The following is a 141,921-nucleotide window of genomic DNA, read 5'->3' on the forward strand; positions in this document are numbered from 1 at the left end:
CATGTTAGGACACATCCTTGTCCTGCTCTGCTTTTGCGTTTTTTTTACACGACATGCAGAGGCACGGAAGTGCCCACGTCACTTCCACGTGTCGAGAATGTAGACAGTGTTTCAGTACCAAAGTCTAAGAAAAAGCAAACTAAAATTGTGACTTTTTTATAGGTGATATATTTGGGTTCTTCTCAACTTTGAAACTATTTAGCACTGTTCCATCGTGTTATATAAGAAGATAACTTTATCCAACAAGACTGGCTGAGTGTTGAAAAGCTTTATGTACCAGCTGACTTAATCAGCCATATTCAGCCAAGAGGGCTCTTCTTTGGCTGCAGGTACTTTCAAGCCAGTGATTCACTTCTCATGGCTTGTGAAGCCGCTAGATGTTGAGGTGTGTTCATGCAGACACTTTGAGGACACCCTGAACTATATTTGTAGGGGTTTTGGAGGAAGACTCCCACAGGAGGTTTCCTCTGAGTGGCCGTCCATCCCCACGCACTACATAATTCAGCAGAAACAGGAGGAGCTGGGCTTGTGGCTGATTGGAAGGGACACTGTTCTCTCTGCTGATCAGCTAACCGCTTAGCTGCCAAGCCCTTAGGCAGCTCAGTTTAAAGATACACTGTTAACCCTTCCTTTCTCTGGGAGGCCCAGAGGGAACCTCTTGGATGAGCCTGTTGGAATTAATCTAAATGATGTGATAGATTGATTCAGGTGGAGCTCAATTAGCAAGAGGGGCGGGTGCTGTGTTACTCATTAGCTGTCAACTGGAAACAGTGTTCTCGCCTCTCATTGGCATGTGAGGTCTAAGGTGAGAATTCAGGGTGGAAAGTGCAATTTAAAGCTTCACAGGAAAGCATTTGGGTATGTAAGCAGTTATTTCTGACCAGAGCCCTAATTTTGCAACATGACCAAAACCAAGGAATATAAATAACAATCAGGCTCTGGGAGAATAAAAGACAGGCTTTAGACAATCTGTCCACTTCTGCATCATAATTGGAATGAATGTATATATCTACTTAAAAATTAATAGAAGTGACTTTATTTTCTGGGCTGTCCCAGAATTGTCTTAAAATTATTATTTTTTTAAAATCTGAAACCCCATTTCAAATCTTGCCAACCTCGGTTCAAAACCCCCTAAGAAATCACTCTGGGAAATGATGGCGACTTGTTAAAATAGCAAATCCTTTCATTTCTATTAAGAAGAAAATATCCAAAAAGAGGGAGGGAGCCCTGTTGCCTTGAGAGAAACAGCCTTGGCATTTTCCGGCATTAATGTAGGAATAATGTTCTTATGATGACATATTTTCAAAGAAACACTTTCTTATTTACTGCGTGGTGTAAAATGTTGCTAAATGTGTTCTTACATTATTATGTCACTGCTGAAAGTTATTTGCACTATAATAAAGGAATTTTCTACAAAATGGTTCCAGTTTATAAAATGCTAAATTTGGCACCAGGTATGATATAGCCTAAACCATGTGGTATAGCAGTGTTCTCTCCCTTTCATACATACTCCCAAGAACCAGCCGTTCATGTTTCCCTCCTTGATAAACTGATCAAGAGAAGGAGAGTGTCTCAGAGACCTAATGAGTTTATGTTGTCTGTGCAATGGGGTTTTTTAAATATAGTTTATATACAGTAAATTAACTTTATTTGGTGTACAGTTCCATGGGTTTTAACACATGCATTGATTCCTGTAATTACCGCCTCAAGCAGGATACAGAATTGTTCCCTCACCCCCAAAAAATGCCCTTGTGCTCTCCTTTTGTAGTTAAACTTACCCCCTTCCTCACCCTAATCAGGAAACCACTGTTCCCTGCCACCTCCCTATAGTTTTGCCTTTTCCTGAGTGTCCCATAAAGAATATCATACAGTATCTAGTCTTTTGAGGTTAGTGTTTTTCCATTTGCATAGTGCATTTGAGATTCATGTGGTGTATGTATCAATAGTTTTTTTATTGCTGAGTAGTGTTCTATTGTATAGATGTACAAATTTCTTTATCCATCTACCTGCTAAGGATGCAGTGGTTTCTTAATAAATCATTAAATATAGTCTTAGCACGTTGTATATACAAAAGCAAGATTGCATTTCCCCCATCTTCTCTTTCCTGTGGTTTGAATGATTAGGAAGGAAACTTGATTCCTTGGCTCTTCTGCCTGCAAATAAAACCATGGCTTACAGAAGTTTGCCCCATCTTCACTTATGGGAGATGAGTAGAGAGGTATTTACTCACAGGCTGGGTCTGGTGTCCTACTTATGTCTTGTTTTTATTCCCCCTTTTTTTCCCATTTTTATTTTTTAAGGATGCAAAACTATGAGGCTGGTCTCTGTCACGGCTTTTGCGGTTAAGTACAGGCAGAATGGCATCTACATGGGCACCCGTTAAAATAGGGACAATTTGCTGAGCTGTTGGACAGAGATGGGAGAGCCTCCCCTGTCCCTCAGCCTCTCTAGGAGGATCCCTTGTGGAATATGACATTACACTCGCTGTGCGACAGCAGTGTGGATTAGGCGGTGTGGAAGATCACCATAATTGGAGCCTCCAAGTGCCTCAAACGCTTGAGGGCCTCATTCATTCAACAGGTGTTTATGGAGCTGTGTTAATTGCTGTTCTAGGCACCAGGATACATCAATGAATAAAACTGACAGAGGTCTCTGGCGGCTTTAAACTTCAGTGTGCTTAAGAATCACCCAGAAATGGCTTAGGTTAAGTGTCCAACTCTTGATTTTGGCTCAGGTCATGATCTCAGGGTTGTGAGATCAAGCGGTGCTGGGCTCTGCACTGGGCATGGAACCTACTTAGGACTGACTCTCCCTCTCCCTCTTCTCCCAAACCCCCACCTGGCTCGTGCACTCTCTCTCTCCTGGAAGATTGTTTTGATAGGTCTGGAGTTGGTCCCAGGACTTTGTATTTTTAAGAAATATCCTGATATTACTCAGCCGTCAAAAAGAATGAAATCTTATCATTTACATCGACGTGGAAGGAACTGGAGGTATTATCCCGAGCAAAACAAGTCAATCAGAGAAAGACAATTGTCATCTGGTTTCACTCATATGGGGAACATAAGAAATAGTGTGGAGGATCATAGGGAAAGGGAGGGAAAACTGAAAGGGAAGAAATCAGAGAGGAAGACAAGCCATGAGAGACTCTTAGCTGTAGGAAATAAACTGGGGGCTGCTGGAGGAGAGGTGGGTGGGGGGAAAGGGTAGCTGGATGCTGGGCATTAAGGGGGGCACGTGATGTAACTAGCACTGGGTGTTATATACAGCTGATGAATAACTGAGCTCCACATCTGAAACTAATGAGGTACTGTATGTTGGCTAAGTGAATTTAAATAAAAAATTAAAAAAAAAAAAAAAAGAAAGAAAAAACCTCCTGGATGTCATCAGTGGTCCTGGATCCTAAATTAAGCAGCTCTTCCTTGGTGAATTCCATTCACCAAATCAAACTCTTGGATTGAATGGGGTTGTGATATTCCAATCTGTGGACCTCTTCCTGTGAAAACTGCATTTCAACACGAGGGGGTCCTGCCGCCCAAAATCATGCAACTGTCATTATAGCCCTACAGCTGTGTGTCATTATCCCCGATTTAACCTCCTCCTCTCTTCATTCTGCCCCCACCTCCAATGTAAGACCCTGTAGTAAAAGAAAGTGACTTTCAACCAAGTTTTATGAAAATCTCCCTCATTTGGGTTGTCTTAGGACCTCAGGAACATCCTGACACCTATTTTAAACAGTGCATGCTCTGAGAAAGATCCAGGTTCTGGAGGAAGCCTGCCTTCCTTACTGGTAAGCATTCCAATTAGTTATTCATTGGAGAAACGCCAGGGTGGGGCCCAATTGTTCTCTGAGGCAAATACACAAAGTGGCTTATAACTTGGAAAGAGGGCAGAGGGCAAGTGGTAATGGCCCCAATGAGCTGTTCATGGCATTTTGAAAATGAATTTAGAGTCTTCCTTTCACAAGAAAATGCTGGTGAGTTGGTACATGACCCTGCATGCTTGCTTGCTTACTAATCACCATGTTCATTTCACAATGATTTTCCCCTTTAAAAAAAAAAAAAAAAAAAAGTCTGCACAAGGCAAAGAACTGCCTTGCAAGACATATACTTAATAATTAACTAATATGGGTGTATACAAGATGCCAAAACAACACTCAACCAAGAGGGAAGGGGAGAAAAGAGGCACTGACTCTTTCTCTTGCTTTGATACACCCTTCCATCTCCCAGGGAAGATTGACTAGGTGAGCAAACACAGAAGGTTAGGAGACATCATTGTTTCATAAGGCAACATAGACAGTCCCTAAATAATAGGCCCTGGGAAGCAACAGGCCGGCCACAGGACTTGGGGATGATGTCAGGTTTTGGGGGCCTTCCAAGGTTTCATGAGTAAGAATGATAACAAACATTTTCTAATGACCCCAGCACCTCCCTTTCTGGCAGTATTCTGTCATTAATTCTAAAATGATAGATGCAAATAATCAAACTTGCTTAAACAGCTAGTCTGGGAACAGGAGGAAGAGAAGTGGTAAGGTCATGGTGAGACGTGGGAATAGGGCACCCTGGCCTCCTCAGGGATTCCTTCTGTAAGCCCAGGTGGGCATTCTTGTTAAAGGATAAAAATGTTTTGGTTGTTGAAATACATTGGTAAATTGAATAATCAACATTGCAATACTAAGTGGCTATACATGGTCATCACCAAATTAAGAACTCTCCAGGGGTGCCTCATGCCTAACTCCTGGTTTGGCTTAGGTCAGATCTTAGAGTTGTGAGATTGAGCCCTCCCTCAGCACAGAGTCTGCTTGAGACTCTCTCTCCCTCTACCCTTCCTCCCCGAGTGCACGCACGCTCTCTCTCTCTTCCTCTCTCTCTCAAGTTAATTAATTAATTTAAAAAAAGAAGAACTTTCCGAATACCCCATAACCATCAATCACAAGTTTAGGTGGGCACTTAAAACTTCCAGCTTTACTTTGCCTCCCATGAGAAATGGAAATAAGGACACCTGTGTCACCATGTTTGTACAGCTAGAGTTAACAATAGTTTTTGTGGGAGTTAAACATTCATCACAACTGAAAAAAGCCAGAGTAAAAATAATTATAATGCCGGGGCGCCTGGGTGGCTCAGTCAGTTAAGCAATAGACTTGATTTTGGCTCAGGTCATGATCTCAGGGTCGTGAGACTGAGCCCTGCGTCAGGCGCCACGCCGGGTGTGGAGACTGCTTGAGATTCTTTCTTCATCTCCCTCTGGCCTGCCCCCCCCAAAATGATAATAAGAAGAATCATGATAACAATTTCTATAACAATCCTCCACAACGTTGTAAAACAGTATTAAAAGTGCTAGTCTTTGAGGCTATATCTAATCCCTTAGAATATGCTTTTAATATTGTTTCACTGAAGTCTATTTTATTTAAAATCTAGCCAAAATTAGCAGTGTATTAGGCAATATTTAGAATGATGTTTGTAAACTATAATTAGGGATATTTTTCTACCCTAAATTATTACAGCTGTTCCAAAATTAGAAGCATGGGTTTCTTCTAATACAGTAAAAGTAATCTTCAGTTCAACATAAAATGATTTTTCATGTTACATTAAAAAGTGAAGAAAGATATATGCACAAAATGATAAGGAACTACTGAAAACATTCTCTTTTAATGAGAATCTTCATGGAGTGATGTGGTCTGTTACTCTAAGATTCTAATTCTAATTCTAATTCACATTCATTTACCCTACATTTTTTAAATCCTCAAAATAAAAACAAAACAAACAAAAACCTCATATTCTAGAACATAAGACCAATCTCTTTATTTGAGGAGGTTGGAAAAAGACCTGCTTAAAAAAGACTCTGATTAAACTTGAATATTGGTGTTACCTCACAGATTGGGGCTTTTTTTTTTTTAAGGCAACTAACATTATCTCTGCTTTTGTAAGCAGTGTAAATTCCTGACTTGGGATTCCCCTTGTAGTCCTCAATAACTTTGAAATTACGTAAATGATTTTTAGAATTTCAGCTTGCCAAGTTGAAAGGGCAAAAACGTTTATACAGTGTGTGCTCTTAAAGCTTGTCTGCATAGCTTTTCAGGTCCACAGCTCCTCTCTCCTGCCAGATAATCACTCATAACTGATGCTAATGAAATGAAGCCGGATATTAATGGAGCACTTTTATACAAAAGCACCCTATTGGGCACTGTGGGTTACAGAAAGAGATAAAAGAAAAATGTCACTTACCCTTGAAGAATTGATGATCTAACTGGAAAGACAGGTCATGTACATATAAAATATACATAAAGATGAATGTCAGTAAATAGGGCCAGACTGAGTGGGCAGAACATTGCATGTTCCAGAAGGCAGAGCTTGCTGGGGAGACGCAGGACAGTGTCTGGGTCCAGAAGACTTCAGCTGGGCTTCCAAGCGCCTGAACGCCCTTGGCACCTCCGTGCTACCCCAAAACTCAGCAACCTCTGCACAGCTGCCCGCAGTACCTGGTGCCACCGACTCGAGTCGGGAGCACAGCTGTCCATTGCAGATGGCAGTGATGATCAGAAGCCTTCATTTATTTGTAGGACTAACACGATTGTGTTCATATGTTTGTCTAACCCATACATGGCTGGTCTCCTGTGAAGAGTCTTGGGTTCACTTGAAGCCAGTCTTGGAGGAGGATGCAGCGCTTTTTCATAGCCTCAAAAAGCCAGACTACTCCAGAAAGTGTTAGGCAGCAAGAGATTTTATTGGCCATTTTGTGGGAAGAAGAGCATTTTATCACATACCACTCAATGAACAGAGGAATAAAAATCCTTACTAGACATTTCTTTCTTCCCAAGTCCCTCTTGAACTTCTAGCTCTCCCCAACCCTCTCCTGGGCAGCTTCTGCCTCTCCCCAATTCCCTTTATCATGCAGAGCTATTTGGCCTGTACCAGCTCTCCGAGAGGGCTTTTAAAAGGCCATTTTCTCTATGGGGAAGATTCAGGCCCAAAGAAAACTAAGAATTCTCTATTATTTCATTTGCTAGTATCTTTAATACCTTGCCTCCTTTCCAAAACAACTCAAGGCAGCAAAAAGGGAGGACGTCAAGACAGATGGGGAGGAAAATGCCAGAACCTCCTGGTTCTTTCTATCCTCAAGACTCAGGTTTAATATTTCCCCTTCAACTTTCCCAGTAAGTTAATTTTAAAGAAGGTATTTCCTTCTTGGTGTTCTCTTATTTGCTTGCTTGTTTAATATCCCTCTCTCCCGAGAGATGATCATTTCCATCAGGACAGATACCATATTAGTCTTGTTCACTACTTCATTTCAATCATTTAGCAGGGTGCCGGTCACAATTAATAGTAAATAAATGTTTATTGGGTGAATCCATGGTAGCCAAGATGATGTATGTTATCTATTGCTTTGCAACAAATTATTCCAAAATTTAGAGGCTTAAAACGACAGTAAACATTTATTATCTCACACAGTTTTTATTGTTCAGGAATTTGGAACAGCTTAGCTGGGTAGTTCTGACTCAGAGTCTCTCATGATATTATCATTAAGGGGTCAACTAGGGCTACAGTCATCTGAAGCTTGCCTAGGACTCTGTAATTGGGGTGCCTTCTTTGTATTTGACAAAATCTTGGAGAGGAATCACTTTCTCTCCACTTAGAAATACTGTGTAAAGCACATAGATCAATGGAATAGTATAGAAAGCCTAGAAATAAATGCACATTTACATGGCCTATTAATCTTTGACAAAGGAGGAAAGAACATGCAATAGGAAAAAAACAGTCTCCTCAACAAATGGTGTTGGGAAAACTGGACAGCTACATGAAAAACAATGAAACTGGACCACTTTCTTACACCATCCACAAAAATAAACTCAAAATGGATTAAAGACCTAAATGTGAGACCCAAAACTATAAAAGTCCTAGAAGAGATCACAGGCAGTAATATCTCTGACATTGACCATAGCAACTTTTTTCTAAATATGTCTCCCGAGGCAAGGGAAACAGAAGCAAAAATAAACTATTGGGACTACATAAAAGTAAAAAAGCTTCTGCACAGGGAAGGAAACCATCAACAAAACTAAAACACAACCTACTGAATAGGGGAAAATACTTGCAAATGACATCCCCAATAAAGGATTAGTATCCAAAATATATAAAGAACTGGTATAACTCAACACCGAAAAAACAAAGAATCCAATTATAGAATGGGCAGAAGACATGAACAAACATTTCTCCAAAGAAGAAATACAGATGGACACATGAAAAGATGCTCAGCATCCCTCATCATCAGGGAAATGCAAATCAAAACTACAATGAGATACCACCTCACACCTGTCAGAATGGTTAAGATCAACCACACAAGAAATAAGTGTTGGTGAGGACGTGGAGTTATAGGAACCCTCGTGCACTGTTAGTGGGAATGCAAACTGGTGCAGCTGCTGTGGAAAACGGCACAGAGTTTCTTCAAAAGTTAAAAATGGGTGGGGCGCCTGGGTGGCTCAGTGGGTTAAAGCCTCTGCCTTCGGCTCAGGTCATGATCCCAGGGTCCTGGGATCCAGCCCCACATCCAGCTCTCTGCTCAGCAGGGAGCCTGCTTCCTTCTCTCTCTCTTTCTCTCTCTCTCTGTCTGCCTCTCTGCCTACTTGTTATCTCTATCTGTCAAATAAATAAATAAAATCTTAAAAAAAAAAAAGTTAAAAATGGAACTACCCTACAATCCAGTAATCACACCACTGGGTATTTAGCCCCAAAATACAAAAACACTAATTTGAAGGGATACATGCACCTCATGTCTATTGCTGCATTATTTACAATAAGCCAAATTATGGAAACGGCCTAAGTGTCCCTCAATACACACACACACACACACACACACACACACACAACGCACTCACACACACACATTGGGATATAAATCAGCCATAAAAAAAAAAAGAATGAAATCCTGCCATTTGCAACAACATGGATGGATCTAGAGGGTACAATGCTATGTGAAGTGAGCCAATCAGAGGAAGACAAATGCCATATGATTTCATTCATATGCAGAATTTAAGAAACAAAACAAATAGGGAAAGGATAAGACAGAGAAAAAGAGACAAACCAAGCAACACACTCTTCACTCTAGGGAACAAACTGATCATTACCAGGGGGTAGGTGGGGGTTGGGGGGCGGGGTTAAATAGGTGAAGGAGATGAAGCGTACCCTTGTCTTGATGAGCACTGAGTAAGGTACAGAATCGTTGAATCGCCATATTTGACATCTGATACCAATACAACACTGTGTGTTAACTACACTGGAATTTTTTTTCAAGTTAATTTAAAAAAAAAAAAAGAAAGAAAGAAATACTGTGCAAAGGAAGAGCCTTAGGACAGAAAGACTGAGGTTCACATCTTGCTGCTTGCAGCTCCGTGATCTCCCTGTGTAAGTTTTGACCAATCTGAGCCTCATTTTTCTCTTCTGTAATATGGAGCCGCAAAAATCTTCAAACAATTCTTGCAAGGATTAAGGAAAAGAAGGTCCCTAGGGCAGTTAGCATGGTGCCTGGCATGTAATGAGAGCTCAGCAAATGGTGGCTGTTAGAATACACCGGAAGGATGACTCCCTCACCTGATACTTAATATTCTAGACCTCAGCTTAGCATTTCTGAAGCTACCTAAATAGCAGAGCTTGCTAGGTTCTCAAATGGCAGGTGAGAAAAACCAAGTCCAAAGAACTCAAGTGACTTGTCCATGGTCACTTGGGAGGAGGAGTCCTGGGCAGGGCTTTCTGCGGAGACACGGTGAGAACCAGGTGAGGAAGGGTGATGAGTGGCCTGAGACAGAAGTGTCCTGCCCAGGCTCCTTGGGGTCATTCTGGGGTGAGTGGGACACTGGTTACTATCTTGGTTGATTCTTCAGGGGAGGCTTATGTCTCTGACCCAGCTCCCAGTGACAGTTTGAGGGGATTATTTAGTGGCTGGTAAAACAGCAGAGACAGGGCATCCTTATTTCGATAAGCCACCCGAGTGCATCCAGCAGCTAGAACCAGATGGAAAACAACCACTTAGGCCTTAATGAGCTTGCTCGACTGTAATTCTAGGGAGTCCTAAGAGCCTTACTAATTATCCCTTCTTGTTGTTGGTGTTGTTTGGTGTTTTGGGGTCTTGTTTTGCTTTTTATTTGTTATGGGGTTTGGGGGCTTTTGTTTTGTTTTGTTTTGTTTTGTTTTAAAGTTCCCTCACTGGGAAGATTTCTGCTTTGATTAGTCATCCACACTTTCCTGGCAAATTTTAAGTCATTTGCAAATGTGAGTTTATGAGACTGTGTTTGTATTTGTCTGGATCTCAGGCTCTCTTCAAGTCACCTGAATGGCTTCCCTCTTCACTCCAAAGACCACGCACTTCTTCTTTTAATCCATTCTAGAAAACCACCACAACCTATCCAGGGCTCTAGAGCAGAAAAGGATCAGCTTTTCTCTTTTCCACAAAACGTAACTCCCTCGTTAAGCGATGAAAAAAGCATCCAACCTTTTTAGGTCAGGAGGATGGAGGTCATGCCCTGGACAGGCTTTTATGAAAAACTCTGTATATGAAGCATCGCCATGAAAGTTAAATGGGAAGTCGATCCATGTTCTCACACTACAGTAAATTAAAAGGAACCCCCTAGCCCACCCATGGCCTAGGAGAGAGAGAAAACTCCTACTTACGTGTGAAGTTTGCTACAAGTAAATTGTCTGGGCACAGAGTAAAGAACCCCTTAGACAGGCAAGTTCTGGATGGCTGACTGTTTGCAATGAGTGGTAGACACCACAAAATCAGGCTCCGGAATTCCACTCACACACATGATGCAGGCTGTGGCATTCCCACCAGCAGAGTCAAGCCCTGGAGATGAGGGCTGCCTCTGGAAGTCACCCGGGGAAGAATTCAAAGAAATGATCTGGAAAGACAGATATAGGACTTGGGACTTGGAGCACTGGGACTTGGAAGGCTGGGTCTCAATCAAGCAAGGGAACTGACAGAAGGCATAGAACTCATTTTTTTTTTTAAAGATTTTATTTATTTATTTGTCAGAGAGAGAGAGGGAGAGAGAGCAAGCACAGGGAGAGAGAGCAAGCACAGGCAGACAGAATGGCAGGCAGAGGCAGAGGGAGAAGCAGGCTCCCTGATGAGCAAGGAGCCCGATGTGGGACTCGATCCCAGGACGCTGGGATCATGACCTGAGCCGAAGGCAGCTGCTTAACCAACTGAGCCACCCAGGCGTCCCCATAGAACTCATTTTTGAGGTGATCTAATATTGCCATTTTACAGATGAGAAAACTGAGGTCCAGGGAGATGACGTCAATGGCTTAAAATCGCAGTGTGTCAAAGGTAGATGTGGAGATGGAATGCAGATCTTCTTCTTCCTAGACCCAGAGTCTTTGTGGAGGCAAAGCCAGGGGCAGGAGGAGGGGGTGTGAAAAGTAGAGGTGAAATGGAGTTCTAGATCACTGGAGAGGCCCCGGAAGACAAGGAGTTGGATACCCCAAATACATCACACGTTTTTCCAGGATTATCCCAGCTTAGAGAGTAATAAGGGTGGCCCTCCAAGAAATTGAACTTTGCTACAAGGTTAAGGAAAACAGATACAGAAAGAGAGAAGGGCCTCATCCGCTTACTCAGATGCCCTACAGAAAAGAAGGGCTGAGATGAAGCACTGTCAGGTGACCTTGGAAAGCTGTCTGCAAACACCATAGTCTGCTGGAAGCATTGTAGATGGTTCAGATCTACAGAGATGCTTCCAGCAGAAAGTCTGTTGAAAGAGAACAGAGATAAATTTATCATCTGTGGTACCCAAGAATAACATTGTTATCTAAAGACAGGTGCCAAGGGCCACTTTTGCCAGACATGCCCATTGCCCACACTCCGAATAGGCATTAGTTCACCAGGATGGCTCACTCATGGCTCCTGGGATTCTCCACTTTGTGGAGACCTGTTCATCCCTATAAAATGGGGAGGGCGAGGATTCCTGAGAAGCCCTCCAAACTGGAAATAGGAGTATGAGTGCCGAGAGGACATGACGTGGGGACAATAAGAAGGATGGCTAGACCTTAAGTTCCCTAAGTGTACTGAGGCCCCCACTCATATCCGTAAACGGAGTCCTGAGTAGTCCGTGTGGGTGAGGAACAGGGCATGCGTTGGGCTCCCTGGTGGGCAGTTCTGTGGAAGACAGTGTAACCCAGAATGGAAGGGTGAGAATATTCATCACAGGAAAGTGGAAAGGCCAAACCATAAAGACTTGGGAAACTGAGTCTCAAATTTTAAACTGCCGGTTACTAGCTGTGGGACCTAGAGCAATTCATGTATGTTATGAACAGTTTCTGTGGCCTCGATGTTGGTCATTGTGATAAGGAAATTATCTTCATGTGAATATGCTTTACGATGTGGGTTTTATCATCATGCATGATACATCTTGGTTCTCAGGGCATTGATAATGAGCCTAGCCATCTAGGGCTCTGGCCCATCTCCATTCCTGCATGGGAAAGAGCCAAGCAGCAGCCTTGTGTGGTCCTCAGACTCACACTCCTCTTAGTAGACGTCATGTCCCCACAGCTTTCTTATCCTGTGGCCCCTGGTCTAAAAAGGGCTCTGTTTCCGGGGAATGCATTGTAGAAAGAAGTCTCTTCGCTTGTCATACAACACTTAATGGACTGCAGAGAGTGTGAGCAGAGTGTGTGAGACTTTCTTTTTTCTGCTCCTCATTTGAATTGCTAAGGGCAGCTTATGGGCCAAGAGGCCCATCTACCCCCACCCCCGTGTAGCCAGCATGCCACCTCCCGGAGTACTAGAAGGCCCAGGCCCAATGTTTCCTGTCTCTCAGGAGTCTCACCTGGACAGGAAGAACCAACAGCCCTTCTAAAAACATTTGCTAAAGCCAAAGGAGGCTTTTTAAAAATCAGACCTTTGAAAATAGAAACTCTCAAAACACAGGTAGAAGCATACATTGGAGCAGCCTATTGGCCGACCAGTCAGCAAAAAGCATCCCAAGTGCATCCACCATTCGAGCCAGGAATTCCACTTCTAGGAACATACCTCGTGGAAACAGTCTAAGATAGACCTGGAGATTGAGATGCCAGGGGATCCATTACAGCCTGCTGTGTGTAGGGAAAATCTGGAAACAACCTAAAAGGGAGAACATCTTCAACAAATAAATGGGATCATGGGATGAAATCCTAGACAGTCACTACAAATGAGGTTGCAAAATACTGTAAAGTGAAAAGAAGAAAAAAGAAAGGATGAGAGGAAGAGAGGGAGGGAAGAAGAAGATAAAATAGTATGTAGAGTAAAATCCAATTTTTAAAAAAGATTTTATTTATTTATTTGACAGAGAGAGACACAGCAAGAGAGGGAACACAAGCACGGGGAGTGAGAGAAGGAGAAACAGGCCTCCCGCCGAGCAGGGAGCCCGATGTGGGGCTCGAACCCAGAACCCTTAGATCATGACCTGAGCTGAAGGCAGTGGCTTAACACACTGAGCCACCCAGGCGCCCCGAAAATCCTATTTTTATAAAAATGTATGAAGGTCACATTTCAAGAGGTCGTGGTGGAATTCTGTGCGAATCTTATTTCTTCCTTAGGCTGCTCAGTATGTCCCAGCTTCTCTGCAGGCAACAAGGACGATCAGTCTTTCAACAAATATGTATTGAGCGCCTACCAGGTATCAAGGGCAGTGCTAGGTTGGTACTGAGTGATATGATTCCAATCCACCAGAATTTCTTGGTCTGATGCTACTTATACAATTACTGATTACGTGGGACACAGAGGGACACCTGTGGTAAGAGATGAGCAGCTGGAGGAAGAGCCGGGCTGGCTGTGGGAGCAGCCCTGCTGAAGCATCTAGGTGGCCTGCAGAAACTCATGAACCTCTGTGGGCCACACTTTTCCTTATGGGAAAAATGAGAACAGTGACGTCTGTTCTGCCTATGTTGCCACCTGTACGAAATGAGGGAGAAAACACCAGCCCTACCTACCTGCATGGGGAGGTTGGTTCAGTTCCCACTGACCCTCTGCAGAGCCAACCTCACCCCAGGCTGGGCCTCAGCAGCCCGTGGCCCGTGGCCACCGCTGACTGGCCTCATGCAGTGCCAACCAGACTTGCTGTCCTGCTATCTCAGAGTGGGTACCAGAACTGAGACTCGGGTTCCATCTGGGCTGGTGTTTTTTGAGAGGGAGAAATAAAAACCTCCGTTTCTGAGCTTGGCCACCCTTGATAGAGGAAGCTGGGTTACAGAAGAACCAGCAGCTGGCTGACAGTCCTGATGGATTTCCAGTTCTGGAACCCTGACCTGACCTCAGGCTGGCCTTTATGCCAATCCTTAAATCTGTGGAAATGCCCCAATAGGTTTATCTTAAATTCCCCAATTTTGCTTCAGCTAGCTTAAATGGTCTCTGTTTCTCATAACTAATGGGTTCTAACAAAGCCTCTGTTAGAATCAAACAGACTCATTTTAGGTGAAGGATTTGAAAACTCCTCTGAAAAGGCTGTCTACTGACTTTGCAGAGTTAAGGTGGGATCTCAGGATCTGGGTGTTTTTTTAATCTGAAAATGCAAACAATTTTTTTTTTTTTTTTTAACAATTCTAATTCTAATCCCACCCTTACCCCACATTCAAAAGTATCTGTTGCTGGGCGCCTGGGTGGCTCAGTCAGTCAAGTGTCCGATTCTTGGTTTGGGCTCAGGTCATGATCTTGGGGTCGTGACATTGAACCCCCCATTGGTACATTGTTTCCACATTTATCACAGAGTCTGCTTGAGATTCTCTCCCTCTCCTGCTGCCCCTCCACCCCTCTCGCACTGTCTTGCATACTCTCTCTCTGAAATAAATAAATAAAATCTTAAAAAAAAAAAAGGTTATATTGCCTCCAATTCCTGGACTTTCTGGGCGTCTGTGGCACAAAGTAACATGATTCTTGGGTTCTGCACTGGTTCAAAGAAGTAACCTTGGTTGCTATAACAAACCAACCCCCAATTCTCAGCCAATGAGCAAAATGAAAAGTCAGTAGCCAAAAAAAAAAAAAAAAAGTCAATGGCTACTTCCTGTCTAAGTCTGACAGTGTCGGCTGGGAAGCTCTGTCAAACCCTGCTATCTGGGAATGTAAGTTCCTTCAACCACGTGACTGCAATTTCTGGGGCCTCAGATTTCTCCCCGGGCTCCTGCCATACCAGCCAGCAGATAAAGAAAGACCAACCAAGAACACAAAGGTCAGGTCTGAAAGAGGCATGCCTTATTTCTGCCCATATTTTGCTCTTCAGACTCAGCCACATGGTCCCACCTAACTCTGAGGGGGGCTAGAAAAACACAAATTCATACGTCTATACAAAAATGGGGTTTGGTGAACACATAGCCATCCTTGACTCCATTTTCTAGCCCCATTTTCTCCCCCTTCTATTTGTACTTGTCTCCAGTCTGTTGTTATTTAACCAATAACACAGGACTGGCCGAAAATGAATGGCCTGTGGCCCGTATCCAACCCATGGCTGTTTTTGTAAATAAAGTTTTATTGGAACACATCCATACCAATTTGTTTACTTACCGTCTACAGCTATTTTCATGCTATCACGAAAGGATTAAATAGTTTTGACACAGACCACATAACCCCCAAAACCTAAACTATTTGCTACCTGGACTTTTACAGAAAAAATTTTGACAACTCGTGCAAAAATACAGCAGCTTTCCAAACTCCAAGAGAGTGCTGACCTCTCTTGACTGTGTCTTTTCTTCTGCTTCTTTCTCCCTTGTGGGTCAGCATGGTGCACTGGAAAAACCACATGAAGAGAAAATCTCTAGAGAAGAGTTCCCATGTGTTGGAGAAGAACGTGGTGCTTGTTTGCTTTCAGGCTTCATTGGAGGCATTTTGGTCATTTTGTAACATAAATGTTTTTTTTATGTTGTTGAGGCTTAAGGAAATTCTTCCTGAACTTAATTTCTTTCTCTTATGCACCCTCTAAAAGAAAGTTCCCATACCACCTGGAAGTTTTGTGTGTATTTTCAACTAATGGAACAGAAAGTAAACCATCTGAGTATGATCAACTAGAGGACCAAAAAAAAAAAAAAAATGGGTTCTAGAAGAAATAAAAATTGGGAAGAGATGAGGGATGTTACAAGTATCACAGACCGCTACGCCAACTCTACTCTTCTAGTATCTTCTTCTTGCTGTTTCTGAGGAAGACCAAGTGCAGAATATGCTGTATGGTGTAAGTTGTGCTCTCTTTGTAAATTCAGAAATTATATGGCACTTCCATCATTTTAGTTAAGCAGGACCATATATTGCTTTGTTGTCCTTTATCATAGACTAAGTCATTAAACTGTGCTGTATGATCAAGGCTTCCCGGATCCTTTATTTAATAAAGATTCTGGTACTTCAAAAGAAGTTGCCTCTTGCTCAGATGGCCTCTTCTCGCCCGGATCTCCTGTGATTCACAGCAGCGCCCTCCCACTCCCAGGCGCTCTGCCAAGCCCTTCTGCGGTGTTTCTAAGGACATAGGTTTGATTTCAAAAAGCACCGACACCTCCCTGCCTCTCCCAGCGCTCAGAAAATAAGTTTCCAGCCTCCTGGTTTGCTGGCTTTGGCCAGAGCCCACGCCCTGTTCCCCTGTTTGCAGAAGGGAGCCTGGGCCCTCTGGCGGAGGCACTGTCCTCTCATCCCACGGAGTCGCTGGTGGGGAGGGGGTGTGGGTGCCGCCTTCCCAAGCTGCAGGGAGACTCTGGGTGGGGTTGGGACTGCAAGATTTGAAGGCTCTCTCTGGGCCCCACTCCCAAAGGGCTGTTGTTGCCTACAAATCATCTAAGGAACTTTGGCTTTTTGCCTCCTGGGCCTTTTTCACTAATCCCCCCTTTTTTTGGGTCACCAAGGCCATCTCAATGACCTTACATCTGTCCCCCTCCTGCTGAAATATCCTGTTCCTTCACTCCCTGGAGGGTCCTACTGGAATGTAAGCTCTGTGAACACAGCACTCTTTGTCTCTTCCCTAATGGATCCTGGAACAGCCCTGTACATGTTAGGTGCTCGGTAAATATTTGTTGAATGAATGGTTCTCACATGATTTACCTATATGATACTTGGGAATGACTCTGTGTCTACTTACTAGTGTTCCTGTAGAACCAGGCCTTTTTTATTTCTTACACCAAAGAACTTTTATTTAGGTAAAGTTTACACACAGAGAAATGTCAAGTTTTCCATGCACAAGAGGTTTGAAAAATATATTCCTTGTGCAACCAAAACTACAACCAAGATTTATAATATTTCCATCACCCCATAAAAGAAATAATGCCCTTTAGTAATAAACTTGGGGCCCTACCTCACTTTACATCCTCCCCTTTAGGGTTCTTTTTTCATTTTACACTTTAGAGGGGCTCGTGTCTGTCTTCACCTACCAAAGTATAAACTCAGTGAGGTTGGGGATACCATGACCCACTGTGGCCTCTCCAGAGCCAGGCAAGTGAATAAATGTTGGAGGGCCCTCCTGGATAAGCAGATGGCAAAACTTCCATTACAGATGCCCAGATGTGCGGCGCCTGGGTGACTCAGTCGGTTAAGCCTCTGCCTTTGGCTCAGGTTATGATCCCAAGGTCCTGGGATCCAGCACCTCATTGGGCTCTTTACTTAGCAGGGAGCCTGCTTCTCCCTCTGCCTGCCATTCCTCCTGCTTGTGCTCTCTCTTTCTATTAAATAAATAAAAGCTTAAAAAAAAAAAAAATGCATGGATGTGCCCATGACCCTATTTCTGAGTACAATGCTGGGTGCAAAGGTACAGAAAGGAGATCCTGCTGGATATGGAGAAGCTTCCGAAGTTGAAGAAAGAACAGAACAGGCTGGGCGCCTGGGTGGCTCAGTGGATTAAGCCTCTGCCTTCAGCTCAGGTCATGATCTCAGGGTCCTGGGATTGAGCCCCGCATGGGGCTCTCTGCTCAGCAGGGAGCCTGCTTCCCCCCTCTCTCTGCCTGCCTCTCTGCCTACTTGTGATCTCTCTCTGTCAAGTAAATAAATAAAATCTTAAAAAAACAAAAACCAGAACAGGCTTCAAGAAGTGCCCCACGATGGGACACAGAAAACCTGCCGGTTTTGCCTCAAGACGGATCCACTCTTCTTCCAAGCAGAAGGATTCTCTTTCCAATCATTCAGTGAAAGATTAGCATGGTTCATCTCTGCACCGAAACCTACACCCTGGGTTTACAAGTTAGGGCTTTGCACCCAACAGATATTCAACATATTATTCTTGAATAGAATTTCATGAACACCTGTCTTGTCTCATGATAGAGCTGTACCTGGTCCGCCAACCACAAGGGCCTCAAGGACCCTGCAGGAAACCGGCTAAGATCTGGCTCCAGCCAGTAAGAGCGGTGAACAACACCAGCTCTGAGCCAGGCTGACCGAGTTCAAGCTCCGAGACCAACACTAGTCAGGTGACGCCGTGAGTGTCACTTAGCCTTTCTGTTCGTCGGTGTCCTCATTTGTAAAGCAGGATGATGAGGAGAACAAGCTTCTTGTGAGGATTAATGGGAACAACACACGTGAAGAGCTCAGCACGGGTCTTGCTTATACTAAGCACTCAGCAAGGGTGTTCATTATTAACAATCCTCAGAGAAGGGCGAGCCTTCCAACAACAGCCCCAGGCTGCAGGAAGTAGGTAAAAAGTAGCCAGTCCATTCCACAGCCAGCCACAGCCTGGGGGAGACGTGGCCGCAGCAGGTAAGAGTCCGGGAGAGAGGGAGCCTCGGAGAATCTGAAAGGAGGGAGCAGAACAGCCAAAGGAGCGGGGAAGAAAAGCTTGGAATTGGGGGGTGGGCAGTGGAGATTGAAGACGAGGTACAGGGAAATCCTGACCAGAGGATGGAAACTGGAAATGAATGACTCGTCCCAGAAATGGGAGGAAGTCAGTTCAGCCTTCAAACCTCAGACATCCGATTCCTTCCCCATTTTTTAAATTGGGCTACGGGCCCACACCAGGTATGTGCTGAATATTGGCATGTGTACAAATAAATATAGCACAGGTCTGTCATGAAGAAATGATTGCGGCAATAAACATAGGCCCTTGAAAATATAAATGGAGGGAAAAGAAGATGTGACACGTTTCTGTGGGAGCAGTCTCTGCTGGAATGTGATTGTCGGCTCTATAAATGAGCTAATACCACAATGCAACTGCACGTCAGTAAGGCCTGTGAGGGCTTTGCTCTGGAAAGCAGACCTGAGTTTTGCTCATCCCTCAATGAGAGCAATGCAGGGAGGGGGAGGCACGAATCAGATGCGGAGCAGCTTCCCAGTGATGTTTTTCCTGTTCCAGGCTACTCTCCCAGTATCACAGTGATTAATTATCCATCTCTGTAGTCCCTATTAGAAGCATCCTCCCAGGGAGAAAGCAATTGACCTTTAAAAAATGTAGCCCCTTCAGGGGCGCCCAGGTGTCTCAGTCAGTTAAGCAGCTACCTTAGGCTCAGGTCATGATCCCAGGGTCCTGGGATCAAGCCCTTCATGGGGCTCCTGGCTGAGCGAGGAGCCTGCTTCTCCCCTGCATCTTTTGAAGGTTTAGACCTATGACTGTCCCCTCGGTGATGTTCTAAAAATGCTTCCTTGGGCAGTTCGGCCATGACTCATCCGGCATAGAATAGCATTTCAGGGAAGTTATTTTCTGTCTCCGAAACCAGGCTAATGGTCTAGTCGCTGTTGTAGGTTTCTCTTGCTGGGCTGATGGGACTTCATGTGGCCATCTTGGTGATGGAATCGGAGTTACGTCTGTGCACAGAACCTCTCCACTCTGTCGCCTGTCTCCATGTGGTGTGGCAGGAGAAGCTAAGGCAGAGGTTTCCCACTTGGTGCTGTGGAGGCCTGGGACATCCTCTCTGGGCCCTGAAATTTCTGATTCCCTTTCCTGCCGGAATGGGCAGCTGTCCTCAATAAACAAGGGCTATCGCTGGCACCTGTGGGAGCAGGTGGCCCTGCGTCCTCCCTGGCATGCTCAGTCTTTGATTGAACACAGAAACAATTTGACTTGGAACGTGAAGAAGGGATTCCTTCCCAGGGGATTTGTTCACCTGGCAGCAAGTCTGGTTAGAAATTTACCTGCTGGCACAGAAAGAAAAGGACAGAGGAATTCTGTGGAAGCCATACAGTCAAACTGGGCAGCCTTCTCTGAATGAGGGCCTGATGTTGAAGTCCACGTCCCATGAGCAGGAACAAGTAGGCCTATTATTGGATAAAAACAATTACCTGCATGCCAGGAGGCAGCGGGCTGCTAGGGAATGGCCAGGGTTTTCTTGTGTCCCAGCCTTGTCCCTTCCCTGATAAGTGATCTTGAGCAAGTCACATCAACTCTCCAGGCTTCAGTTTTCTTACCTGTAGAAGAGAACTAATAAACACAAAAATAGTGTGTGGGGGAACGACTAAATTAGATCAGTCACGGAAAGTGCTCTGCAAAGTATTTGATACATAGGAGGCTCCCTATTCTTGTGAGTTTCCTAAACCATTTCTCCTTTCCCTTTCCTGCTCACTCTTAGAAAAGCACGGAGAATGGGAAAATAAATAAAAAGTATGAAGAAAAAAAGGATAATCCAGGTAGGAAGGAACATGGAACTGGAAGGAAAAGTCTCAAAAGGAAAGTTTAGGACGTTCAGAAACTAAAACAATCATGGTATTTTGTGTCCTAGTACATTCTATGGTGGATAGCTATCTGTTTTTCCTATCTGCTCAGGGTCATTCCTTCTTGTGTTGGTTTTCTATTGCTGTGTAACAAATTACCTCCAAACCCAGCAGCCTAAAGCAATGCATATTCATTATCTCTCAGTGTCTATGGGTGAGGAATGTGAGTGTGGCTTCGCTAGACCATCCAGCTCAGAATCTCTCACAACTACAATCAAGCAGTTGGCCTGGGCTGCCCTCTACTCCAGTCTCAGGTGGGAAAGCATCCACTCCCAAGTCCACTTGGTGATTGCCAGCAGGACTCAGTCCCTTGTAGGCTCTTTGCCAGAGGGAACCCTCAGTTCCTTGCCACATGAGTCTTTCCGCAGGGCAACTTACCTCATGGGAGCTGGCTACACCAGAGTGAGTAAGAAAAAAGGAAGGGGCAGGGGTCCCAGACTTTGGTTATGCAATATCAGAAGGGATAGCCCATCACTTTTGCCATATTCTGTTCATTCTAGGTCAAGCTCACAGTCCAGGGAAGGGAAGGGGATTATAGGCCTGGATACAGGAGGTGGTAGGGATCATCTAGGACTGTCTTAGATGGTTTATTACCTCACTGCTCTTCTGATAACAGCAACCCTCCTTCCTCTATAAAACCACAGATGATTCTGGTGGGGCTGCTCTCCATAATACCTGCCATCCCCTCCCCACCCCCACATGGGGATAGCATGAGACCCAGGTCTGGTCAGTCATCCTAACACATCCAGATGGTCACAGTGCTTGGGCCAAGAAGTATCCATGTGACCCAAGTTTGGCCAATCAGTCTTTCTCTGGGATTGATGTACACTGAAACAAGGAGACTGAAGTTCTCTTTTATCTAAAATCACTAGCATGAAATGATATAGCCTGGGGTTTCCTGTGGCCATAACTTCTACTAGCCATATAAAGGATTTCTAACTATAATAAGAACAACTGAAGCCAGGACATTTTGAAGTAGAGACAAAAGATTTGAGGTTAAAAAGAGAGCTCAAATCAACCAGTGACATTTAAAAAAAAAAAAAAAAATTCCCTGAAGCTAGCCCCACACCTGAAAGCTAATATATTTCTCTTTTTCACTTGAGATAGCTTAAATTGTGTTGTTTCTTGAAGCAAAAAGAATCTTGGTTAACTCAACCCCAGTTTTTGCATCTGTAAATCAAGAAGCTGAACTAAATGATCTCCCCATTTTTTCTCCTGTATTTTGAGTTCTAAGATTCAAACTTAAATGACCTGATCCTTTACTAAGAAATAGATTGTTTAAAAGTGGAGAAGGAGCAGGAGGAGCAGCCTGGAGGAAGAAGAGTACATAAGAGGGGACCAGGGGCACTCTTGTGACCAATGGGAGCCACAGACCAAGTCTGCCTTCTTCACAATGTGGGCAAGGCTCCAAGTTTTAACTCAGAGCTTTAAGAATACTACCGAAAAGGACTCATGCCTCTAGTGATCCAGGGTGAGACCCAGACATATGCCTCTTTCACATGCTTCTGGAGCCGTGATAACATGGTGTAAGGGGCATGGGCTTTATTAACTAATTTATAGAGTGCTCACTATATAATGTCTCACATCCCAGCTCCTTGACTTAATAGGTTTGTAACCTTAGGCAAGTGACTTAACTTTCCATAAGACTCTGTTTCCTCATCTGAAAAATGGGCATAATTTAAACAAGAAAGAAATTTAAACAATTTCTTTCTCACAGGGATGTTGTGAGCATTCCATATCCATCAATGCCAGTAAAGCACCAAGCACAGTATTTAGCATGGCTGTTCTTAAAAAACTTCTGCCTTGCCTTTTACATCCAGCTCAAATGTCAACTCTTCCACAAACCTTCCCCAACTGCCCTCCACCTCCTCAGTACTCCCACAGCACTTCACCACTCCCTGTCTTTCTAGCCCTAAACACCACATTACGTTTCCCTGCTCACACACTGATCACTCCCGGCACACCATACCTTAGTTATCTTTGGGTTCCTGAAGGCTAGATCAATGCCAAGCACATAGTGGGAACTCAACAAATCCAAGTGGGTTGATCGACATCCACTCAATCCAGGATTGAGTCTCTCAAGAAAAGGAACAGACAAGCTGATTAGTATATGACCACACCTTTTGGTTTCACCGCTTCATTTGGCATGAAGGGCTTTTGTCAAGCGAAACTCTGATGTGTGTTTGTAAAAGCGCTTCTCAAATGAAACCACCAATTGCTCAAGTTAAAAGTAACAATTCCTTACAACTAAGAGGCCAGCCTATCAGTCCCTGGTGTGGAGCCCAGTGTTAACGGGTGCGGTGCTGCTGGTTTGGAAGCTGACCAAAGAGACAGTGAATAAACACGACGGTTGCCTGGGTGCATAAGCAAAAAACCAGTGTCTCAGCGCCTCATCCCGAAGACACTCCAGCTACCGCATAGGTGACACCCACAAGTGGTTACTTGTCAGCTCCTGTCAAGTGCAGCAGCAAGGGCCAGCTATCCCCAAGATGCAGATATTAAGGACAAAACCAGAGTAACAGCAATTTTTATCGTGTGTGTGTTTGGGAGTGTTCAGAAAAAGCCACACAGGCACCCCAGAAAATGATTTTTCTGAGAGTAGAGTAGAGGACAAGGGTCCGTGTTGAAGGGAGAAGGATTGCTCTACTTTTGACACCATATTCTTTTGTCCACCTAGAGGCTGGGGGGACTAGAAGGGACATTTTGTTGGAAGCACCCACCCACCCGGCACAGAAAGGCCCTCTAGAGAACAGTCTGCTATGCTACATGGGCCTGACTATGTGGCACCTGATTTCTCATTAGCGCAAATCCCAGGGAAGCAGTCCAAAGTACTTTTGGAACTGTAAGGAAAGTAGGGGAGGAAATGAGAAACCTGCCTGGCTGGGGTGGCATAAATAATGGGATAAACCATTTTAAATACAATTTCTATTCCCCTATGTTGACTGGAATTCAATTTGAGGGCTTACAGGATTGCGGGGGAGGGGGGTGGCGTGGGTCTAATATCACAGGTCAGGAGTGCAGTAAAACTCATTCCCAATTCCTCTTCCCCATCTGTTTGTTTCTGTTCATTCCCTCATTCATCTATTCATACCCTGCCTGGTTCCTGAAAGCAAGGCAGTCTCACCCTCTATAAGCACTGAGGAGATATCAGTGGTTTTTAAACAGGGGAACTCCATAATCACATATGACTTTTAGATCATCTGGAATCAGTGTTGAGAATGGAATTTGAGGAGACAGAGGCTAAGAGCCATCCACGTGAGTCCTCACTAGTAGCTGTGGAGGGGAGAGGACAGAGATTATTTAAGAGATAGAATCATCAGGATCCTTTGTTGGCCCAATATAGATGGCAGAGAGAGTAGAAAATAGAAAGTTTCTTGTTTAGATGACTTTGTGACCACCGACAGTAAAAAAGCAGATTGACAATACGGGAGGGGGACCAGCTTTGGAGATGGGGAGATAGAGAGCTCAAGGAACTGCCCTAGTGCCAAGTACCACCAAATGATGTGTCCATTACTAGTATAGGGGACAGATAACATCGTTCCTGAGGGCCAGTCATGACTCCGGCAGTCCGTTGATCATTTAGTATTGCTCTGTCCTCCATCCACAGCTTGTCTTACATGTTCTACCAGCATGGTCACTATGGGCACTAGAGAAACTTTGAGAGAGTGAAGGACTAGAACAGTACTTCAAGCCTAGATCCACCTTCAAAGACCCAACCAGAAGGCCTCTCTTACTGAGAGTAAGCCACATGGGGTACCACTTTCACATAGAAATATCTGGAGACTGGACAGAAATCAGCACATCGTGGAAAAGTGAGTACAGGAGGGTAGATACTGTGACTGTTGTGATTTTTCTCATAGTGCCTTCTTTAGTGCCTACCCAAATCTAACCTCCTAGACTGAAGGATGGATAGGAGAGAGAAGTCCTTTCAAATTAGCCTAGTTATCTCTCTTTTGCCCAAAACTCCCTCTTCCCATCTCAGAGCCTCTGCTGTTTCTTGCATGTCCCCAGAATGCCTTCCCTTTCCACAATGGACAAATCTATAGGCTGGCCAGCTTCCTGAGCAGAAGGATTGCTATCTCTTAGAGCAGTAATACCTCTGGATTTGGTAGGCTGGCTGTTTGTAGTACAAAAAGAATACTGTTGTTCAGGTTGAGAATTTTTTGTGTATTGCTTATTTTTAAATAAGCAATCTTGTTTTTAAATACACCTTTGAGGAATTTTGCCCCCCCCCTCCCCGCCCCCCGCCAAATAAGTACAGAAGGACTGGGGGATGTTTCGCTTGGCCTAGAGAACCTACAGAGCAAATGTAGAGGCTCCCCCTGCTGGCTGGTTTTGCTCCTGCAGCCCTGTGTCCGCTAGCCTTGTAGAGGTCGTGTGTCTCTAGCCTTGGGGAAGTCCTGTGTCTCCTCAAAGGGGAGAAGGAATCACTTACCTTCAGAGGACACCCTTGTCTTCACAAACAAGGCTTGGTGTCCCTAGTAGACTGACTGTGTTTAAAAATCTTTCCATCCCGGGGTACATGGGTGGCTTAGTTGGTTGGATGTCGGCCTTTGGCTGGAGTTGTGGTCTCCGGGCGTCTTGGGATGGGGCCCTGTGATGGGGATCCCTGCTTGCCCCTCTTCTCTGCCCCTCCTCCCACTTGTGCACTCTCTTGTGCTCCCTCACTCTCTCTCAAATACATAAAAATTTAAAAAATTCTTTCCATTCCTTTCTGCCCTTCTCTTTCACTGGCTCTTGCACAAATATTCAATTCAGGGTCTTATAGTTCCTTTGTGGAACATTTATCGGGTCCTAAGTCTGAGCCAGCCCTTTGCTAGCAGCGGGAACACTAAGGTGAATGCGACTCACTCCCTTCGTGCCTTTAGGAGTCCCCCATTAGCAGAACTGCCCTCTTTCCATACTAAAGCCCCAGCCACCCCACGTTGGGAACACTCAGATGGAAGGGGCTCCCCACCCAAGGGCCCAGATAGATAACATCTGTCTAGGATGTTCAGGAAATAGGAGTATTTTATCAGCAGTTAACTTCGAGGTTATGGGGGGTGGGGGTGTGCCCTGCTTCACCCAGGGGGAACCTCTTCTTTGAGGGCTTCCCTGCCTGGGTGAAGGGGAGGGCTGGAGCAGTGGTCCTCAACCTGTGATTCCCACACTAGGGGCAGCAGCATCACCTGGGAACTTGCTAGAAATGTAAATTCTCAGGACCCACCCCAATCCTACTGAAAGGCAACTGGCAGAATGAGACCCACAGTCCCATCCAGGAGATTCCATTGAGCCCTCAAGTTTGAGACTCTCAAGTTTGACATGGCCACATCTGGCAGCTCTGCCTGCTAGCTTGGCTTCATGAGATACGGCCCCGTCCTGCCTCCTCTCAGCCTCAGAACCACACTTCAGAGGTCCCTGCTGCATACCCTTTCCCTCACAAATGAGAACAGTGAGGCAGGCGGATGTGTGGTTTGCCAGAGGCCATCTTGTCAGGGAATCTTCCCCCAGGCCTCCCAAATTACCAGAGAGGAAAAAGGAGGCCAGCAAAAATGACTATCCGGCGTCCCTCAGACCCAGCTGCTCATGGTGGTCTTCCTCTCCCAGGCCTAGCCGGGTACCTAGGAGCCCTGGGCCCAGGCACAGGCTATGTGGCACCCCACCTTGTCCCCTCTTCTCTCCTCTGGGGTGACATTGCAGTCAGCTTTTTCCTCTTTGATCACACTGGTCCTGCCTGCCAGTCACTCAGAGATGAACACAAAGGGCCCAGCTGTGAGAAGATCACAACAGGATTTGGTTTTGTTTTTATCAATCCGCAGCAGCTAAAACTCCGTGCCAATCATAGAGAGATGGGAAGTCACTAGAAAGACAGGAAATGTTTGAGGATGGAAATGCATCCCCCTTAGCCTGTTCATATGGCACAGATGTCTTTTCAGATAAGTGCCAGGGTCCTTTGGGCAGACTGGCATGAGCAGAATGCTCTGCCCTCCTCGCCCCACAATAGTCACAGGTGTTGATTTTTCTAGAAGGGAAGTGGTGGGGGGGAGAGAAGAATGCATCTTTGTTAATGTTAGTATCTTTGTTGGTATCGTCAGAAGCATAAGGTCACTAAGGGGAGGTTGAGCTTTTAAGATGCAACTTTCTCTCCAGGAACAGAAAGATTATCAGCCCCCTTTTCTGAGCACTGTCTGCATGGGTCTGCGCTCAGCCCTAGACAGTCTTCCTGTTCCTCCCCACCTGTTACGGCCTCTGCAACAGGTCCCTTGTTCCTTTGTTTCAAAACAACACCACATACACACTTCCATCGCTTGACCAGTGGGCTGGGCAGGGAGTGGAAAGAACTGTATACAAAGGAAAAGTTATTGTTTCTCACCAAGTGTGGAGAAGTCATTTTCACAGGGTGCTCTAATTGGACATTGCAGGATTGAGGAAGCGCTGGGGAAATCATCAGTTAATAGGACAACCCTTTCTCACACTTGCAGTGGGAGCTCCTCTTCCTCCAGCCCTCTTGGTAGGTGGGCTTTACAGAAAACCCTGTTCCGTTCAGAGGGGTTTCAGAAGGTATTCGTAGCCTAGCTGGACTTTGGGACTAGAATTAAGAGGAATTTGTAGCTATATGGTAAGGGGAGCTCAGGGAATAAAAGTCTTGTGAATCACACACACACACTTACACACCTACAGCTGATTCTGTTTTGTTTTCTGGATATCCCACTTCATTCCAAGATAGTGGCCCATCTTATTTCTTAACCTCGGGAGCACTTGCTAGGTGGAAAGCTGATGTTTCTAGAAGATGAACTCTTTCCCAGGCTTAAATGAAAGTTTATTCTCATTGAGGATATTATTCTGGAAGTGGGCAGTGTCTGGGCAAGGGACATGGATTGAGCTGAAGGAGGAGGAAGATTCATGGGTTCATTTGTGGATTGGGACCGACTCTCTGTGCCCTGTTCATGCCCCAGGGATACAGCAGGGCCTCTAGGAGGAATGAGCCATCCAGGGAGGCTAGAGCTAGGTCTGGGGACTACCCAGTCCACACAAAGAGAGTGTCATGGTTAACAGAAATAAGATGGCCTGGATTTGAACCCAGGCTCTGCCACTTGCTGGACATGAGATGTGGGATAGCTACTTCCCTTTGTGTGTCTCAGTTTTCTCACCTGTAAAAAGCATTTATTGAGCTATATGCCATCTACTGTCCTAGGGGCTTGAAAGACAGGAGTAAACAAAATAAAGATCCTTATGTATGGTGTAAGAGAAAGGTCAAGTTTCATTCTTCTATACATAGCTGTCCAATTTTCCCAGCACCATTTATTGAAGAGATTGTCTTTTTTCCACTGTACATTTTTTCCTGCTTTGTCAAAGATTAGTTGACCATAGAGTTGCGGGTCGATTTCTGGAGTCTCCATTCTGTTCCACTGGTCTATGTGTCTGTTTTTGTGCCAGTACCATGCTGTCTTGGTGATCACAGCTTTGTAGTAAGGCTTGAAATCAGGCAATGTGATGCCCCCAGTTTTGTTTTTCTTTTTCAACATTTCCTTAGCAATTTGGGGTCTCTTCTGGTTCCACACAAATTTTAGGATTGTTTGTTCCAGCATTTTGAAAAATGCTGGTAGAGTTTTGATCAGGATTGCATTGAAAGTATAGATTGCTCTAGGCAGTAGAGCATTTTAAAATGTTTATTCTTCCAATCCATGAGCATGGACTATTTTTCCATCTGTTTGTGTCTTCTTCAATTTCTTTCATGAGTATTCTGTAGTTCTTCGAGTACAGATCCTTTACCTCTTTGGTTAGGTTTATTCCCAGCTATCTTATGGTTCTTGGTGCTATAGTAAATGGAATCGATTCTCTAATTTCCCTTTCTATATTTTCATTGTTAGTGTATAAGAAAGCAACTGATTTCTGCACATCGATTTTGTATCCTGCCACATCACTGAATTGCTGTATGAGTTCTAGTAGTTTGGGGGTGGAGTTGTTTGGGTCTTCCATGTAAAGTTTCGTGTCATCTAGGAAGAGAGAGAGTTTGACTTCTTCATTGCCAATTTGAATATCTTTTATTTCTTTTTGTTGTGTGATTGCTGTTGCTAGGACTTCTAGTACTATGTTGAACAAGAGTGGTGAGAGTGGGCATCCTTGTTGTGCTCCTGATCTCAACGGGAAGGCTGTCAGCTTTTCCCCATTGGGGATGATATTTGCTGTGGGTTTTTCATAGATAGATTTTATGACGTTCAGGAATATTCCTTCTATCCCTAGACTTTGAAGCGTTTTAATCAGGAACGGATGCTGTATCTTTGTCAAATGCTTTTTCTGCATCAATTGAGAAGACCATGTGGTTCTTCTCTCTTCTCTTATTGATTTGTGCTATCACACCGATTGATTTGCAAATGTTGAACCCATCCTTGTGGAGCTTACCTTCTAGTAGGGGAGGCAGACAGTATATATATATTAATATATACATCATACAGCATAGTATATTAGAAGAAAGTAATCTGGGAACAAAAGTACCACAAAGGAACAAGATGGGTGGCTGTGGGGGGTGAAGCCCAGAAACAGGCAGTCAGACTAGGCCTCACAGGGAAGGCAACAATTGAGCAAAGACTTGGAAGAGACAAGGGAGAACCGTGAGTCATCTGGGAAAAGAATATTCTAGACCAAAGAGTAGCTGCATATGAAATTATTCATGTGAAGCACTACGAGTCCCTGGCACTTGAGTAACATTCCATAAACACGAGCTGTTATTATTATTTTGATGCCCAAGTGTGGCCCAGCAGCTCCCTGACACCAGGGTACCATGTGGGCGCGGAAAAGGAGCATCTCCACAGTTACCAGCACGCCCTGAACTGGGACAAGCAACGGCCGGGTCCAAAAGAACAAAATGTGCCAGCAAGGATCCTGCTGTATCTAGTGTCTGGAGATACTAGAAGTTGCGTAGGTAGGAGGGGCTCTGCCAGCAGGGGCGGGGGGATAGCCTTAGTCAGAGGGGTTGGTGGTGTCGAGGTAAGGAACAAAGGCAAAAGATACAATTAAATTTCCTTATAACCTGCAGCCCATGGACAAATACTGGAGGCAGGCAAAGTAGGCTATTCCTCCAGGAAACTCCTATCTGTCTTAATGTCAATGGTTTGCTAGGGGGGAAACTTAGCTTGGCAATAGCCAGGTCTCCAGGATCCTATGAGTCTTAACCATATTCAAGCTCTTTTGGAAATGGCCCTTAATCCTTACTTCCCTGAACTCCACAGTATATAATCGGTTGCTCCTCACAATCCAGGGGCAGCCCTTTCTGCCCAAGGGTCCTGTCCCTGTGCATTAACAAAACCACCTTTTTGCACTAAAGACGTCTCAAGAATTCTTTCTGGGGCTCCAAATCCCAACATTTCCAACATCAGTGACAAGGCAGAGCATCATGTGACTCTGGGGAAACAAGTTCACCTACAGTCAAAAATGTTTGGGCTCCATAGACTGAGGGCCTTAATTGTGTTAGAATTCTATAAAGTGTTGAAATCCTGGAAAAGGCTTTAGTGCTTTTCTAACCTGACGCACTCCTTTTTTTTTTTTTTTAAGATTTTATTTATTTATTTGACAGACAGAGATCACAAGTAGGCAGAGAGGCAGGCAGATAGAGAGAGAGAGAGGGAAGCAGGCTCCCTGCTGAGCAGAAAGCCCAATGTGGGGCTCGATCCCAGGACCCTGGGATCATGACCCGAGCCAAAGGCAGAGACTTTAACCCACTGAGCCATCCAGGTGCCCCCTGACCCACTCCTTTTTATAAGCAAAGGAACTGAGACTAGGAATCATGAAACAACTTACCCAAAGTTACATTCAACTTGTCAGGACTCTTTCATTCACAGTGACAGAAAGCCAACTCAAACCCAACTCAAACCCAGCTCAAACCAAAAGGGAAGAAGACACTGACTCCTATAACTGGAAAGACCAGGATGGGTCCACACGCCAGAATCTAGACAGAGATTTAGGAATGAAATCCAGGATTTATAATAGAGACAAGATGAAAAGCAGACTGCTGTCCCAGTATTCAGGGAAGACAAAGGCACCCATGAGGCTCACTGGAATATACAAGACTTTTCTTAAAACGCATTGTGGTCTATTTCCCAGAACAAAATAAATCAAACATCTACTCTGGGAGGCAGAGGATTGCTTGCAACCCTAAATGGCACTTTTCTCCAAGGATAGCTCCGTAAGAGTCTAAAAGGGAGGTTGTGAATTTGTGGCCCTTGAAACGAATCAAATCTCCAGATGTGCTTGGTCTGATTCACATAGTTAGGGTGTTTTGTTTTGTTTTTTCCTTTTTTTTTTTAATTTATTTTTAGCGTAGCAGTATTCATTGTTTTTGCACCACACCCAGTGCTCCATGCAATCCGTGCCCTCTCCAATACCCACCACCTGGTTCCCCCAACCTCCCACCCCCCCCGCCCCTTCAAAACCCTCAGATTGTTTTTCAGAGATGTTAGGGTGTTTTTTAAAAAACATTTACTTAACACATAACTTTGACCACTATTTGCCAGGTATTGTTCTAGGCACTTGGCGTACAAAAGCCAGCAAATTAAGACAAACAATTCTTGCCCTCATATACCTTGAGTATGGTGGTAGGAAATGGGCAGAACAATCAGTAAGTTTTTTAAATTATTATTTATTTAGAAGGTGATAAATAGTATGGAGGAGGAGAAAAAAAAATGGAAAAGGGGAGAGAGCACAAGTGTGAGGAAGAGGGTATTGCAATTTTAAGGAGGGTAGTCAGAAAAGGCTTTGATAAGATGATGACATTTGGACAAAGACCTGAAGAGAAGAGGGACCCGGTCTTGCAGTTGTTTAAGAGGAAGATCATTCCAGAAGGACCAGCCATTGCAGAGAACTTGAAGCAGAGGCATATCTATGACGTTTAGGAAATATCAAGGGTGTCTGTTTTTGGTTTTGACTTCATTTTGTTTTGAATCCATATGAGCTGCCAACATTTAAATTTTGAGGGAGTTCACATTAATCCAGATTTCCAACTTCTCTCAAAAAAAGAAAAATTCAGTTAAGACCTAGCAATGCTGGTCCCAAAATATTTCCTAAGAGAACGAGCTAGATCTGAGCCCTGCTCTTCTATAACGGCATAAGCACCTCCAGTTCAACACAGTACCCCTCCCACTCCCAGGTCACGGACAGCTACTTTATTCATTTTAATTGTATGCTAGTCAGGCCCCTTGCAAGGATTTAAACCCCTGTAGTCTGCATATTAGGTTAGGCTAGGCTGTAATCATAAATAAACCCTGACTTCTCGGTGGCTTAATTTCACAGATTTTGTTTGTTTGTTCAGACAAAATTCAGCAGGGTGGGGTTATTCTTCTAGGCTTCTGTCCTCCATGTACTGACTCCAGGATCCAGATCATTTACATCTTGTGGCTCTACCATTTCAACGTATCAGTTTCCCAGTCACCACGGACAGGAAAGAGAGAGCATGGAGGGGACACACTTGCCCTTAAATACTTCCCACTGGAAATGAGACACATCACTCCTGCTCATACTTTATTGGCTAGAACTAGTCACATGGCCTTGCTATGAGCCAGGGAAGCTGAGAAGTGTAGCCTTCAGTGTCCAGGGAAGCAGAAAGAACTGGAGAGAGGTAAGAAGTATCAGTCTTTTCTCTACCACTGTTTAAAACTGTCTAAAGGGGCGCCTGGGTGGCTCAGTTGGTTAAGCGTCTGACTCTTTTCAGCTCAGGTTGTGGCCACAGGGTCATGGGATCCCACCCTACATCGGGCTCTCTGTTGGTCAGAAAGTCTGCTTGAGATTCTCCTCCTCTGCCCTTCCCCCAACTCATACACGCACATGCTCTCTTTGTCTCTAAAAGAAATAGATAAATCTTAAAAAAAAAAAAAAAAAAAAAAAAAAAAGGAGAAGAAGAAGAAAAGAAAAACACACTGTGTTTTAAAACTGAATATAGGGGCGCCTGGGTGGCTCAGTGGGTTAAAGCCTCTGCCTTCGGCTCAGGTCATGATCCCAGCGTGCTGGGATCGAGCCCCACATAGGGCTCTCTGCTCCGCAGGGAGCCTGTTTCCTCCTCTCTCTCTCTGCCTGCCTCTTTGCCTACTTGTGATCTCTGTCTGTCAAGTAAATAAATAAAATCTTAAAAAAAAAAAAAGATCCTCTCTCTCCCTCCCTTCTCCCAACTTGTGCATGCTCTCTCTTTCTCTCTGAAATAAATAAATAAAATCTTTAAAAAAAAAAAAAAAACTGAATATAGTCCCAGTCAAAACCACCTGGTTATATCTACATGATGTGATGTCACTGAGAATTTTCTGGAGAGCTGAGCTAGCCAGCCAGATGGCTGATTAATCTAAGTAATCTTTGGTAAATTATACATGACACAGAGGTGAAGTGCATGAGCTCTGGAATCAGAGAGCCTCTTGAAATTATGGCTCAAATATTTCCAACAGTGTGTCTTTTAACCTCGCTACACCTGTTTCCTCATCTTTAACTTGCAGATGGTCAGAGAACCTGCCACATAAGGTTAATGTGAAGATTGAAAGGTATTACACATACAAAGTGCTTTGAAGAGTATTTAGTAATTATTCATCAAGTCTTCAATAAAAGTTGGTATTATTATTATTAGATTTTTGGAGATATTTTTCAATTTTTTGTTGTGAAGTATTCGAGACTGGTAAGTTACAAAAGTAGTACAAAGAATTTCCATATACTTTTCTCAATTTCCCCAAGTGTTAATATATTATCACACTTTATTGTTTTCAGCCTCTCTCTACACACATCCAGTTCTTTCTGAAATATATGAGAGGAAATCACAAACAGGATACCCAAAGATCTCTAAATATCTCATTGTGTATTTTCTAAAAAAAAAAAAAAAAAAAAAAAAAAACAAGGAATTTTCATACATACAAATTTCATACAATTTTCATACATGGTGTAATTGCCAAAATAAAAAAAACTGGCATTGAAACAATAATATGTAATCTACGAGCCTTATTCAGATTTTGCCAGTTGACCCACTAAAGTCCTTTCTCTCCAGGATTAGACTCCCAACCATATGTCATGTTTAGTTGTCATGTTTCTTTAATCACTTCTAATCTGAGACTGTTCTTTCATGACCTTGACATGTTTTAAGAATACAGGCTAGCTCTTTTGCAGAATATGCCTCAGTTTGGGTTTGTCTAATGTTTCTTCATGATTAGATCTGAGGTTATGCATTTATGTCAGGAATATTCCAGATGCCATGGAATAGTCTTCTCAGAGCCTCATGTCAAGAGGCACATGATGCCTTTTTGTCCCATTCATGATGGCGATTCCTTTGATCCCTTGGTTAAAGTGGTATCTGCCAGGTTTCTCCATTGTAAAATGACTAATTTTAGCTTTGTAGTAAGTATTTTATGGGGGGATACTTTGAGACTGTATTCATATCTTGTTTCTCATCCTACTTTTGCCCATTAATTCTTAGCTTTTCTTGGGGCACCTGGCTGGCTCAGTGGGAAAGAGCATTTGACTCTTGATCTCAGGGTTGTGAGTTTGAGCCCCACGCTGGGGGTAGAGATTACTAAACTAAATAAACTTAAAACAAATTTTTTTAGCTGTCCTTGATGAATCTTGCCTGAAGCAGTTACTACTGTGATGGTGGGCAAATAGTAATTTTCTAATGCTGGCTTTCCTTCTACATTCCTCATGTGTTATCATTATACATCAGTGCGTCTCAAGCCTCTCAAAGAACTGGGCCCTCTGGTATAAGACTACAAAATGAGCCATTAAATTATAGATCGTGAACAATGAAAGAATGTGTCAATATCCAGGGAATTGTGGAACGTGCACTGTTGTTTCTTTTTTTTTTCCCCTTTTAAATTTATTTTATTCCACAGTATGATTTCATCATAAGAATTTTTTTAATTTTTATTTTATTTTTTTTATTTTTAATAAACATATATATTTTTATCCCCAGGGGTACAGGTGTGTGAATCACCAGGTTTACACACTTCACAGCACTCACCATAGCACATACCCTCCCCAATGTCCATAACCCCGCCCCCCCTCTCCCAACCCCCCTCCCCCCCATCAACCCTCAGTTTGTTTTGTGAGATTAAGAGTCACTTATGGTTTGTCTCCCTCCCAATCCCATCTTGTTTCATTTACTCTTCTCCTACCCCCTTAACCCCCCATGTTGCATCTCCTCTCCCTCATATCAGGGAGATCATATGATAGTTGTCTTTCTCCGATTGACTTATTTCGCTAAGCATGATACCCTCTAGTTCCATCCACGTCGTCGCAAATGGCAAGATTTCATTTCTTTTGATGGCTGCATAGTATTCCATTGTGTATATATACCACATCTTCTTTATCCATTCGTCTGTTGATGGACATCTAGGTTCTTTCCATAGTTTGGCTATTGTAGACATTGCTGCTATAAACATTCGGGGGTGCACTGTTGTTTCTATAGGAACTTGTAATCTCCAGCATGAATGACTGTGGCCACCATCACCACCCACAGCCTTCCAAACTAGTGAATTAGGGTGGGGTAGCTTGGTGCATGTTTGCACATCTTTCAGATTATCCACGATAAACTGTGCTTCCTAGGACCTAGTATCCTCTTGGTCACATCGGAGGAGGAAGGTGCTTCACCAGGCTTTCGGAGAGCATGGGAATGAAAGAGAAATCAAGGGTGGATGTACTGAGAGAATCAGTATGAAGGGGAACTTGGGGTGTTTTGACTATTACAGGTCATGCGACAGATGAACCAGTAAAAGAGGAAGGCCAGAGAGGGAGGAATAGCACGGTGTTACGGAAACCATGGTAAGAATCCGAAGAAAGAGAAAGTATCCAAGGTTATCTTCCACTTCTGAGTATAGTGTTGGATTTGGAGTGACGTGGGTGCTTTTGATTAGAAACACTCGGGTTGAACATCGTCAATATGCCTGACTCCATAAAGTAAGAAAGATTGAAAGATTTAACATTTGATATTTATTATGTATTATATATTATTATATATTGTATATTATATATTCTATATTATTTATTATATATTATATAGATATAGGTATTTGATGTGAGCCCTGGGGTGTCTGTCCAACTCCTTTCCCTAAAACAAAAGTCATATGGCCAGTCCTCTGTCCAAACAACCCCATGCCCAAGTCCACCTGGATGTACAGGGCCTGCCATTAGGGCTCTGACAACAGGGTCTAGGAGGCAACTCTGCTCCCTCCAGCCTCCATGAAAAGGAACCAAGCCCAAGGTCCTGGTATGTCTGACTCAGCTTTACCTCAGTAATGGCAGCTTGCAAAAACTGCACCTCCCCTCTGCAATCTCATTTACCTTCTTCTCCCTCTCCAACCCCCACTGCCTCCCTTTCCTACGCATGACCCACAGTCAGGAGTATCAAGGGTTACAGAAATCAGCAGCATGAGGTCATAGGGTGTGGTGTTTAAGCAGTGCATTGATGACCTTTGAGAGACCAGTTTTAATAAAAATTGCAATCATTCCAGATAAATCAGCTATAGCCTACACTTTCCAGAAAGACAGGTTAGCTAGCAATCTGACAGGAAAGCATAACTGTGGTGTAGGTTTTGCAGTCAAGACAACAGGACCTGCTTTGAGAAGCTAGAGGAGAACAAGGACTTGAAGATGCCAACAAGAGGGTGATAATGAACATTGGGGATTAAGTGGAGAATCACTGGTAAAAGACCCCCAGGAAAGGCTAGCTTTGGGGTGAAAAATAGGATGTGGCTTCTCTGGAAATAGAAAGAATGAAGGGGGTGAGACAAAGGATGGATGGTGATGCAGACAAAACTGAAAGAGTACAGAGAAGAGCTGAGGCCTTGAACTTCTCAGTAAATTAGGGGTAGAGTTCATCTGTGGCAGTAGAGGGAGGTCAGAAGTTTTTTTAAGGAGAATGAGAAGAATATGGAACAGCTGCCTCGAAGAATACAATAGAAAGTTAAGAGGACTAAAAGCTGTTCTGACAACAAAATGACTCATGAATCTGAAAAACAAATATACCTGGATAATGTGTTGGGTAGAGATTGACTTTCTCCAGAAAAGTCTTTACAGGTCTCTGCTGATTGTAGTGCTTGTGGGATCATCTATCTGAATGTCTAAGTCTGATAGGAATCCCTGACAGACTAACCAGTGGCTGAAATAACTATTAGCATGTACTTCTCAATACTTAGAGAAATGAAATTTTCCACTCACTGTAAGCTCTTAAAATCCTAATTATCCTCTTGGAGGCTAGCCCTCTGAATTTCAGAAGCTAGCTCCTTTACAAAAGAAGGAAATCCCACATAAATGTGCGTGCCCGTGCACACACACACACACACACACACACACACACACACACACACGAGTACCCATTCATATACACCATGAATAAAATAAATCGATCTTCATTTCCTCTTCCAGTAAGATACTCTAAGTCACTCCTTGACACATTGACTTTCTGGTAATCTCATCATTGATCATTCCAAACACAGTAAGCTTTCTACTCACTCCAGTGACAGCCAGCAGCTGGTTTTGGTTAGAAGATGCATTTATGTCAATTCTGGAGAACACTTACTCCTACTCCCACTGTATCCCATACCAAACAGTGGCCAATTATGGATGAAAGGCCAGTTTCTTTCCTCCTGAGCTTTTGTGGAGAGACTAAGAAAATCATTTCCTAGAGAAATGAAGGCTGAGAGCCCTGGCGGGGAAGGAGATAGCTCTCCAGAGAGGGATAGGGAAAGTTGGCAGGGAGAAAGATGTAAGAGACTGAAACAAGGTATTGAATGTTGACAGCACTTTCTTCCGAGCCCTAAAGGGGTTCATTGTGGGCTCTAGCTTTCAGATAAAGGCAGCTTGCAGGAAGCGGTGAGAAGAGTTGTCCTCACTTGGTCACGAGCAAAAAGAGTGAGTAATGCCACCTAGGAAACCCCAGGTCAAACAGAAGCCCCATGGCACGTTGCCCAAAGCAGAACCCAAGAACAGAGTGGACATAGGAGGAGGTTTGGGAAGCAGAGCCAAGCTTCAACCAAAGGTGATCAATGACAGAAGGAAAGAGAATAAGTCTCCTGTGAAGTTATGCCTGCAGAGAAAATGGAATTAAGAGTTAAAATAATAATAATAAATAGCATCAAGAGACTCAAATATACTCTACAAAATTGAGAATTTGCGACATTTTGTTACTTGAGGGCTTGTGTTAGATTGTAGTTAGATGAGTAGTTTAGCATATAGATCATATAATATATAGTTTAGCATATGCAGATCATATCATTTTATATATCACTATAATTATTGGAGTTACTTTGCTCTTTGCAAAATATGCCTTCTAGGAAATTACCATCTCCCCAAATAAATGATGACTGAAAAAGTGATTGTGTTGCAAGGGAAAGTAACTGTAAAGTCAAATGCTTTAGAAAAGTCAGGTTTGGGTGAGGAGGTGGGCGAGTGTATTTACCTTTAGAAGTTATGCTAGAAAATGCTGCAAGTGTGCATTATGAACCAATGAGGAGTCAAAAAGAGAAGAAACCAACAGGGCTATGTGGATGAGGGACACCATAGGAACATAGTTCTATACAGTAAGAGAGTACAAATAATATGAAGTTAAAGGAGTAGAATGGAGTTTCCCCTGGAGATAAAAGTAAACAATTGAGTTGAAAAACAACCAGACAGGTGATGTATTGTGTTATTTCCCACAGCTGGCTGTTCTTTAATTGTGCTGTTTATCTCCTAAGAACGCTTGAGTGGTCGCAAAGCAAACTTCTGAGTTGAGAACTGAGGTCTCAACTCAAGCACAATCCATTACCAGCTTCCCTACGGTGGTAACTCCTTGGCGCAGAATTTAAAACCCTCCATAAATTGGTCTCAGCCCATCTTCCCAAACTAAGATATAGAAGAGCCAGTCATTAGAACGTTATGTTGAGAAGAGATGCATTAACACTGGACTAACACCTTGTTGGTAATTGAATGAACTCACTGTTTGCCTAAAAAGGACTGGGATACTAGGAAGAACAAGACCTGCTCACTGGTCCAGGCATTGTCCCAGCTCCTTGCCTCCCTCTCCAATTCCTCCTTCCTTCACTCTCACCCCATTTCCAAGGCATCCAGGTGCATTCTAGAGGTGACTTCAGACTTGCTGTAGCCATCATCATATCCAAAACCAAACTTGCAGCCTGTCCTTTGACATGCTCCAAACTTACTTCCACTTTCTGCCTACTCCCTTGATGAAGAAATCATGGCATTATCTGTCACAGTAAAACATAGTAGAGAATGTGGAATTCATTTGTTTGTTTGTTTTTTAATGTATAGTTGGCCACATTGTGGAGTACTATGCAGCCATTAAAAGGAGAGAAAAGTACTATATGAACTGATGGGGGAAATGTCCATAATATACCACTGAGTGGTTTTTTTTTTTTTTAAGTAATTAGCCCAAAACTGTTTCTGGAATCAGATGATTCCATTTTTGGAAAATAAATGAAACCAAACAAAACTACATCGATATCTTGAGATCCCCAGGGTAGGATTGAGGAACAACTGGTGATCTGCTTGGTTAAGGCCAAAGACTCTTGCCTTGCCAGGTTGGATTGAAGGTACACATACCAAGCACATCTAGAGGTGACAGTGGAGAACAAGAGCCAGTTCTCATACAGGGAAGCTGGGAGGAGGCAGCTTTGGGAGAAGGGTGGGCAGGAGAAAAGAAAGGGCGAGAGAGATCCCAGAGAGAGAACTACCTAGAGAGTGTCCTGCCAGCTACTCTGCAAGTCACATGGGGTTATCGTGTGATGGCCACTGCCAGAGCCAATTGCCTAGCTCAGAATTTTTTTTTAAAGCATGCTGCAGAAGAAACAAAACTCCTCATTGAGTTTTAGGTTTATAAACTGTCAGAACTTTTATTTATTTATTTTTAAACCACTGCAAAAGGAAGATAATGGAGCTGGTTCTTGCTGCCTCAAACACCAGAAACCACACTGTCTGGTCTTAAAGAAGAAAACCCAGAGACAAGTGAGAAAGGAGAAGGAAAAAAAATGCTTTGAGTTTAATGGGATTTCATATATGTATCTCCCTGTGATTAACACTAAGGTAATTTGTGAATCGTCATCATTTCCTATCATTGTTTTACTACCTTCCACAACTGTGTGATCCTTTATCACAAGCCTTCCTGTCCATTTCGATGTCCTAGATTTATATTTGACATGGACCAGGCTCTGTAGAAAAACCATTTGACAATAATGGTGATTTTATCCTCCTATAATCAAGGACAACAGAGAAAGCTGTACTTTGAAGGATATCAGTGCACAAATTTATGCTAATCTGCGACCTTCATCACTATCCCAGGCGCCAGCTAACAAAGGCTTTTTGTTTAGTTCATTAGGTCCTGATTTCAGCTCCTTCATCAGCTGAATTTTCAACACAACATTGAATAAATGAAATATTTTAGATCCAAGTGATTTGTTTCGTAGAGTCCATTGAATAAAAACTTATTCTATTCTCCTTTTTCTTTAAATTTCTTTATTTTAGAGAGAGCGAGCATGCATGTGCATGAGCAGGGGGAGGGGCAGAGGGAGAGAGAACCTCACACAGCCTCGCCCGGCTGAGTTGAACTTGGAACCCCACATGGGGTTTAATCTCACTACCCTGAGATCATGACCTGAGCCAAAATCAAGAGCTGGAATGAGCCACCCAGGCACCCCCAAACTGATTCTCTTCTTAAGGAAAACTATACTTCTGGTTTTTTGTTTCAAATTTAAATACAGTTGTGGATGTTAACTAGACTTATTGTAGTGATCATTTCTCACTATACACAAATCATTTACCTTCTATACCTGAAACTACTAGTATCATGTTATATTGTGTCAATCATATCTCAATTAAAAAGAAATTCTGGAGAAAAAATCGCTGCTTGGGATTTTGATTAGGATTGTGTTGAATCTATAGGTTACATTGAGAGAAAGTGCCACCTTAACAGTGTCAAGTTTTCTGCTGCATGAACATTATATATTTCCATTCACTGAAGTCTTTGCTAAAGTTTCTTGCAATGCTTTATTGTTAGCAGAATAAATGTCTTGCAGATTTTTATCAAGTTCACTTCCAAATATTTTGTTTTTGAATGCTATTATAAGTGGTATTTTTTTTAAAGATTTTATTTATTTGACAGACAGAGATCACAAGTAGGCAGAGAAACAGGCAGAGAGAGAGGAGGAAGCAGGCTGCCCGTTGAGCAGAGAGCCCGATGCAGGGCTCGATCCCAGGACCCTGGGATCATGACCTGAGCCGAAAGCAGAGGTTTTAACCCACTGAGCCACCCAGGCGCCCCTATAAGTGGTATTTTTAAAGACCACTTTTTTGATTGTTGATAGCATACATACAGAGTTGATTTTTTTTTTTTAAGAATTTATTGATTTGACAGAGAGTGAGAGAAGGAGAGACAGCAAAAGCAGGGGGAGCAACAGAGGGAGGGGGGAAGCAGGCTCCCCACTCAGCAGGGAACCAGATGTGGGACTCAATCCCAGGACCCTGAGATCATGACCTGAGCCAAAGGCAGAGGCTTAACCCACTGAGCTACCCGGGTGACCCCGGAGTTGATTTTTGTATACCAGCCTTGTAATATGCTATGTTCTTAAATTGACTTTTCAGTTTTAGGATTTTTTTTTTTCATAGATTTTAAGAGTTTTCAATGTAAACAACCATGTTGTCTATAGTAACAGGAGTCTTGAGAAATACCCCACCAGAAAGTGGTTGCCATACATGGCCAAAAGATTTAGAATTTCCGTATTTGCAGATCTAGATTGCTAATCTGTGATGAAGCTGGCAAGAGTGAACTTCAATAACATTCCTCCAGATTGGGTATTACAAAAGATGGGTAACTTGGATTCTCTTGGCAGGAGCAGATCAATGCTCCAGGATTCAGGGTGGACACATTTCTAAAGAAGGTAACACAGACTTAACACTGATGCATTCTCAACATTTGTGCTCATTCATTCAATAAACATTTGAGTATCATATGTGCATAATACTGATGGAAGGATAAAAGCACCCTCATAAGCTCATAAAAGCTCCCAGGGGCTAGGAACCACCAACCATTCCCTTAGTGCATGTTTCTTTTCATGTTCTCTTTTATCCCTTAGTACAACCCAAGATTCAGCCTTGCTTTTTCCCAGTCCAGGAACTGCTTTGAGAACATCATGGAAGGAATGGTCTTGATCCTGAAACACTGATCCACTTGAACCCATGCTCGGGAGTCCTCAGGGGTCTATCCACGCTCCAGGCACCTGATACAGTAGGAAGAGATCAGTTCTATCTCCCAGTTGGTAGGAATACAACACTCACGGAATAACCACATCAATGATAGCTAATATTTGCTGGTACTTAGTATGTTCCAAGCCCTGTGTTCCGTGCCATATTTACAGCATCTCATCTAAACCTCGGATAGGTCCATGAGGTAGAAACTGTTAACGACTCTTTTACTGAAGTATGAAACATACAAAAAAGTGCACAAAACATGTAAAATTTTTGCATGTACCTGATACCAGGCTGCAGATTGCTGAAGGCTAAGAAGTATCTTGTTCATATTTGTCTTCACAGCACCTGGGACAGTGCCTTAACACAGTGGTTAATGTTGTTACATGGTTAAATAATAAGCTCATGGCCAAAAGTAGATAAATAGTCCCTTGTCTTGGGGGCCCCTGGTTGGCTCAGTGGGTTAAAGCCTCTGCCTTCAGCTCAGGTCATGATCTCAGGTCCTGAGATCGAGTCCTACAACGGGTTCCCTGCTGAGCGGGAAGCCTGCTTCCTCCTCTCTCTCTGCCTGCCTCTCTGCCTACTGGTGATCTCTGTCTGTCAAATAAATAAATAAAATCTTTAAAGAAAAATAGTGTCTTGTCTTATTATCAACTTTTTGGCACATCATTATCATCTGTGGAAATTTAAAGATTTTTTTAAAATTTATTTGACAAAGAGACAGTGAGAGAGGGAACACAAGCAGGGGGAATGGGAGAGGGAGAAGCAGACAGGGAGCCCAATGCAGGGCTTGATCCCAGGACCCTGGGATCATGACCTGAGCTGAAGGCAGACGCTTAACTGACTGAGCCACCCAGGCACCCCATCATCTGTGGAACTTTGAAAGACACGGCTGACTATGCTCCAAGCCTGGGAATCCTGATACAGTGGGAGACTTTTGATTCAGTAGCTGGATTTTTGGCCATATAAATATTTTCATTAACCTTTAACCTGATGCTGTTCTCAAATGAGAACACTTAGCTATGACTCCACTAAATCACATGACTAGAAGCTTCATAATGTGTACCTGTCATTGCTTTACTTCTAAAATTACTTTTTTACACAACTCTTTATCTCAAGTGCCTAAATTAAAGTACTCTAGGGTATATCACTAAAAGGGTTTCTTAAACCCACACTTTCAACATTTTTACATCAAAAAAAGAATAAAAGTAATCATTGGAATAACAATGAAAATGTCTCTGGCAGTGCACAAAAGGGAAATAGTTACTAGATTAAGAAGGAATCCATTAATATTATGGGTATCGGTAGTATTCAAAGAATTTACAGTGGTATTTTATAAAAGCAATACTCCAAAATTTGCTCTATTTTTCTTGTCAAGAAAACCTTATCGATGTTCTATTATGACAAGAATGTAAATGGTAAAAAAAAAAAAACAAAAAACAAAAAAAACCTTAGAAATGGTAACAATTTATGTCCAGAGCTGTTATAAACATACTAAATTTCATACCATCAATTTCATGCACTCAATTACTCATTCATCCAACAAATATTAGATAAACATCATACTAGGCACTAGAGATACAGAGATGAAGAACACAGTTCTTTCCTTTAAAGTTATGCATTTAGTGAGAGAGACAGTTCAGGAAATTAGAAATTACAATGGATGTGATAAGAACAATATTATAGATACACACAAAACACGACAAGGGCTTAGAAGAGAAGAAACAGATTTGAGGGGGGCAGGGAGTACAGGGAAGAGGTCAGTGAAGGTTTCCAGGAGGAGTAATTCTTGTGGTTTGAATTTTATCTTAAGGAACAAATAGAAGCCACAGAGGTTAAAGGAGTATCTGTCAGAGTTCTTAGTCTCCAGCAACATAAATGGACATTAACTGTTTAAAATATTAGGTAGCTCACAGAATTTCCTATATGATTCCAGAACCAGACTCAGAGTCCAAACAGCCAGAAACATCTCCCCCAAATCATGCCATAGATTTGGTCCAGTGAGGAGGCTGCAGAAACTGGTCTTGACCGCGCCACTGACCCTGGATATGAGGCAGTCCCCAGACCCTGCTGCCTCAGAGGCGCAGTGTCACCAAGAGAGCGGCCATCACCATCAGAGAAAGTTCTCTGTGGTTCTTGCTTCTATTTGTTAATTAGCTTCTAATTCCAAGTCTGGGGAGGGGCATCTGTTCAGCAAAGCCTGGGTCACATGCTCCACCTTTGCAGGAGCAAAGGAAGCTGAGAAAGGAAGTTTCTTCCTGTTTTCATTGCCAGTTGCTGAGTAACAAACCACCACAGAACTTAGTGGCTTAAAACAGCCGAGATGACCATTATATCTCAAGAGTCTATGGAATGACTGGACTCAGCTGTTTGTTCTTCGGCTCTAAGCTGTACCTGCTGGGTCTAAAAATCATCTGAATGCTCGTCTGCCTGGAAGGTCCCAGACTGCTCACTTAACATAGCTGGCTGTTGGCTGGGAGTTTAGCGTAGGTCACTTCTCCCATCCTCATGGAGATTGGGCTTCCCACAGCATGCTGTAGTCAGGGGAGTTGTACGTTTTATGTGATGTCTCTCTTCCAGGATGGTCGTGCCAAGCAGCAAAGTGAGAAGCTTCAGCTCTCTTAATACTCAGCCTGAGAACTTACTCAGCACCCCGTCCATCCATTCTGTGGGTCAAATTAAGCCACAGGCTACCTACCACACACTCAAGAAGAGTGATAAACTCCATCACAGAATTGCAGAGTGGCAAAAATCTGCAGGGGTCCTTAATTCCCCACATTGGCCCTTTCAGCCTTTAAACGGGAGAAAGGCGTTGCCTCCCACCTAGACTCATATATTGGTAATTTTCCCAAACATAGGAAAGGGATTCAGATTCTGAGCTCTTCAAAAAGAGAAAGAAAAAAGAAAGAGATAATCGTCCACTGTAAGAATCAGGAAGAAAGGCATTTCAAGCAGAAGGAACAGTCTTGGAAAGTCAGAGAGGGCTCGGCAGAGACTGCCACTTAAATAGTGCTCTACTCTTGATAATTCCTGCTGTGCCCTTGCTAACACTGTATTAGAACTGCTCCTTGTTGAACAGAGCTGTAATTCTACTGTATTTGTGCGTATTAGAGGATTTAAACTAATTACAATTGATTTGGAAGTTGCAGTCCTTGCTTGTTTTCTCCTTTCTACATCTTTAAAACCCCTTACAAGACCACAGTTTACAAGGTCTGCTCCAGAACCAGAAATCTGTATTTGACAGTGATTGCCTAGGGAATGCAGTCATTTGGAAATAAATGTAAGGGAAACCCAGACCTCATCGGTATACTTGGTATTGTTTAATAGCCTTTTCTTTTACTTCTTATCACGAAATACTCAAAATAGCAGAAAAGTAAAAAGAACAGCATAATAAACACTAGGACATCCACCACCTAGATTCAATTTAATAATCTCTAGCATTTTGCCATATTTGTTTTATTTCTACGTATTTGGGGGTTTTTTCCTGAACCATCTTATTTTTATTTCTTTATTTATAAAGATTTATTTATTTATTTGAGAGAGACAGAGAGAGCAAGCAGGGGGAGGGGCAGAGGGAGAGGGAGACAAGAAGACTGATCTGAGCAGGGAGCTCAACAATGGAGCTAATCCCAGGACCCTGAGATCATGACCTGAGCCAAAACCAAGAGTCAGACGCTTAACAAACTGAGCCACCCAGACATCCCTTCCTGAACCATTTTAAAATAAATTATATATATATATATATATACACACACACACATATATATATATATATATATATATATATCATTACATGTCAGGCATCTCCAAAAAGTAAGGACATTCTCATGCATATCCATAATTCTTAATCTATCTTAAAAATTAATAATTACTTAGAACACTTAATGCTGGTACATACTCAGATTTCCTCTCTCCCCAAAATGTCTTTTATAACTGGTTTATTCAAATAACGATTCTATCAAGAATGACAAATTGCATTAGGTTGTAATTTCTCTTAAGTCTCTTTTAACTTAGACTATCCCTTTTGAAGAGAATGAGTTATTTGTAGAATAATCCATGTACTGGACTGGTACAGTTGTTTCCCAGCAGTCCTGCTTAACTCGTTCCTCCAGTATTTCCTATAAAATGGAAGGTCGTTTTAAAGGCTTAATGAGATTCAGATTAAATGTATTTGGCGAGAATACTATGTACCTCTGCCATCTCCATACTTTCTGTGATCTGTGTATTTTAGCTAAGATCTGCATCACATTGGGGGCTCATTGTGTCCGATTGCCTTTGTCTTTCAGTTGGGGGAGGGACAAACAGAAATAATGCACACAGGCTGGGTGAGACAAAATAGTCTAAGACAAGATTACAGCAGGACTAAAGGTGTGGAGAGAAGTGACAGCCAGCCCCATGGGGTTGCTCTCTGCTTCTGAGCCTTAGGCTGACTCGATTACCTGAGAGGAGAGACACTCATCTTGATGGTATTAATGACGGGAGGCAAAGATCCCGCCTGGAGTCTGAGAACAAGTCCTCCTCTACCCTAGAGAAGAGTTAAGTTCCCAGCATAGCCCCTGCTCAAGTGCCTCTTGCCTTGTTCTGGGAGATTCTGGCCTGATTTCCTGTTAGGAAAGTACTACACCAACATTTACCTCAGGGGTCCACAGTGCTGTAAGAATTTAGAGTATGGCATACTTAATATGAAACCAGAGGTCAGAATTACTGTCTCTGTCAGTAGGAAGCTCTCCAGAAAACCAGTGTGGCAGTTTGGCTCCTGGAATGATTTTTAAGTTTGGGGGAGCATAGCAGACGCTTGAGGGAGGGACCCTAGAGGCTCTACAGGGACTGTGTGAGAATCAGGAGAGATAGTATAGTGAAAAGCTTTGAAAAGTTGTACAAATCTCAGATACTAGCATTAGCACAATACATCAGGAACTCTCTAGAATGCTGTACACAATTCATGGTTTTAAACTAGCTCTGGAAAAGCTATTCATGTAAAAACGAATACAGAGCATGTCAGAGCATTATATAACACCCATCCATGTACCCTCCACCTAGAATTAAATGTATATGGCTTTTTCACAACATCAATTATACATCTTAAGTAAATATAATTTTTATTTGTCAGTTAAAGCTAGAAAAAAAAACTGTAAATGGCTTGTCACATTTGCTTCAGATTTTCTTAAAGATTTAAAACATTGTAATTACAGATAAAGTCTTCTTTAGTGTTCTCTGACCCATTCCATACTTGCTCCTAGTGAGTTTTGTGTATATCATTCCAGTCCATATTTTTATACTTTATTATATAAAATTTATATCCATAAAGTACTCGTTCCTTTTTAAAACTCACAGACACTATAAAATTCATATCACATTTTACCCATTCTGAAGCTTCATTCACTCTTGTTTTTATAATCTAACCATATTGATACCTATAGCCCTAGTTTATTTAAGTGCTGAAAAGTAATCCATCTATGAATGTATTATCATTTATTTATCCACTAAAAAGTATTACTTAGCCAGAAAGTGTTTACTGGATCATAAAATGAAATCCTAGGAAAATGTGCAGATGCAAAGGACCTTGGAAGGCATCTGACGCAGGGTTTCTGAAGCTGAGGTTCACAGACCCTCTTCCGTGAATGAGCTTTAGGAGGTCTAAGAAATCTGAACCTCTGTGGGATGAGCATTTTCTGCAGAAAGGACTGAAGCTTTGACCATATCCTCAAAGAGATACATGTGCCATTTACTTGTCCTAAAGGTGTAGAGAGCCTGTGATCTAGTTTCACCCTCTCATTTGACATATAAGAAGACTGAAGTCCAGAGAGGTTAAGTAATTTATACAGAATCATAGTGATGATAGACCTATTTGTAAATCCACATCTATATTATTGCTTTTCCAGAATATCACAGTGCTGGGGTTTTGTGCTTGTTGATTTCTTATACTATATGAGTTAAGTTCCTTTCAACTTTTAGTCTATAAAGTAGAATTCCATCTTTTTTTTGTTTTAATTATTATCCACTACTGGTAAGGAGGTGGTAAAGTTGGTACATTCCTATATTACTGGTGGTATTGTAAATTGGTATATTCCTTTGGAAAATAATATGAAAAAGTGCCAATAAAACATTAATAGCTTTTTGGTTCAATCATTTTTATATTGAGAAAAAAAGTCCTACAATTGGACAAAGCCGCATGCACACAATGTTCACTAGAGTATTATTTGTAATAACGGAAAATATCTACTAATAGGATAATGGATAAATCACAGTATGTCCACTCCATTGAATACCATGTAGACAATTAAAGTTAAGGTTTTATAAAATGTTAAGCAATAGAAGGAAACCCTTAGAGCATAATATTAAGAGGAAAGTTATGTTTACATAACTTTATTATGATTACAACTTTGTAAAAATAATCTGCACAGGAGGAAAAACTAGAAGTAAATACAACACAACGATAAATAATCATTTACTTTTTCTTTTCTTGATGCAAATTCTTAGATAATGTAGTTATGGTCATAATTTTTAAAAATAAACAAAAATAATACCATCATTAGATCCAAATGCAATTTTTTCAGATGCAATGAATTTTGATAATTGTTTCCTACAGGTTCATCATCTTAAAAACAGAAGCAAAAACTGTCATTTTGTACTACATTTTTGTAGGCTTTGGAATGCTGTCATCAGAATTCTGTGTAAGATTACCAATTACAAGTTGGTTGATTGCACTCATGTCATTTGACCAAATAGCTACTCAATTTCCATATTCAAAGTTGGACACTGATTCTTAAATTGTTGTCCTTAAGTGAATAGAATTGGCTTCTACATTTATCTGACAAAAATCATCACATTATAAATCGTGTTATGTATGGATCAGGGAGATATTTTTCCTAAAGCAGGGTTTTCTTTTTAACGTTTTGATGTTTAAATTCATTATTTCAATTTAAACATTTTCTTGGTGTAGGATCTGCTTTAGGATTTTATCATATGTTCTTCTTACTCCAATATTTCAGTTTAGTAGAGCTATCAAATTAAAACAAGCAGGTGTTCACCTAAAGTCAATTCATTTCCAGTTCTCTATACATATATTTTTTTCCTTGGTCAATAAACATTTATAGTGACACACATACTTTGTTTCACCCTTGCACGCAAGCTACACCAGCAGGGGGCGAAATACAATAGGAATTTGACAAGCTATATAGATTTTTCTTTAGTGACTGAGCAATAACAAAAAAATCCAGTACCACCACAAAGCAATTGGTACTCCAACTTAAACTGATGCAGTCTCCGTATTTCTTGCAGCGATTGAGTTGTAAAAAGACAAATGCGGGTCTATTTTAGCGCTCCAAGTTAATTTGTCTAGAACATTGCAGAGGCGGGATAAACCGTGATGAACTGCTTTTGTCCTTATCGTTCCTCTGATTTGTATAATTTCTCCACTCAAGGGGGTGGACACTTCTCTGTGGCTGATGGGGTGTTTTCCGTTTCTTTGCGTAGCTGTTCTTCTTGTTTCTTTGCGTAGCTGTTGAGTTTTGCTGTCTTGGAACTATTTTAAATTATTCAAATTATTGGTGCAGGTTTGGCAAAAGTGAGCGGAATGAGCGCTCAGCAGGGCTCATCACCCCGGACGATAACAATAATCTCTGAAACCTTTGTAGACTGATTTTTACAGTGGTCGGTGTTCTAACACATATTTGATTTAAAAAAAAAAAAAAAGAGGGAAAGGTTATAAAAACCCAAATGATTAACTGCTCAAGATTGATGATAGAAGAAGAATCCTTTATGACCCCTGCTAGAGAAATGCATGTTGATTTGATATCTTTAGCTTCATTGGATATTCTCCCGCAGCATCTATGAAAAATTACCACCATCTCCATCTGTTAGCAAAATTCCCAATTTTTTTTTTCCTGTTGGTCTCAAAGCCGATTTGTCAGTCTTCGGCGGGTGCTTTCCCTCTTACGGTTGATTTATAACAATCTCTTTGTTATGTATCAACCACCAGCTTCCTCTTCTGTCAGTTTTAATTACAAAGAGGAAGGGACTCAGACTAAAGGAAAAGTCGTCTTTCGGGGCAAAAAGGGCAAGGTGATAAGGCTCTCCGGTAGGTTTTTGGTGGAGAAGATATGGTTCTGTATTTCAAAATCTTGGCAATTTTATTCGGAGAGAAAGAGACTTAACTAGGTCCTAACTGAACGATATCGTTAATTGGCTGAAAAGCACCTGTCCCTCGCCCGGAGCCAGCTTCAGCGGGAGGCGGAATGCGGAAAGACGTCTTTCCCCGCAACAGCTCGATGACTCGCAAGGAAGTAAAGGAAAAGGGCAGCTTGCCCACACCCAAAATGGCGGCCGGCACGCTACACCACCGCGCCTGCGCAGGGGTAAGCGTTCTGTGACACTAATTCCCCTGGAGTGTCCCCCCCCCAACCCCCCTGCACCCACCAGCGCCCGGCCCCGACCTAGCCACCTGCGCCCGGAAGTGACGTGTCGGCGGCAGCGGTTCCCCCGCTGCATGATGGGAGAGTGTGTGGAGTGGGCGGGGGGTCTCGGCGGAGGAGGAGGTGGAGGCGGCGGCGGCGGAAGAGGGCGGAGGGTAATGGGATGGGGGTCCCGCGACAGCGCTGAAACTCCGGGTGGGCGTCCATGGCGCTGCTTCGCTGACAGGGCTGTGAGCAGCCTGCCTTCCGCTCTCACCAGCTCCGCGTCGGACTAGCCGGTCCTTCCCCGGGGAGCCAGTTACTCCCCGGGCCCCTGAGCCATGCCCATCGCGGCCGCCCCGAACGAGCCAGGTAAGCGCCACCGCTCCGCTTCCCCGGCCGCGCGGGGTAACAGGGTGCTGGGACCCGTCCCGGCCCACTGGCCGGACCCTTGCCCGGGCCGGGAGCACCTGCCTGCCGCGGAGCCTGGGACTGCGGAGACGGGAACGGTGCCGGCTCTGCGGGCCTGCGGGCTCCGGACTTGGGCTCTGCCCTCTTCCGCGGCGGGTGCGGGGACGCCGGCGGCAGCGCCCAAAGCGCACAGATCCCTCCCTGTCTTCCCGGGCACCGGCCGGGGAAGTGGAAGCCGTTCCCACCTCCCCGGGGCCGCCGTTGGCTCGCCCTGCCTCTCCGCTTCCACCTGCCAAAGCTCCGGCCCGCCGCTCCCTCCCCGGAGCTGTTGAGAAGTTTGGGGCTTTGCTCCGGCTTCCTCTTTTTCCCTCCCCCATCCTCGTGACAGGTGTAAACATTCTGCTTTTCCCAGGCCTGAGGCCGGCTGCGACCGGAGTGTAGCTGCTTCCAAGGGTCTCTGAAGCAAGCAGATTTTGAGTCCTCCAACAGGCAGAGGAGAGCCCCAGAGTTCATGCATCCCTTCCTGAAAGGATCTTTTTTGCTCCTTTCTTGCACTCCTCAAGAAATAATCTGTCTCCTCCCCAGATTGCGTTCGAAAAGTTGGACCATTATTCTTTACTCTTCCAGTTTGTCAGGTGCAGTGTGTCTTGCTTGGGCAAAGGACAAGAGTATAGGGTGAACAGTGGTGGGGGTCTTTTTTCTCCATTAGGAAAGTACTGAAAGTGGCTAGGTTTTTTCTCTTAGTGATTAATGCAAGTTTTAGCTTGGTTTCCCATTGAATCTTCTCTTTGGGGGCCGAGGAAAAGACTAACTCATACTTGTAAATACTGTAGTGGGGACGTGGGAAGGGGGCAAATTAAACAAAAGCAGTGGTTCCGTATCAGAGTTCTCACTTTAGGAGAAGAAAAGTAACACTTTACTTTTGAACTTTAATCTTCCCTCTTCACTGGCTTCCACGGAGTACATTCTCATACTCCGAATTGGGGTTTTTTGGTTTTTGTTTGTTTTTTCTTTTGATGGTGGGAGGGGTAGACTGTTAGAGCCTTGATGTTATATTTAATTGTTACTCTCAGTTAACCTTTTAGACATTGAAAAATATTCTAAACTCTCTAGGGAAACAAATGTTTCAGCATTACTCCATTGATATAATTTGCAGTTTATTTACATTTTTATATGCTTTGCTGGCTTAAATGTTGGCTTTGGTAGTTAAGTCATTAAGTAATTTTTAACTCTTTTGCGGGAGTGTGTTTCTATACAAGAGTACCTATGGTAGCCTTGTACATTTTGTCCATGAGGATATTGCACATGGATTTAAAGATCTTGTATAAAATATTTAGCTCTGTAAATGACACCTAGTATATGCTCATCAAACTGAATTCCTTTGTGTATTAATTAGATCTATTAATTGATCTTCAAAGTATAGATATATTTTAAAACCTTTAAAAAGCTCTTGTAAGAAATTCATTAGAATTCACATAAAATATAGGGCATTTGTTTTTCTCTTTTCTGATTTTTGACCTAGAGACTATTATAAAAATTATCCTGTATCAGATGTGGCCATAATTATTTACTGAGTCCATAATTGCATTAATAAATTTTGCAGAATCCAGTTGTCTTAATGAAAATTTTATAATCTAGGTGAATACTATTAAAAAACATCGTTTAAAATTTTAATTTGTTTTACTTGCAGTTAAAACTTCAGAAAACAAGTGAAATTTGAGTACCAAATGTTTTATTTTTGTGTGAGACCTAAAGTGCTTCCCTTAACAGTTTAAAAAGTCTTTGAATAGCTTCTCATTGAGGAATTACTCCTTCTCTCCTAACCCTATCCCCCAAAACTCATAAAAGGAGGCCATTAAGTATTTAGATATTTTTAAACTGTCATAAATTATTTAAATAAATGTTTATATTGTAATTTAATGTTACCTAAAATTTGTAAGTTAAAAAATAAGGACTTTGTTCTCTCTTAGCAGTTTCAGTTCCTCTTTAATTAGGCTAGTGAATCTTTCCAGCCTGAAATTCATAAGTATTTATAGTTTTTACACACTTTGAAAAATGTCTGTCATTATATGGGTTATATGTATCGATCAATTCGATAATTAGTCTTTTCTCAGAGTGTGTATATAATAAAGTCACAGGTGCTTTTATAACTTTATGATAATTAGTAACATTGATATACAGTACTTACTATGAGTGAGATACTTATCTAAGTGATTTATATAGGGTATGTTAACTCATTTACTCCTCATAACAACCCTATAAACTCATAGGTGGTATCCCATTTTTCAGAAAAGAAACTGAGGCACAGATGTTAAGCAACTTGCCTAAGGTCAAATAGCTGGTAACAGAGCCAGGATATAATATGAAAGTTTTGTTTATCATATTTAAGTAGTTTTAATATAGTTTTTAAAACATGCAGAACTATACAATATATTTCCTGGGAATCATGGAATATGTAGCAAAAGTACAAAAGCATTCATGGGAATGATAAATACAAACTGAGAATAAAAATTACTTCTGAAAAACTGAAGAGGGATAAAGGATCTAGGAAGGACCTGTGTTTTTCAACGGTAGCTTTTCTCTTTAGTATACATTTGAAGCAATTTGGTAAAAGATTAAGATTTAACACAGCTACGTAGTGGGTCCTCCATCATTCATTATATTTTTTTCTAAACTTGGGTGCTTGAAATCATAATAAAAGGTCAGGTTTTTCATTTTAAAGTAAAGTATCACTTTGTCTTTTAGTATTGTGTATTTAAAAAGAGGATAGGGAAGTAGTTAAGTGTTACTTTGTATTGACTTCCCTTTAAAATATAAGGAGGTTCTAACTTGAAAATATTTAAAGAATTGTTCCCCTTCCGAGGTTCCTCTGCCGGAATCTCCCTTGCCTTGGGCTCTCCTCTTATTTCTGTCAACCATCCATAGCCCCGTATCACACTCCTGGTTTCTATTTCTGGCCTTACCCTGGGGTTGGGACACATAGGTCTGGGTTAGACCTATTCCCTGGGAAAAGGAAAAAGTGAGAAACTATATGCTGGGGAGGAAGCAGAGAGGTAGGGAATCATTGCTCATTAGTTTGGGAGAAATGAAAAATGAAGGAAAATGGGTTCAATGCTCTCTCCTTTCTTCCTCAGTCACCACCATCCCTGTTTCTAATAACTAAAGTAAACCTTGCAGAGATAAATTGCTAGTAAATTAAAGGTTGTCTGTATGCTCAAAGCTTAATTTATAAGCACTGTTTTGGTGAATAGTTCCCAGAGGAAAATAAAGTATTAAATTAGAATATATTCACTGTAGGTTCTATTTATGTAAGTACTTTAAAAATGCCATAAACCGGGACGCCTGGGTGGCTCAGTTGGTTAAGCAGCTGCCTTCGGCTCAGGTCATGATCCCAGCGTCCTGGGATCGAGTCCCACATCGGGCTCCTTGCTCATCAGGGAGCCTGCTTCTCCCTCTGCCTCTGCCTGCCATTCTGTCTGCCTGTGCTTGCTCTCTCTCCCTCTCTCTCTCTGACAAATAAATAAATAAAATCTTTAAAAAAAAAAAAGCCATAAACCATTTCAACTAAATATCTAACACCATGGTATTCTCTTCCTTTCATTCTTGTTGCAATATATGAGGCCCTGTTGTAGATGCTGGGGGTACTGAAATGAACAAATAAGGAAAAAATTGCCCTTACTGAGCTTCATTTTCTTGCATTTGTGTGTGCGTGTGTGTGTATGTGTATGGGGATTAAAAAAATAAAATATAGAGCTGGCAGATGATGTTAAGTATCACAGAGGAAAGCAGTCCATTTGAAGGGGTATGGGATTACAAACTTTTTGTCTTAGAGACAGGAGTGGGAGGTGGTGGTTGTTGGGGCTTGCTGTTTTATGTATGATGGGCTCAGAGGAAGCCTAAGACCTGAAGTTGGTGAGGAGAATACGGGGGAAGAGTGGTAGAAGCAGAAGTATGCCTGGAATATTCAAAGAATTGTAAGGGGGCAAGTAGTATATGTGATCACAGAGTTAGAGGGTAAGAGGGCAGTGTTGCAGGGCTTTGTAGAAATTTTAATGACTTTGGCTTTTTACTGTGTGAAATGGGAGGCCATTGCAGGGCTTTTGAGTAGAGATGTGACATAATCTATGTTATAAAAGGATCTGGCTGGGGGAAAAAAAAGGATCTGTCTGGCTGCTGTACAAAAAATAGACTACAGGAGTGCAGGAGTGGAAGCAGGAGGATTCTATTAGGAGGTGGTTACAGTGATATGGACAGTTTCTTGAATTGGAACCTCTGGTAATTTCCTCATTGCTAAATTCAAAAAATTTACAGAGGTACTCCCTTCTGAAAATTCAAGGCCTTCACAGCCAGCTTTTCCAGCATACTGCCTACTTCCTTCATTTATCCTACATTCTGACCAAACTATTATGTGACTTATTGTTCTTTGACACTTGCCCCATACTTTATTTTTAGTGCCTGCCATTATCTCTATCAGTTAAAATCCTTTTCATTTCAAATTCTGTCTCCACGAAACTTTTTCTCATTTTCACCATTCCTCCTCTTCCCAATCTAGTAAGATCTTTTTCTTAGAATCTTTGTAACTATATTTTCCTTCATTTGATATTTATATTCTGGCTTGTGTTAATTACTTTTTTATTTTTCTCTTATGTTGTTTCTCCTAACTAGTTGCAGTTTTCTTTAAGATTGTGACTTCTTTTATTCATTTCTACCTCTTATGGAACCTAGCAGTTTTGTATGTAGTAGATGCTCAGAAATAATGGGTGTATATATATTTTAATTTTTTTAATTTTTTTATAAACATATAAGGTATTTTTAGCCCCAGGGGTACAGGTCTGTGAATCGCCAGGTTTACACACTTCACAGCACTCATATATATTTTAATCTTTGAAAGTCTTTAATTACAAGGGCATTGTAGAAAATTTGCAAGCAGAAAAAAATCACATTCCTGCTATTCAAAAAATGGCCTTGTTAACAGTTTAGCGTGTATCTTTCCCCACATTATGTGTGTGTGTGTGTGTGTGTGTGTGTGTGCGTGCATCTGTGTGTGTTGTATTGCCCTTTTAACAAACTGCAGTCTTTCTGTACAGACTGTTTTGTAGGTTGTTTTGTGTTAGTCAACTAAATTTCCCTTACCATTTCAGAAAATTTTCATCCAAACTAATATTCAAGGCTATATTCAAGTTTTTCCCCAGGTGGATGTCCCTTTACAGTTGATTTTCCCAAATCAGCATCCACTCCATATTATATTTTTCTGGTTATTAAAGTTACAAAAGGATAATATGTTTACTATAGAATATTTGGAAAATTTGGAAAAGTATCTAAAGAACACTGGTATGCCCTTGATGACAGGGACCCATCTGTTTTAATGCCTGGCACAGAGTAACACTCAATAAATATATATTGAAAGGAATAATACATGTTAAAAGGAGTATTAGTAATCACACTACAAAGAGATAACTAAACATTTTGGATTGCATTCAGTTTTTCCTCCTATGGGTATGAGTGTCATATACACGTGTATATATGAATAGTACTGTATCTTGGTGAAAAAGTTTGTGATCTTTGACTTTGTTTTTGGTTATTTCCGTAGGACTGAGTCTTAGAAGTGGAGTTACTAAATCAAAGGGGAAACCAGTTGCTTTCCAAGAGGTTGTAATAAAATAATTTACCTACAAGCAGTGTTTGAGAGTACCCATCTTCCTTTAATTTCCTCAGGTGATCAGTAAAAATGCACTTTTTAAACTGTTTACCTGAATTTTTATTTTGGATTTAGGCTTTTCAGGAGTTTGGAATATTTGCATAATTTAAACATTTTTGAATGGTTTAAACAGGAGGTGTGTCCTTATTTGATATGAAGTTAAAATTGCTTAATGCCATGTTCTTTTTAAAATAACTCTGATTGTGCTCACTTCGGCAGCCCATATACTAAAATAACTCTGATTATGTTAGCAAGCTATTTAAGTACAAGAAATACAATATTATCTTCTGGAGCTATGTTGTGCAGTATAATAACCACTAGCCACATGTCACACTTTTAATAAAGCCAGTCCAAAGTAGATGTGCTCTAAGTTAAAAAACACACCAGATTTCAAAAACTAATGTTAAGATATCTATTTTAGGCTGATTATATATTAAAATAATATTTCAGATGCTTTGGATTAAGCAAAATATAATTTTATCTGCTTTTTTAATTGACTGTTGGAAGAGTTAAAATTGTATACATGGGTCATGTCGTATTTCAGTTGGACACTGCTGCTCTGGAGCATGACACTGACTTATTTTTATATATGGAATAGAAATATGAGATTAATTCACTACTATGGAAAGCAGTAAAAAAGTTTTTAAAAATCACTTCTTGTATTTCAGGTTGTCAGTATGTGTTTCATAGGATGCATAATTTGCACAGTCAACTTTCAAATTATAAGTGTTTGATTACAGACTATAACTTACTGTAGTTCTTATGTTCTGAATGAAATATAGGACTTGGGAGAGGGTGTTAGAAAATTTACGTGAAAATTTGTTCCCTCATCTAAGAATTGAAGGATGTGTGGGAGTGTTTTAGGCAGTGGGACTGTAGGTGCAAAGGCCCTGGGGCACAAAACAATGTTTGCCTTTCAATAAATGAAAGCGGGCCTAGTTTAGAGCATTGGAAAAAACAGGGGAAGGGAAGAGGAGGTGACTGTTGAGATAGGAATGGCTTATATAGACTTTATTAAAGCTTTTTAAAAAATCTTTATCACAAGCAGGGAATCAGTGTGATCAGATTGGCTTTTTAGAAGATTACTCGGGTTGCATATGATTGAATACCAGTCAGGAAGAGGCTGTTTAAATGATAATGGCATCTTAGACCAGAACAAGTCATAGGAGGTGAAAGAAGGTACAGATATTCTAGATTTGAGAGATTTATGAGATAAAAATAATTCTATAGAAGATAAGTGAAGGTGAGGAGCTTTGTCAGGGCTGGCTCTTGTGTTTCTGACTTAGTAACTAGGTGGGTAGAGGGGCCATTCCCTGAGTTAGAGAGCCCTGGAAGAGGACCAGATTTGAGGAAGAAAAGCTTAAGTTCTGTTACTGTTAAGCTCAGTTTGAGTTGAGGAATTCAAGTGGAGAGAACTAGTAGAGAGTAGCCCTGGGAGGTCTGAAGCTCAGGTTTGAGAGTTGGGCTGTAGTGATAAATCTGGGAGTTCTAGAATGTAATAATTAAAGCCTAGATGGATGAGATTGTTTGTGGGGGAAGTTGAGTAAGAAAAGAGCCTGGATGAAACCTGGAAGAACTTACCCTACTAATTTGAATATGTTCATACTTAAGAAAATCTAAGTTTGTTTTGAGACCTGTTTGTAAAAGTGAAAGTAAGGAGTAAATTGGATCGAGTAACTTAAATATTTTTGTTTGACATGTGTGTGATCGAGCAAATAATCTAACACAGCTTATGTGATTATTTGGAAACATACCTTTTTCCTGCAGCAGAAAACAAACTGGACTTCCCTTATGAACACATTGAAAACAATTAAGAAGTATTGGGTTTTTGGTTACTTTAACAGATAGACCTAAGGAAAAATTATGTAATTCCATAAATACTATAACTCCATAAATTTTGAAACTCATTTTTAATTTTTTTAAATGTATATGCCTCAAATCAAAAAATCAGTATCTTAATTTAGGGGGAATACTAATGCCTGCTATCACCACTACCATTAGATTTGGTATTGGAGGCATTAGCCAACACAATAAAGAAAAAGACAAGAATTGGAAAGGAAATGGTCAGACTATTCCAGTTTGCTTATGTTGTGATGGTAAATTTTACAAGTAACAGGAACTTTCAATTTTATAAATAGTACTCAGCAGTTAGAAAATAAGGTGGAAGTGGAGACCCCATTTTACATGAGCAGAAAAAAAAAAAATAGATAAATAAAATACCTAACAGAGGGGCGGCTGGATGGCTCAGTGGGTTAAGGCCTGTGCCTTTGGCTCGGGTCATGATCTCAGGGTCCTGGGAACAAGCCCCGCATCAGGCTCTCTGCTCAGCGGGGAGCCTGCTTCCCCGCCCCCCTCTCTGCCTGCCTCTCTGCCTACTTGTGATCTCTTTCTGTCAAATAAATAAAATCTTAAAAAAAAAATAACAGATTAACAACAAATGTAAAAATTCTGCATTACTAACATTGAATTTTTATGTTAAATTTAACAATTCTTTGTTTAGGTAATAGAGGATATGATTCTTAATTCATATCTTCGTAGTCTTTAAATGTTAACTTTAAGTTTTTGGGTTGTTTTGTTTTGGCTTTTTTTTTTTCTTTTCCTTTTCCTTTTTTTTTTTTTGGGGGGGGGGGGACAGAGCACAAGTAGGCAAAGCAGTAGGCAGAGGGAGAGGGTGATGCAGGCTCCCCGCGGAGCAGAGAGCCCAACATGGGACTTAGCCCAATCATGACCTGAGTCAAAGGTAGATGCTTACCTTACTGAGCCACTCACATGCCCCTAAATGTTAACTTTAAATGATACTTTTCAAAGCGAATAGGATCTTTGATATTTGCATATATCTTAATGAGACCACGGTTATTTAAAGAGATAAAGTGAATAATGTTTCTGCCTCACATAATCTCCAAGGTGGGTGTTTTTGTTGTTGTTTTCTTTTTAGTCATTGCTTATGTTTTGTAGTATTTAATATTTTGCTGTGGTTAATCATCTCTCATCTTAATTGTTTATTATTTGGATGTAGAAATGTTGACCTGGAGTGTTTTCAGGTAAAATATTTCTGCTACAGTGACACTCAAAATCTGAGGCATTAATTTCTGTTCTTATGGCTTTTGTTTTTAGTAGCTATTTATAAAAAGTAATGACCTTACATTAAGAGATAAATTAACTCTCTGTACTGGATAGTTTGGGTTTTTTTGTTTTGTTTTTTTTTTTTAATTTTTTTTTATTTATCTTTTTTTTTTTATTTGACAGACAGAGATCACAAGTAGGCAGAGAGGCAAACAGAGAGAGAGGGGGAAGCAGGCTCCCCGCTGAGCAGAGAGCCCGATGCAGGGCTCGATCCCAGGACCCTGGGATCATGACCTGAGCCGAAGGCAGAGGCTTTAACCCACTGAGCCACCCAGGTGCCCCTGTACTGGATAGTTTTAATAGCATCTTTATTCCTTAAAAAAAGAAGAAATACCAAGAGTTTCAGGTATCACATCCAAATTTTCTCTTTCCTGAAGCCCAAACTGGAATGTTTGAATATTCATTACTTTAAAAAAAAAAAAAAAGAATATTCATTACTTTTTACCTATAGTCAAGTCACCATTTTTTCTTACTCCTTTCATATTGCAGATGCATTCCGCTATATCATAATGAGCCAGCAGATAACCGCTTTCCATCACATTAGGTTTCAGAAGTTTTCCTGAAACAGTGCAAGTGTTGCACCTAAATAAAAAGTATAGATTTTAATCAGATTACCAGTGATCTTGGTTTCTGGAAGTAGAGAAAAGTTTCTGTTGTTGCTGTTCACATTCATTTCTTAATATTCAGCTGCAAGTGAAACATTAATTTTTTAAACATTTTTTCCAAGGGTTCTATAACATTTAAATTATACACATAATTGCATCTGTTTCAAGGATTATTGCAGTAATTTAAATTTGATCCTTTAAGGAAATTTTCCAAGTTTCATTTAAGAAAAATATCAAATATTCTATATTGTGAACTCTTTTTTAAATCTTGAGTGTGAAATTTCTTTGTGATAGTCTCAGATAAATGTGTATGACAGAACTTTAAGAAACATTTATACATTTAAATCATTTTAAGTAGAGGAAAACTTTTTATGAGAAAAATTACAGTTCATTGATTTACCTGTATCCTTGAGTTCAGCAGTGAAGTTTATAGACATTTATGTCATCCCCAAGGTAAAAAGTCCGGTGATAGTCTTTTTTTTTTTTTTAAGATTTTATTTATTTATTTGACAGAGATCACAAGTAGGCAGAGAAGCAGGCAAAGAGAGAGGAAGGAAAGCAGGCTCCCCAGTGAGCAGGGAGCCCAATGTGGGGCTCGATCCCAGGACCCTGAGATCATGACCTGAGCTGAAGGTAGAGTCTTTAACCCACTGAGCCACCCAGGTGCCCCTGGTGATAGTCTTATTGTCTGGAAATATAACTCAGTGGCTCTCAATTTTTGCTGACAATCAGCACCATCTTTCAAACTTTTTGAAAAATTCCAATCTTTAGATCCACCTGTTCTATTAAAAAAGGAAAACAATACAGAGCTAAGATTGAGTAGTGTGGGTTTATAGGCTATTGGAAGAGAAAAACATAGAAACAAATTTGATTTACTTTGTCGGATGTAATAAAAGATGTAGATATAAAGAAGGATTAATTAATTCAGAAAGGCAACCTGACATAGTGAAAAGAATACCGGCTATAATGTTAGAGCCCTACTTTCCATACTTAGTCTTTATGGGACCTTGAGCAGATTATTTGACCTCTCTGAGTCTGTTTTATTCCTCTATAACAATGGGTGGTTGAGATTAAATTGGATAGTGTATGATTAGCACCAAGCATAGTACCTATGACATAACACCTTGATAAGTATTGGTGATCTCATTTCACAGAAAACTTCATGACTGAATAAGGTTTGAAGGTATAGTAAATGGGTTCTCCAAACAGGTAAGGACAGGAAGTTAGAAAAAATGACATGTAACAACCTAGAGGTAACAGTGCCAGTGGAGGAGCCAGGGGGTACTTTTGTCTGACTGGAGCAAAGAGAGAGTATCTTAGCCATGTTGGGTAAGATAAGAGTTTCAAGTAGACTGTAGTAATTCATGGGATGGGGATGGCAAAGAGGGAGTGGTCAGGGATAACACTCAGATTTCTGGACTTAGAATTCAGAATGTTGTGTAGGAAGAAGTGGTTTCTGTTCTTTGAGTAGAGGTTGACTTCAGTTTTGGAACTGGAGAATATGAGCTATCTTTGGGACATCCAAGTAGAGATACTCAAAAAGGCATTTGGGTAGACAGATCTGGAGGTTGGGCAGCCTGTAGAGAGATGGGGGTTTCGGTATTATGAACCTATAAAAACAAAAGGTGGATGAGATCTCTCCAGGATAAGAATATGGGGAGGCCGAGGCCTGAGAGACACTGAAATTTGAGAGGCAAGCAAAAGAAGCAGATCCATTGAAGGAGAAGGCTGTGGTAAGAGGAGAATCAAGAGAGAATGCCTTTCAGAAACATTTTTTTTCACTTAAAAATGTGTTATAGAAACATTTCCCAATTAGTAATATAGTCTATATTTTTTATTTACCCTATTCCTTATTGATAAATATTTGTTATTTTCAGTTGCTTTTTAAACTATGTAGGAGTTAACATTTTGGGGGAATGATCTTTATATACTTCTGTGAATGCTTCTATAGGATACATTTTTGTGGATGAAATTGTTTAGTCCAAAAAATATGCATTAAAATTTTTGGTATATTGCAAAATTGACTGTGGAGTGTGAACCAACATTTACTCCCACCAATAGTGTCTTTAATTTTATTCTTAAAGTGGCTTGCTTCCTAGTTTGGGGGTAGTATGAATTTGAAAAACAAATAGTATTTTTTATTACTATGTGTAAAATTCTGTGAAGAGAAAATGAATACTTTCATTTTATCAAATTACTTAGTTCGTTCAAATAATGTAATTTAAGAATGCATTTTGTCATTGTAAGCACCAGATGAAGGAGGAGTTCTTTGTTTTGAAAGAAGCTCTGTTCCCTCCTCTTACATGCTGGAAGCAGTAATTGGATTTAGAGGAAGTGGATCAGAAGGAAAGAGAATGATGGTATTATTGTGAGGGGGATTAAATCTTGAACAAAATTGAAGCGTGCAAACAGTTCTTGTTATGATAGACATACATTATTAACACAAATTCTGTGCTAAGATTTTGCACAGAGATAATTTTGAGGGGTTTTTTCTTGTAGCAAACTTTAAGCAATGCGTACAACACTATAAAATGAGCTTCCTATAAAACTGATCATAGGAGGGGCACCTGGGTGGCTCAGTGGGTTAAAGCCTCTGCCTTCGGCTCAGGTCATGGTCCCGGGGTCCTGGGATCGAGCCCCGCATCGGGCTCTCTGCTCAGCAGGGAGCCTGCTTCCCTTCCTTTCTCTCTGTGTGTGCCTCTCTGCCTACTTGTGATCTCTATCAAATAAATAAATAAAATCTTTAAAAAAAAAAAGAAATTGAAGAAAGTAAGATTCTTCAACCATATAATTAAAAAAAAAACTGATCATAGGAGAATAGATGTTTTAGAAAATACAATAGAAATACTACAGAAGATTTAAGTCCGCTTAAATCCTGCTGCTTAAATAGTTTAAAGGTAAAAAATATGGACAAATTTCCAGGTTTTTTTTTTTTATTGATTACTTGACATTGTTCATAACATCTATATAGAGGAACCTGTGTTTCCCTAACCTTAGTGGTACTAATAGTATTTAGAGGAAATTGACTATGAGTTTTGGTCATTTTTGTTAAATTCTTAAGTGTCCTTTTTGTCTTTTTTTTTTTTTTTTTTTTTTTTACTTTGCATTATGACCTATTCCTGGTTTATAAATTTTTAAGTGTATAAAATCAGTTTATAACCTGTGCCAGTGGAGGAACCAGGGGGTACTTTTGTCTGCCAGCTTTTAAGAAAAAATGGTATAGAACTATGAAGAGTACCGAGAGAATAAGGGTAAGTACTGTTTGGTGAAATTCTTTTTACCCTTTAGCCTTTCTACCTCTCAGGAGAAAGTAAAACTTTAAACCAAGGAACAACACTATTGGAAAGGTCAACCACCTAGAATTTGTTTGCTAAGAGAATTCCTTCCATAGTTTCCATGAAGGTTATCAGTATAGGGGACCCTACTTGTGGCATTACCTGTGTATACCACACACACATACACTCCTGAGCAGTGTTTTGGAGTGTGTTTATATTTGATTTTTCACATATACAAAACTTTTGTTTTATAATAAATCACCCCAAGAATGTCGTTATTTGCTGCTATTTGTGGATGATTTAAGGCTGTTTTTAAGTCTGGTTCATCATCTGGTTTCCTTCTCACATGTTTCTAGGTTATCTTTTTCTCAGTTGATGGGTGGTCAGGGAACAAATTAAAGTAACAAATAGCACTTAGCAAAGACAGTTTGTGAGGTAAATCTGCTGTTACATAGGTCATATTTTAAAGCCAAATTTGTGAGTTATAGGTTATGTGGGACACAGCACCCTTTCTCATTAGCTCAGATAATTGAATTCTAACTGCATTTGGTTGCAATTTTAGAACTATACTAGATGGTTTTTTCTCTAAAAGGTGAGCTGCTCTCATAGTAGGCATTTAGTAGAGAGCACTATCAGGAAGGGCAGCTGCCAAAGACCTGCCAACATGTATGTATTTTAGTTACAGACTAGAGGGGGGGGTTTCTGTTTTGAAAGTCCACAAAGTAGGTTTTGTGTTTCTGGGTTTTATTTTTTTCAGAATACCATGGGATCTTGAGGTTTAAACTCATCAGTCTTGGCCAGAATTTAAGTCTAAAGCTTTACAGCAAGAAATTTCTTTCAAAACATGTCAGCTATTCATGCCGGCTGATTGCAAATCTGTGGGAAATTTTACGTGGAGCATTAAAGTTGCTGGGAGCAGAGAACAAGAGCAGGGGAAATTAGCTGGGCCATCCAGAGTCGCATCACGCTCCAGAGACACCAGCTGACACCTCCACTTAGGGTGTGAAACTGCCTCAAATCAGAGTCACACTAGTTGGTCTGTTCAAAACGCATGAACAAAAATTTGTCCTTCAGCTGATTTTTTTTTCTCCTAGCTTGCATGTAAGTACTACCCCTCTCAACATTCTCTCTTTTCAAAAAGGTGCAGCACAAATGATTGGGTTTGCTCTCTTTTACATGTGTTACATTTCAGACCAGCCTCTCTCAGATCACACTTACTTACCTTACTGAACTTTGGTGTTTCCTAACTTGGTGGAGCACGAGAGCTAGGGTTTAGAAACCTAGTGCGAGGTGGAGGAGGAGACAGTTCACAAGTGGTCATTGGAGTAAATGTCCCAGCAAGAACAATAATCGTGTATTCAGTTCCTTCCGTGCACCAGGCCCTGAGGATGCAGTGGCCAACAACAGAGGCCTGCCTATTCCTGCACAACATTTCCAGTCTTTTGAGCTCAAGTAAAGTACCTCTTGCAAGAGCAGTTTCAGTGGAGTGGTAGGACAGAAGCCAGATTGTGCTGGGTTGAGGGTGTGAGTGGGAGGTTAGGAAGTAGAGATAGCAAAAAGAAGCTTGATACGGTGAGGAGGAGAGGAGGTAGAAGGACTCAGAAGGGAGGAGTTTGTTTTGTTTTGCTCTGATTTGTTTTGAGATTGGAAGACTCTTGAACCTTCACAAGCTTGATGAGAAAGCATCAGTAGTAATGGAGAAATTCAAAGGGTCCTCTGAGCAAGCAGTTCAGAGAACAGAAGGTCCAGGGGTTATCTGTAGACAATATTGTAAATGTAAGCAAGATTTTAGTGAAAGGACATGAAACTGAAGTAGTTCCTGCTTTTAGATTCTGTTTTCATTGTTGGAAAGGTTCGGGGTTATTAGAGGGAAAATTAGAGTGGCTAATTTACTCTGTAACTGTAGTAAGAGCAGAGAGTACTGGGGGAAAAAATGTTTACCAGGGCTAATGCATCTATCCTCACTGCTGCTTCTGTTTCGTTGTCTTTGTTATCAGCAGTTATCCAATATCATTTATTCATTTTCAAGTTGAAGTACCTTTTGGGGAATAATAGCTAGTAATCTCTCAAATATGGTCAGTTGATATAATGAATTAAAGGTAAAACAGTTTCAGATGTTTTTATTTATCTTGTTTAATTTTTACTGTGGAACCATACAAACAAATAAAAAGCCGTATGGATTTATGTAAAAAGTTAAATATACAGTAAAAGGAAAGCTCTTTCTTAGGAATTTTTGAAAACTGACTTTTGTAAAATGGTAACTCTTATTGCTATTTAGCAACATTCATTGAAGAGTGAATGTGAGTTGCTGCTTATGTCCTCATTTACATTGTACATATGATATTTGTACTTTTGTGAATCATCCTTATTGACATCAAAATCGGGAAGACAAAATTTGGTTGTCATTTTTGGCAGTCTGGCCTTTTGAGGGTAATCGGCTTAGTTACAAAGATATTTTGCTGCTTGTTTCATTCTTCACCACATTTTTACTATTGTGTACATTAATACTAAAAGAAAGCACTCACCTCTTGGCATTTTTGTTGGTTATTAGTTTGTAAGCATCTTTTTTCTCCTTTCAAATTATTGTGGAAGTTTCAGAAACTTTTTTCTGAACAACTCAGAAACCTTTAAGGGATGATTCTTGTAATTCTAGTATTTGCTCTCAATTATTTCTGCAATAAGACATTTTTCAATTATTTAGTAGCTTGTGACTGATTCACTGCTTAGTAATTACACTACCATGAGGGATTATTTAGCCTTTGTAAGCTTTCATTTGTAAAATGAAGATAATAATCCCTACCTCATCGCATAGTATGAGGACTAAGTGAAATAATTCATGAATGCTTTTCACATAGTGTCAACACATAGCGTTGAATAAATGTTAACTTGATATTGGTGTAAGCAGAAAATGAAAGCACTTGGAATATACTATTTGTTGAATGAATGCTTTATTTATTTATTTAGATTTTATTTCTTTTTTTGAGAGAGAGAGTAAGAGTGAGAAAGCACAAGCAGGGTAGAGAGGCGGAGGGAGAGGGAGAAGCAGACTCCTCGCTAAGCAGGGAATCCGCCCCACAAGGGGCTCAATCCCAGGACCCTGGGATCTTGACTTGAGCTGAAGGCAGACGCTTAACCAACTGAGTCACCCAGACGCCCCTCAACAAATATTTTAAACAATACTCCGTGTTGGCAGTTGATGTCTATGATGTCTTGGATTTTTGTTTTTAAATTGGCAAGTTTATAAGGAATTACAAGATCTCTTAAAAGTACTCAGCTTCAGAATTAGTGGAAATTTGATTAAATAGCCTTAAGTTTGCAGCTTATGTTAAACGGAGCCCTACAAAAAAAAAAAAAAAACAACAAAACTCTTCTCAATTCTTAGCTAAAAAGCATCTCTTTTTAGGGGCTTTCCTTGTTTTGTTAATGACCATAGAGCTAATATAATATGCTGAGGACAAATCACTCAAAAAGGAAAAATGAGGATTATTATTCTTGTAGATTTTCAGTTTTAGAAGCATGAAAACTTCTGTGACATCACGCATGGTCCAGTCATCTCTAGATGTATCAAAAGCCAGAAAGTTAACTAAAATCCATATCTTCGTATCGCTCAGAAGAAGGGCTCTTTCTGAGACCAGCTAATGAGATGACTCTTAAGCAGAATGTAGGCTGGGCAGATTCATTGACAGTATATTTTGATAGTTATCTTAAAACTCCTGTGAGGATATTATAGTAAAGATTTGAATAATTTGGACTACTGGAATAGCAGGCAACATTTGTAATGCAAATCAATGTTGTTAATTGCTTATGTAACATTTTCATTCATTTTTCTAAAGAAAATACACATTTTTTCCCCATCACTCACCCAAATGATTTGACAAGTGACTCATTAAAAACCTTAGACATCATGGTAAGAAGATAACAGTTTTTTTTGTGTGTGTGATCTGTTAACTAAACCTTGGTGGTGTAGTTTGTACTACTTAAAGCTTGTAGCACAACTTCAGACATGGTTGTGTGTCTTTTCTTTTTTCTTACCACCATCCTTCTGCTTATATGTGTTCTCCATTACCCCCACCCGCATTCCAGTCCAGTAAAACTAAGCTTGGAGTGTAAGGTCCTCAATAAAGCTGGGGATGGTATAATCTGGGTGTGCTTACCTGGCCTTGAAAGTTGATGTACATATTGATGCAACTTGGCTGGTGCCCTGTAAAACATGGCAGTTTCTTTCCTGGTGAGTTTTTAGCTTGTCTGGAAGGTTCTCTCAGTGTTTGAATCTGGGAAATTCCTAAAGGGCCTCTGAGAGACCTTACCTCTACCACCAAATGTGAGTCCAAAGACCCTTAAGATCGTTAATACTCTATGTGAATGATGGAGGATAAAGGGGTGGTCAAGGATGAACTCTATCTTAGAGGAATATATGGAATCCTTTCCATCCCAACCAGGTACCTTCTTAGAAGCCTTTATTCTTGTGGTCTTTTCTCTAAATGGATAGTATCTACAGCCAGTTTACTTCAGTTACTAGTGAGGACTTCTGGGTCGTATTGTCCTGTTCCTCATCAAAACCTTGATTCCTTTAATAGACTACTACTAGCCTCTGAACTACCAGTGGTTCAGAGACTGTGGTTTCAGTCCTTCAACCTTGAGCATTGTTTCATATTTTCCAGGGATGGGTTCTAGAAATTGGCAATATAGGCAATGTCCTGTATCTTTAGTGTGGTTAGTAATATTTTTCTTAAGTGACTTATTCTTTCATTGACCTTTTAAAGTATATGCAAAGTCATGTGAATGTTTTTGGCAACTAAGCAAACATTGGCTTAGATTTTTGTTAAGGGTAGATTATGGTTTGAACCACAAACTTGGTGTAAGTTAATGTTAACCATTAATGTTAACCATAAACTTGGTGTAATGTAATGATAGTTGATAATTCGCTGAGGTACAGAATGTGCCAGGTACTGAAGGTCTGTTATCTGTAATCCTCACAACAGCATTGAAAGGGAAAAACTGCTAGCCCTTCTTTATAGATAGGAAACTAAAGCTCAAGGAAGGCAAACTCACATAATTAGTAAATGAGGAAACTGGAATCTGAACCTAGTATCTATCTGACTCCAAGTCTAAGATCTTTCTCCTATACCATGCTACCTTTTGAGACATACATATATCACCTTAAATCTCAGAGGTAGGCCAAGTGTAAATAAGCAAAACTTTTTTTTAATAGCATGGTATGCTTATTATTATGGTCCCGTATGCATTCACTTGTAATATAATTGTTGTTAATCTAAGTATGTTGATTTTCTGAGAAACACTTTTTGTTTTTTATTGTAGCATGCATACAGCAAAGTGTATGAGTCTTAAATGTATAATGGGATGAATTTTTACAAATATATGTGCCTATGTAACTAGTACTAGGATCAAGAGATAACAACATTATTAGCACGCACCAGGTTCTTCTCTACCCCCTTCCAGTCAATATTGTACTTGCTATAGGTACCCCTATTCTGAATTATCACCATAGTTTAGTTTTGCCATGCCCAGAAATGGAATCACACAATATATACTTTGTGTGTGTATATATCTGGTTTCTTTGATACATCATGTCTGTAATAGTCATCGATTTTTTTAAAAAAGATTTATATATTCACTTGACAGAGATCATAAGTAGGCAGAGAGAGAGAGAGGGAAGCAGGCTCCCCACTGAGCAGAAAGCCCGATGCGGGCCTCGATCCCAGGACCCTGAGACCATGAACTGAGCCGAAGGCAAAGTCTTAACCCACTGCACCACCCAGGCGCCCCAGTCATCCATGTTTTTATTTTTTCTTTTTCTTTTTTTTTTTTTTTAAGATTTTATTTATTTGTCAAAGAGAGAGAGAGAACACAAGCAGGCATAGCGGCAGGCAGAGTCAGAGAGAGAAGCAGGCTCCCCGCTGAGCAAGGAGCCGGATGTGGGATTCGATCCCAGGACCTCTGGGCTCATGACCTGAGCCGAAGGCAGCGGCCCAACCAACTGAGCCAACCCAGGCGTCCCCATCCATGTTTTTAAATGTAATAATAATCCATAATGTATGCCATTGTATATATATATTATATATATATTATATATATATATGTGCCATGATTCATTTTAACCATTCTGCTGATGGACACTTGAGTTATTTTTAGCTAAGAATAAAGTCATGAACAGTCTTGTACATGCCTTCAGTGCCTATATGTACTCACTTTTGTGAAGTGCATACCTGATACAGTGTTAGTAAACACTGCCAGTTTTCCAAATGGGTATACCAGTTTACACTCCAGCCATTAAAGTATGAGAATACCAGTTAATATTATTGCCATTGGTAGCTATGATTAAAATTGTTTTAATTTTAGCTGTTCTTGTGGGTGTATAGTAGTGTCTTACTGTGGTTTTAGTGTGCATTTCCCTGATGACTTTTCATATGCTCACTGGCTGTTTGGATAATCTCTTTTGTGATTTACCTGTTTCAGTATTTGACCATTTTTCTGTTGGGTTGTCTTACATTGATTTGTAGGAATTCTGTATATATTCTGACTATGAGTTCTTTGACAGTTACGTGTACCACAGATACCTTCTCCCAGGCAGTGGCTTGCCTTTTCACACTCTTTTTTTTTAAGATTTTATTTATTTATTTATTTGACAGAGAAGGAGATTACAAGTAGGCAGAGAGAGATGGGGAAACAGGCTCCCTGTTGAGCAGAGAGCCTGGTGCTAGGCGCAGTCCCAGGACCCTGAGTTCATGACCTGAGCTGAAGACAGAGGCTTAATCCACTGAGTCACCCAGGTGCCCCTCTTAATGTTGTTCTTCAGGTGAACAGAAGTTTTAAATCTTAATGAAGTCCAGTGTATCATTTTTTTCTTTTGTGATTATTGCTTTCTATGCCCTATTTAAAACAGCTTGCCTTCTCTAAGGTCATGAAAATAATCTCTTAAGTTCTCTTCTAGAACATTGATTGTTTTCACATCTTTCACATTTAGGCCTACAGTCTGTCTGGAGCTGATTTTTCTGTGAGTTATTATTTCGAATCAAAGATTTGTTCCCCCTGTGTAGGTTTTCACTTGATCCCGCACAATTTGTTAAAAAAAAAAAAAAAAAAAAAAAAGCTTGTCCTTTCCCCCTCCACACTGCAGTGACATTTTTGTTATCACATGACACGTAGCTTTAAACCAGGTCTTAATATATGGTAACTTAAGTGCTCCAACTTTGTTCCTTTTGGGAAGCTATTTTTAAATTGCCAGGTAGTTTTAGAAGATAGTTAGCCCCATTCCTCCTTTCATTCCTCTGTGTTACCAAGCCTACCTTTCCACTTGACCCCAGGGTTTTCAACCTACAGACCTACCACCTCTTCTTTTCCATGACCATTTCAGACCTGAGGCTAGAACTCCTTGAGCAGGTACAACTTTTTTTCTTGTGAGAGATTAATATTGAATCACTTTCACCCATTGTATGCCTTGTTACCCTGGCTGCTAATCTGGCACAGGACTCAGGGTTCCACTGCTGATTGCTACTAGGATTGTGGATTATTCCCCTGGCCCCTCTGTATTGGACTCCTATAAGAATTACCAAACCAGGGCACCTGGGTGGCTCAGTGGGTTAAGCTGCTGCCTTTGGCTCAGGTCATGATCTCAGGGTCCTGGGATCGAGTCCCGCATCGGACTCTCTGCTCAGCGGGAAGCCTGCTTCCCTCTCTCTCATTCTCTCTCTCTCTCTCTCTGCCTGCCTCTCCATCTACTTGTGATCTCTCTCTGTCAAATAAATAAATAAAATCTTAAAAAAAAAAAAAAAAAAAAAGGAATTACCAAACCAAAGATCCTTTGGTTTTCATGGTTTGTAACCCTGAAGATCATCTTTGGTTTGCATTTTTATTTACTGTTTTTCACTTATGTTTTCCCCTAGGCTCTGTATTAAGGATGTGATTTCTGATGGACAGATCTCCAAAGTATAGAAGGTCTGCCAAATTCTCTATCTGCGTGCTCTAACTTCAGGATACCCCATTTATTACCCAAGCATGAAAGCCCCGTTCTACTTTTTGTGTATCCTATAGCTTGAATCTTTCCTAGATACCCCCATTACTTGTTTAAACAATCACTTGTTTAAGAGGTCTTGGAATAAGCAGGCATAAAAATGGGAAGTTGAACACAGCTTCCTACACACACATACTCATGTGCATGTGTTTGTTAAGATTATAAAATTAGAGAATTTCTCGTGGTGTGAAGTAAGTAGTCCATTAAGAGGGATGAAGAAATATTTATTACGGTTGCTATGTGCCAGGCACAGTATTAAAGTAGCTCATCTAGCTCTTTTTCCTATTAAGGAATAGCCATTTAAAGTCCATATTTTCTGTGTTTAAAAAAGGAGAATTTGTCTTAAGTCACACTTAATATGCTAATTCATCATACAACTACTTCAATTAACACATAATGCTTCAACTAACAAATTATACTGCGTTGGAAAGTTTCAAGCCTCTTCCCCACTGGCTGGTTGGCATTCTTGACTGAAACTTGAGAATAGCATTTTCTTAGATTTTTGAAGGGTGAATTGGACCAAAGCCAAGACCTGCTGAAGGGGAATGTGTAGCCCAAGTTCTTCCCATCGGTAGGTGACACCGTTTTGAAAAAGGAGGAAATGTTCATAGTCTGGGAGGCTGACAGAGCCTGTTGCATCTAGAAGAAGAAAGAAAGAGAGTACTTTTTCAAGATGTGACAAGAAGTAGTATTTTCTGTGTTGTTGGTTTGATTACGAAGTTTCTGATTCAGATCTTGGTATTTCCTTAACATCCGAATTTGAAATAAGCTTGAGCTAAGTAAAATATTTCATTTTTCAAATAATGAAAAGTTTTAAGAAAATAGTAGGTTAACCATGAACAGATTGTACTAATAAGAAACATCACAGTTGGTTCTTTAAAAAGTAAAGTATTATGGGGGCACCTGGGTGGCTCAGTCAGTTAAGGGTCTGCCTTCAGCTCATGTCCTGGGATCAATTCCCACATCCCGCATCAGGCTCCTTGCTCAGTGGGGAGCCTGCTGCTCTCCCTGCTTGTGTGCTCACGCTCTCTGACAAATACATAAAGGCTTAAAAAAAAAAAAAGTATTATGAGTATTATGGAAAGTAAAATGGTACAGCACTCTGAAAAATAGTTTGGCAGGCTTTTACAAAACTAAACATGCACTTACCATAGAGCCCAATAATCACACTTTTGGGACTTGTCCCAGAAAATAAAAACTTAGGTTAACACAAAAACCTGTACATAAATGTTGTCATCATCTTTAATATGTGTACTATTTAAATATGCTACTGATACATATATTATTAATGTAGTTTATGTACTATTTATAATATCAGAAATAACCCATATGTCATTCAGTTGATGAGTAGTTGAACAAACTGGTGTATCTGTACCATAGAATACTACTTAGCAATAAAAATAATTGACCTACTGATACATGCAATAACCAGGATGGACCTTAAGGGCATTATACTTAGTGAAAAAAGTCACCTTCAAGAGGTTACATACTATATAATTTCATTTACATAACACTTTTGAAATGACAAAACTATGGAGGCGGAAAACAGATCAGTGGTTGCCCAGGGATGGGGTGCAGGAGAGGGAGCAATTCTGTATCTTGGTAGTTGTGATAGTTACACCAATCTGTACATAGGATAAAATTGAACAGAACTACACACAAACACAAGTGGATGCAAGTTTTTGTTTTGTTTTATAAAGGGGAAGACTGAATAAGGTCTGTAGTCTAGTTAATAGTACTGTGCCAACATGGTCAATTTCCAGGTTTGCTGTTGTACTAGAACTATATACGATTCACCATTAGGGAGAGCTAGGCAAAGGGTGTGCAGGTGTCTGCTATTTTCACCTCTCCCAAGTATGTTAGTGTGCATTTCTGACAACCAAAGACATTTTCTTGCATAACCACAATACTACCCTTAAAATCAAGAAATTAGCATCAACACATTGCTCTTGCCCTCTATTCAGGTTTCACAATTGTCCCAAAAATGACCTGTATAGAAAGGGAAGCCAATTGAAAATCAGGTGTTGAATTTACTTGTCATGTCTCTTTAGTCATCTTCAATTTGGAAGAGTTCTTAAGGTTTTCCTTAATTTTCATGACATTGATACTTTTGAAGATCACAGGCCAGTTGTTTTGTAGACTGTCTTTCAATATGAATTTGTCTGAAGTTTCCTCATGAATATATTGAGGTTGTGTGTTTGGGGCAGCAATATTCCAGGAGTGGTCTGGTGTTCTTGTTGCATCTTGTCAGGTGATAAATACATGATCTCAGTATTTCCGTTACTAATGATGTTCACTTTGATCACTTGATGAAGTGTCACCCTCCACCACTGTAAAGTTACACTTTTTTCCTTTGTAATTGAGTATGTTTTGGGAAGATATTTTGAAGCTTCAGTTATCTTACGTATTTATATCTGGGAACTGAGAGTTGATTCTTTTATTCAGTAGATTATAATCCAATATTATCTTTATTTTGATGCTCAAGTTGTCACTGATTTTACCACTGAGAATCCCTTCAAGCTGGCTTTTGTGTCCTTTTGACATGTTGCCATCATTATGAATGCTTTTAAACAAAAAAAAAAAAAAAAAAAGAATCATGATATTAATGGCTACATAGTATCCTACTGGAAGGACAAAGCATGATTTGCTTAAACAATCCCTTGGAGCATTTTGTTTTACTTTTAAGGGAAAAAAAAAAAACCAGTTTGTATAGTATAGCCATATTGCCTTCTGGAAGCCTTCTAACAATTTACACACCCACCAGCAATATGTGTGTGCAAATGGCCTTTTCTCCACACACTCATTAACGATCAGAGAATTTTTAAAAATAGGAACTTCATAATCACAAGGAGACTGTTAGAGGTCAAATTACCCTGTATACCTAAATATTAGAAGGGGTTATCAGGACTCTGGACAAAGGAGGAAAGTGGGGCTTATATGTATCTTTTACTGTTATTTTAAATCAGCAGAAAAGAAGGTATTTCAGAAGTAAAGCCATCATTTTCTTCTTTAAGATGCTGGTTTTGTAAGGAAGGCAGTTTAAAATAGATATATTACAATGAAATCTTTTTCTTATGATTTGTTCAGTTTCTTTCAAATAACATTCAGTGACAGACCACTCATTGACCTCAAAGATCCTTCTCAAAATTCTGAAGCCATTCTCTACTAACCAGCTGTATGACCTTGGGAAAGTTGCTTACCAATAGGCCTCATTTTCTTCATATCTAATTAAATTAAGTGGCTTCTAAGGTACCTTCTTTCTATAGCTAGAAAATCTTATGAAATTTTATTCTGAGAGTTGGAAGAAAGTGGTTGTTTTGTTTTGTTTTTTGAGTTTACAAAACTGGTTGACTTTTATAGTAAAATACTTTCTTCATATATCTAATTTTGCAACTGTGAATTGCAGGGAATATTCCTTGGGCTTCAGTTCATTGGAAGTATCAATTTATGGGCTGGTTTTATTCTAGGACTTTTGTTGTTAATTCTGCCTTTGCTTTTAATGTAAATCTGTCTTGTGGCCCTTTTGACTTTTTATTACAAAGGAACAGGATAATACAGATAGAGATTCCATTTGAGAGTTAAATGTCTATAGAAATAAGATATCATGAACTAATGAGTATAGAAAGGATTATTCGGTAAACGGGATTATGAGAATTGCTTGGCTATTTAGAAAAAAAGTTACTTAGACCTTTGCCTTAGATCACATACCAAAATAAATTCTAGATGTATTAAAAACTAACTGCAGGGACACTTGGGTGGCTCAATGGATTAAGCCTCTGCTTTCAGCCCAGGTCATGGCCCAGGTCATGATCTCAGGGTCCTGGGGTCAAGTCCTTCATCAGGCTCTCGGCTCAGCAGGGAGCCTGCTTCCCCCTATCTCTCTGCCTGCCTCTCTGCCTACTTGTGATCTTTCTCTCTGTGTCAAATAAATAAATAAAATCTTTAAAAAAAAAAAAAAAGAAAAAAAAACTAACTGCAGCAACAGATGAATCATTGAACACTACATCAGAAACTAATGATGAACTATATGTTGGCTAATTGAATTTAAATTTTAAGAAAACCAACTAAAAGTAAAAAAAAAAAGGAATATTAAATCTCAAGCTTATATGAAAGCAAAATAATGAAAATTATTAATGAAAAGTTGATCACTTTGTCCCCTGAAAAATTAAACTTCGGAAAACAGTTTGGCAGTTTCTCATAAAGTTAAACTTATACTTACTGTAACCAAGCATTTGCACTCCTGAGAATTTATCTTAGAAAATTAAAAACTTGCGCTCACATAACAGTCTGTACATAAATATTCATAGCAGCTGTATTTGTAATTATTTGTGATTAGAAATAATCCAAATGTCCTACATTGAGTGAATGGGGAAACAGACTGTGGTGCAGCTATACAATGGAGGACTACTTGGCATAAAAAAGAATGAACTCTTGACATGCAACAACACGGATGGATCTCAGGGGCATTAAGCCAAATGAAAAAAACTTCAAAGAATTACATATTCTTTAATTCCATGTACGTAATACTTGTGAAGTAGCAAAATTATAATGATGGAGGATAGATCAGCGGCTGGCATGAGTTAGGGTTTAGGGGAGGGTGTGAGAATTGAGAGGTAACTCAAGGGGAGTTACTTTATATTGATGAATATTATTGCACTATTTTGCAGCAGTTCTTAACCTAGTTACAGTGATGATTATTTGAATCTCATCTGCACATGTGATAAAATTTCACAGACCCACGTATACAAAACTGGTGAAATCTAAATAAGGTCTGTAGCTGAGTTGATAGTGTTGTACTGATGTCAGTTTTCTGGTTTGGTCATGTACTATCATCATTTACCCTACTATCGTTGTGGGAAATTGGGTGGGATATACATGAGAACTCAATTGTTTTTGCAACTTCCTTTAAGTCAGAAACGATTTCAGTATTGAAAGTTATTTTTTTTTTAAATTGACTTAAATAAACTGGGCTACATCTAGGCAATGGAATATTATTCAGCATTAAAAAGAAATGAGCTATCAACCATGAAAAGACATGGAGGAGGCTTAGATGCATATTAGTAAGTGAAAGAACCAGTCATGTAGTATGTACAAGCTACATATGATGTGACATACTGTATGATTCCAACTATATGATATCCCAGAAAATACAAGACTATGGAGACAGTAAAAAGATCAGTGGTTGCCAGGGGCAGGGGAAAAGGAAGGGTGAATGGGTGGAACAGAGGATTTTTAGGGCATCGAAATTACTCTGTGTGATACTTTGATGGTGGATTCATATTTATGCATTTGTCCTAACCAAGAGTGAAGAGCACCAAGAGCAAACCCTAATATAAACTATGGACCTTGGGTGATAGTGATGTGGTATATGTCAGTGTAGGTTCATCAGTTGTAACAAATACACCACTCTGGTATAGGATGTTCATAATAGAGGAGGCTATGCATGAGTAGGGGTGGGGAATATATAGGAATTTACTGTACTTTCGGCTCAGTGTTGCAGTGAACCTAAAACTGCTCTTAAAAAAACTGCTCTTTTAGTCTATTTAAAAAGTAAATTAACTTGGGTCAGAAATAAACATTGAAAAGCAAAGTGAGGAATATATTGTAGCAATTATTAAAGATAAAATTTTCATGTCTTATTTATAAAGAAGTCATACAAATCCGTAAGGCAGGCCCTGAATCCCCAACAGACTGGAAAGAGAACTTACGCGAACAAGCAAGTTCCCTGAGAGAGTATTTTGTAAATACACTTTTGTGTTTATTCCAGCTTTTATGGAAACCTCAAGTTCAGTAATGTAATACCAGTGTTCTTGGAAACATACACTAGAGGAGAGAATTTTTTTTTGGCTATTATAGCTGTGTAAAGTAATCGCAACTAAGAGAAAAATAATTTGAAAGATACAAAACAGAGCACTGTAAATTTGCATTGTTTTGAAATAGCTCTGAGAGAATTTTGGAAGACCTTAATATATGTAACGTGTCCCCTCCAAAAAAAAAAAAAAAAAAAAACAACCCTCTTCTTTTTTTTCAGGTGTAAATTAATTATTTGAAAGCAGTTGAGCAATGGAGCCAGACATCATTCGAATGTACTCTTCATCCCCACCACCACTAGACAATGGAGCCGAGGATGATGATGATGATGAATTTGGGGAATTTGGTGGGTTTTCAGAAGTTAGCCCTTCTGGTGTAGGGTTTGTTGATTTTGATGCACCAGATTATATTCGTCCCAAGGAAGAGTTTGTACCTTCAAACCATTTTATGCCAATTCATGATTTCTCAGAAAATGTAGATAGCCTTACTAGCTTTAAGTCCATTAAAAATGGTAATGATAAAGACATCACAGCTGAACTTTCTTCTCCTGTAAAAGGACAGTCTGATGTTTTACTTTCTACCACCAGCAAAGAAATAATTTCATCTAAAACGTTAGATACTTCCATTGATGGCGTAGAAAGTCTGGGAGATTTAAATACTATAGTGAAGCAGAGACAGAATGTTGGAACACCTGAAGGTTTCTCTCCAGGAGATTTTAGAACTGGTATGAATGTTGTTCATCAAAACAAGCAGTTAGAGAGCTGCAATGGTGAAAAGCCTCCTTGTCTGGAGATTCTGACAAATGGGTTTGCAGTACTGGAAACTGTAAATCCTCAGGGAACAGAAGATCTGGACACTGTAGCCAATTCAAAAGGAAGAAAGCCTCTTAGCACTCATAGTACTGAGTATAACTTAGACTGTGCACCTAGTCCTGCTGAGGAATTTGCAGATTTTGCCACATTTTCCAAAAAGGAAAGGATACAACTAGAAGAAATAGGATATGAAGTTTTAAATGATAGAGAAGCATTAACCATTCAGGAAAACAATAAAATTAACAGAGTCAGTGAACTGAATTCTGTAAAAGCAGTGTCTTTGGGTAGAAGTTTTGATGATAAAGAAGACATGGATGGAGAGGATCAGGTTTGTGTTTCAGAAATAAGCATAATGAGTACCAGAGTTTTCAATACTGAAAAACAAGGCCTTCCAGCATTGCAACAGGATGAATTTTTAAAATCAAGTGTTCAGTCAAAGCCTTGGAATTTGGCAGACTCAGCTGATAATTCAGAATCCAGTATGAGAGAAGAGTGTAAAACTGAGGAAAAACTTGATTTGTTTACTCCTGAGTGTGCTGACCTATGTATGGATTCTGTTAAAGCTTCTGATGCTGATAATGAAGTTGGTTCTTCCAAAGAAGAAAATAGAAAGTTTACTTATTCCCAAAGCCCCAGCATTGATCCTACAGAAGAAAATGTTCTGGATGATTCTATAAGTGTAAAAAATGGTGATAGTAGTAATGACTTTGTGACTTGCAACGATACTAATGAGGATGAGTTTGGTGACTTCGGCACAGCCAGTGGCACAACTCCACCTTTTGTTACTGGTACTCAAGATTCAATGAGCGATATCACTTTTGAAGAGTCCTCAGAGCACTTTCCACATTTTAGTGAACCAGGTGATGACTTCGGAGAATTTGGGGATACAAATGCTGTTTCTTGCCAAGATGAAATTATATTTACAGAGTCCGACCTAAAACAGACTTCTGATAGTTTATCAGAGGAATGTAAGTTGAGAGGAAAGTCTACTGAGACAGGCACGGATCCTGTTTCAAAACTGGAAATTGGGCAAGAAGGTGAATTTGGAGATTTCGATTCTGTGCCAAATATTCAAGATGACTGCAGTGCTTTTCAAGACTCCGATGATTTTGCGGACTTCAGTTCAGCTGGGCCTAGCCAAGTTGTAGATTGGAATGCTTTTGAGGGTGGACAGAAAGATAGTTGCTCTTGGGCTGCTTTTGGAGACCAGCAGGCTACTGAATCTCACCATCGAAAGGAAACCTGGCAGTCACATAGGACAGATGAAAAGATTGCTACTCCAGGAACCCCCAAAATGCACAGTGTCCCTTCAGCAACTTCCAAAGGAGCAGTTGCTGGTGGCCATTTACAGGAAACAGCCACTTCAGTTCAGGTATTTACTGATTTTCTCTATTTTGTATGATAAATTAATTGCTGCGGAGGCTTTTCAGAAAGTATTTCTAGATTGGGTACCTGCTGAAGGAGTCTCTCATGATACATAATGCTTGCTTGATTTGTAGGTCAATTACATTTTTCAGAACCCTTTGGTAAACTTTAAATAGATAGTCCTATAGTAAGTAATGCTTGGTAAGCTTTTTCTTTATCTCAGTGAGTTTAATATTTACAGAAATTCGTCAGCTTGGTTTTTTGATTAACATAAATAGCACCTAAATAAAAATGCATTGTTTAGCTAATTAACTATCCAGTGAATCTTTTCGCTTTTACTTTTATGGTGATTATTCAGAAGAAGGTTAAGCTGAAATACAGATTTTTTTTTAAGTTTCAGAAATAATGTCTCTTAATTTTGCCCACCAAAAGACCTAGGAAGTTGGAGTACAGTTTGTTTTAAGATTTATTTATTTGTTTGTTTGTTTGAGAGAGAACCAGAGCATGTGCATGAGCTGGGGTAGGGGCAGAGGAAGAGGGAGAGAGAAAGAGAAAGAACCCTCAAACACACTCCCCGCAGAGCCCGATGGAGGAGGGGCTTGATCCCAGGTCCCTGAGGTCACGACCTGGCCTGAAATCAAGAGCCAGCCGCTTAACCAGTTGAGCTATCCAAGTGCCCCCGAAGTACAGTTTTGAGTTCAGGAGAGAGCAAGCAGAATTTGAAACCTCAGCCTCTGCTGAAGGCTGTAGGGAATTGAAGGATAGAAAGAATTTGAACAAAGCAGATTTGGACTTCGTAATTTGACAGCGACTAAAGACCTGGGATGAGGGATGAGAAGAATTAAGGGTAGACCTAGAACAAAGAACAGTCATAGGTTGATTTACTGTGGCTGTATTTATTTACTTATAATTTCCTGCAAATGTCCATTTATGTTTACACTTTCTGGGGAGTAGGTGTGTCAGGTAGAATATTTTTACCCCCCCAGCACCTGTACTTTATCCTTCTCTGTTCCAGACTCTTTCAGAGAAGAGCACTAAGATTTATTTTGACTTAAAGTAGCTCCTAAAGACACAGTTTGGTATCCAGGTTGTTCCCCAATCCTGAGTTATACCCTGTGCTAAGCCTAACTTTTCCTCAACCCCAGAGGTGTCAAAAAGAGCACTCCCTAGAAAATCACTGCTTTGTAGTGGCAATTGATAAAAATAACACTCATCTCAATGAGCTTCTTTTAAAGACAAAGAACAAGATCAGAATCTGCCAGTTGTTCAGTTATCTTACGCTAAGCAAACCATCTTCAGTTAGAAGTATTTCCAGAGTCTGAGTGTTAATTGAAATGGTTATACGTCATTTGATACATGAAGATACATGAAGATATTATTATGGTATTACCAGGTGGTGGAAATAGCTAATCACTTTTCATTTGACTTTGAGTATCTGAAGAGCTTAATTCCCTAATTCAGTTATTATATGATTTGGCTAGTGTGTATTATTCCTGTTGATGAATTTATTATTGAAGTAGAAGGTTTCCATCTTAAACAATGAGTAAACTAATTTATACAAAGCCAAGACTGTTGACTTTGACCTAATCCTTCCCTATTTAGTTTCATCTTACTATAAGGTGACACTGGTATTAAGATCTTTATAGCCCTAGAACTTGTAACATCATGAGATAATGAATTTTTTAAAGTATGACCACTTCAAAAGGAATTTTTTGCATTACACTAGTGGATTGAAGTTGTTTATAACTTGATAACTGGATATAAGGTAATAAAGTATATAAGCTTTATATAATCTTACAAATCTGAGTTTGAGTCTTGACTCAGCCTCTTACAAGCTTTCTGATTTTGGACAAGTTACTTCTGAGCTCACTTGCTTGTTAAAAAAAAGAGAGACAGATAATCCACTTCAGGGGATTTTTGTGAAGATAAAATGACAGTAAATTTTAAAGTGAATGAAAAAAATCCACTGAAAAATAAAAATTTTGTAGTATGATTCTGTTTTGTAAAGATAAGCAAAAACTGTGTAGATGTGGAAGATACATTTAAGACTTCCTGAGATTTGGTTGGCTCACTCATCAGACTTTTATTTTTGCTGATAGGTTTGGAAAATGAATAGAATTTAGAGATGGATTTTGGAAAGGAGAAATTGTTGGAAGGGGCTGGAAGATAAGTTTAGAAGGAAGTTGAGGTAGGGAATTGGGTAAGCCCTGCTGAGTAAATGACTGAATTGGAAGCGATTTTCATTCTTACCCTGCTGTTGTGAAGGCAGCTTGTGGCCTGCAGTTTCTTCCTCTCCCAGAATATGCTGGAAAAGTACATTAATGTAAGTCCCTTAGGAGAGGATTAGATTTACTGGTATTTTTCCTAAAATGTTTCTCCTACCTGCTACATTGTTGGGGACAGCACAGGAATCCTCACTTATTAATGACAGTGAATGTCGGGTTCTTTTTTTTTTTTCCTTTTTTTTTTTTTTTTTTTTTAAGATTTATTTATTTTAGAGAGCATGCACAAGCGTGGAGAGGAGCAGAGGGAAAGGGGGAGAGAGAGAGAGAGAGAAGCAGACTCCCCACTGAATGCAGAGCCTGACGTGGCGCTTGATCTCAGGACTCTCAGATCGTGACCTGAGCTGAAATCAAGAGTTGGGCACTTACCTGACTGAGCTACCCAGGAGCCCCAAATGACAGAGAACATTAGGTTTTTAATGGTAAAATTTAGAATGACATTCCTCTTGAATCTTACCTGGATGCAGCAATTCTGTCCTGGACAGAGTAGAATGCCTTCAAGTCATTTTGTCCAAATTCTGCTTTGACAGAATGTTGTGAGTCTTTTAGAATTCATAGCTGTTAATTCAGTTAAACAAACATGGGGAGCAAGTCTTTGTTTTGAGAAATGAGACAAAAATGGTGCAGTTGTCATTTCAAATTTCTACTTTTCACTGTGACATCATCTGGGTCCCTATTTTTTAGTAATTTCCTTTTTTCAGGCTACCCATAAGATATCTTAATATTTTAATAAAATATATCTTCCTTGGGTCAAGAGACTGTCAGTTGTTGCAGCTTTATTGTAATAATTTATTACTTAGGGAAGAGTCAACCAAGAAGACATCTTTGAAACTTATAAAATGGTTTTAGTCAAATTAATTAATAAATGTGGGTCTGGTGAGCCTTAGAGGTTCAAGCCTTGATGTAAAAGCCATACATGACCATTTATTGAGAAATATTCTTCCCTCTCACTGAATATTTTTTTCTGAGAACCCAGAGCTCAATATATTTCATATTCTTGTTAACATTCTTATAAATTGTAGAAAACAAGTAGTGGAATCTCTGTTGTACAAATTGAAAAAGAGGTCCAAACTGTTCTTTGGTTTTTGGGCTAAGATTGAAAGCAAAATGATGATAACAAAAAAAATCCTCCTTACTTTCAAAACAGTCCTTTTTTTCCAGATTTCTTTCTTTCTTTCTTCCTTCCTCCCTTACTTTCTGTCTTCCTTTCTTTCTTTCTTTAACCTGTTAATATTCCAGAAAGGAAATTTGATTGAAATAACCAAGATTACTTTTTCTTAGATTTATGGTAAAAGAGGTTAACATTGTAAGTACTGCATTTAACTCTGAACTTTTATAAAATTTTTAAAATATTGCTGTGGATGTTACTTGAAAATGTAGGTAATTGGTAAATAATCTCTTTATATTAATTGACTGTAGAAAAGGAAGCTATGAGCAGTTTTTTCTTATTAGCCATCTACTTGATAATGCTCCTGGGAAAGTGTTACTAGATGAAGATTTGTTTTGAGAGCCTTAAAAATTAAGAGTATCACAAAAAGAAAAAGGAAGAAAATTATGAATAATTTAGCCTATTTTACTTTGAAAGTAAATTTTTCATTTCTTACCAGAAAGTCAGCATTCTCAAACTGACTCTAACCCCACAAAAATGTGAGGTTAGTTTGTTTACTTAATCATCTGCGTAAGATTTGTGCACGTTTTCCTTTCTGTGGATGAACACCTGAACTTATTACTAAAAACGTAAGCAACCAAATAAATTAAGTGGTCAAAAGATACAGACTTCCAGTTATAAAATAAATAAGTCCTGGAGATGTATAGCACGGTGACTATAGTTAATAATACTGTATTGTATATTTAAAAATCTCTAAGAAAATAGATCTTAAAAGCTCTCATCACAAGAAATAAAAAATTTGTAACTATGTGTGGTGATTGCTGTTAACTAGACTGACTTACTGTGATCATTTTGCAATATATACATATCAAATCATTATGCTGTATTCCTGAAACTAATATAACGTATGTCAATTATATCTCAGTTTCGTTTTTGTTTTTTTTAAGAAATTGAGATTTTGGCCTTATAGCTCTTTGCTTACTTGAAGTATCTGGATAGCAATTTCTTTTGTTATTTTTCCCTCGGAAAATTCTCATCTTTAATTCCAAAAATAGGTAGAAATATCTTATTAGATTTATCCACAAACTGTGCAGAAGGGCCAAACCATCTTTTTAGAGCATGGTGAATATTACAGTTGGTCACTTTTCTTATGTTATAGCTTGAAATTGGGAATCGGTAAAGTGTACGATTGTAGATTGTTATCTTATATCTTGATATCTTACTTAATATTTAATCTTATATCTTGTATCTTATATCTTGATATCTTACTTAATATTTAATGGTGGCAAGGCATAAGGTAACCTCTTAAATGGAAGAAAAAATTACCCAGTGGATTTTATATTTCTTCTAAATTTCCACTTAAGAGTAAGATCTGTTGCTATCAATGTTAAAACTATTAATGTTAATCAACTTTTGTTCAGAAGAAAGAAAACTAACTAGAAATATGTTGAAGGAAACTTGGGAACTACCTTAAAAATACAAGATACTTTAAAGAAGACACACATTTGAGTGGCATAAGAACCAGAGTCTAGGATCCTAAGTGCTGGTCTTACACACCCCTTTGGAAAACTGAGATTTTCTTTTTTATTGGTTTTTTTTTTAAAGATTTTATTTATTGGGGCACCTGGGTGGCTCAGTGGGTTAAGCCTCTGCCGTCGGCTCAGGTCATGATCCCAGGGTCCTGGGATCGAGCCCCGCATCAGGCTCTCTGCTCAGCAGGGAGCCTGCTTCCCTTCCTCTCCTTCTCTCTGCCTGCCTCTGTGCCTACTTGTGATCTCTGTCTGTCAAATAAATAAAATCTTTAAAAAAAAAAAAAAAATTTAACCATCAGAAGAGGGAGCATGTTTGTCCCTGTATAGCTTTCACTTATACTCATTCTGAGTTCTGTCATATCTCCATGTTTAGGGTAAGAGGTATATAAGCAGCCATTTCATTTCACCCACTGATGCAAACAAGTCGTATTACTGAATGAAGAGTTTCCCAGTTGGTAGGCCCCAGTCACAAACAGGTTACAAGTCTCTCCCAAATCCTGAATGCTGACTTTCTGGTAACAAACCAAAAATTTACTCCCTGAGCTTTCATTTCATCCCTAATATTGGAAACAATAATACTTAGCTTTTGGGATTTTTTTTTAAAAAGATACATAAAGTAATATATGTAAGTATCAAGCAATAGTACCTAGTATGTAAGGGATTCAGTTATTATTTATACTTGTTAAATTATATAAATATATCCAACCTATGTACAAAAATGGTTTAGATGGCTTATAAAAAGATACACTTTCTTAAGTAGAACAAATATGCCCCCTGCAGTCTTAAATAAAAGTGAAGTGTATTTTGTTTTGTTTTGTATTTTAAATCTAGTGCACACTGATCTCGCTAACATTTCTGTATCGGCTGGTACAGAAACCTAAGTACTGGAGATTCAAAATGAGACACATTCCCTGCCCTCAAAGCTCCTATACTTTTTAGAGATTGAGTTTAAAACTGCTTTGATTGGGGTGCCTGGATGGCTCAGTAGGTTAAAGCCTCTGCCTTTGGCTCAGGTCATGATCCCAGGGTCCTGGGATTGAGCCCCACATCGGGCTCTCGGCTCAGCAGGGACCCTGCTTCCTCCTCTCTCTCTGCCTGCTTCTCTGCCTATTTGTGATCTCTGTCTGTCAAATAAATAAATAAAATCTTTAATAAAATCTTAAAAAAAAAAAACAACTGCTTTGATGATAGCTTTAATACAGCGTGTAAGAACACAGACTCTGAAACTATACTCCCTAGATCAGGATTCAGAGTGTAATACTCATCTGACTATGGGCGAGTTAACCTCTTAGTGCTCCATTTTTCTCCTTTAGAACATGGGGATAATAATAAGACTGTCACCTTCCTCCTGTGATTCCTCTTTGTTCTTCTGTGAGTTAGTAATTGTAAAGCATTTAGAATAATGCCTGGCATGTGGTGAGCACTGTGTAAGCATTAAATAAAAAACATAATGAGCTATATCAGGCTGTTGCAGTTTCTAACTATGTTTTAGAGAACATCTTTTGATATTTTACTGAATTTAGGTGCTTGCTTTCTTGAACTGTTTAGGGTTATACTGATATTGTTTGATTTATACATACTGCACTGTCTGCCTAGGGAAACTCATTTAGCCAGACTGACTTTACCTCTAATGCCAAATAATAAAATACAGTCTTTCAGCATTTTGTGTCTAATACAAGTCCACATGTATTGTAACATATTAATAAATATTACTGTTTAATTCACATCTTTTTCTGAGTTAATCAGCTACAAGGAGTTTAAAAGTATGTAGTGTCCCCATTTAATCAAAACCAGGAGTTGATTGCCTCTTATGGCTAGATATACTCTATACAGAAATAAGAATTCTTATAAGCAGGGTAATATTAAGTTCCTTTTCACTTATACACAGTAGATTAAGTCCAAGTTTAAATAATACTTCACTTTGTTGACCCTAGTGTTGATATAATATTATTACTCATTTGGTTTAAGACTATTGTAGGTATTAAACTGGGCACTGCTTAAGATTCTCCGTCTCTCTCTGCTCTGCACCCCCCTCTTTTCTCTCTCTCAAAAAAAAAATAATTTTTTTAAGATTTTATTTATTTGACAGAGAGAGAGATCACAAGTAGGCAAAGAGGCAGGCAGAGAGAGGGGGGAAGCAGGTTCCCTGCCGAGCAGAGAGCCTGATGTGGGGCTCGATCCCAGGACCCTGGGATCATGACCTGAGCTGAAGGCAGAGGCTTAACCCACTGAGCCACCCAGGCGCCCCCCCCCAAATTTTTTTTTCATAAAAAATAAAATCCACAAGAAGTAACAGTAAGAGGTTCTATTTATATAAGTGGCTCTTAATGATAGACATTTTTAAATTGGTACTTATTTTCCAATTCAGTAAGAGGATCTTAAGGAGGGTGCAGAAATTTGGATTAATTTCTTCTTATGGTAGAAATTGATAGATCGAAACAGGTATTTTCATAATGATTTAGAATGCTAAATAGTGGTAGAGAAACATCCCTAGTGAGATTTGAACCTAGTTTTGATATTTATTTTATTCCTTGGTAGGGTACTGTGTTTTGTGTACCATCTGTATAACAATAGTAGTGATAAAAGTTACTTCTTAGGCACACACTGGTGCCAGACATTTAATCCTGTAATTCGTCACCCACCCTGTGAGAGTGCCCCTGCTATTTCCAGTTGATAAGTCCAGAAGCTGAGTCTCATCTCTAGGTCCACAGCCCTTGATTGAAGTATTATAGTTAATCAGCCATTTACTTCCTGGAATTAACTAGTAGCAAATGAAATTTGGCATGTATTATCATGAACAACATATTAGTAAGAAACTCTTTTTAGAGGGTTCCTTTTTACCATCAGACTAGTCTTGTGCATAGCTGGGAATTGTATTTTTAAAGGAAAATGTCAGGAAATTTAATTTTCATCACAATCTTTGTTAATTCTGTTAGCTGCTTTCTTTTTGAATTGTTAGAGTTCCTCCTTGTGGTGTGGGTGGTGCTGTTAGTGGTGCAGTTAAAGGATTCTGATATTTGAATCTTTGTTATTTATTGCTCTACCTCAGGGGTCAGCAAACTGTGGCCTATGAGACAAATCTATCCTGCTCCCTGTTTTAGTAAATAAAGTTTCATTGGAACACACCTCACTTATTTGTTTATAGATGGTACAAAGCTGAAAATACTTACTATCTGGCCCTATATTGAAAAGAATAGCTAAAAGAAAAGAAAGAATTGCTGACCCCTGCTCTACTTCATTCAACAAAATATTTGAAGCAATTGGGTGTAATATCTAACCACAAAGCTAAATGGAACTTTCTTTTAAGTTTTTCATGTAATTTACATTCTGTATGAGAAAAGGTAAGGTGAATGTGATGTTCTGTTTGTTCATGTACATTCCACTGATTTGACAATTTGCTCACTGGTGTACATAAGACTGATAGTTAGGTATAATATTGCCCAATTAACTGAGTGTGTTTTGGGGTTATTTCTTCCTTCTTTTGATAAATATTTTTTCTTTTCCATTAAAAGGATAACAAAGAGGATATGAGAGAGATTCAGTTTTAATTTACAGAGAAGTAAAATTTAGTCATATGTGAGTTTTTGTTTACCTTCCCTGCCCAGAAGGAGCCAAGGCTTATCATGTTTCCAATTAGATGGTTATCTGATCCCTTTAAAAGTAGTGTCTGTCCATTCCCTCTGTTGAAGCAAGTAAGTGCAGGTCCCCTTGACACACTCAGGTTTCACAAGCCTGGGGATCTTGAGTCTACTCTTTACTGTAAGTTTCATAATTGATACTGAGAAGCTTTTCCCATATCACACACATGAATATAATGAAGGTGTTCGAGTAACTTTTGTAGAGATAGCAGAAGAGTACCCTGAGACTAATTATTCAGTGTTAAGTTTTTCGCTCTGATACTGCTTCCAGAAGAGAGATTTTGGTTTGGAAAACATGTTTGTGAAGATTTTTCCTTTTGTTTTTCATTTTCCTGTTTGCTGACTATGCTAAACAACAGAAATCAAGCGTTAACTTGTTTTTGTTACTTGGCAGGAAATACCACCATGATGTGGCGTTTTCTTGCACACTCAGTATCATTTCAGGAGTACACTAACAACAATCTTTAACTTAATAGTTTGTATTCCTGTTTGATATTTAAGTAGTAAATTGAGCTAAGTTGAAAATATTTTACATGTGTCTGACATACAGTTGGGAAAGTGGGAATAAATGTTATCATAGGCTACACGTGTAGAGCAACCTAGTAGTACCCCCAAAAATGTAAGTTAATCTCAATTTATTAAGTTTTAATTAATGAACATACTCCAAAATGCCAATGTTTTCAGTGAATATACTCTAAGGAATATTCCGTCTTCGATTGGAGGAAAGGCAGCGTTCTATTCAAAAATACATTCAATGAACACACCATAGATAGAAGAGTAGAGAAATGGAATTTTTAAAAGATAACATAGATCATCAAAATGCTAAATGAGCTATTGAATTTCTTAGTAAAGATTGAGGCATTCTTTCCTGTTTTGGTTTCTATTAGCAGCAGAGATATTTCTAAAAGGCTTTTAGAATTCAGATGTTTATATTCAAGAAAAAAGTTCTGTTCAACTATAATAGCATAATGCTTTTCATAAACATTCATGATAATCATTCTTAAATCTAATGTACATGACTGGTAGTTGGAACATCTAGTGATAGAAGGAATATGAATGCTGCTTGTTTGGTTTTCTGAATGTGTCTCTTTGTTTTTATTTTTGCTTTGGGTAGATTATGCACACTTTGAGGTTGCTTTCTCACTGTACAATTGAGTAATAATTTCTTCTTTGTGAATTCTGTAATAGATTAAATAAGATAATGTTTGTAAAGTACCAGATAACGTTGCTTGGCATTTAACTACATTAGTCACCACTATATCTTTATGGTTACTTAATGTAATCATTTAGAACGGTTGTTCTGTGAGTAGTTTTGCTCCTTTCACTTAGTGTTTCCTGTACCTGAGTGGTAGTTAACCTCTCGTAGTGGAGAGGGTGTGGGGTTAGAGGTATATGTGTGTGTTGATGATAAAACTGACATCATTGAAATTAGAGAAATGAAGATAAACTTTTTGGGGTGTTTTGATGCAGACAGCTTTACTAAACCGCCTGGAGCGAATTTTCGAAGCATGTTTTCCTTCAATATTTATCCCTGGTACTGAAGAGGAAGTTACTTCCCTGAAGCACTTGCTGGAAACAAGCACCTTCCCAGTAAAATCGAGAGAGGCCTTAGCTGAAAGTGGGTAAGTAGTAGACAGTTTTTAGACAGCATGTCTATTTGTTAGTTTTAGCTGTTTTAACTTAGAAGCTTATCTTAAAGCATCAAGGTTCTGAAATGTTCTTGTAACACTGTGAATTTTTAAAAGGCAGATTGTGCTATTAAAATTCAAAAAACTCCCTGCTCCATTTTTGAATGCTTTTTAAAGTATTTCTAGATCAATATTCTCATTAATTTTATATATTATCTTTTGACTTCTGGTATGATAGATGAGAATTTAGACTACATCTGCTCCCTTCATGGTCCCTATATATATTTTTTTTATTTTTTAAATTCAGTTACCCAACACATAGTACGTCATTATATTTATATCATAGTTTTTCATTCAGCTGGTATTTGGTATTTTCATTATTATAATCATGTAAATAGTGTTTATTGTCCACTATTAGAACTTCTTCCTGGATATATAATGACCTCTCTTTTTCATTTACTAAGTCTTTTCCTACCCTCCAGCAGCCTGTTAATACTTGTGATCAAACCTGTCAGGCTAGCCATTCCATTTTTTTCCTGAGTCCTCCATCCTCCTATTCCAATCTGGAATGGATTTAATCTAGGCTTCTTTTTTTTTTTTTTTTTAAGATTTTATTTATTTGACAGAGAGAGAGCACAAGTAGAGAGAGAGAGAGAGGAGGAAGCAAGTCTCCCTGCCTAGCAGAGAGCCTGATGTGGGACTCGATCCCAGGACCCTGAGATCATGACCTGAGCTGAAGGCAGAGGCTTAACCCACTGAGCCACCCAGGCAGCCCCAATCTAGGCTTCTTAAACACATGTTGTCTTGGGACTTTCCTTCACTTATAGCCCATTTTGGTGGAACACATCCTCTAATAGCCTCCTGAGAAATGAAGTACAGGGGTGGTAAATTTTTACTTCATTCTGCCCTCACATTAAATTTATAATTTAGGATTTTTTGTTATTGGTATTCTGAAAATTCACAATGAAGTGTCTTGATGAGACTTTTCATTCATTGGACTGAGCACAGGTGTACAGTCTTTCAGTGTGGAGACTGCTGTTCTTCAGTATTGGGCAATTCTCTTGTATTGACAGGAACCTTCCCTCCATTGTTTTCTTTCTGGAACTCATTAATTATTAGATGTTAGAGGGTCTAGATTGATTTTCTGATTTTAATTTCAGAATTATTCTTATTCTTGTACTCTTCTCTTGGATTTCATTACTCTCCACCTCTGGACGCATTCTCTCCCTCTGTGCAAGTCTCTCCTTCATCTCTTTTTGTAACCTCAGTGCTTGTGGTTCAGGGTTTTAAGTACCTCTTAATTTCTTTAAAGATGAAGATTATTATTTGCTTCTTGGTGTTTTGGAGGGTGATTTCTGAGAAGAAAAGGGGACAAAAAGGTTTATGCTTTACCATCTTAAAACCATTTAGATGTGTTATTTAAAAATACGCTAGTTGGGGCGCCTGGGTGGCTCAGTGGGTTAAAGCCTCTGCCTTCGGCTCAGGTCATGATCTCAGGGTCCTGGGATCGAGTCCCGCATCGGGCTCTCTGCTCAGCAGGGAACCTGCTTCCCCCCTCTCTCTGCCTGCCTCTCTGCCTACTTGTGATCTCTGTCAAATAAATAAATAAAATCTTTTAAAAAAAATAAAATAAAATAAAAATATGCTAGTTGTTCAAATAGACCCAGGAATCTCTCCAGGAGATTCATTTTTGGGATATAACACAACTCTACAACAAAACACACCATAAAATACAGGAAGATATTTTGCCTAAACTAACAATAGGAGCTGAACAGTAAAAACAACTTACTTAAACTATATGGTTTTGTGGCCAAATAAATTATGATACATTCTGTCTAGTAGAACACTATACCGCTATTGAAAAAGTTATACATGTAGATGAAGAAATGCTTAAAATCTGAAAAAGATTACAAAATTCTCTATATATTATAATTGCAGCTGTGTTTGTGGGTCAGGATTCAAAGAGAAAAAAAGCACCAATATTAAATGGCTCTAGTAATTTGGTTGAAGGTTGAGTGATTTCTTCTTTTAAATGTTTTTGCTTTACAGTTAAAAAAAAAAAAAAGGCTAAATCTTGGTTGTTTACTGGCATATTGTTCCAAATGAGTTTAACTTAGCTACTTTAATGACTAAGTGGTGGTTGTTGATTTTATTCAAATGGTAGTTGTATACTTATGTTAAATGCAAGATTGATTAGAATGTGTAACATTTCACCATCACATTAAAACTAGAATCCATGATGAATTCATGGTGGCTTTGTCATGACCTTTGCAGGGAACTTCTGGATGTGTGGACGGAGCTCCAGGATATCAATGATGCACATGGCTTGAGATATCAGTGGGGCGGCTCCCATAGCAACAAGAAGCTTTTGTGCTCCTTGGGAATAGATACTCGAAACATTGTGAGTTTTGTTAATACCTTGGAAATCCTTTAGTGGGCCTATGAGTGTTTTTAAATTCTGTTACAACTTCTGATCAAGTTGCAATAAGCTAGTTGCTCAGAAAAATTAATTATTAGTTGTCTTAAATGCTCATGTATTTTGAATATGGCAACCTCTAAACATAAGTCTAAATTTTTCTCTGGTCACTATTTCTTATTTTAAGAAAAGGTTGTTTTAGTGTTTTTCTGTTATTTATAAAATGAAGGTATTGGACTAAGAGATCAAAAATATAATCCCATATGGGCAATTTAATAATTTATTGTATTTATTTTTCACAGTGTATATAATAAAGCATTCCAAGCATATTTTAACTGTTTCATTGTATGCCATAGCATTCTCTTAACTATGTGTTCTTTTTCTCTAACACATTTATGTAGCTCTTCACGGGTAATAAGAAGCAGCCTGTTATAGTGCCCATGTATGCAGCAGGATTGGTAAGTACAAAAAATGTCTCCGCAAATTTATCATTGCTACATTCTGTAAAATTACCTTACATGGCATAGCATGGAAAGTGTATTTTAAGGGGCACTTGGTGTGAGAACATTAAATGATTAACTATTAATTTCCTTTTTGATGTCATAAATCCCTTCAAGTCTTGATTTAAGGATATTTTTCCATATTCTATTAATTAAAGATTCTGTTTTGTTTTAGTTGGAAGATTATTTTTATCCTAGTAGTAATGGTGCTCATAACTGTAAATGTACCTTTGGAGGTCTTGCTCTTTCTTCCTTTTTTTTTTTTTTCTTTCTAAATTTGCTTTTAAAAAGTGGAAGCTGAAGTACCTGAGGGCTTAGATATCGTGTGTTTGAATCCAGTTGTGATAAATTTTAAATGATGCATTAGTGAAGCTATGGATGTATATGAAAATTTAGGAATACCATATGATAGTAATTGAAAATGAGCCAGGACCCATAATTGGTTCTTAGTTTTGCCCTTAAATTTTTAAATGTGTTCAGTTTTGTTTTTTCAGGTAAGCCAGGTAGTCCAGGATAACTAAGGAATTTTCTTTCTGTACCTTATCAAGACTCACGCTTTAGATGTGTTTGTGTTTTCGGCATGTCTTTTGAGTTATTGGTGAAAAAAATGTTCTGTTAAACAAGATATTTTTATTTTTTTTTACCAATAACTTGAAAATAAGGTAAAAATACAGTGTTTAAGAAAAAATAACTAATTTGGTATGGGATTTAAATTATACAACCCTTTATGTGCATGCAAAAATGAATTTGCTGTGAAACTTGACCTTCTTTAATGTACAGACTTTTCCCCCGAATAAGTTCTAATTATAGATAATGAACTGGAATGTTTTACTTTGTTTCCCTTTTTGTAGTTTTATGGAATTAGACAAAAACTTTTTTTTTTTAAGATCTTATTTATGTGACAGAGAGATAGAGACCACAAGTAGACAGCGGTAGGCAGAGGGAGAGGGAAAACAGGCTCTCCACTGAGCAGAGAGCCTGATGGGAGCTCCATCCCAGGACCCTGGGATCGTGACCTGAGCCAAAGGCAGAGGCTCAACCGACAGAGCCGCCCTGGTGCCCAAGACAAAAACTTTTCTGTGCTTCAGCCTTTTAATCAGTTTCTGCTCCTTTATAAATATAAATGTAGCTTATCTGATATTTTCAAAACACCGTAATTATCCTTATACTTACTTCTGCTGTGGTAAATATAATGGAGAACATTCTTCAACTTTTTGGTTATTTGTATCTCTTTTTCCCTCAAGTAGCAGCATTCTAGAGATTGTTGGTGTTACTGTCACTTCTGAGTAGAAACTATGAATTCAGTTTGTACGAGTTTTCATTCAGCATATTGGGAGCAGTAACCTACTTAATCCTTATGTGTAGGCTCATCACAATAGCCAGTCCTTTGAATTTTGTGAGGAGTTAGAGACTAATATTTTTGCTTTATTTTCCTACTTTAATTACAATCTTTATTAGTAATTTTTATAAGCTTTTAATACCAAAGTTTATTTAGTAAATACACCTCTTCTACTCCATCTTTATGATAACTTACACTTAAAAACTTATTCTTTTTCATATCTGGTTTCAAATTTTAATTGTAACGGAATTTTTTCCATGGTGCTTCACACAGATGAAGTGTTCAGTGTCTTTTGGTCTCATCTGGAGGAATAAGACCTGAAATGATGGTTTAAGTCACTCGTTCTCTGACCTTAATATGCATCATAATTGCTTGGAAGACGTGTTAAAACAGAATGCTGGGCACCACTCCGCCCAAGTTTCTTATTCAGTAGGGGTGAGGCTGCACAACTGAAAAGTTCCCAGGTGGTACAAAAACTACTGATTGGGGACTACTTTGAGAACCACTGATATAAGGGATAGTTCATGTTAGAAAAGTCGGCTAAGGCTGGGAATTGCATCGTCTTTATATAAGGATGCACTAGATAGAAAGCCTGTATGATGTATAAGCTCTTGAGTTAGTGAATTTATTTTCATTCAAGCTGCTGGAGTAAAGCCTTTCACAAATGCCATTGTTAAGAATTGAATCTGTAAACTGCTTTAGTTAGCATTTGTCCTATTTTTTGAGAAGAAGGGGGATTGTTCTGAAAACTTGTCCTTAGAAATTTACAGATTCTGACCTTACTGTCGTAACTGCTTTAATATTTTTCCCCCAGTAAAGGAAGACTTTTGTGTAGTTTGGTTGATAAATATTCAAGAGTTTATCGAGTACTATTTTTTAAGATTTTATTTATTTATTTGACAGAGAGAGACTACAAGTAGGCAGAGTGGCAGGTAGAGGGAGAAGCAGGCTCCCTGCTGAGCAGAGAGCCCAATGTGGGGCTTGATCTCAGGACCTTGGGATCATGACCTGAGCCAAAGGCAGACGCTTAACCGACTGAGCCACCCAAACGCTCCTTGAGTATTATTTTAAAATGTATTAAAGCTTAGCTTTTTTTCAGGCCATTAACTGATGATTACCCATTATTATTAGTGTTTGGTAAAGTATTGATACAGAATGTTGGGGTGGGTTTTTTTTTCCTTCTTTATTTCTACCTCCACCTTCCTGAATGCCTTCCTTTCTTACTCAGAGAGTGTGTTAGATTTGTAACACATCTAGAGGAACATGTAACATGTTTTCCCCTCTGAAATGGCTGTGTCTCTGCTTTGCTAATCCCAGAAACTAAGTATTAAGGCTCCCATCCTTTAGTGTAGGTAGGATCAAATACTAAATTTACATTGAAGCATGTAGTCATCATCACATTAGATGGCATGTTTTAGAATTCTTGCTTCTCCAAGCATCATCATGGTATAAAGGGTACAAAGGGTGTCCTCTTCTGCAGTTTCAGTGTCTGAAACATCATAATATTGTTGGAGTCTTAGGGCCTTGATATAATCTGTGGTGCTTGCCCTCCCCTCCCCCCACCATCCCAAATTGCTTATGCTTTTGTGTAGCAGAGAGAACTAGATACTTTAAGACCAAACAAATATAGTTTGGATTCCAAAGTTCTATTGTAAAACATTTTCCATTACAGTACTAGAAGATCATCTCTAAACAAAATTTAAGAATAGTTCCTTTTTGTCTTTAGTACTTTCCAAATGACTTGGTTTTTTACTTTCTGCTAGACTGACTTTCTCATAAAGTTTGAGTTGATTTCTCTCCGTCTTCCACTAATGGCTAATATGCCTTTTTCAGGGTATGTTAGAGCCCACCAAGGAACCACTGAAACCACTCTCTGCTGCAGAAAAAATTGCTTCCATTGGTCAGACAAACACCATGTCACCAGAAATGAACACATGTACATCTGACCAATTCCAGGTAAAAATATCTGTACGTGTATTGATACATTTATGCATGTATACACACACACATATGTCCAGAAAGACACAGTGTTTCCCATAATATATAACTTTTAGTTTAAAATATTTTAAAAATTGATTTAGAGATGGACATGATTTTGATTACTTATTAACATCCCTTGCAATACAATAAACAAGCTATCTTTAATTTTCAAAAAAGGCACAATTTGAGAACTGGCTGGTTTTGGGTAAGTTCTTTAAACCTTTCTAGGCCCTAATTTCCTTACCTGTAAAATGAAGAGTTTGAAGCAGGCGTCTCTAAAAATCCCTTACAGCCTGAACACTGTATGATCATAATTACTGACACACCAATCTGGTAAGTACTGATTTTCCAAAATAATTGGGAAACACTGCATTTACACCAGCTCTTCAAATCTGCTAATGTGTGTTTTTCTGGAAGCCTGGAAATTTTGTAAAGTAATAAAATTAGGTGTGTTTATTACATCAAAAACTGTTGTTTTGAGAGTTTGAATAAAAATATTAAGGTAAAAATGATGTGGCCTTTACAAAACATTATTTGAATTAAGAAAAAAATCTGTCTTACCTTTCTTATCTTTTACCACCTTCGCACCATTAAGCACAATTTTTTTTTCCAGTCTAACATGTTTATTAACAAAGCCACCCCCCTCACTTTTTTATCTGGGGAAAAATTTGCTTATTCTTCCCACATCAAATTAGAAAACTCAGGTTTTTAGAAGATTAATATTTTATATTAATACTTACATTAATATTAATCACTAATATTCTTATTAATATTTATTAATAATAAAGGTTAAAATATTAATACGTGAACATTGCCATGTTTGTCACTCCTTACCTTCAATATCATCTTCAGTTTTATCTAACACAAAAATGTGTATTTGGACAGCCGTTCCCAAAATGTGTGTTCCATTGAACGCTAATCCCCAGAGAAGCTCCACTAAAGGAGGGTTCCAAGGGGAAGTAAGTTTGGAAAATTTTTCATATCATATCCTTTAACCACCCTTGGAGATTCTCAGCACACAATTAAGGACTCTGGAGAATCCTGCAGTGAATAACCTTATTTAATTTTAATTATTTCTTAAATTTACTTGGTCACAGGACCCATCTCTGCGGGGACCAGAGGAAAAGAGTCACGACACCCATAGAACTAGTATTTGAAAGAATATGCTTTAGAAAATAATGATACAAAGCAAAGTCCTACCCTTTCACATGTGTTTCAAGGAACATCTAATATTACTGCTGTGCGCCACTGTGGTTTATACTTGAGCATAGCTTAAACATCCCTTTGAAGTCGATTTATTACTAGCCCTGAAACAGTGGGCAAGGAGGCCTGAGGCATAAAATGCCTGGCCTTGTTGATGGTTGGGAAACAGACAAGGAGGTTTGGGCACATTTGTCTCAGCAGGTAGACTCTGTCCTTAGTTATCTTTCTTTAATTGCCCATATATTGTTCTCTGTCAGCTTCCCTCCCAGGCGTGCCCTGCATAAGCAGATTCCAAAATTACTTCTCCCACAGCACCTTCCCACTTCGCCCTTAAGCAAGGTTTTTCTTCCAGCAGTGCTGGGTGTTAGGATAAGAATTTGAACTACCTGGTTCAAACTGCCTGCTATGTTTACTGAAAATGAAGCCACTTGTTGCTAGTTTTGCTTGCCGACGCCACCTCCTCCTCCTCTTCTCCCCCATCCAAGCACTTCTCTGTGTTACAGCCCCATAAACTTGCTTATTTTATCATAGTTAGCTCTCACCTGTCATTTTTGCCCCTAGCTAGCTTAATCAATCTCATATATTTCATTTTAGTCACACCTCATATTTATTACCTTTCTTACAGAATTTAATTATAAATGACTAGAAGTCTAGATGATTTAATTTAAAAAGTATGTTAATTTAATGGAACTTTTAATGGAAATTAATGTGTATTAATTTAATGGAGGTCAGTCATAGCTCCATGGTAGGTGTTTAGCTGCTGCTATCTTTTTACATGTACATACCCACCTCTACATTTGTAATCAAAGGACTATTGTCCCCCTAGTCATAGGCAATTATAGAAGTTTTCAGCAGCATTTAAGCATATCTTACTTTTTTGCTGGAACATGGAACTTTGGTCTCTTGCTAATTATATTTTTTAAAAAAACCTCTTAATCACATCCTTTTATTCCGTTTAGTGAACACATCTCTCTTGTTAATCCAGTACTTAGGTGTAATTTTTAAAAAGTTTATTCTGTACTTTTTTGTGGTAGTTCGTGATCCTCATTAGCTTTCACTTTTAGGCTTTTTTGGGAGCCAATGAAAATAATATTTCCCAGTGGAAGTTGTTGTTCAAACTTAGTTCCGAATCAACTTGAGCTTCTCTCAGTCTTCATTCTAACATACAATTAAACTGAACACTTCAGTATTTATGTCAGAATTTTGTGCTGAGATGCCTCACGTTCTTCACTAAATTATATGATCTTTGCTTGGCTCCTTACCCCTGAGTCAAGTTAAATTATTTTTAAAACATCTCAAATGAATTGTAAGATTCCCTTTATATAAAGCAGTATTTCTTACCACTATTCTTTGGCAGTCAGTGTGTATATCATTTTTACTTTACATTTTGGCCATGCAGTAATACTCTTAAGTCTTCCCACTAGTCATAATATCTCAAGGAAATGGCCATAGACTTTAGTGCTGAAGTTCAGCAAAATGTATCAGGAAAGATCTGGTTTCTTTTGTTGTCTTGTTTTGTCAACCATACACCAAACCTTGCTTTTATGTTTTTTTTTTTTTTTTAAAGATTTTATTTATTTATTTGACAGAGAGAGATCACAAGTAGACAGAGAGGCAGGCAGAGAGAGAGAGGGAAGCAGGCTCCCTGCTGAGCAGAGAGCCCGATGCGGGACTCGATCCCAGGACCCTGAGATCATGACCTGAGCCGAAGGCAGCGGCTTAACCCACTGAGCCACCCAGGCGCCCTGCTTTTATGTTTTTATATTGGCACCACTAACAGTGACTTTCAAACTTAGCATCATTGTTTAATTCTCATTATGACTGCCTGTTTTCTAATCTGTCTGTTCTGTCTCAGTTTTGGTACCCACTGGATTTTTCTTATTTCTTCCAAATTAGTTTATACTCATTACTCTAATAACCAATACATCTTGTGTTTAGGAGCTGGATGACTTACTAACCACTGCTCCTGGTGTTTTTTTCCAGGATACTTTCACCTGAAAAGAAAGCTTATGGGCAAAAAGCAGTAGTGATACTTCTGTTGTTTTGTTTTTCAGAAAGCTTTATTCGCTGAATTTCAGGGTCACATCACTCATAGTGCCATTACTGACCTCCCTGGTAAGATCAGTGTGCTAGCCACACTCCAGCCACTGCTGAGTAGTCAGCTCTCTGCTGAGTAGTCAGCTCTCTGGCTAGCAGTTACCCAGCTAGTCACTACTTAGCAAATTTCCTCTTAGACCACTTGATGTAGCTCTTTCATTTGTGAATCAGAATTTTAAAGTTAGAAGAAAGAAAAAAATGATTATGTGGCATTGTGCTCTTTTTTACATTAAGAGAACATATTTGGAGAGGCTAAATGGTACACTTAAAATCATTAATCAGTAGTACAGCTAGGACTAGAACCCAAGTCTGTGATCTCTAGTCCCCAAGGGGGGGGGGCCTTTTTTTTTTTAAGTAAGCATTCTTTGTCTTTATTCACAAATGATATGTTCATCTACACAGAAAATTCCAATGAATTTATAAGAAAAAATGACAGTAATGCCAGTTAGTGAATTTAGCGAAATTTCAGGGTCTCAGATCAATATTAAAAAATGAACCTATATTTCTATATATATTAAAAACAAGGATTGGAAATTGAAATAAAAAGCACGTTATTTACCAAAGCAACAAAACCATGAGATACTTAGGAATAAATCTAAATGTACTTAATTTTCCTCATTTCATTCTTTTTTATTTCAAGTTTTTAAACTCCAGTTAGTTAACATAAAGTGTTTTTGCTCTTTTTTATTAAGACCTTTTCTTCCTTTAGTGCTTTTAGTTGCTGTAGTAATCATTCATACCACATTGCTTGAAGTTGTTTTAAAGATTTTATTTATTTATTTGATAGAGAGAGAGACAGAGTGAGAGAGCATGAGAGGGGAGGTCAGAGGGAGAAGCAGAATCCCCATGGAGCTGGGAGCCTGATGTGGGGCTCGATCCCAGGACTCCGGGATCATGACCTGAGCCTGAAGGCAGTCACTTAACCAACTGAGCCACCCAGGCGCCCTACAGTTGTTTTAAAATGCTTCATTCAGTGCTTTCTCTTTAAGTAGCCTTCCTCACCAGTGCCATTTGTTAGCTTATAATTGCTCAGGTCTTCTGTTTTACTTCTGTCTTATTTCCATTAAATGTTGATTCGTGTTTTAGCACCTCATTATTATAATATTGGCTATGTCTTCAAAATGCCATACACCTGTATAAGAATCTGAAATTTCAGCAAATCATGAAATGTTTCTAAGCAACCAGCTACTTGACATCGTTTAGGTAAAACATGTTAATGAAAGAGATTTGCTCCATTTAGCCAGAAATTTTGCTATTGCGTAAACCTTGGTGTTATCCATCCAGTCATTAGGACTGAAGGTTTCACTAATCTCTAAGGAGAATAATAGGAGTTGAATCTGTGGGAATACTTAAGAGGTTTTTGTTTGTTTTTGAGATCAGCTAAAGAAGATCTTTTCTAAATGTTTATTAGTCTTGTAGGTAGGTTATAAACTAGATTTTCACCAGCATTATTTCTAATTTTATTTGAAATAATTATAGAGTCACAGGAACTTGCAAAGATAGTACAGAGGAGATGCTTTGTAGCCTTCTCTAGCTTCTCCCCTTAATTGCATCTTAAATTAATTATGGCATAATATCAAAACAAGGGATATGACTTGATTACAATGTGTGTATAGTTCTGTGTCATTTTATCATGTGGACAGATTTGTGTAACCACCACCACAATCAAGATACATGACTCTTCACCACCATAAAGAACTGTCTTAACAGCTGTCCCCACCCCCAACTATCCCTAATGCCCTGGGAACCACTAATGTGAGGACTTTGCTTTGTTTATACCTCCCTCTTCAACCTCCAGGCCTGACCTGATTTAGGAAAGACTGAATGCGTAATAGGAGCATGCCTGTCACTGGTATCCTAGTTATCAAGACAATTGTATTATAATATCAGGGGATTAGACTTCAAAAAATAACCAATTCATGCTCCTTTCCTACACGGAACAAGTCTTTATCTACACACCAAAAAAATGAATGTAAAGCTTTAATAGTACCTACCTTAAAATAAAGCATAGTGGTAAGCGATACCAGAAAAAAAAAGAAGACAGCAGCAACATGTTGGTATTGAGTCTGTCAGAACACAGGCTTTTTCAGTGTTGTCAGCACCACCCTAAAATAAAAGAAGAAAAAAAATCAGGAATTCCAATTTTTTCTTACTAAGATTGTTCTTAAAGCAATGGTCATTTTTTAAATGTTTTGTATTTTCCATCTTACATGTATCATTTGCTCAATTTATCCTTATGTGTCAACAAAATTTAAAATTTAAAAACCTAGAATATTCAAATGAGCTCTGAGTATACTTTTTCAGTACATTATTTTAAAAATTAAGTTCTGATACTGATTATAAATAATTGCTAAAGAAGTTGATTTAATTTTTTTTTTTATTTTTAAATTTAGTTCCTATTTACTGGCCCATAATTTTCTTTGTAATTTGGGAAATTGTAAAGAACCAGAGACCTTGGTCTTTAAACCTTCTCGTTTTATTTACAAAGAGACCAACTAAGTTAAGCTACACATGGTCATGCAGCTAGTTATTTAGCAGTTACTTGGTCTTGAATAACTCAAATCTTATTTTCAGTGTGGTACCTTATCTATTCCATTAGACTGTCCACGGAGAAATTTTAAGTGGCTAGTCATTTAATATAGAGTAGATCACTCTTTAGTGATAAAAGTCTGTTTTTTTTAAATATTTGAATTATAATCTAGCCAATAGTTTAAATCATAACTTGAGAATAGATTGAAATCTTGATATAGAATCAGTCCATAAAAATCTGAAAATGTAAAATGAATTCCATTTCTCAAAGATAGTTTTTTGATATCAATAAGATATATTATTTGTCAGTTTTTCAGTTTCAGTTTGTGTTCATATTTTTAGGTAACCTTCTGAAATTGTAAATTATCCCAATTTTGTCTTTAGGTACTTTATTGCCTAATGATTTTGCTATAATAGTTTTTGGGGGGTTTTTTGGTTTTTTGTTTTTTAAAGAATTCTTTATGTTGCTACAGCCTGTACTGATTAATTTTGATTTTTTGGTTTCCAACTCTAGGAGTCTCTACCACCCGTCCAGTTTGACTGGAGTAGCAGTGGCCTTACTAACCCTTTAGATGGTACGTCTCTCCGTAGAGCCTCTAGCACCAGAGCTAGAGTTAAGAAAGCTACAAAGTTCAGACAAACTTCTCTCTGCTGATTTCCTTTTTTGTTTGAACATAACTTCTTATTCTTATCTTTGGAAATTCAGGCTTTCTTTCTGAATAGTAATTGCTCAAAAAAACAGCTGTTACTATTATTAACAGTAATAATGTCCATAAGTAGGTAGCAGTAGCTAGGTAAAATTTTAATTTATCTTAAGTCAAAAAAAAAAAAGTGTCTTTTTTTTTTTACAAGTATCTAAGTAGTTGAAATGATATTTTAGGTAGGACCAGTTTACTTGAAATTTGTTTCTGTAGTTTTAATTTATGGAATTTTCTTGGATGCAAAGTCTTGTGGCTAGAGGCTGCTTAAAAAAAAGCACAAAGCACAATTATATAACCAAAAACAATGTGCAAATAGATCCATATTTACTGACTAAAAGTAGTTTTCAGATTTAATAATATTTTATAGTGCACTTATTATGCAAATGGAAAATGAATGATTTTCATGATCCTTTTCTAAATCTTATCTCAAAATACTAGTAGGTAGTTCCAGAAATAATTGGTTTCTCTCGTGGCTTTAAGAGAAAATCCTGAAAAAGGAATAACATCCTAGTAATGTGGGTCTTTAAAATAAATGACACAAAATGGTACTTTTCCAGTGCGTTGACACCACAAATTTTAATTGGACCCTAAAATACAATTATTCTTCCTCCTTATACTTCATAAGTTATTCGAGCCATTGTCTAAAACACCTGTCATTCTGTCAGCTTTGCCTTAGATGAGGGGTCCTAGGACTTCTGAAAAGCATCCAATTGAATAACAGTGCTGAAGGAAAGCCTGGATGCACCTTTTGCTGTTGTCTGGTGTCTCGAATATTCAGTCAAATCATCATGCTTTTTATTAACAAACAACTTCTTTAAAACTGTATACTATTTCTGATTACTGTTTCAGAGTTAAAGGGGAACAGTACAGCTCGAGGTTGCACATCAGGGTAGGGCAGTTATGACAGTCCTTACGAATGTTACTTTAATTGAAACGAAGTTAATGTATTGGTGCGTGTCCTGAAACTGACAACTTTGTCACTTTTTAAAAATCATTAATTCAAAACCAACATTACTAACATGGAAAACTGACTTGGGCATGTACAGTAATTTACTGTTGGGCTGAGATTAAAGTATTGTTTCCCTTTAACGGGTACACTTTCCCCTTGGTCTTTCTGGTATGGCTTTGAGTTTTGATTGAAAGAACTGAACTCCTAACTAAAACCTTACTAAGTGTTAAATTTTTTACTTTGTACATGAGAAAATGTACATTGAATTATTAAATTGTTACTTTAGAAATGTCCTTAGTAATGAAAAACTAATACTGTACACATTGTTTTAATGTTGATTTTAAAATATGTAATGACTACTAATTATAACCTGCATGTTCAAGTGTGTGTCTTACCCCTTTTTACACATAACCCCTCCTCCCTTGGCTTACCTTCTGTGTGGCTGCCTACCAACACGGTCACTGAATTTCAAGCTAGTGGAGGTTCCACTCTTCTGAACCTTGATTTCTTTGGGCCCGTGGATGACAGTAGCTCTAGCAGCAGCACCACAATCCCAGGTCAGCAGAGTGTTAAAACCACAATTCTGGTTTAATTACTAAAAGCATGACCACATCACTTGACTTTCCTATAAACAAGGAAACAAGTAGTTGTATTCTCTATATCTTTCTAATACTTTTCCTTTATCTATCTATTGTTATTTTCTAGTATCTGACTATAACAAATGACTTCTGTGAAATGTGTTTTAAGGAAAGCTTTCTCAGTGTACCAGTCAGAGCTGAAAGTAGTTTCTAGGAATAAAGTAGCCCTAATGTCCTTAGACAGTTAAAGGCAGGGTTTTGTTTGGGGGTAAGGGGGTTCCTGTAAATGGAATATGTGTATTTTATATGCTTATTTTTGAAAGCATATTCGATAAAGCCATTTGAAAAAAATACAGGTTTAGAGATACAAGAATATTTTAGTATACAAAGATGACTTTACATTGTAGTGCCTGTGGTAACAGAACCTCTAAAATTCTAGCATTCAGTTAGTTGTTTATTAATGCTAAGTGTATAATTAGGTTCCAAAATGTTAAGAGTCTAGCACTTAGTTCTATATAGATCCCACATAGAACTTATGTAGTTTTTATGTAGCTCTTAAATAGAAAGTATTGTTAGTTTTCCATGGAGAAAAAAGAAATGTTACAGAAGTTAATAGAACATAATTGCTATGAGATATTAAAAGCTAGAAATTAAAACTTACTGGAGTGCCTGTTAATGTTCAGCCCTGCGAAATTCAGTTTATTGACCAAAGGACTAATGTACTTTGTCGTTTTTTTAACTGAATAAAAGATTAAAATATAATGGCATTTTTATGTTTACATTTTATTTGATATGATTTTAATGAATCCCTGTCATCCCTCCTTGTGATCTGGTAATCATGTCCATTGATCACCAGACAGCTGTTGGGGTGCTATATAGATACCGATACCCAGAATGCGTAGCAAGGATCCGTTTAGCCCCACTAGCAGCCAGTTACACAGCCAGCCTTGTTCCGGAGAATTTGCTGGTTTTGTCTATCCCGCTTGATACCCTGCCACTCACTTCCAGCAGTTCAGGAGCCATGGTGGGAAATGGGGAAGACCAAGAGAGTCAGATAAGGGTGAGCCTGGAACCCTGAACATCCTTCTCTAAAATCTGGTCATGGAAATCTGTTCTTACTCTAAGGAAGTTCCAAGGCCTTTAGGTAGAATGACTGGATTTCTCAAATCTAAGCCCCTGAATCATTTTCATTACTTCCAGGATTTTGCAAGCATATGAAAAAAAAAACAAACTTATGTCTGGTTTTGACTTCAAAATGATATTTTACTATTTACTCAAATTATCTTTAAATACATTTGAGCTATGGAATGACCAGGGTGAGCCTAATTAGCTGCTTTTAATTCTTAACTGGGGGGGAAAAGACAACAAAGGTTTATGTATCATTTTCCGTATTACCTTATTCCCAAGAATGAATTACCGAACTCCCTTTTTAATTTGCTCTCAGATTTGTTTTGTCATGAAGTGTATTATAATTTACATGAGTTCACTGCTTTTGGACACCTAAAACCTGGTTTAAATTTAATTCTTGATTACATTTCAAACTCAGTTAAGAACATAAGTACAGAAATTACATGATAACTAGGCTCAGTATACACAGCTTCAAGAAGAGCAAGTGGTTTCAGAAACTTAGAGCTGTGATAGAAGTGAAATTAGCATGCTGAAATGCAGTCCTCATTACTTTGAAACTTTTAAGTATTTTTGTTCCATATTTTCATTAATACGCTCTAGCTGCTGTATAAACTTGATTACTATAAATTTGCTTTGGCTTCTTTTTATTGCTATTGGGTTTTGTTAAAACTTACCATCAACCTACAGGTATCAACACCTTTCTCAGTATTCCATTTTACCACTTGCTTGCACTTTTTCCGACTTGTTTCTGGGAAAGTCATTTTGTCTTAGCTTGCGGTTATTTAATTATTCTGTGTGTGAGACTTAGGAGGTTGGCATAGAACTTGGTTGGCTAGCTTTAGTTATGTAACTAAACTATGCCTCATTAAGGTTCTGTAAAAAACAAAAACAAGCAGACTCCTCCATTAAAAAAAAATTACTCTCCAATTATTAGTGTAGACTAAGTAATTATCCCTTTTTGAAAAATATAAAATATAGTCATGGCACTTTCCTGGGTTTTTTGGTTTGGTTTGGTTTGGTTTGACTTGGTTTTTTTGTGATGGTGGTGGTTTTGTTTTGGGCAAGGGAGGATTGGGTTTTTTGTTGTCTTTTTTCTCTTTTTTTTTTTTTTTTAAATCTCCCACTTTATTCTTTGACAGCCAAGTGGCCAGTATTTTACAAACCCGACCAAATTTTTACTACCACTTTTCTGTTTGCAGTCAGAATACAGTTGTTTATTCTGCACTATATATTAGACATCAGTTTCAATTTTGTGGTTACTTGGAATCTAACCTTTCGCAGTGGAGGAAGGAGGTACTTTGGGTTCATCTGGTCCCCTACGGGTATCTACAATCTTTTTAGGATTTAACTGAAACTTACATCCTTACAGAGATACAAAGAAAGGGCCTCATTAAGTATTTTTTGAAACTGTACCTTAATGAAATACTAAGAACTTGGGAGAGTCAACAAACATTTTCTATAGCCTTCCTCCCTTGTTGGACATGATAACTGTGGAAGCTGCTTTTGCTTGTTTGATTTCTGTAAACATCTGAGATACGTGTTTACATCTGCCACTCATCTGCAAAGCTGGTTAATAGAAGGCAGTTTGTGATTTTTTTTCTTAACCTTAAAATATCTTAAAAAGAGGAAAATTAATAACAATAGTATTTACATTTATATATAATTTTCTCTGCCGATTTTCAGAACTTTTTTAGAAATAATAAGGAAAAATTGATGAAACTAAGAAGACATTCTTCTCTTATAATCTGCATTTCTGCTATAATCTGAAACTACTAAACTTTTTACCTCAGGTAATTTGCTGGTACCGTAGAGAGTAGGGGATTTTTTTTTTTTTTTAATCTGAGTCTCTATTATCCAAAGTTGAGCTTGAGTTGAAAATATTTATTGTTCTTTTCATTGTTTTTGTAGTCAGTTATTTAATATAAATCTACATTCTTTGAAAATATAAAACTGTATATTTTAGTGAAGTCAAATCTAAGAGACTCAACTTCATTTTGAATTCCTTAAAACCAGGTCGAATATGAAACCAAAGAAATATAATTAACCCTTGAGACAGTTTTCATTTTGTCTAAAAGTAGTGCTTTTATTAGTTTTTCTGGGAATATTTTACCCTCCCTACTTCTGACCTGAAGAAAGAACTATGTGGTACATAATTTATCTTTAGTAATAATTTGACACTTCGAGTAACATTTTATGTCCTCGGGTGGTAAGAATATATTTAACCAAGTCATTTACTGTATTTGAGACTTTAGCTCCTAAATCTTTCAGTATGGAAAAAAGTATAATGGAGGTAAAATTGTTAGAGAGGTGTAGAGGGGGAGAAAATTGCAAAAATGAAGTTAATCAGTCCATTTAAACATTGAGGTACCTATAAGAAATCATGTGCGCTTTCTATAAAACATTGATAACTTTCATATCGCTAACAATCCAAAATTGAGTTTTCTACAGCAGATAGAAATTGTAGAAGTATTTGCATATCTACTACATAAATATTAGATGAATTAAAGCTGTATTTAATACCTAAGTGAGATTTTAAAAGTATTTTCCTACTTTATAAAAATTCTGAAAGTTGGAATCTATAATTTAAAAAATAAATGCAACATTAGTCTAAAGACATGTTGTGCTTATAAAAGACTCAGATGTTTACAGAATGAGTGCCTTTTGCATCTTGGATTGTGGCTGACTGAGTAACACACTGCAGCTTGCCCTCACTGACTGTCGTTTTATACTATAAGGTGTGGATCCAGAGTTGTATGAGTTAACAACTTCTAAGCTGGAAATCTCCACCTCAAGCCTCAAAGTGACTGATGCATTTGCAAGACTCATGTCCACAGTAGAGAAGACAAGCACATCTACCAGGTAAACAGCTAGTGTTCATTATACCCTAAATTTTGAATTTAGGAAAGCAAGTAAGTTGACGGTATTTCAATATATTGTATTAAAATGCACTTTCTATTTATCAGTAGATGATGCCTAATTCCGAAAAACAGTTACCAAATTATGTTTAATTATGGACTTTATTAGAGCAGAGCTATTTCGTAAGAAGCTGGAAAGGGCTGCAGATGTGGTTTTTTTCTTTTTACCCCCCTTCCTCGGCCAAACTTTGTTGAGAAGAATTCTGATTAAGTATTGAGATCATAAGCCATTTTAGAAACTGTCCCTCTTTCCCTTCATAACCACTGAGATGATGATCACTTTCACACTCCCAGTCACGTAGGCTAGACTTTCTACCCCTCACCTAAGCTGGAGTAGGTGAGGCAATGGCTACTCTTATTTTCTGCATTTTTGCTGATGTGCAGCACCTCTGATGTGGGATGTGAAGCCTTGCTTAGCCAAGCTTTCTGGGAGGCCCCTCAGGGACATGGCCTTTAGAAAAGCAGTGTTGGAACCAAACGGAAGGAAGTCACTTGGGCCCTGTGCTCAGGATTCAGGAAACCTTTAGTTTTACATAATTTAGCACCAAACAGTAAGCCATTGCTTAGACATGTTAGCCGTAAGAATAGGCCAGTTCCTCAGAAGAGGTAGTCATTGTGAACCCGGAGACCACAACTGTTGGAGCAAATACTGGTTGATAGGAGCACCAGCTTCGCTGTTCCAAATGCGTTGTTCATCAGCATTTTCAAGTGGAAATATTTACCTGCTAGTGGCCCACTTTGGCAGAAGTATTATAGCCCTTACTCCTCAACAAATAAACTGTTTCCATGTAAGATTCAGATTTATCTTTTGAAGCAGTTCTTCTATAGAAAAACAACCATTTAAAAAAAAAAAAAAAAACCTTTTTCCTTATAAATAATAAATGCTTACCAGGCTTAAAACTGTAGTTTGAATTATCCCATTGCCTTTCAAACTGTGTTGTGTGCTTAAATATCCATTCATTCAACAGATATATATTATTAATAATATTTATAATTATAAAAGAGGCATTGTTATGTATTTTGTAATTGTGGATACTCTTAACTTCTCCCTAGAATAATTTACAGAGTGCACATACCATAGATTCTCTTATTCTCATTGTTCCCATGTCTTTGGGGTAAAGCCTCCTCTTAAGTGAACCTATTTGTAAATGAATCCTCTGTGGATTCTTTTAGCTCACTTTATAATTTTTTTCTCTCCCCCCAAATCATATTTTCAAATTGAAATTCTCAAATTTCTCGTCCATTTTTTCTATATATGTTAGCTAAAAGCTACTGCACATTTGACTTTAAAAAAAAATACTGATGCTTTTATTGTTTGGGCTTTTTTCCCCTGTCATTTTTAGGGCAGCCTTCTCTAAGGACAGTACTCCTGCTTCACTACCCTTTTCCTGCAGTGTCACTGAATGAACCATGGTAGTCTCCAAAGTCCCCTGATGAGAATGCAGTCTTTGTGCCATTAGGAGGAGCTCTATACCACATTGTTAGCTTGCTTGCTCTCCTAACTGTAACTCATCCTTGAAACATCCCATGTACACCAGGGAACTTGAACAACTCCTATCACTTTAAGAAATTATTTTGTTTCCCTTATTCTGTACTACTACAGAATGAACTAGAACCATTGTGTGTATCCTAAGGTGAGTGTTATAACTGCACCAAATTGCTCTCTAGTATCTGTCCAGCTTCGTGTTTAAAACATAACAAATGGGGGCACCTGGATGGCTCAATGGGTTAAAGCCTCTGCCTTCAGCTCAGGTCATGATCTCAGGGTCCTGGAATCGAGCCCCGCATTGGGCTCTCTGCTCTGCAGGGAGCCTGCTTCCTCCTCTCTCTCTCTCTGCCTGCCTCTCTGCCTACTTGTGGTCTCTGTCTGTCAAATAAATAAATAAAATCTTTTTTAAAAAAATAAATAAAACATAACAAATGGGGGGAGAAATGAGTTGCCAACTCATTTCAATTATTTGAAAATGGTAAGAAATGCAAATTTTCACAAGCCTTTACAATTACTGTAAAATGAACCCATGAATGATTCTCAGTTGCACAGGTAAGAGAAAGGCAGATGGCAGGCATCGTTTCAGAAAATGTCAGTGACTTTGTTTTTTTTTAGATCGTTCTGTTTTTGGGTTTGAATGGAATAAACTACAAAAAGTAAAGCTCAGCAAAATCTTCTTGACTACTGACAACACACAGAAGGTAGAGTGATGTAGGATACCACAAGGTTAAGAAACCAAGGTGTAAGTAGAGGAAGTTGACAGGTAACAGCATACTCTTTTCCAAGTGCCTTTGCTGCATATGTAGGAAGACGTACATGAGCTCATCTCTTCCCGTACACAGCCTGTTAAAAGTAACTTCTCACTTTTTAAAGAAATGCACGTTCTTAGTTTTAAAATAGTTCTTTCTTCTTGCTTTACCTTTTCTAGTATAGAGAAAAATAACTTCCTTAATCAGTGGGTGACCACCTAGTTAGTAGTGGTAGATCTCTAACTCAGGTTTATACAAGCCTAAGGACTAGTTGCCAAAAGAGATACGTATGGTTTTTTGTCTTTTTTTTTTTAACCTTTTAATTTTGACCTTTGACCTTTTAATTGACTAACATACATAGTCCACATAATGTAAAATCCACCCTTCTCAAGTGTACACTTCAGTGATTTTTTAGTACATTCATAGCATTGCACAACCATTATCACTAATTCTGGAACATTTTTATCACCCTCAATGGAAACTCCATACTCATTAATTAGCACTTACTCCCTTTTCTGTCAGTTTTCCCAGGCATCCTGACATCTACTAATCTGCCTTCTGTCTCTAGGAATTTGTCTGTTCTGGCTATTTCCTGTAAATGGAATCATATATGTGACCTTTTGTCCCTGGCTTCTTTCTCTTAGTGTGTTTTCAAGTTTGGCCATGATATTGTGTTTATCAGTATTTTTCATTCCTTTTTACAACTGTATAATATTCCTTTGTGTGATTATACCACATATTACTTACCATTAATCAGTTGATGGATACTTGGGTTGTATTCACTTTTTGACTATTATGACTAATGCTGCTATGAGCATTCATGTACAGGTTCGTGTGTGGACAGATGCTTTCCATTTTCTCGGGAGTGAAACTACCAGGTCATATGGTAACAATATTGAACTTTTTGAGCAACTGCTGAACTGTTTTTCAAAGTAGTGCCACCATTTTACATTCTTTACATTATTTACATTACACTATTTACATTTACATTATTATATATTATTTATATTTATATTACTTACATTACACCTTTTTACATTCATACATATTCATTATATGTTCTTACATATGTCAAGGATTCTTGTTTCTCCACATTCTCACTCAAGTGTACACTTGAGGCTTGTTTTTGTCTGACTTTTTGGTTACAGCCATCCCAGAAACCATTGCCTACTTCATGGTCAGGAAGATTTGCACCTAGGTTTTTTTCTCGATAGTTCTATAGCTTCAACTCTTACATTTAGGTCTTTGATCCATTGATTTAATATTTGAATGTGTTCTGAGATAGGGGTCCAGCTTCATTCTTTTACATGTCGATATCCCACACTATTTGAAAGACTTTTCCCCATCAGTGGTCGTGGCACCCTTACTGAGATCAACTTTCCATTAATATATGGGTTTGTTTCTAGACTCTCAGTTGTATTCCACTGACAAAAAGGATAAATCTTGGCTAACAAGAATATAAATCAGCATGAGATCACTGCTTTTGGATTTGAGAAAAGTTCACGATACAACTTTTTATTTTCAAATCCTCCTCTAGAACACATCAATGCACAGTGACTATAGATAAATACTGTAAACTATCGGCTCTGTAAACTATTATTTCAATTTACTATTGCCTCTAAGTAGTGCCTCTGAAACAAGACCATTAAGTAGAAAGTCTAGAATAATCTTTACCAACCATTTCTTGGGTAAAAGTTTCTACCTTGCTCTCCTTCCCCATATTCCAACTGCATTTCACAAAGGAGAAAGTTCCTTTAAGTGCAGTTTTTATTTTTTTACTGTTTTTTTTTTTTTTTTTTTTTAAGATTTATTAGAGTTCAAGTCGGTGGGGAGGGACAGACTCTCTGCTGAGCAGGGAGCCTGACACAGGGCTCATCCCAGGACCCCAGGATCATGAACCTGAGCCAAAGGCAGATGCTTAACTGAGCCACACAGGTGCCCCTATTTGTTACTGTTTTTTTGTTTCTTTTTAATTCAATAACCAACATACAGTACATTAGTTTTTGATATAATGTTCGATGATTCATTAGTTGCGTATAATATCCAGTGCTCATCACATCACGTTCCCTCCTTAGTGCCCATCACCCAGTTACCCCATCCCCCTACCCGCCGCCCCTTCCACAGCCCTCAGTGTGTTTCCTGGAGTCAGGAGTCTCTCTCTTTGTTACTGTTTTTAATTAACTAACTTTCTGTCATTACAGAAGCAGTAAGATATATTATAGAAAGTTAGAAAATACAAAAATTAAAACTTAAGTTTTACATTCTTACCTCTCACATCAGTATAACTCCTTTCAGATCATTTTCCATGCAAATACATAGATATGTGTGTTGTTTTAACCAAAAATGAGATTTTATAGTCCATATGAAATTCAGCTTAACCTCTGCAGCCTGTGATCTCCATCTGTCAACTTCAGTGCATTTTTAGTCCATCTAATACCAAAGCTGTATTCAGATGTCCCCTCAACTCAATATTGGTTTCAACAAAGCAGAGAACTGCTGTACCTGGCTGTTACGGCTCTTCAACTTCCTTTAACCTAGCTTATCCACTCCCAACCCTTGTGTTTGTTTTCAGTTTTAGCAGTAGCATATTAAAAAGATCAGCCCAGATGTCCTGCAGAATGTCCCAACCTCAGGATTTATCTGTTGGCTTCCTCAAGTAGTATTTAATGTTTCTCATTTCCCTTTACTTCCTGTAAGCTAGAAATTATATCCATGAGTTTAATGAGCTTGGGTGAAACATTGTGGCTGGACGACATTACAGGTGTTGTACTGTGTCAGAAGTTGCATAATAACCTGGTTGACTCCATTGGTAGTGATGCTAAGATGGACCATGGTGAGAGGCTGGCCTTTTTCATTATGCAGACACTTCCAGTCTTTCACTTTACTCTCTGGTTTTTCTTCATCAAACATCCACCTAGTAATTTTGCCACCATTTAAATGCAATGAAAATTGTAGATTTTAAGTAGAAAATACTGGATTGCTATTCCATTCTTCTGAGAAACCGTAGAACTGAGTATTGGTTGATCTGATGGTTTTGGTGTGCTTAAAGCCCACCCCTTTTTGAAGAACTCTGGTCCTAAAATTCTGATGTTTGATTTTTCCGTCATTCTAATAAATCATTTCATTTCAGCCTGAATTTGAAAGTGATTAACAGCAAAGTCTAGGTATGAAGTAAAGACCCGTATCTATCTTCCCTTCTCGCCTCATCTCCTGATGTCCCGTTCCCCATCCCAACAACAAAGAAAATAATTAGGTGGAAGAAATAACTTGGACCACACCTAATATAGTACCAGCTATTTTACCATAAAAGAGAATTGAGCTTTTTAGAATGAACAGTTTTAAATGAACTTTAGTCTAAAATTAGTATCTGTATGACCGCAACTATTCTTTGAATATTTTTAACATTCTGGAAAAAATCAAGGTTGGCTTACAGTCATGTGCTCAATTTGAGCCACGTTTGAGGCTCTCGACATTTCTGCAGCTCACCATCTGGGAAGCCCTGGATGAAAAGGAGTTCTTCCTATCTATGTTAGGCACTAACATGCTCACCTTTAATACCAGGGGCAGTGAGTGAAATGTACTTTGACTCCAGAACCTCTAGGATTTCAAGATTTCCCCTCTCCCTGAGCACTTTCTGCCCATGTCCATTCTCAGCATCTGCAACCAGCTCCCGCACTGCTCCTGTTGGACCTGCTGTCTGTGTCCCAGCACGGTCAAGCCTGGATGTTTCTGAGCCAAGGGCTTTCTCCTGGAATTCCCCATAGGAGACTGAGAGAGCCTGGGGTTAAAATGACTTACAGGGTCTTGTGCCAGATATACTTAAGACCAGATATATTTTGTTTTATGTTGAAGTAATTTCACAGGGGTCAGAGGGAAATCCGGTTGGGTGAAGTTTTATTAGGGCTCCAGCATTCTGTTTCTGCTTAGAACATTTTAAGTGGGCCTGGGTAGATGCTTCGAGCCTTCAGCAAATCTGTGAGCTGTCCATAGGTACATGGGAATGTCTGTATGTCTCTGCCCAGCTATAACACACACACATAACATGGGCATGCAGCTCAGTAAGGGATTCGGCCTCTGGCACTGGAAGCACATGCACGTGCGCACGCGCGCACACACACACGTTACAAGGTTCAGGACCTGGCAGAGAAGCCCCACAGATAGCTGTCTACCCTGAGAAAGGATTTTCTCCCATTTGTCCTACAGCAAAGTCACATTAACACGTTTTTTTCATTTGTCAATAGGAAACCAAAAAGAGAAGAGCACCTGAGTGAAGAAGCCATCAAGGTGATCGCGAGCCTTCCGGACTTAACATTCATGCATGCCAAGGTGTTGATGTTCCCAGCCACGTTAACACCTTCCACAAGGTCCCAAGAGAAAGCAGACTAATAACTGATGTGAACTGGACAATTTCAATTGCTTTTCCTTCCCTCCCGCCCATCCCTCCCTCCCATCAAAAGCATACCTGCTCTAATTAAAAAAAAAAAAAAAAAAAAAAAAAGTTCAGCTGATTTGTTGGTAAGCCGCACTAGAAAGGTATACATAGTAATGTATATTTATTTACATACTGAAGTCCTAAATTTATATTAGAAAAAAATGTAAATAATTGGGGGTGAACATTTTTGAAGATTTATTCTTTTTGTGTTGCTGGGGTGTATACATTTATGTCTTTGTGAAATACACTGGTGGTGTCCTTCTTACAAAACTTTTGAAATAAAAAAAAGAAAATTAAAAATTCAAATCTCCACTGTCTGTGAAATCCCCCTCAGTCTTTCCAGATTGCATTGAATGTTCTATTAATTTTTCATATCATATGTTGAATTACTTTTGTGATCATAAATAAGCTCCAAAGTCCCCATTTTTTTTTTGTTTGTTTTTTTTCAATTTCACATGTGGTGGGTTTGTTTCAGATCCGGCTTTTGTTAACATTTTTGCGCTCTTTTTTTAATCTTTCCAATCTGGCATATTGCTGTTTGACCTTTTGCAAGGTACTTTATCGATTGCTCTTTTGTCACGGGGTGTGGATCATTGTCAGAACTTGATTGGAGGGGTTTAAAGAGGTTGTGTCTGTTTTCAATCAGTTTGGTTTGGAGAAGGACCAAATTACATGTCTTACAATGAAATTTACTTGTTAATGATTTTTTGTTTTATCATACCACTATATTTTGAGGATTTTGCACAGTGTAAAATGACATAATCATAGATTGCTATGGTTTAGGCTGTATATACAGTAAAAACTATGGGTTTTAAATGTTTGGGGAAATTCCTATGGAAAAAAGAAAGACATGTAGAAGAACCTCTGACAGGGTTAATGTGCATGCCCAAGGTCTTTTGAGATTTCAGTGTGTAAATTTCCTTTTAGCTTACACAAAAATAAAATAATTTAAAAGAAATTCAGCCTGGCCGTTTTGTACTTTGGTATCTGAGGGAAAATATGATGAGTTTGGATGCAAAGGTTTATTCTATCTTAATGTATTTCAATCCAGAGGAAATCACTTGGTAGGTCGGGCTTCCACTTTTTTGAAAGCAGACTGGTTTAGGCTGAGGCCCCATAGGAACTGGATCAGTACTAAGGCAGAGCCGTTTTTATGTAGAACATGAAATCATAAAAGAAATTCCCATGATTCACTATAATATATCTTCATCAGAACTGGCAAGGTTAAATAAGCATTTCTAGGGAATTTTTTCTTTTCCAGTAAACATATGCATGATATTAAGGTGAGCAGGAAATTTCTCCAAGGTAATTTTTAAATATTATTAGTAGCTATTGCATCAGCAGAGTCACATGACATATTTCATTAGGAATAGGCAGTCGGCCCAACAGTAGTCCACCTTCTGCCAGGGGAACCTGTGCTGCTCCCTCACTGACAGATTCCTGCGCTGCAGGTTATCACACGGGCTGTGGGAACCTCCGGTGAGTGTACTAGGAGTCTGGCCTGGAGTAACGGTGCCTGACTGGTCCATTCCCGCCACTTACCTAATGTTTTCGTTGTCATCGTCATTGCCATTTCAGAGAAGAGTCTCTTTCAGAATAGTCCCAAGTCCTCAGTGTCCAGTGACCCTTCTGAATGGAAGGATAAAAGTACTCCTTAGCAGAATTGTACACATTTCAGTAACTGAAGCTGAAAGTGCTGCTTCTCAGTACAACTGCACTATAACGGTGGCCTTGACCAACGTTAAGACCAGAGCCCATTTATTAGTTGCGTTACTGTGAGAAAGTTAACCAACTTCTCAGAGCCTTAATTTGAAAATGGGAATGATCCTGCCTTTCTGTAGGGTTGATGTATTAAATAACACAGGAGGAAAGAGTCAATAAATGGTAGCCAGAATGTAGAGTCAACAAAACCTGTGATGGCCCCCGGAGTCCCAGTAGATTCAAGAAGCAATCCCGGGAGAAAGGATCCCGTAAAGTAACAAGTGATTGCAGTATTATTTAGACAAGGTCAAGTGGGTCTTCCTCATGAACGTGACCCTGCTTTAATGATACACACAGAATGGATATTTCATCTTAGAGCCACAGTCAGATAAGCAAGATTGCCTTTTTGTCCTATTGGCCTTTGATGTTTTCATCCCAACAGGCACATCAGTACTGGATCATCACAGGTTAAAGTCAGGACTCACCTTGAGGATCGGAAGTGCTCGCCCCAAACCAGGGCTCAGGCTGCGCCAAAAAGCAGTAGCAGTGGCTGCTGAGGGAGGAGCCTCTCAGCTAACCAAGCCCGTTGGCAGCACACAGCTGCTGGCCATTGGTCCTTTCTCAAAGTCAACCAGGTGGACACTGCAGAGTCAGAGAGAAGGCTCTGAAGAGGCAGAGACCCTAAAAACCAATCACACACAGTGGAGACTGCTTTAGCAATCAGTTTTGTGTCCTCGACACCTTAAAGGCAGCTCAACTCACAGCCAAATCCAAGTAGCCGTACCTAAGACTCCATTTATTCCAAGCCAGACTGGGAAGTAAAGGAGAAATGTCCCTAAATTGAGTCATGTGTCACTACTATTTTTGTGAGTCATTCTTTTATATAGAAACTTGTTCCTCCCTCTACATGATAATCATGTTCTTTATTTAGAACTTGCCACTTTTTGTTCCCTCATGTTTCTTGAATCAGTTAGGATTAGGTTTGGCTGTGAGTAACAAAAACCCAAAATACTGCATTCCATGTAATAAGACTCATACTTCTGTCACATCTGAACTTCTGAGATTGGAATGTGCCCTACAATCAGAGAGGCATCCCATTTCACTGGCAGTGGTTTTCCTGTTAATAATGTACAAAATAATGCTGTCTTAGAGCTGATGGCCAGAGTTGCTGAACTGTGGTAATGGTGCCTTAAACCATAGAAGTTCATTTCTCTCACAGTCTAGGGCTGACAAGAGGGCTTCAGAAGATTATCAGTGACTGAAGCTCTTGACTATCCTGTTGTTCCACCATGACCCACAACCCACATATGGTGTCTGCTTCATGGTCCAAGGTGGCTGCTGACAGATCAGCCACTGTGCCTATGTTCCAGCCATCAGTGAAGGAAGAGCGAAGAAGAGCATTCTCCAACACCTTCCATGGGGGGCCTGGGTGGCTCAGTCGTTGGGCATCTGCTTTCAGCTCGGGTCATGATTCCGGGATCCTGGGATCGAGCCCCACATCGGGCTCTCTGCTCGGCAGGAAGCCTGCTTTCTCCCTCTTCCATTCCCCCTGCTTGTGTTCCCTCTCTTACTGTGTCTCTCTCTGTCAAGTAAATAAAATCTTTAAAAAAAAACAAAAAAACAAAAAAAAACCACTTTCCATAAGGTATACAAAATATTTCTAATTATTAATTCATGGCCAGAACTTCGTTGCAGCGCCCTATCTGGTTACAAAAGAGGGAAGTTCCTGTGTTCCAGGCAGCCATCTGAACAGTGCGCTCGTGGCAAAAAGGGGAGGATACTGTAGGACCACTGCAAAGCTGGGCCTCATTTTTCACTTCACATTTCATACACACACTATTTCACTGAGCTCAAGTCATACCTAGAGAAATGAATTCCAGAATCGTCTCAGAGCTGGATCTGTTGGCTCTCTGGTGTTTTCTTGTCAGAGGGGAAGGAATTTATAGAGGGCAACACAGGTTTCCTGGGCCCTGGGAGGAACTCATGCTAAGATAAATCGCTGGTGGTGGTAAGGAGCAGCTTGGGGAGGTAGAAGGGACCCCAGATTAGGCTGGGAGTTGTGTCCTCTAAATATAGATCTCCACTGATCAGCTGGAAGATGCCGAATAAATCCCTTTTCTAAGTCTCTGGTACTTCAGCGTCTACAGAATTGAAAACTAAGGTAGGAAGAAATCTTAGAGAATCACAGAATTCTAGGGCTGGAAGATGAGCCAGTTGGGCGCCTGGAAACCACCCCCAGGGAGCCCTGCAGTGCCGGCCCCGCAGTGACCAGGGCGGGGGAGAGGGGGGTGCGGGCTACTAACTCTCTGGGACTCTCTGATGGGGGACAGGCGTGCAGCAGATTCCAAATCTGAAAAAGCCAAGGCTATTCCCTTCTGCAAGCTGCAGCGATGGGAAGTCTACACAGAAAACAGACTTGCACAGCCTTATGCATCTATAACCAGAGAGGCACGACCTGAACCCTGTTTTCCTGACTCTCCTGCATCTCCCCTTTGAAGGGGTGGCCAGGCCGCCCATGAACACTCGCAGGGACCTCAAATGAGCTCCGAATCTCACAAGACAGCTGCCAGCACCTACTGGTAGAGCAGACACCCAGGGTCCCCACAGCCTCCTGCAGTTGTGTCCTGGTTGAGTCCTGACGGGTAAGTCAGCCTGAATCCACAGCCTTCCGTGTCAGTTAGCCATTGTTGTAGCTGGTCCTTTGGGCCTGGCCTATCAAGGAGAAGAGCATTTCCAATCACTTGGCACAATATGTATGAGGTCCTGAGATTTTCGTCCTCTCTGCCCCCGCCTGGGCTCCTGGAGACTGATCCTGGCTAGCGCCTCTTCAGGGAACGCCCTTCCTCACCAGCCGGCCAGCACCCCTCCCTCTGGGAGCCTTTCTGGACATCTCCCACCTCACCCCACACAGCCGCTCTCCGGTCTCCCAGAGTGCTCAGCAAGCCTCTCTGATAACCTAACACTCGTAATAAACCCAGTATACACTCATTACAAGCATTCCTGAGTGCCAGACACTGGGGCCTCACACACATTCTCTCCCCGAATCCTCCCACGACTCTAAGAGGCACCTGACCTTTACCTAGCTCCAGTTTACTGGTGAGGAAACCAAGACTAGGGACAGGATGTCACGTCCCCAAGGTCACTCAGCCAGGAAGAGGAAGTCTAGAACCCAAGTCTGTCTGATCCCAAAGGCTGAATGCTTACCCGCAGGGTATCAGCCTCTTGGCATGATGAGGGCCCCTACAGCACCCGTCACCTTGCTTTACGATGACCGATTTGCTCTTCTTTCTCCTCTAGGCTGTGAGGTCCTTGAGGGCAGGGTCAGTGTCTGGCCCAGATATGTCCCCCTGGCCCCTGGCACAGTGCCAGACACGTAGGCGAACTCTCACCTGGCTTGCTTCCTAAACCAGTTTATGCATAAGCCTCCCAGTGAAATGGATGGGGATCCTTCCAGAATCTGCTTCGCCTTTGCCTACAAATATTCTAAACCCCACCTCAAGCCCCATCTGAATTTTTTCCAAAACATACCCTATTCTATTGATCACTGACTCAACCCTTCAAGCTCTGAAGCAACCCCCAACACCACCCCAACCCCCTGGAGCTCCATTTTGCCAAAAGCTATTTGTTTGGGTTCGGTTTTGCCTCAATCCCTGCCTTGGGCGAGCAGCAAGTGGGGGCTGAACACAGGAATCTGGGCCACTCCTGGGGCACAACTCTGCAGCCTACATACACGCCCAGCAGCCCCTGGCTGAGAAGTACATGGCTCTCTAGGAGACTCCCAAACCTAGAATGATCCTGACCATTTCCCAGAGGGTTCCCTGAGCAGATGGTTATCTGGGAAATGGGAAATCAGTAAAGATGCCTCAGTCTCGAGCAAGGCCCGACGTGACTCAGAGGGGCTCACATGACCATGCCATTGGGTCCTCAGACAAAGCTGGATAGCCCTGAAAGCGGATGTTACGCTGATTGTCATTACCTTCCAGAGACACAATGAGGATGCCTGAAGGCATGCTCCAAGATGAAAACTGCCTCTCAGGCCTTGGCTTTCCCACTTACTCAACCCCTTTTCTTCTGTTCTCCAAAGCAGGGCTTCCATTCCGGAACTGGTGGTGGTGCAGGCCTGCCTGGTGGGGAACACTGCTTCTGACTGTGTGGTTCTTGGCCCAGTTTCCCATCGCGGCCGCAGGACCCCAAATCCAGCAGGACTGCCGCCAGAGCAAGCTACCCCAGGGGCTCGCCTTCTGATAGGAACTCAAGCCTCCATGGAATGCAGACATTTTACTGAAATCAGTATTTTTTTCTCTGTGGGAGAATTGTGGCCCAAGGACTATCCAACTCCCCCCGCCCCCGGCCTTCAGGCTCTGCTCAAGGAAGCATCCGTCTGAGGAGCTTACAATTTGTTTCACTTATTTTTGCTGAGTTGCCTTGGGAGCCTGAACTTTGATCTGGGTGGGAGTCACTAAGTCATTGGCTCAAGAGAACGACACAGAACAGTGTTCCACCTCTTGTCAGAAGGAAACAGCCCTCCCAGGCTCAGAGAGGAGCCCAGAACTCTCTCCGAAGCCACCTCCTACCTGTGGCAGGCCCTCCTGGACTCCAATCCCTGTTCCTGGGCCTGGCGCGTCACCTTCCCTGGTGGCCCGTGCCCGCAGTGCAGCCACAGCTCAGACCCAGAGAACAGGGAGGCGTTGTTTCCCTGCAGCTACTATCTTGTAACTCCCTCTTAATTTACAGTCCGTTTGCTGTTTCAGATGTTTGGAAAGAAAACTCCTTACTCAGCAGCTCTGCAAAGCTTCATTTGCAGTGAAATCTGGACTCTTCTTTCCACCCCAGATTTTTTCTTTTTTTTTTCTTTCTTTCTTTTTTTTTTTTTTTTTGGTTTTGTGGCTAGAACCTAACATCTGTGAGGCAGGCAGGACCTCATGGGCCCTGTGTCACCAAACACCTATTGAAAGGATGCATTCAAGGGTAGCAAATCTGGGCAGAGCCCACCGGTGACAACTGGTATTTATCTAATATCGGCTTCAGCCGACTAGGACATGGGCTGTCATCCCATGTCCCTCCCCCAACACCACCATCATCAAAATACAGAGATATTCTCATCGTACTGCAATACTATTATCACACCTACAAAATAAACAATAATATCTGAATACCATTTGAAAACCAGTCTATTTCAATTCCCCAAAGCATCCCTAAAATGTCTGTCATAGCTTCCCTGTTCAAACCAGGGTCTGCTCAATGTGGATGCATCCCTTTTGACTATCTATTCCTTTAAATCTAGAACAGTTCTCCCATCCTTATTTTTTATTACATTGTTGTCATTTTTAAGAGGCCAGACCAGCTGTGTTGCAGAATGCCCCACATTCTGGATGTACCTGGTTCCTCCTGGTGTCACGTAGCTTGTTCATTTCTCTCTCCCCCATACATCCTCTAACAGCGTCTGAGTCCCTTCAGCCTGTTTAAACAACAGTACCATAGATAGGGTGGTTTGTAACATCAGGAATTATTTCTCACAGTTCTGAAGGCTGAGAAGTCCAAGGTCAAGACACCAGCTTGGCTAGGTTCTGGTGAGAGCCCGTGTCCTGGTTCATAGACAGCTGTCTTTTACCTCATCCTCACATGGCAAAAGGGGTGAGGGAGCTCTCTGGGGTGTCACAGAGAAGCATTAATCTCATCCCAAAGGCCTAATCACCTCCCAAAGATCCCACCTCCGAATACCATCACACTGTGGCTTACGATTTTAACATAGGAGTTTTTGGTTTGTTTTTTTTTTTTAAAGATTTTATTTATTTATTTGTCAGAGAGAGAGCGAGAGAGCTAGCACAGGCAGACAGAGAGGCAGGCAGAGGCAGGCAGAGGGAGAAGCAGGCTCCCTGCCGAGCAAGGAGCCCGATGTGGGACTCGATCCCAGGACGCTGGGATCATGACCTGAGCCGAAGGCAGCCACTTAACCCACTGAGCCACCCAGGCATCCCAACATAGGAGTTTTTAGAGGTCACAAACCACAAACATTCAGTCTATAGCAAACAGTATAGCCTTTTGTAAGGTCAGCATCTTGAAATATGACTGACTCCATCCAACTTTCAGCAGAAATCTTTGGGCTCTGTGAAGTGTAGGTACAATAGGGAAGGGCAACGCTCTAGAAGAAATGTGCTCTCAGCATGGCAGAGAGGCCTGAGCACATAGCCAGGAAGGACCTATGTGCCCCAGGAAGGTTCTAGCAAGGGGGGGGGGGGGACCATCCAGCCGCCTGGCTATCCAGAAACCCCCAGCTGTGGGAACTGGCCCCTGGGTCCTCAGTCATGCTGGGCTGTCCAACCCAACCAGGACTGGCCACCTGGTGGATGGCCTTCCTTCCTCCAGGGGACCTCCCCAGACCTCCGCATGGCTCCAGGTCTTTTCCTTTAAGCCTCAGCCCAAAGAAGCTTTCCCAAGCACTAGCTAAAATAGTGTCCTATGACCCTGTCTAGACATTAGGGGCCATGTTTTTCTTCTCAGTACACATGACCATCCAACATATAGTTACTGTTTATTTGGTTATCTGTCTCTCCTGCCAAGACTGTAAACTTCATTAGGACAGGGAGCTTTGCTGCCTTGTGCACTGCTATATCTCCAGTGCCTAGAACAGCTCCTCGTGTGTAAGGAAGGTACCTAATAAATCTCGAATGAATGAATGAATTGGGCCCCAGAGCATACAGCCCAATTCCAAGCCCACAACTGACCTCAAGCGAACAGATATTGAGGTTATTGTCTTCCCAGAAACTCATATGAAAATTCTGAAACTACACTTAACATTAAGTGGATCAAAAAAATCACACCAATTGTGAACAATAAAATCTCCCCTGCAAGCTGTCTGATCTCCCCAGCCCCGTGTCTTTCCTCCCTGCTGCCAGAGTTTGGGCAACTCCTGAATCGCTCAACGCAGGGTGAGCCCAGGGCCTGTTGGTCATAAATATCATTCAGTCCCACTCAGCGAATAAATGCTGATGAATTATGGCATTGGCATTGGGCTTAGAGGGTGATTCCTTCTTTTTTTTTTTGGAGTCGTCTTCTTCTCCTCCTTTTTTTTCTTCTTCACCCTCAAACATTGAGCAGGTGCTATTGTTAACTCCTAGCCAAGGGTCGTGGCCTGGAGTACGTACTCAGTGAGCCAGAGGGCCTGTGGAGAGGAACTGGTGGGGGGGGCATGGGAGCCAGTGTATAAGCCAAGCAGCCACCCACTGATGAGTAAAGGAAAAGGGGCAGCTTTTGTTTTGTTGGAGTGAAACCAACAAACAACACATGCAGGGTATCTCATCTAAAGAGGGGCTACTGAGGGTGCCTGGGTGGCTCAGTCAGTTAAATGTCTGCTTTCAGCTCAGGTCATGATCCCAGAGTCCTGGGATTGAGCCCCGCATCGGACTCCCTACTTGGCAGAGAGCCTGGTTCTCCCTCTCCTTCTTCTGCTCCCCCTGATATTTATTTACTAAATAAATAAAATCTTTTAAAAAATAAAGAGGGGCTTCTCACCCTGGCCCTCAAGGGGTCCGGGAATCCCCTGAAACCCTGTGCAATATACTGTGAATACGTGCCTCTGAGTGCCTTTCTGGGGAGACGGTCCAGAGCTTTCATCAGTTTCCCAGCAGACTCTGTGACATGGTTCCAACCTCTACTCCCACTAAAGAGGGGGGAATAAAAGTACGGAAACACAGAGAGGGCATCTGGCAGCTTGATGGATGGCGAATCAACAAAGCTGCATCAAACTTCTGCCTTGTGCCTCTCCCACCCAGGAGCGTAAGCTAACGGGGAAAGGAGGCCTGAAGTGAGGAGTGGGATTGGGGTGCTGGGGCTCCTTCCCTGCAAGGGCTACCATGCACACAGCTCTCTGGCAGTGGGTGCCCACCTAGCCCGCGGTAAGGGCCAGGCTCGGCTCAAAGTGCCCTCCGTGCATTTGCTCACTTATTCTCCCAGCAGTCCTGGGAACTGCTTCTTGGGAATTCCTCACCTTATAGACCATAAAACTGAGGCCCAGAAAGCTCAAGTAACTTGCCCAAAGCACCCAGCAGACTGGATCGAATCCTGGAGTTTAGAGTGCAGGTGCCATTGCTCCAGCTCTGATCTCTTGGGAGCCTCCCCACCACCCACCTGAAGTATCTCTGATGATGATTTCCATTCCACAGGTGGTGACACTAAGGTTGGGTTAACTTGCCAGACGTCACCCTGGGCTTTCCAGGCCTCCTGCTGGGAGGGCTGAGAGCCAAAAAGAAAGTCAGAGGAATTCTGAGGGGCAAGAGTTCACTCTGGGCAGGGGTGACAAGGGGAAGATTGGGCACGGAGCAATGGACACTGGAAGGCCATCCAGCTTGGCTGCAGGGGGCCTCTAGGACAGCTCCTGGGGGCCACCAAGCAGGGCTCCTCGTCCCGGTCCCATCACTTTGCCTCCTTCCAGAGACCCCAGCCTGGAAGAGATGGCTTATGATGTGGGGCCCTGGCGTCAAGGTTAAGATCCTCTCTCACTCTCTCTTCTGCACACAAGTCACAGGGTCTTCCAAGGAGTGCCTTCCATGGGGAGAGAGAGATGAACAAGCCTCCTCAGCCCACTTGCATCCCACCTCAACCCTCCTCCTCAGGCTGCTGTCCCACTTTTGCTGACCAGGTACCTAGTTACAGTTCTGCAGGAGAGGCCTGGCAGAAGACAGCGGGGTCGGGGCACCTGGGTGGCTCAGTCATTGAGTGTCTGCCTTCCACTCGGGTCATTATCCCAGGATCCTGGGATCGAGCCCCGCATTGGGCTCCCTGCTCAGTGGGAAGCCTGCTTCTCCCTCTCTCACTCTCCCTCGTGTTCTCTCTTTCTCTGTCTCTATCAAATAAATAAATTTTAAAAAAGAAAAAAAAAAAAAAAGACAGCAGGGTCTCCAGCAAACCTTTCTCAAATGTTCTCTGTGATTTGCTAAGGATTCCCTTGCTCTAGATGTTTGGACAAAAGTCACAGTGAGACCTCAAGTCTCAAAGCTTGGGAGATGCCAGCCAAGTCCCACTGCATTCAAGACCCCTCACATTCCTGCCCTTCCTGCTGGTATTTAACCTTTATCTAGATTTTGTGAAACAAATATACAAACAAAATAGTACGCATATTTATACTTTCTATATTTTTGTATATCTTTAAGCTACTTGCCAGGGCCTTTTTGCCACTTGCAACCAGACTGTGTTCTATAATTCTTTGAGCCATCTGGACATTTTGTAGGAGCTTCCCTTCTTGCAGATGGGGGTAGGGGTGGGCTGGGGAGCACACGAAGGCCTCTGGGTTAATCTGTTGGAAGCTGCTGCCAAGCTTATAAGTTAAGAAGTAGTGTCTTTAAACTCATTCAGTAAATCTATAGGAAAATGGATTTAAGTTGAAAACAATGTCATTTCCACCCAGTCTCGGGAGCAGGTGCAAATCCTCAAAGCTAAAGGCTCCTAGACACTGTGTCCAGGAGCTCCCAGCCTGGTGGCAGCTGCCTGCAGCCCTCATGGGGGCTCGGGCCCTTAGGGCCTTCCTGTGGCACTGGGGCAGGACCAGGCCAGGCTTCAGCCTCTGTGGGAGGTACAGCCAGGAGCTGTCTCCTGTCCAGCTGGATTTTCCAGTCAAGTCTGCACGTTCCTTCCTATTCCTTCCCTCATCCCCAGGCAAACACGTGACTGTAAACCAGGCACCCAGATAGTGAGGGGATTCCCACAGGGACCTCCCCCTTTGGAGGCCAGGATGCCTGCCTTCTGCCTCATCCTACTTCCCTCCCCCACTGCATGCTCCCCACCTAGCCTCACCCCTGTTCTCTGCCCTCCTTCGGACCTGAGCCCACCTTCACCCACTTACACGGTCCAGGTGGGCAATCAGAGCCCTGGACAGCTAGAGGGGACCTCAGAGACCATGTTCCTCCAACCCATGTTTCTCCAACAGGAGAAACTGAGGCCAGAGAGATGAAGGGAGCCGTAGAAGGCCACATGGCTGTGAGGGACCACCCCGGAGATAGGATCCACGTGGCTAGACCCGTGGTTTGGGGCTGGAGGGTGCTTGAAGCCTCGGTCTGGTCCTGTGGGCCAAAGGGCGAGCCCCACGCTCCAGCCACAGGCAGCAGAGGAGGCGAAAAGCTCAGGAGGGGCGGTCAGCAGGGAAGCCTCAGCCGCTGGCCCCTACGCGCGCCTCGATCCCGCCACGCTGGGCTCCGGCTTGCCCGTCCCCATTGCTCCCCTGGGTGGGCCCCAGCCCACCGCCCCCTCCCCGGCCGCCGCCGCCGCCGCCCACTAGCGCGCTCCCGATCGCCCCGGGCCGGAGCCCGAGCCCGTCCCGCCACCCGGGGGCGCCGCTGCCTGTCTCCCCCACCCCGCTCCGGCCCCATGCACTCCCAGGCCGCCCTCGTCCCCCCCTTGCCAGACCCCGGACCATGGGACGTGCCAGCTCTCGGGCCCGCCAGGACCACAAATCACCCCCCCCATCCCCCAACAGCAGCCGAGTCTCGGCGGCGCGGCAGCCGCGCTCTGCAGGTCCGCGGGACACCGGCACGTCCGCGGAAGTTTGAAAAGCGTAGCTCCGGAGCACGGACCCCGCCGCGCCCCTCTGTTTGCGGGAAGACGCCGATACCGTCTTTGTTCCCTCGGTTAGCGGGCTGTTCCGCGCAGCCATTCACCTCTGCGGCTTGAGTGACTGCGGGAGAAGTGTTCCTCCGAGCAGCCTCTTTAATGAAAATCGTCTTTCCTGGATGATGACCAGGAGGGACTTGGAAATTGATTGACCCAAATTTCCTCAAAGAATGGATCCACTTAGCATTTCCCTAGATTAAACCCCAAATTGTTCACAGCAGAGCTGGAAGAGCACTCTGATTCTTGTTGTCCGGGCCTCTGAGGAGCTCGAAACACCAGGCGTGACTGTCCATCCAGCCTTTGCTGGGGGCCGGGGCCGCTGCTTTCTGGAGGTCGTTCACAGGCGGGATGAACATCTCCCCAAGCGGAGTTTTGAATACATTTAAAGATACTGATCTAAAAGCTCACTAAAGGTCATTCCCATTCCACAAGAAGAGACTACTTCACTAAACTAGAACAATGTGGAAGGATGAAAAAGATAGCTTTTTCCCAGAACCATCTGCAATATTTTTATATAAATGTTTTCAAGAAAATTTTAAACATGCATAACTCTAAGGTGTCCCGTTCCCCGAGACCCAAATCTTGGCTATTAACCTAGTGACAGAGAAGGGTAACCTAGTAGCTGTGATTTAGAGGGAAGGTCTCCAACTGGAGACATTTGACATTTTACACCCAGTTTACAACCAGCAACCTTTGAGCCACACTGCCCTTCATCCAAGTAATAATTCTGATGATGGAATCCAGACCAGAGAGGGGTAGATTTGAGCAGGGGTTGGCCACGGCCTTCAGTCCCATCTTCCAGGTGACCCTCCCACTTGCGTCTGAGCATTTGAAAGTTCAGAGGGCTTTTGGAATAAGAGGAGGCCCTAGAGAACTGGGCCTCTGGCTGGTTGATGCGTGCACCTGGCTAGGTGAGGGAAGAGAGGGTTTGAGAGAGCAGGGTTTTGTTCAGAGACAACTGTGATATGTCAAGAGCCTTGCAAAGAGCCTTTCTCTTTGTCCCATGATTCCACTTCAGGTGTTTCTCATGGAGATATCAGAGAAGCCTTAAATGGACCACAACAAGGTGGGAGTGGTTTAAATAGGAGGAGCACTACCACATAAAAGAACAATCTACAGCCATCAAACATCCCACTTCAGGGGCGCCTGGGTGGCTCAGTGGGTTAAGCCGCTGCCTTCAGCTCAGGTCATGATCTCAGGGTTCTGGGATCGAGCCCCACATCGGACTCTCTGCTCAGCGGGGAGCCTGCTTCCTCCTCTCTCTCTGCCTGCTTGTGATCTCTGTCTGTCAAATAAATAAATAAAATTTAAAAAAAAAAAATCCCATTTCAAATCATTCCTAATGATCTGGGAATTGCTCATGATATAAGGTTGAAAGCAGTGTAAAAAGAGTATCATTGGAGCGCCTGGCTGCCTTAGTCGGTGGAGTGTGTGACTCTTAATCTCAAGGTTGTGGGTTCAAGTCCCATACTGGTAGAGATTACTTGGAAATAAAATATTTTTTTAAATGGTATTGTATGTTGTTCTGTTTTATCTGAAATACATATTATTTGTCTAAAGATGCATATTATTTTATTTATTTATAAAGGAAACAAAAGACTAAAAGGAAATTCACCAAAATAGTAAAAAAGGTTTTCTCTGGGTGGTGGGATCACAGGTGATATTTATTTTCTATTTCACTTCTTCTGTGTTTTCCTCTTTCTAGAATGAGACCTTCCTTAGAATTAGAAAACATAATTTCAGAGACTACAATGTTCTAAGCATTGCACCAGACTCAAAGATGCATAAGATAACAAAAGCATATTTTCTGCCCTGGGGGAATTCATGGTCCAAGGAGACAGAGGTACCCCCAAAATACCAATTCAAGGCAGGGTAGGATGAATCCTGAAGAAATGAGCATGACAGAATGGGAGCACAGGGGAGGGAAAGAGAACACCTACTGGAGTTGAAGCTCTTTGGGGCCAGGCACATAGAAGGTCAGCGTATATGACTTGGAACACAGAGCACGGTGGCGTGAAAATTCAATCCTGCTCCCTAATCCCTGTGATTTTAGGCAAGCTATGCAGAACTAGTCTAACTTTCCGCATCTGTAAAATGGGATAACAAAAATGTTCCTGTGAATAGTTCCTAAGGTCAGGAAGGAGATGAAGCACAGTGCCTGGCACAAAGTAAGCTCAATAAAAATTAGATTTACAGTAAAAACTTTAGTTCAGTCTGGGTGGGAAGCACTAGGGCTATGGGGAACGGATGGGAGAGTATGGGATTCTCGGAGGAGGAGGGATGAGGCAGGGGGCTGAGTGCAAGCAGAGGGGTCCAGCTTCTGGTGTAGGAGAGGCTCAGTGCAGGGGTGGGGGGGTACTTTGGGGGACTGCCTCCTCCGTCCCAAGGATGAAAAGGAGGGTGGGGACTCAAGCTGGACTAGGAGCCTTCAGCTTGGCTTTGACCGGCAAATGTAGGGAAAGGGCATGGAGGGGCGTGCACGGAACACCCCTGGCTTATACTCAGAATCCACAGTGTGCTACATACTGCTTTTCTGGTCTTTTCAGTGATCCTGAGCATCAGCATTACAACTTCCATTTTACAGATGAACACATTGAGGCTCAGAGTCGCCTACCAGCACAAGGGAGACTAGGATCCACATGTGGCTTCCCCCTTCCTCTGGGAGCAGTAGCACCTGGAAGACCCACTCTGGAGGTCCTCTGCAAGGCCTCAGCCACACTACCTAGCATGGCACCAAGCCAGCCTGGGGCTTTCCAGGGAACTTCCTGAGTGCCTCACCAGGAAGACCCTTTCACCCTCATCCTGTCTACCGGGTGGGACCTGCACAGCCCACGCCAGGGCAGTCCTGTGGGTTTTAACAGAATTTAACAGAATTCAAGTAAGTTTGCTTTGACAATGTCTTCAACCCCTTGAGAGGACCAGACCATAGTGAGGGTAGCCCTCCCATTACCCATGGGACCCCTCCCACCCTCGAGGCAGCACTAGGAGCCAGGGGATGGTTCCCTAGTGGATGGCCTGATTGCTTGGGCCTGCTCTCCTCCCTCATGCTGACAACTGAAAGGAGATCAAATGCCTCAGAGAAGACTTTGATTCAAAAACTTGAGGCCCCAGAGAGGGCAACACTGCTGTGCATCTGAAAGGGAGGATGCAAGAGAGAAGCAAATATGTTCCACAGAAACCCAACCTTTTACTACCCCCCGCCCCCCCCACCCCTGGCTTAGAGCTCAGCCTGTCTTCAGGGAAAGCCTTGTTGCCTGAGCAAGCATTTTTAATTTTTTCCAATCCACCTGGCAGAGAGCCTGACCACAGCATCTGCGTCACCCTTTCTCCTGAAACTCTGGCCTCCTTGATGGGATTTATAGAATTTAGGAGGGGGTGCTGTGTTGTTTCCCAGTTCTGCTGCCCATTTTTCACAAGAGAAAACTGGGTGTCAAAGAAAGGAGAATAGATTCTGCAATAAAACCTTTGGAGCCAGACAGGGAGAAATCTAATTTATAACAAGGGTTTTCAACCATAGCTGCAAATTAGAAGCACGAGGACACTTTAAAACATACTGATAGCCAGGCTCCAGCAAATATTTACTCTGGGATGAGGACTTTTCCCTTCTCTCTCTCTCCCTCCCTCCCTTCCTTCCTTCCATCCTCCCTCTCTTCCTTTCTTTAAAAAGACTTCCAGGTGATTCTCATACACCAGGGGCAAGAACTACTCACGTAAATAAGACAACTGCATTAAAAAGAAGATGATCCAATAGAAAAATGGACCCAGGATGTGAATGGGTAATTCGGAGAAGAAATAAAAATGGCTAATAGGCACATGAAAAACTGTTGACCCCAATTAATAATTAAAGAAATGCTAAATAAAACAATAATGAGATAGCATTTCATGTATCAAATTATCAACCTTTTTTTTTTTAATGGAAGAATATTCCTAGGAATGGCAACAGTGTCTTGTGAGTGAGTGGGGGGTGGGGGGTTCAAGCACTGTGAGGGAACTTGGCAATCTTTTGACTCATCAACTTCACTTCAAGATTCTAGATAAGGATGTCCTGAGATTTTTAACTAAAGTTGTTAATCATAGCAAGAATAAAAAAATCAGAAATTCCTAAATATTTAACATTAGGAAATTAGTTCAATGAATTACAGTGTAGCCACAGAACAGAATGCCACACAGCCACTGCATATGATATAGTAGATGAATAACTATGTCCCTGCTTGGGACAATGTTTAGATACATTGAGTGCAAAAAGTTTCCAAATAATAATGGTAACAGTTTTGCTTTGTTAGAAAAATAGAGTATGAAACAGTGTATGTGTGTCCCTACTTCCAAAGGAACTTACAAAAATATATGTAAGGTTTCAGCAGTCATCACCTCTAACACAAAAATGAGTATTTTACATTTTTATTTTTGCTTCTTTGTATTTTCTAGCTTTGCCCTAGAAAAGACATACTTGTTTTTGTCAAGAGGGAAAAAAAAAATTTAATTTTAAAACTTACTTACCAGAGCAAAATTTGCTAATCTGTTTTCTTCTGGGAGGGGCAGGGTCAATATCTTGGAGCCAGGAAATCTCCAGATAATCCCCTGACAACTCATCTTCCTCTAGAATCTCATCTTTGACCAAGAAGCCAAAAGAGAGGCTCAAACAGATTTTTCCTCTCCTTCCAGGCCTTTCCCACATTGTTGAGCTGTGAGAACTGGCTAGGGAGTTGGCACTGGGGAAGAAGAGGATCCAGAGGTCTGAGGAATCCCCATCAGTGTGGAGAAGAACCCAGGGTTTGAAGTCCTGGATCCACCTCTATTTAGCTACGTGACCTTGGGTGAAACCCTTAACCTCTCTAAGCCTCAGTGTGCGCCGCTGCTATCAAGTGGGAATAATAATAGTGCTGACCTATTGGTGACAATAAGACTTTACTGAGATAATGCATGTAAAGGGTTTAGCACATTGCCTGGCACAAAGCACTCAGTAAATGGCACTTCGGATCATTTCGGATTTGGGAAGGCAGACTCTTTCCTGCCCAAGAGGTGGGAGAGCCCCACACAGGGAGCCTCTGAGAGTGCTGACATTCACTCACTGAGGCTTTTCCAGCCATCTTGGGAAGGAAACTGGAAGAGAAGCCAAATCCCTGACCCACAGACTCCAGAAGAGCCTTCTAGACTCTGGGCTGGACCTATCACCTAGGAGGCTGATCATGGTGAGGGCTATTAACTGTAGCCCTTTCCCCACATGCCCTATCCCTCCTTCCTGTAATTGCTCCCACAGCCTGGGTCCCCATCTTGACCCTTCTTCCACAGTACCTCCATCCATCACAGTCTACTTGGGGATGCCTCAGAAACACGCAAGGCCTGTGAACTTATCTTGTTCACCACTCAATGTGGGACTAAGGGATTCAAAAAAACCTCCCCCGCTCATCCTCTCAAACCCCCATGACCATCTCTGTGCTGCCAAGCCCATGCTATCAACCCAGAAGAAAGTTCTCACAGAGTTGACCCAGCTCTGCAGTTTAGAGCAAGGGACACGGTTCCCCAGTCAGTGCAGTAGCTGGGACCTGTCCCCCAGGCTCAAGGAGTTTTCTCAACAACAGCACAGCCACTCTCTGAAAAAAGTGGGAACAGAGTGACTCTCTGGTCTTCTAAACGGTTCCATCTGGGAGACAGAGAAGCTATGCCCACTTCCTGACACAGAGGAAGCCACAGTCCCTGGAGGCAGCAACTGGCCCACCCATTCTCCACCCCTATCCAAAGCAGGGTTGCCCAAACAGGGCCTTGGAAACAGCTGGGAGGAGAGAGCCTTTATAGCACCACAGAGAGGACCTGTGAAAGCCTCTTCCCTGAAGACCAGGAAAGACTTGGGGGAACAACTAGGGTTTTCAGTATAAAGGACCTGGTAGGCCAGCCTGACTTCACCTATCCTGAATGAGTGAGGGGATGAATAAATGAATTATTGGAGATTATTTTTTATATTTCTAGAGTTAATTAACATAGAATAAAACACTCATATAAATAAGATGTGGTATCTATGTATGTTTATCTCCAGAGGAATATTATTCAGCCATAAAAAAGCACAAGCTCTTGCCATTTACAACAACATGGACAGACCTGGAGGGTTTTATGTTAGGTGAAATAAGTCAGATTGAGAAAGACAAGTACCATATGTGGAATCTAAAACCTGTAAGTACAGACAACAAACTGATGGTTTCCAGAAGGGAGGTGAGGGATGGGCAAAATGGGGGATGGGGAATGGGAGATGTAGTCTTCCAGGTATGAAATAAATAAGTCATGGGAATGAAAGAGACAGCATAGGGAATACAGTCAATGATATCATAATAGCATTGTATGGTGACAGAAGGCAGCTACACTTGTGGGGAGCACAGCTTGACAGATGTTGAATCACTATGTTGTTCACCTGGAAATAATGTCCCAGTGTAGGCCAACTATACTCAAATAAAAACTGTTTTTTAAAAATCTGTTAGTGTGCTAACCATTAGAAAATAGTTAAACAAGGGCACCTGGGTGGCTCCATTGGTTAAGTGGCCGACTCTTGATTAGGCTCAGGTCATGACCTCAGGGTCGTGAGATCGAGCCCTGTGACAGGCTCCTCACTCATCGTGGAGTCTGCTTGAGATTCTCTGTCTCTCGCCCTCTTCCTCTGGAGCTCCTCTGCTCCTGTTCTCTCTCTCTCTCTCTCTCTCAAGTAAACAAATAAAATCTTCTTTAAAAAAAGCAAATAGTTGGGCGCCTGGGTGGCTCAGTGGGTTAAGCCTCTGCCTTCGACTCAGGTCATGATCTCAGAGTCCTGGGATGGAGTCCCACATCGGGCTCTGCTCTGTGGAGAGCCTGCTTCCTCCTCTCTCTCTCTCTGCCTGTCTCTCTGACTACTTGTGATCTGTCAAATAAATAAATAAATTCTTAAAAAAAAAAAAAAAAAAAGCAAATAGTTAAATAAACCCAGAAGCTTAGTTGAGCACACAAGTGTCAGTCAGGAGTTACATGTTGCATTGCTGCTCAGCAGCTAAACCAGAACAAAAGCTCAATCAGCTACTGAATGGACCAACGAATGACTTTACCAGACCTCTGAGATAAGGCAGGGAAAAGGGGAGGAAGCTCTGGGTGTGTCTTCACACTCTCCTCCGGAGTTAAAACTACTTGCACTTGCTGGTGTGACCTGAAAAGGTGGTGAACATTTGGAGTCAAGCACCCGCAGATGGGAAGCTCATTTAAAAAGGTGAAATTAACAAAGCAGGAGGGGCGGGGCAGGTCAGGGGGTTTCCACTGGCCCCACAGGCTACTCTCCTGACCCACTAGTAACCAGCCCAGAGCTCCTGCTGAGTAAGAGAATCCAGTAACACCTGTCTGGGCCGTGGATCGCTACCTGCCCCTCCACCCTCAGAACTGCCTGACACTCTAAGACACACAGTCCTCCCCTCTCCACATAGACACTATGACCCTGTCCCTGACATTCTGACCCTGTCCTGGGCTGTTCTGAGTGTTGGATGCTCTAGCCAGAGTTAGGGTTTGTGTAGACTAGATTCCCTGGAGGTGGAGCTCCTGGATGGGACCAAGTGCCCAAGAATTTCTAGGGAGAACCCAACACAAGCCACTGGGTGACCTATTGCCTCAGAGCCTCTGGTCTTATTGCTCTGTTGACTCAGCTGGGGTGGCTTTGAGGTTCTCCCCAATCTGGATTTGTTCCCGGGGCTCCGGCCTTCTGCCTGGTCCCGATCTCCTGTCTCCCATCCTTGGACTCCCCTAGCAATGGGCTGCTCCAGTCTGAAAGGGGCAGTACCAAGGGCAGTGCCCAGGCCCGGTAAGCTAGGGCCTCAGCACCAGGCAGCATCTGGAGTGCAAGGCAGGCCCAGGAAGCTGGTGTTTTTTTCTTGGGGAGTGGCCCCTTTTTGTGACTCAGACCCTGGGAATTTGGGAGCCCTGCTAGGTTGTCGCTGAAGCTGGGCTCCCAGGAGCCCCCACCAGGCTTAGAGTGAAAGCACTTGGGTTTCTTAGCTCCCTTGGCCCCCACCCATTCCCCTCAGTGGGTTCCTTTTGTTGTCACTAAATCCCCTCCAATCTCCCTTTCCAAAAGCCGGCAGATCCAAGTGGAATTCAACACCCAAACACTCACACAAAAGCTAGGATTAATAGCTGGCTTTGTCTGGGCACAGATGTGCAGCAGCTTGGAAGGGGGGGTGTATTTTCCTGCCACTTAAGTCAACCCAGCTCCACACGGCAGGGGGATGGGGAGGGACTGCTACAAGGTCCCTCTGGGAGAGTGGGGGGAACCATGCCCCACCTCTCTGAGCTGGTGTGTTCTTGGGGGTCTGACTCCACCAAGGAGGAGACAAAAGTCCCCCCTCGCTGGGAGGCCCCTCAGTCTCTCCTCCTTCCCTTTCTAGCAAGTCACACTCCTCCTCAGCAGCAGGGCAGCATGACCAGCTGGCACTCCGTCTCTGGACTAAGTCCCTGTTCTTCTGGAGCCTGATCTCTGAAACAGACCCCAGCAAATCTCAAAGAAACCCTGTAAGCTGCCCGAGATAACAGGTCACTGCCAGGAAACATGCAATGTCAGAGAGGCAGGGAAGGCTCTCGGAGGAGACAGAGCTTACTCGGAGCTCCAAAGGACAGGCTGGGTCTGGTTAGGTACCCAGGGAAAAAGGACTCCAGAAAGAGTCCATGGGGCAGGGTCTGGCCATAAGGAACCACCAAAAGTTATAGATCTGGAGGAACATGGTGGGGTGTAAGGAAAGCTATGCTGTTGTTGAGTGGAGGACAGGTGGGTAGAGGTGGTAGCCAAGGAAACAAGTAGGTGTTCCTGGTGCAGAGATGGTTCTTACTCAGTGCCCTCTGCCTCCAGTAGAATACCTTTCTTGAACAATCCATGCTACTGTCCAACTACATGGTTGTAGAGATTTTGAACTTGGTCCTTAACACTTATGGGGAAGACATATTTCTCTGTTGTTCTATGTCAGATAAATCAGGCTCCCTGCCCAACAGGATTGCTGGTCGGAAATATGACATCAGTTAAGTTTTGGAGTGGGGTGGGAGGAGGCAACCCCCTCCCCAGAATGGTACAAATATCTAGGTCTCTGAAGACTATTGCTAGGAGGTTTATATGCCAAAGGAAATAAATGGATAGCAAACAAGGAAATAAATAAATGAATGTGATGACCTCACATGCCGATAAATGTTATGAAGAAAATAAAACAAAGCTATGTGCCTGGCTGAGGGTGGGGTAGGGTGGTCAGGGATAGGCCACTCTGAGGAGGTGACATTAGAGCTGAATCTTGGAAGATGAGAAACAACGGAATGTATTAGGTTGACCCCCATGTAATTATGGAGATTTAACCTTTTGGGGGTGGGGGGTCTACAAAAATACTAATTTTATAGGGTTTAACAAAATACAAGGATAGAGAGGAAAGGCACAGCAAATGCAAGGTCCTGAGGCAAAACCAAGCTTGGAGTGGTGGTCCAACTTCAGAAAGGTTAATGGAGTCATGGGGCACCAAGCAAGGGAAAGACTTAGGAAGAATGAGGTTGGAGGGGAGGACTGGTCAGGAAAGGAATTGGGAATATTGAGGGAGAAAAAAAAAAAATTTAGGGTCTGACCACTCGACCTCCTGATTTACAATAAAGCTACAGTGATCAAGACAGCACTGTAAGGGAAGAAGAAACACAGATGAGATGAGTGGAAAAGAACACAGTACCTGGAAACAGACCTACCCCAATATAGTAACTAATCTTTGATAAAAGAGCAAAGGCAATTCAATGGAGAAATGATAGTCCTTTCAACAAAAGATCCTAGAACAACTGAGCATTCACAACACACAAAACGAATCCAAGCACAGACCTTGGATTCTTCGCAAAAATCAACTCAAAACAGATTATAGACTTAAATATAAAATGCAAAACTACGTGAAACTTCTACAAGATAACACTGGGGAAAATCTAGGTGACATTGGGTTTAGTGATTACTTTTTAGAGAAAGCACCAAAAGTGTGATCCATGAAAGAAAAAATTAGAAAAGATGGACTTCATTAAAATTCAGCATTTCTGCTCTGCAAAAGACACTACTAAGAGAACAAAAGGAAGTCACAGAGGGAAGAAAATTTTAGCAAAGCACATATCTGATAAAGAACTAATATCTCAAATATACAAAGAACTTTTCAACAATAAGAAAAGAAACAACCTAATTAAAAATGGGCAAAAGATCTAAATAAACAAATATGTCAGATGACAGATAAGCATACGAAAAGATCATCAACATCATTTGTCATTACGGAACTGCAAATTAAGGGGGTATCACTACACACCTATCAGAATGGCTGTTAAGTCCAAAATGCTGACACCACCAAATGCTGATGAGAATGTGAAGCAACAGGGACTCTCTTTCACTGCTGGTGGCACAGTGACTTGGGAAGACCAGTTTGGCAGTTTCTTACAAAGAAACTCTCAGGGAGGCTGGGTGGCTCAGTTGGTTAAGCATCTGCCTTCAGTTCAGGTCATGATCCCAGGGTCCTGGGATCAAGTCCCACATCAAGTTCCCTGCGTAGTGGGGAGCCTGCTTCTCCCTCTCCCTCTGCCTGTCACTCCCACTGCTTGTGCACTCTCTGTCAAATAAATAAATACAATCTTTTTTTTTTTTTAGATTTTTTATTTATTTATTTGACAGAGATCACAAGTAGGCAGAGAGGCAGGCAGAGAGAGAATAAATACAATCTTAAAAAAAAGAAGAATCCAGTCTGAGAAGGCTACATATTATAATGTTCCAATTACATGACATCTGGAATAGGCAAAACTATGGATATAGAAAAAAGATTAGGGGTTGCCAGGGGCCCAGTGGGGAGAGGAGGGATGAACAGGTGGAGAAGGGGAGATTTTAGGGTAGAAAAGCTATTCTGTATGACACTGTAATTGTGGACACTACATTAGGATTTTGTCAAAATTCATAGAAGTGTACGACACAAGAAGTGAGCCCTAATATAAACTGTGGACTTTAGGTGGTAACAGTAATGCATTAATATTGGCTCGTCAATTGTAACAAATGTAATACTCTAATACAAAATGATATAATGGGGAAAAATCTATGGGGGTAAGGAGAGGGGATATATGGGAACTCTGTACTTTTTTTTTTTTTTGAGGTCAGGGACAGAGGGAGGGCGGGGGAGAGAGAGAGAGAGAGAGAGAATCTCAAGCAGGCTCCATGCCCAGCACGGACCCAGATGCCAGGCTCCATCTCAGGACCCTGAGATCAAGACCTGAGCAGAAATCAAGAGTCAGCCACTAAACCGACTGAGCCACCAAAGGCCCTAGGAACTCTGTACTTTGGTTATAATTTTCTATAAACCTAAAGATGCTCTAAAAAGTAAACTTTATTAATAAAAAGTCTTCAAAAGGAGTTTAAAAAATATTTCTGCTACCCACTTCTCTCTCCTTCAGGGCAGGGCTGGCCCACCCACCTCCCTCAGTGGCAGCAGCACCGCCACCCCCCCACCCCTGCCTCAGCCAAAGCCCTTCAGGGGAGGAGGGCTGGGGTGAAGTGCATAAAACTTCCCTGGCTGGGAAAGGGAAATTCCCCACCTGGAAACAAGCCCAGCACATACATCATTCTCCCAATCAGTTACCTGGCCTAGGGTGATGGCCCTTGGGCCTGCTCCCTCCAGGCTGGAGCCACTGGGACCCCACCATGTCATCCCTCAGCAGCACGGGTGGTCGGGGTGAGGATGGGGGTAAGGGAGACTGGACAAGTGCCTGGTACCTGGACCTGGTCCCGGGGCCCAAGAGCACAAGGCCGCAGAGGGGGTGCAGGTATAGCCCCTTCTCCTCTCTGAAGGATGTCCCAGATTTGCCCATGAGGGATGAAGGGTGAGGAAGTCAGGTCACCAACGCGGGGCGGGGGGGGGGGGGCGGCTAGAGAGAAAGCACATCCCGAAAGGGCGAGCAGGAGGCCACCCTGAAACGGGAAGTCGGTGGTAATGACACCTACCTTACTGCGCTGTAGTGGGGTTAAATGAGATACTTCATGGAAAACGTTTCGCCCAGAGCAGACCCAAGAAGAGACAGAGTACTGACCGACCACAACCGTTTGGTGACTCAACCCCACGCCTGTCCTCAACCCCACACTCGGCACCTCCATGTGTGGTTTATGGACCGGTGTCTCCCGGAAGCCTGTTAAACACAGGTGCTCAGCCTGCACTCCAGGCCTGCCCCCCAGGTGATCCACGTGTACATTTTGGGGAGCACGGTGATGATTTCTATTTCTAAAGGGTCATTCTGCTGCTCTGCTGAAGATAGAGGATCCAGACAAGGGTGGGGGCAGGGAGACAAGCTAGGAGGCGGAGCCACTGGGCAGCAACTGTGTGGAGGGCAGAGCATATATGGGGCAGAGGGGGGGCAAGGAGGGGCTCAAGAATGACTCTGAGGACTCGGGCCCCATCAGTTAGGGGGTGGTGGCAGCATCTACTGCACTGGGGACACTGGGGGTGAGCCAATAAAGGCTAACTGAATGAAAGAACAAATGAGCCCCACCGGCTCGCTGGCCTGAGCTGCCCCCGAAGACTTCCTGCTGCTACCGGCCCTAGGACAAGCTCACAGGTTGTTTCTGACTGGAGAGGGATCTGTCCCCTGGTTCGTTATGACCCACAGGGATCAGTCTCATGGGGTGGGAGCCCTTCTGGCCTCTGAATTTTCTCTATTGTCCATCCCATTCTTCCTTGGAGCCCAGTGGAGGTGGTTGGCAGGCCAGGGAGGCAAGCTGCTAGGATTTGGGGATTCGAACCTCCTCCTGGCCCCACATTCCCCCAAGGCAGCTACAGACCATGTCCAAGCCTCGCCTGGCAGCATCTCCACAATGACCCACAGTATGGCCCGCACTGTCTGGATAGTAGTGGGCTACGTCCCCACTGCAGAACAGAGTCTTACAGGCACACGTAGAACTCTACTCTGAGACCCCCATTACCAGCTATACCACCGTGGACAACTTGCCTAACTTTTCAGGACCTCAGTTTCCCTAGGCGGATTAGTGAGAGTGGGACCAATGAGTCTAGCAGAACGAAGTTGCTTTAAAGAAGGTAGTCTCCCTTCCCTTATCACCCTGAACATAGGCTCTTGGCCTGACCCCTCAGCCAGCCCTCAGTTGGGGTCCCAAGCAGGCTCTTGCCCACACTACGCAGTCTGTTTGCAGATCACTTAGATAGAATGACCCAAGACTCATCCAGTGTCCATTCCCTGACAGCACCACTGGCTCCTGTCCTTTGCCAGGTAGACCCCTCTCTTCAGAGCCCACCTTGCCTAGCACTGACCTCCCACCAGCTCAGCCAGGCCTCCCCTCTGCTTAGAATCTCTCTCCCTGACTGTAGGCCAACTGCACTCAGTCCAGTCAGAGCTGCTCAGACCAACCTGGAAAACAAAGCTAAAAAAACCTCTTACTCTAACTGGCCCCACAGCCAGGTGGCCAGGGGGCCCCAGGTAGGAAGCTGGGGACTCAAAGGCAGCACCAAGGCCCTTGATGAGCAGGTGAGCCCCACTCGGAGCTCCGCCCCCTCCTCCCAATCCGACCAGGATCACTCAAGGGTCTACCCAGTTCCCCAGATCCTGGGGCAAGGAGACCTGTGCTATCCACACTCTGGGGCAGCAAAGCTGGCTTGTAAGTACAAATGTAGGAGACAGACAGACGGAGGCAGACAGACTGACTGAGACAGAAGGGGCAAGAAGGGAGACCAAGAGACTGAGAGTCAAGAGACTGAGGGAGGAAGCGAGACTGAGAGAGAGAGTAGGAGAGAGAGATGGAGACGGGAAGACTAAGATCTAGCCCTCGGGCAGGTGACAGCAGGAGCTCAGCACCAGCAAGGCTTTGGGGCAGCATCTGGGGTGGTGGGGCGGGGGTGTTGGGCTTGGGATTTGTCTCCAAACTGGAACAGTTCAGCAAGTGCCTCACTCTCTTTTAGGCTGATGTTTGGGATGGCACTGTGGGTCCCAATCAGGTCTGACAAGCTGAACTGAGGTAGACCACTGGCTGTCCCCTTCTCTGAGCTGCTTCTGCCCCCCTCAGCTCCGGGTAATGTGTGAGTTTGGGGAAAGAGGAGGGAGGCTTTCAGAGGAAAGGATGTCTGGAAGCTCTGAATGACTTCAATTACCCCTGAGTCTGCTCCAAGACAAGGGGTGACTTCGAGCTCCCTGCCTTGCTGTGGATACTATTCTTTCATAACTATGTTTCTGGCCAGTTTCTTTGAAATGCCTGGGGGTAATAAAGGTTGGAGTCCAGAGTTTGACACAGCATCCCTCCCCCTCCACACACACACTGCACCTGGCAGCCTTGGGCGCCTCTGGGTACCTCAGTTTCCCCAGGTCTGCTCAGCCTCCCCCATTGCCACCCCCGTCAGAATCGCCATGAAGATGACACAGAGTGACTGAACGACGGGACCAAGCTGCACACAAGTGTCAGGCTGATTATTACCGTAGCTGGAACCTGTCCAGACCCCAGGACGCGGTCCCCATGACGAGCGTACAGATTGCACTGCCTTCCAACAATACTATTTCAAAAGCCCTCAGCCACCTGGCCCTGTTTTCAGGCACTTGGCTGGGAGAAAAGTGACTGAAACTCCTTTCCTAGAGGCAGCCTGACTCTGTACTTTAACCCACAGCACCAGTGACACACACGTCCAGCGAGGATCCCAACCTGAGAAGACAAGCAAAGCCAGCCATGGGTTGGGTGTGTTTGTTTGTGCTGGGGCGACAGCGCTGTTGGGAGACATTTCCCCTGCGCCCCACCCCTCCCCCTTCCCTCGCCAGCCTCCAGAGCCTGTGCTCCTGCAGCCATCCCTTGTCACTGCTGAACAGCCACCTGGCCCTGTTTTCAGGCACTTGGCTGGGAGAAAAGTGACTGAAACTCCTTTCCTAGAGGCAGCCTGACTCTGTACTTTAACCCACAGCACCAGTGACACACACGTCCAGCGAGGATCCCAACCTGAGAAGACAAGCAAAGCCAGCCATGGGTTGGGTGTGTTTGTTTGTGCTGGGGCGACAGCGCTGTTGGGAGACATTTCCCCTGCGCCCCACCCCTCCCCCTTCCCTCGCCAGCCTCCAGAGCCTGTGCTCCTGCAGCCATCCCTTGTCACTGCTGAACA

At 41.1% G+C, this 141,921-nt stretch overlaps 1 protein-coding gene across 3 annotated transcripts; it reads left to right on the top strand.

The window, feature by feature from the left end:
* The first annotated feature begins 50,340 nt into the window (after nt 1–50,340).
* LOC111147969 (aftiphilin) lies at nt 50,341–114,796 on the top strand. 3 transcript variants are annotated; one of them, XM_022504285.1, is made up of 10 exons: nt 50,341–50,555; nt 77,359–79,322; nt 89,346–89,497; nt 91,778–91,904; nt 92,321–92,377; nt 95,592–95,714; nt 102,082–102,142; nt 103,691–103,774; nt 107,659–107,782; nt 114,318–114,796. In XM_022504285.1, exons 2-10 carry the CDS (start codon nt 77,391–77,393, stop codon nt 114,460–114,462), a joined length of 2,805 nt encoding a protein of 934 aa, XP_022359993.1. In that variant the 5' UTR covers nt 50,341–50,555; nt 77,359–77,390; the 3' UTR covers nt 114,463–114,796. The 3 variants fall into 3 exon arrangements, with proteins under 3 accessions (XP_022359993.1, XP_022359995.1, XP_022359994.1); XM_022504286.1 differs by lacking the exon at nt 50,341–50,555 and adding an exon at nt 71,169–71,898; XM_022504287.1 differs by lacking the exon at nt 103,691–103,774.
* Nucleotides 114,797–141,921: the final 27,125 nt, after the last annotated feature.

Source organism: Enhydra lutris, unplaced genomic scaffold, assembly GCF_002288905.1.
Source record: "Enhydra lutris kenyoni isolate GAN:26980312 unplaced genomic scaffold, ASM228890v2 scaffoldscaffold18, whole genome shotgun sequence".
Lineage (NCBI taxonomy): Eukaryota > Metazoa > Chordata > Mammalia > Carnivora > Mustelidae > Enhydra > Enhydra lutris.

Bases quoted from the DNA above. Each gene is read 5' to 3' on its own strand.
- LOC111147969 (XM_022504285.1), top strand. From the start codon at position 77,391: ATGGAGCCAGACATCATTCGAATGTACTCTTCATCCCCACCACCACTA. The intron at 95,715-102,081 runs GTAAAAATATCT...TTCCAACTCTAG, and splicing joins GTACATCTGACCAATTCCAG to GAGTCTCTACCACCCGTCCA. The intron at 103,775-107,658 runs GTCAGCAGAGTG...TTATACTATAAG, and splicing joins CAGCAGCACCACAATCCCAG to GTGTGGATCCAGAGTTGTAT.